The sequence below is a fragment of the Ursus maritimus genome (genome assembly GCF_017311325.1).
Source record: "Ursus maritimus isolate PB19 chromosome X unlocalized genomic scaffold, ASM1731132v1 scaffold_X1, whole genome shotgun sequence".
Taxonomy (NCBI): domain Eukaryota; kingdom Metazoa; phylum Chordata; class Mammalia; order Carnivora; family Ursidae; genus Ursus; species Ursus maritimus.
In genome coordinates, this window is record NW_024423319.1 from 121,262,963 (window position 1) to 121,407,141 (window position 144,179).

A 144,179-nucleotide genomic window follows, 5' to 3' on the forward strand; every position below is an offset into this window, starting at 1 on the left:
TCTGCCTTCGGCTCAGGGCGTGATCCCGGCGTTCTGGGATCGAGCCCCACATCAGGCTCCTCCGCTGGGAGCCTGCTTCTTCCTCTCCCACTCCCCCTGCTTGTGTTCCGTCTCTCGCTGGCTGTCTCTCTCTCTCTCTGTCAAATAGATAAATAAAATCTTAAAAGAAAAAAAAAAAGATTCAGTGTGGTGTAGACAGAGTGCTTGAGTGCTGCGGAAAATCCCGAGAAATCGCAAGTGAACTTCTTGGAGAAGTAGGACCTGGAAATGTACGCACCGATTCAGAAAACATGTATGGACCAGTTGTTTTATTCCACGTTGTCTGTTAGATGTGAAGGGATTATAATGAAAAGCTACCTCCTCAGTGTGATGGTTAATTTTGTGTATCAGTTTGTCTATAAGTAGCACGTTACTTTCACAAACCCGACCTATGATTGTATATAGGCTGTCGGGGAAGGGGGAAGATGTCATAATTTCCTTGTGGAGATGGATATAAATGGGGTCACGTAATACTTGTAGTACGTTAAATATTTTTCCCTGTCTCCTGATGCTTGGTTCAGCGTTCTTCTGGACAGTAAAATATCCATTAGTGGCCTGGATTGGGAGCTGTGGTAAATTGCAGAGAAATGCCCAACACAGATGCTCGCCAGTTCTGCAGACGTTTATATAATAGCTTTAATCCCTTCAATTTGTAAAGAAGAAGAAAGAAATTCAAATCTTAATACAAGAGCCAGGAATTGTAAGTTGGGATAAGAAGGACTTGTCAACTTTGGGGCGCCTGGGTGGCACAGCGGTTAAGCGTCTGCCTTCGGCTCAGGGCGTGATCCCGGCGTTATGGGATCGAGCCCCACATCAGGCTCCTCCACTATGAGCCTGCTTCTTCCTCTCCCACTTCCCCTGCTTGTGTTCCCTCTCTCGCTGGCTGTCTCTATCTCTGTCGAATAAATAAATAAAATCTTTAAAAAAAAAAAAAAAAAGAAGGACTTGTCAACTATAAATTCAATGAGCCCTTTAAAATTCAACTTTACAGTCAATGAAATAGAAATATACAAATTTAACTGATAATTATAGTGACAGGAGTATTATGTTCTCATTTAAAACACACGAACAAAATAAAGGTAATCCTCAGAGAATGTAGTACCCTGGTTAAATTACATATTTTCTTTCTGTGAACTAAGATTTTGTTCTATAATAATTTCTCTCTCCCATGCTTCATAAGCCTTTCGAAGGGGCTGTGTTTTGCCCATCCCTGTACAACTTCTCATAGTATTCTGTTGTTGTACACAGTAGGTGCTTACTAAGTGTTTGCTATAATTATTTTTATAATTATAAGTCCCTGATATTATCGTATAGAGTTGTGAGTAGACTCCCTCCCTGAGGAAGGAAGGGTCCTCTCAACTTGGGGGTGTGGGTATGAGCTCACATTCAGTAGAGCCCCCTGGGTCCGTAATCCACCCCGTTCCCTGACACGTGTTTGGATTTTAACTTCTCTGGGTCTCAGTTTGCTTATTTGCAGAGCAGGGATAATGGTCACAGCCCATTTACAGGGTGGTTGTAAGGGTGCCTTGCATATAAAGTTCTAAGAAGGGGCTGGTTATCACAGTCATTGTATTAAATTCATTTCAGCCTTTGTGTATTTGGGGGGGAAGGCTCTACGTAATCTTTTTTATTCTACTTTATTATTTATTTTTCTATGTTCTTTTTAATGCCGTTGTATAAAGGACCAGAATTAGGCTACTTATCCCCCATCTATTTATTTTAATAACTAAGGTGCTGAGTAGTGATGCTTCAGGTGAACGGGCTTATCGCTTTGCAACCCTACAGAGAAAGTCAAGTGGAATATTTTTCTGTTGTTCATCCCATAAGGAAAAATGTTCCGTTGGTTGGAACCATCACTTTAAATATTCATGCAACCCCAATTTAAATATCGTTAAAGAGGCATTTCCTCTCCAGCAAATAGAACATAAATTCCAAAGAAAGCAATCGGAATGTTCACTGTAGGAATGAAGTATTGCCTCCTACCCACGTGTGCCTTCAGAAGTGGATATTTTCGTAGTATTCTAATTCCCTCTCTGTGGCATGCAGACTAAAATATTCCAAGGTGCTATTAATGAAAACCTTTTATCTTTGAATATCGTATTGAAAATATAGTAAGTGCCTCTAGGTACTGATTAACAGATAACTACATCAACAGTCCACAGAGTTGATCTAGCAGTGTTTATTTTTTTGGTATAAAAATCTGCACTGTTACATGTCAGCCCGGTAGAATTTACTCCAGTTTAATGGCAAGTGATGAACTGCCTGGATCGTATTTAGAATAACTCATCTCTAATGAACATAACCCACAAATCTTCGATTGAAGAGGAGGCAAAATCCCGATACCTTCTTAGAGAAGAGCTTTCATACGCATCATTATTTCATTGCAAAAGTCATGTTGTGAAATATTTGGTATTTGGAGGGCGAAGTTAGTCCAAGTTATAGAAAGGGATGGACCATTGATTTCAATGCTGGAAGTGAGCAAGGCTAAAATCGACTGCATGAATAGCTTACATCTCCAAGTCTCTTTCCAAGAAAACAAGAATACTCTTTGCAACCGAACACTCCCACACATTCCAAGGAATACACTTGACACACTTGCTCAGATGATTCAAGACTCTTCCCCCCACCCCAACCCCCAACAAATTGAATTATTTGGAGAAGCATTACCTGTCACTTTTGGAAAATAGCTAAATGAGTTAAACCCATTCAGAGATCCGTTTGGCATGCAAAATTGGAGACATGGTATGGTCTTTTTCAAAGGGGTGCTTGCTCTTGACAAGAAATTATCTAGGCTGTTTCCTGAGTCCATTTTTATCTGATTAGGAATCTAATTGCTTTACCCGCTAAGTCGGGGTAAACCGTTTGTGTGCCTGCTAAATAAATAAATTAGCGTGTGCACCCAGGAGAACTGCAGAAACACAGAAGGCATTTGGGGAGGGGATGGATAGAAGAGCACGAAGAGTTCGTAGAGGGAGGGAAAGAGAAGNTGCGCCATGTGAGAATCCCACCTCTCCACCTGTTTCTGCTCCCCTCCCTGTCGTGGAAAGCGCAGGCTAGGCTGCTGTGGTATTAAGATGCTCAGGATCGCCCTTTTGCCTTTGTCATTAAAAAGAATACTTGAACCAGAACCAAATCTTGACCTTTGCTTTGCCTGTTCAGGAAGGGAGATAAGTGACAGAGCTTTTGTCATGTTTAGAAACAGCATTCCATTTGGGGAAGCAATCACATAACTAAAATATAAGTTCACCAGGTCTTTATAGTGGAATAGAGGGATTTGGGAGGAACCAGAATTTTCTTTTCTTTCTCTCCTTTGCACAAAGCATTGGCTTCTGCATGTTCCTTGCTTTTCCTTCCCAACACATGGCACTACCTACCTACCAACATTGCGCTGTAAAAGATGTGTCTGCTTGGGACAGACCATCATCCTGGAAGCAAGGATACCCCTGTTTCTGGGGAACCAGCATCACCCCTGCCTCTGTAAAACACATCCATGTTGGTGTGGCCCCTTTTGTTGACCTCTGCCAAGCCTACTTCTATTACTGAATCATTTTTCTCAGTTGCTCCTTGCTGTGGTTTATGAATATCTCAGTACACTCATTTTTTTTCCCCAAAGTCCCTGAAAAAAAGCGTCTGCTTTCTTTACCCCTGCCAGCCCCTTACCACAGAGCCAGGGAGCAAGCAGCACACCCACAGACAAGGACACACGGAGAGCTCAGCCTTGCTCCCCACAGCTGTTGTCTGAAAGAGCCGGCACAGCATGGCACATTTCAAACCTGTGCATTTTATGCTCCTTGGCACGGCCCATTCATCATCCAGAAAGGAATTTGGCCACCTCTGAGCACACACAAGAAAGAGGCAGTGAGGGCCCAGTCCTCGGGCCTTGGTTAGCTGGCACCCACAAGTAACTCCTACCGCGTACTCAAACTGTCATGGCTCATCTTGGGGAGCCCTGTGGAGAATCCATTAATCCATTACTCGTGGTTCAATATATCCTTTCTACGTGACACCAGGTAGAAGCCCAATGCTTCCCTGAAACTTGGTTGTAACTTTTGGTCATGCTTTGTGGATAAGTAGATTGTGTCCTACTTGATATCTTGGTTGGATGCCTTTTAACTGCTGATACTACTGAGAAAGGGGAACGTAGCTGTGCCTTTTGTCTGCCTTTAAACATGTTCATGACCATTTGGCAGGAGGAAGTTGCTCTGTTTTTTTTTTTAAGTCTTTTGAGAGAACTTCCCTAACGTGCATGTCTGTCTGTCTATCCATCATATCTATCTATCTATCTATCTATCTATCATCTATCTATCATCTATCTATCCATCCATCATAACTACTTTATCTATCTAACTATCTCTGTCTATCCATCCATCCATCATATCTATCTGTCTGTCTATCCATCCATCGTATCTATCCATCCATCCATCCATCATATCTATCTCTATCTATCCATCTATCTATCCATCCATCCATCATATCTCTATCTATCTATCCATCCATCCTATCTATCAATCAGTCAGTCACAAGGACAATTACTCGTACTTAGGCACACTGAAACACAGACATCTGCAGGTCCATCGTAGCACGTTTGAAGGAGAATGCCAAAGAGAATGATCAGGGGACAATGGAACTCATGAAATGTAGGCTTTCACAATCCATCTACCATACCGCCTTGACCGTGGCGTTCCCTTTCTTTCTTGGGTTTTACATTTCCTTCTTACATTGATGTCTTACTCTAACCCCAGAAACTGAAGCTCTCACTATGGATAGAAAAGCATGGCCATAAGTTGTATGTCTTTGTCAGGGTTATAGGAATGAAAGTCCATTTTATCTGTCTAGATTTCTGTCCTTTTCCCATTACCTTTTATTGCTTAGCTCTCCACTGAAGCACAGTATCTCAAAAACCAAGAACTAATCTTTTGGGTTTTTTTTAATTTAAGCACAGTTGACACACAATGTTAGATTAGTTTTTATGTGTAGAACACAATGATTCGACAATTCTATACGTTTTGCTATGCTCACCGCAAATGTAGCTACTATCTGTCCCTATACAATGCTATTGCAACACCATGGACTATATTCCCTGTGTTAGACCTTGAATCCCGTGACTTATTCCATGACTAGAAGCCTGTGCCTCCCACTCCCCTTCACGCATTTTGCACATCCCCCAACCTCCCTCCCCTCTGGCAACCACCACTTTTTTTTTTTTTTTGTATTTACGTGTCTGTTTCTGTTTTTATTGTGTGTGTTTGTATGTTTTGTTTTTACATTCCTCATATAAGCAAAATCAACAGTATTTATCTTTCTCTGTCTGACTTATTTCACTTAGCATTATACCCTCTAGGTCCATCCATGTTGTTGCAAAATGCAAGATCTCATTCTTTTTTATGGTTGAGTTATACACACACACATATACACACCACATCTTCTTTATCCATTCATCTGTGGATGGACATTTGGGTTGCTTCCATGTCTTGGCTACTGTAAAAATGTTACAATAAACATAGGGGTGCATATAGCTTTTTGAATTAGTGTTCTGAGGGTTTCTTTTGGTAAATACCTAGTACTGGAATTTCTACACCCTATAGTATTTCTATTTTTCACTTTTTGAGGAACCTCCATACTGTTTTCCACAGTGGCTGCACCAGTTTGCATTCCCACCAACACTGCATAAGAGTTTCCTTTTTTCCCACATGGTTGCCAACACTTCTTTATTATCTTTTTGACACTAGCCATTCTGACAGGTATAAGGTGATATATCTTCTTGCGGTTTTGATTTGCTTTTCCCTGATGATGAGTGATGTTCAGCATCTTTTCATTTGCCTGTTGACCATCGGTACATCTTCTTTGGAAAAAATGTTTGTTCAGGTTCTCAACCCATTTTTAATTGGATTATTTGTGGGTTTTTGGTATTGAGTTGTATAAGTTCTTTATATTTTTTGGATATTAACCCCTTATGGGATATATCATTTGCAAATATCTTCTTCCATTCAGTAAGTTGCCTTTTTGTTTTGTTGATGCTTTCCTTTGTTGGGCAGAAGCTTTTTATCTTGATGAAGTCCCAATAGTTTATTTTTTGCTTTTGTTTCCATCGCCTCAGGAGACCTATCCAGAAAAACATTGCAAAGGCTGATGTCAAAGAGGTTACTGCCTGTGCTGTCTTCTAGGATTTTTATGGTTTCAGGTCTCACACTTAGGTCTTTAATCCATTTTGAGTTTATCTTTGAGTTATTTTGTGCAGGTTTCTCAATGTAAGCGAATGGTTCAGTTTCATTCTTCTGCATGTAGCTGTCCAGTTTTTGCAACTGTTCGTTGAAGAGACAGGCTTTTTCCCGTGTATATGATTATGGTGTTCATTGACCATATAATCATGGGTTTATTTCTGGGCTCTCTGTTCTGTTGCATTGATCTATTGCCTGTTTTTGTGCCAGTACCATACTGTTTTGATTACTACAGCTTTGTAATACATATTGAAATCTGGAATTTCAGACTCTGTTCTTCTTTCTCAAGATTTGCTTTCGCTATCTCTGGTCTTTTGTGGTGCTCTACGTAATTTAGCATTATTTGTTCTAGTTCTGTGAAAAATACTGTTTGTATTTTGATAGGGATTGCATTGAATCTGTAGATTGCTTTGAGTAGTATGGACATTTTAGCAGTATTAATTCTTCCAATCCGTGAACATGGAATATCTTTCTATTTGTTTGTTTCATCTCTAATTTTTTCATCAGTGTTTTACACTTTTCAGAGGACAGGTCTTTCATCTCCTTGGTTAAGTTTATTCCTAGGTATTTTATTCTTTTTGGTACAATTGTTAATAGATTTGTTTCCTTTTTCTCTTAAAGATTTATTTATTTATTTACTTAGAAAGAGAGACCGTGCACAAGCAAGCGTGGAGGGGGAATGGGCAGAGGGAGAGAGCATCCCAAGCAGACGCCGTGCTAAGAACAGAGCCCAACACAAGGCTCGAGCTCATGACCCTGAGATTATGACCTGAGCCAAAACCAAGAGTTGGTCGCTTAACTGACTGTGCATTTGTTTCTTAATTTCTTAATTTCTCTTTCTGGCACTTCATTATTGTATAGAAACACAACCTGTTTCTGTGTGTTAATTTTGTATCCTGCAACTTTACTGAATTCATTTATTACTTCTCATGGTTTTTTGTTGGAGTCATTAGGGTTTTCTATATATGTATCCTGTCATCTGCAAATCGTGACAGATCAACTTCTTCCTTACCAATTTGAAAGCCCTTTCTCTCTCTCACATTGGTTACTGTGGCCAGGACTTCCCATACTCTGAAGAACAAAAGTGGCAAGAGTGGACATCCTTTATGAGTAATTTGATGTTACACAAAGCCTTCAAACTATGTATCTTTCTTTCAGAAATTAACTTCACATATATATGCCACTGGGTAGCACAATGAAAATTCTAAACTATACTTTTTAATTAAAGCAACAACAGTTACAGATGTCAAAAATTAGCCATGCAGGTGAGGTTCTCTTTTCAATATCGAGGTGAGAAATGATCGTCTTACGTCAGTTTTTTGTGATTGCGTCTTCCAACACCCCCAGGGATGATGCCTGTCAGTTTCAGCAAATGCATGCAAGGCAAATGTGGGAGGACAAGAGAAAGATCCTCAAAGCCTTAATCCCACCCTATTCTTCAAGATCCAGCCCAAACATCTCCTTCAGTATCTCAGGGAAGCAGAGCTGATTACTTCTGCCTTTCACTGTGATGGCCCTTTTTCATAATTATAGCTTAGTCTGGAGCAAGGGTCACCACACTCTTTCCAGAAAGGCCCAGACAGATCTTCAACTTTGCAAGCCATGTAGCCTCTGTTTCAAACACTTGACTCTGCTACTCTGGCAAAAAAGCAGCCATAGACGATATATAGATGAATCACTATTATTGTATTCCAATTAACCTTGATTCACAGACACTGACATTTGTGTTTCCTATAGTTGTTAATAGACTACATATTGAGCATTTTAGGTTAACAGAAAAATTGAACGAAAGGTATAGAAATTTCCCTGTGCCCTCTGCCCCCACACATGCACAGCCTCCCTTATTATCAATACCCTCCCCTCCAAGAATCCGCCCCCCACCCCAGAGGGTACATTTGTTAAAAGCAATGAACCTATATGAAGATAACAGATCACCCAAAGTCCATAGTTGACGTGAGGATTCACTATTGGTGTTGCTTTGTGGTCTATACAAATGTATAGTGATGTGAATCTACCATTAGACTAGGAGACAGAGGATTTTCCTGCCTTAAAAATCCTCTGTGTTCTGCTGAGTCATCTCTCTCCCCTTCCACCCCTGGCAACCACGGATCCTTTTACTGTCTCCACAGTTTTTCCTCTTCCAGAGTGACACAGAGTTGGAATCATACAAGATGTACCTTTCGCTCAGATTGGCTTCTTTTATTTAATAGTAGGCATTTAAGGATACCCTGTATCTTTCTATGGCTTGAAATCTAATTTTTTTTTTTTTTTTTTTTTTTTAGTGCTGAATGATATTTCATTGTCTGGATGAACTAGTTAATCCATTCAGCTGCTGAAGGGCATCTTGGTTGCTTCCACGTTTTGTCAGTTATGAATGAGGCTGCTGTACCCATTCATGTGCAGGTTTTTCTGTGGACGTGAGTTTTTGACTGCTACGGGTGGGACTGTATATATCAATGAGACTGCTGGGACTGTATAATAACAGTAGGCTGTCATATAGTTTTCACACGTCACAAAATGCTATTCTTCCTTTTATTTTTTCCAACTACTAAAAATACTTTTAAAATTATTCACAGGCCATGCACACACTAGGTAGCAGCTGAATATAGCCTGTGGGCTATGGTTAGTAGATCCTTGGTCTGGACCATGCTATGGTCTCAATACTTCAAAGTGTTTTGTGTTTTTTTTTTTTTTTTCCTTTGCAGTCTTTAAGCCTCTTGAGGGTAGTAAGCGTTTGGAATAAAAATCTGCATTCCCATCAGTGATCAGACCCCAAAATGACCTTGCATATCCACATATTTCTCCTCCAACAATGTTGAGAGATTCCCGCACCCATAAACCAAATGCATTGACAATGCAAAGTAAATAGTTTAAGGGGATATTCAATATTGAATTTTAGATCCCTCACAGTGATAAATAAATTTCCCGAAATGTGTCTCGATGATGCATTAAGAATAGTGGTGCATCAAAAGATTCGGTAGCGATTGCCAAACTAACGCCATCTCGCCGATTCAAAGTGAGGTGGGGCTTCCTGTCCTACTTTGCCTTCTGTGTCACAGACTTGTTTGTGGAAATGCATATTAGTTTAGAAAGAAGCACTTTGGGTTCAGAGGCCTGATGCAAATTAATTAATTAATTCAGCCTACGGCAAAACATCTATATCAAAGGACTGCACTGGTGCCGGAGCCACTGATGTTTAAAACATGAGTTTCCATTTCGTTTTATTTTTAGAGCACTGCTTTCAAGAATGTATTCAGTGCCCTTATCCTCCATGCTGATCCGCAGGTTGACTTCAGGATCTTGGAATTGAGGGCCCAAGCCAGGTGAGGAGGGGTCACGGTCTTCTGATTCCTTCACAGGATGTCAGGAAAACCCCAGAAAAGCCTTGTCCAGGGACATGGGGTGATCAAATGAAGACCTATGGAGTCCTGTGTGTCCCCGATCTTTCTAACACCCCAACTTTGCCATTGGCTGCCCTTGACTTTGCACATTCAGACTTGAGCTTACCTGACCTCCCCATCCATTGTCTCCTTCCTCATTTTCCACTTTACACAGAAGGACTTAAAACATGCATTAACACTGACTCAGTCTTGTCACCCTTTCTGACTTTTGTTCCTGTTCTGATAACTGGCTTTTGGCTATGCTCCAAGCCTGCAGACCACTGTCTTTACCCAAGCCCTGTCTGCTTCTTTGCCTGATAACCCAGCCCCATAATGACAGAGATCTTGCCTTGATCTTCCCATTTCATGACAACTGAGTTTGATTCTTGGACATGGCCCATTGCATATGGCACTCCTAATTCCCAGCATACTTTGCATACATTGGCTGTCCTCTTGGGTTTGTGAAGGGGAGCCATTGCAGGGTCCTCAAGCCCACACTCCCCTGTCTTCCAGCAGCTGGGATCTTTGCAGCCTGTGGCTACTGATAAATCCTTCTCTGCTCCAGGCCAGTTATCTTCTCTCTGGGTCTGCACTTGCGTGGCCCACCATTGTGGGGAGGGTCTAACTCCATGTCTTAACTTTCACTACATTCCTTGGTCAACAGCCAAGACCTAGATCTTGCAGTCCCAAGGTGTGATGATATTTACCTGTGATAAAGTGGGGCTTGGGCTTTTGGATTTAGGGTACACATTTACACCATCCATGTTTTATGAAAACATCTTGGTTGGTGAAGACTAGGTATAGTGGGTTGATCGTGTCCTCCAGATACTGAGGTCCTAACCTCTGGCACCAGTGAATATGTCCTTTTTTGGAAGTAGATGTAATCTCAGATGTAATTAAGATGAAATCATACTGGGTCAGGGTGGGTCCTTAGTCCAATGACTGGCGGCTTCACAGGAGAAATTAGAAGGAGATTTGGATACAGAAAATATCATGAGAAGACCGAAACAGAGGCTGGAGTGACTCATCTGTTGACAAGAGCTTCAAAGACTGGCACCAACCACCAGGAGCCGGGCAGGAGGCCTGGAACCGATTCTCCATCACAGAGCTCAGGAGGAACCAACCCTGCCCACACCTTAATTTTGTGGTCATTTGTGACAGCTTCTGGAAATGAACACACTTGTGCAAAGGGCCATGGTTCACAGACATGACATGAGGTAGCTCTGGAGACAGAAGAGTCGTGTCATTCCCTCGCAGTCCATTCCCTTCGAAAAACCGTGCTTTTGTGATGCTATGTAATATGGCTGAAACCTCAGGTTTCTCCTTTTCACCAACCCTATGATTGTTTATTTATTTATTTATTTATTTTTATTTATTTATTTTTACAAATGGAGAAAGTACTTGCACCTTTGCCCAAGGAATTATCACCCAGGCTAATGGCTTTCAAGATTCTCTCTCTATGCTGACATCTAAATCTTTGTCTCTAGTACATTCCTCTCACCAAGCTGCCTCCACACGTACCCAGCTGCCTTCTAAGAGCTGCTATTACAAGCCCTGACCACACGCAATGATTTTTGTGACTTAAGTGATTCACTTCTGCCTTGGGAGGAACACCCTATTTCACTTCCACTTGCCAAGTAAAGAACTAAGGGCATAGAATAGTTAGGTCCTTGCCCAAGCTCCTACAGCAGTCAGAGAAGCTTCGAGAAATACATTTGATGAGAAGGTGAGAACACACAAGGTCCTTAGATCCACACCATAAACATGCAGCGTGGGATTAGCCAGTGGTGACTAACCAGCAGGGTCCCGTCATGGTTTTGGCATTTGGGCGCGTGACTTAACCACCCACCACGGCCACAGTCCGCATCCCTTTGGTTGGAAAGGAGGTGGAAACTCTGTCTACATCCCAATTTTTGCACTTGTAAGGTGGAGGTGCCTTATCTACCATATAATGTCATAGGGAAGAGGAACCATTTGGCAAGTATCAAAAGCGTAATGAGCGTTACCACGGTTGTTAATATCACTATCATCATTGGGAGGATAGTCATGCAAATCATAATTACACTTTCCGTGGAGTGGCTTTTGTAGCGTGGTGTGTACCATGAACGTGTGTCATCGGTGGGAGACACAAACACTCCAGGATTTAGTCCTGATCCAGAATGACAGTCACAGAGCTTGGATTTGGACTACAAGGAAGGCAAACACAGCCGTGCCTGCTGGTTTACTTGTTGTCTACGGCTGTTCCGACGCAGCGACAGCAGGCGGGAGCAGTCACAACACAATCGGATGGCCTGTAAAGCCGAAAATATTTACAGTCCGATGCTTTACAGGGAATGTCTGTCAGTTCCCCCTATAGATTATCATAGGTACTGAGCGTGATGTCTGCCAACCCTTGGTGCACATTATCATATGTTCTGAGCATGCAACCTTGGTGCTTTATAGACATTGTCTTTAGACGCCCAACTACCTGCTTGACAGGTGTCTGTTTGTCATTGTTGCCAGGGGCTCAGAATAGCTCAATGATTTGCTGAGCACAGATAACAGACAAGTGGTGTGTGAGGATTGGACGTTCTGGAATGCTAATTTTGAAGCTCTGTTCCACACCCCTGACTACAGAGGAGCAATTTCCTGAGGCTTGAGCAAGTAGAATCAGGGATCCCCTGGCAATGGATATGTTTCGGGACTTGGGAGAACTTGCAGTTGGTAAGATGCTTTGGTGCTCTCGTCCTCTAACAGGGAGACATGGCAGAATAGCAAGGAAAGAGGACTTCCCGTTCCAATGGAGCAGAAGATCCTTATACACTACACAGCTCTGTACACATAGGCTAAGTGCGCCCCAAGAAACAGCTACATGCCTATCCACAGATCGACTGCTCACCTGAAATGTGCCCGTACATTTGAAAAGAACCCATGCTTTATAAAAACCAGCAAGGCATTAACCAAACATCCACGTAGGTAGATACGTATGGGACCATGAGCTGCCACCGTCGTCACACAGACCCATACAAACAGACGCTCCTCCAGAGCACTGATGCTCCGTTCCTGTTCAAGGAATGCTAATTTCTAGGTGTTCATGGCAAATCCTTGTCATGGTCAGTTATCACTGGGACTTCCACAAAGAACGTCGTTTGTTTCAAAGAGCTGTCCAACCTTAAAAATTGTTCTAAAACTTCTGTTGGATAGCTGAATTCCAACAAAATGTATTTAAGCTTTTATTGGTTTCCACAAATAAATGAAAATAAAGCACATTCATGGCAGTTTGCATCTCTTTGCCACCTGGGGAATACATGAAAGCCCAAGGCTTACTGATAACGAACTTTGAAAGTTTTTCTCTTTATCCAAAGTCGTGACCGTGTCTATATCAGCAGGTAATACTCAGCTTCCAACACTGACTTGAACTTTGTTAAAGAAAGATCAGTTCTGAAAACAATCAACTGGAAACGAAGAGTCTTGGAGTCTAGTGGGTGTGATCCATCACGAACAATGAAAGCCAGCCTTACGTTTCTGGAAATCTGTCAGGACATGGAACCGCACGCACGAGGCAGACAGATATATCTCTGGCAATCACATTTCCTATTTGGTTGACATCCTCAGTATAAATGGTGGTCTTCATTTCTTTAGTACGTAATGATTCCTTTATAGAAATTAATCGTCCTACGTTTTGCCAAAATAAGAGATCAACATCCAGATTGTAATATCCTTAATCAGCTTACAGAGTCTTGAGGGAATCACATCATGAAAAAATCATAATATTACTGTCTAGACTAGTGCTGTCCAACCCAACTTTCTGTGCTGATGGAAATCATCCGTATCCTTGCCGTCCGGTATCAAAGCCGCTAACCGTAATGTCTGTGCAGCTCTTGAAAGGTGGCCAGCATGTTGGGAGAACTGAATTGTAAGGTTTTTTTAAAAAATTGAAGTATAGTTGAAACACACAATTTCTTGAGTTTCAGGTGTACAACATAGTGATTCGACAAGTCTATGTACCCGACAAGTTGCTCACCATGCCTGCAGCTACCATCTGTCACCATACGCGGTTGTAATGCTAGGGCAACACCATAGACTGTGTTCCCTAGGCTGTGCCTGTTATCCCTGTGGCTTATTCATTCCGATACTGGAAGCTTGTGCCCCTTATTCCCCTTCTTCTATTTCATCCATCTTCCTATCCCCCACCCCTCTGGCAACCATCAGTTTGTCCTCTGTATTTAAGAGTCTATGTCTGCTTTTTGGGGTTCATTTCTTCGGTTTTTTAGATTCCACATATAAGCAAAATCTTAGGGTAATTGTCTTTCTCTGACTTATTTCACTTAGCATAGCACCCTCTCGATCCACTCCTAATGCAAATGGCAAGATTTCATTCTATTTTTTTATGACAAATATCCTATTGTGTAAATACGTACACCACTTTTTCTTTATGCATTTATCTATCTTTGGACATTTAGGTTACTCAGTATCTTGGCTATTGTAGATAATGCTACAATAAATATAGGGGTGCATATATCTTTTTTTTTTAAATGATTTTTTATTATATTATGTTAGTCACCATACAGTACATCCCCGGTTTTCGATGTAAGGCTCGATGATTCATTAGTTGTGTATAACGCCCAGTGCACCATGCAATACGTGCCCTCCTTACTGCCCATCACCAGCCTATCCCATTCCCCCCATATATCTTTTTGAATTAGTGGTTCTGTCTTCTCGGGGTAAATAGTAGTGGAATTACTAGATCATGTGGTATATCTTTAATTTTGGGGGGAACCTCCATACTGTTTCCCACAGTGGCTGCACTACCTTGCATTCCCACCAACAGTGCGTGAGGGTTCCTTTTTCACATCTTCACCAATACTTGTTATTTCTTATCTTTTTGATACTCACCGTTATGACAGGTGTAAGATGATGTATCTCCTTGTGGTTTGATTGGCATTTCCCTGATGATGAGTGATGCTGAGCATCTTCTCATGTGGCTGGCCATCTGGATGTATTTGGAGAAATGTCTGTTCAGGTCCTCTGCCCATTTTTCATTGGGTAATTTGTGGGACTTTTGGTATGGAGTTGTATAAATTCTTTATATATTTTGGATACTAACCCTTATCAGATATATCATTTGCAAATATCTTCTCCCATTCTGTAGGTTGCCTGTTACTTTTGTTGATTGTTTCCTTTGCTGTGCAGAAGCTTTTTATCTTGAGGAAGTCCCAATAGTTTATTTTTGCTTTTGTTTCCCTCGCCTCAGGAGATGTATCTACAAAAATGTCGCTAAGGCCAATGTCAAAGTGATTGCTACGTGTTTTTTTCTATTTTTATGGTTTCAGGTCTCACGTTTAGGTCTTTTATCCATTTTGAATTTGTTTTTGTGTGTGATGTAAGAGAGTGGCCCAGTTTTCTTCTTTTCATGTGGCTGTCCGGTTTTCCCAACACCATTTGTTGAAGAGACTGACTTTTCCCTGTTGTGTGTTCTTGCCTCATTTGTCAGACACTAATTGACCATATAATCATGGGTTTATTTCTGGGCTGTCTATTCTGTTCTGTTGGTGTATGTGTCTATTTTTGTGCCAGTACCACACTGTTTTGCTTATTACAGCTTTGTAGTATATCTCGAAATCTGGGATTGTGATAGCTCCATTTCTGTTCTTCTTTCTCAAAGTTGCTTTGGCTACTTTGGGTCTTTTAGATCCATATAAATGTTAGGATTGTTTGTTCTAGTTCTGTGAAAAATGCTGTTGATGTTTTGAGAGGGATTACATTGAGCCTGTCAACTGCTTTGGGTAGTGTGGACATTTTAACGACTTTGATTCTTCTAATTTGTGAACATGGAATATTTTTCCATTTGTGTCATCTTTGGCTTCTTTCATTAGGGTTTCATAATTGTAGTTAATCTCAGTTTTACCTTAAATTGTCACATGTAGCTGGGATGCTGTACTGGAAACACGGATCTCCTTACCAGATGGTATTAACCTGAATAATTAAGTGAAACTTAGATTATTTAAAACTAATAATAATACTAAATATCCAGAGTAATTTTTATGTATGCCAAGATATATGAGGTCAGTGATGGTTGCATTTTGAATCATAGCTGAATTTGCACATTAGCCCACATGAGTATGGGAGCACCCTTTCACTGGAAGGTTCTAGACACAAGCTTATGTCATACATCATGAGGGTGTCCATGAAAACTTTTATCATTGCGTTATAATAATGTGAGGGAGGAATTCTTGGGTTTTACCTTTTTGTATAAATCTAATCATTTGCTGGTTTTCAAGGGTTCAACTCTGGTAGGTTGAATAATGTGCCCTACCCCTGCCAGTGTCTGTGTCTTAATCTATGGACCTTTGGATATGTTATTTTACATGACCCTTATGGGCTAAATTATTCCTCCTCCATTTATATGTTGAAGTCCTTCTGTCTCAGAACATGACTATATTTGGAGGTGGGGCCTTTAAAGAGGGGATTGAGGTAAAATGAGGTCATTATGATGGGCCCTGATCCCATAGGACTGGGATCCTTATAAGAAGAGTAGATGAGGACATAGACATGCACAGAGAGAGACCACGTGAGGACACAGGTTGAAGACAGAGTCTACATGCCAAGGAAAAACCTCAGGAGAAACCAGACCTGCCCATAGCTAGATCTGATTTCCAGCCTCCAGAACAGGGAGTGAATAAATTTCTCTTGTTTAAGCCCCGCAGTTTGTTCTACTTTGTTATGTATACTTTTTTTTTTTTTTTTTGACAGAGAGAGAGACAGCCAGCGAGAGAGGGAACACCAGCAGGGGGAGTGGGAGAGGAAGAAGCAGGCTCATAGTGGAGGAGCCTGATGTGGAGACGCTTAACCGCTGTGCCACCCAGGCGCCCCTTTTATGTATACTCTTAAGCAGTCAGGCATACTCTAGTGCAATGGGAAGGGAACTTTGTAGATAAGATTTAGCCTATGGACCCTTGAGATGGAGAGATTAAACTGGATCATGTAAGTGGCTCAGTCTAATAAGAACCATTCCTGAGAAACATGGCACAAGAAGAGGCCGGAGAGATTCAAAGCATGAGAAGAACTAGGTCAGCTGGGACTGGCTTTGGAGATGGAGGAAGTGGGTTATGAGCCAAGGAATGTGGGGGACCTCCAGAGTCAGAGAACAACTTACAGCCGAGAGCCAGCAAGGAAAGGAGGAGTGCGGTTCTGCACAAGGACATGTATTTTGCCAGGAGCCTTGGCGAGCTTAGAAATGAATTTCCTTGCAGAACCTCCAGATCGGAGGCCACTTGAGCGAACACCATGATTTCAGCCTTATCTGTGAAATGCAAACTGGGGTTTGTGTTGAGCCACTAAGTGCGGTGGTAATTTGTCACAGGATCCATAGAAAATAAACACACACCTGTATAATCATTATCATTCAATATTAATAATACCAGGTATTCATAGTCTATGGAGCCCTTTAACTAATTAGCAAACTCTTGAGGGAAGCAAGATTCTCCTTTGGTGCTGAAACCATTGATGTTTCCTCCCGGAAACCCATCCATAAACAGAAAGGTGACCAAAGGCCAGCAAACAGAATAGATTCAAAGGTACTTAAAATGGTTTTGTGTGGCTGCAAGCACCTCTTCTGGGTAAAATACTACTTCTGTCAAGGACCCGATTTAAAACCACCTAGGGTAACTACAGAGAGAGTTTCCACGTTTTAAGGAGGACACCCATTTATAAACAGAAAGGTGACCAAGGGCCAACATACAGAGTAGATGCAAACGTACTTAAAACGGTTTTGTGTGGCTGTAAGCACCTCTTCTGGGTAAAATACTACTTTTGTCAAGGACCTGACTTAAAACCACCTAGGGTAACTACAGAGAGTTTCCAAAACCTGATTTACCCACAAAGCCTTCATGGTGGAGTGTGTTATCAATCCCTTCAAGGTGTAAGACTCCAGTAGCAACATTCTGTTCTCAACATTGTCAATGTAAGTCATTGTATTACTCACAGCAAATTAGCTGCAATTCTGCAGGCCAAGGGTTGATTTTTATTCCCCCCTGGGGTCAACGTGTGCCTTTCTTGGGCATTCATTCCTCTTCCACTTGCTTGGGCTTAGCACACTAACATACCATAAATATTTAAATTTAATTGTATTTTTTCTGCTTTTTTACCAACCAAATCATTTTCCCCTAAAGAAATGTGTGAAGCTTTTGGTTCACTATGGAATTGCTAAGGTACGATATAATGATTATATACGCTCTTCACAACCAACGTTCAACAGCACGATTTATTACCCACCTGCTACTTAATTTATTGTAATAACACTTCATTCTACGGGTATTGATTTAGTGCCTACCACATCTCAGGAACCTTTCAAAAGGCTCTGTGGAAATAATGGGAATAGACTTCCAGTGTGATAGGGGATGTAGGCATGCACGCAGGGGCGATGCCTGCTTCATGGAAAACAAGTGGACAGCCCCCAGTAGGGTGACATTGCAGAGAACGAGGAAAATCTGCCCAGGGAAGACCAGCAAAGGTGTCCTGTCTTAGAAAAAAATGGATGCGTACGTGGTCTTCACGAGTGAGTTGGAGATCCCCAGGAACATCCCAGGAGGAAGAACAGCCCAGGTGGGGAAAAGAGCAAAGGAAAGTATTGGGAGGTGTGCAAGAACCTATAGCACTGCTCGAGGTTTGATACAGCTAGAGCAGAGTTGGACAGTGGGGAAATGTAGCCACTTTCTGTATTTTTCCGTCTTGCTCACAAGAGAGAACCAGGGATTTGCACTTCTTCCTCTTAATCTGAGGATCACACAGCTTAGCTCCTATCACTGACTTTCCTCATCTCATCGGTTCTGGCTTGTGGTACCACGCAATCAATGGTTTGATTCTGGCTTTAGTGAGTTCCCGGACATGGTTTCATGTTACCCATCTCTGCAACTTTCAAAAAATGTCCCTTCAAGAGTCCTGTCCTCTGTTTATTCGGTCAAATGTGAATCTCGGTTCTGCTGCAAAGGGAGTTTACAGATGGAGTTAAGGTCTCATCAGCTGACCTTGAAATAGAATGTCTTGGACAATGCAGGTGAACACAATATAATCGTATGTGCTCTTAAAAGTAGAAGCAGCACTCAGGGAGACATGTGGGAGAGGGAGACAGAGGAAGGATGAGAAGATTCAAAGCAGGAGGAGGACTTGGCCCTTCATGGATGGCATCAGGGGGCCCAAAGACCAAGAAATAGGAGGGACAGACTCCAGAAACTGACAACCTTGCAAGGAAAGAGGGACCTCAGTCCTCCAACCCTGTTCTTCCAACCACAGGAACATGTGTGCAAGTGAATTCTTTTCACGAGCTTCCAGATGAGAACACAGCCCTCTCTATGCATTTATTTTCTTCTCGTGTGACTCTAAGGGGAGAACCACTTGAGCCATGCGGTGCCAGGAAGTGTCATCTGCAGAAACCACAAGCTAATAAATGGGTGTCATGTTAAGGCGCTAACTTTGTATTAAATTGTTACAGAGGCATAGAAAAGGAGTTCCCCATGTTTGGAGATGCCTGGTGACATCGAATGGCATTGAATGGAAGTGGTTTCACATCTCAGCACAGCACTGGGGGAAAAAATGACTTGAAGAGCCAGCATTTTAACACTTGACCTCTTTTTGTAAGATGAGGAATTTCAGAGGAGCTACAGCTCCCTGAACGTGATACTAGGCTCATGCCTAAACTTGCCTTGTCCTTCCATTGCAACCACACCAAAAGGACATGAGCGTTTCCACTTACTCAGCTCTGGGACAGCTCTGGGATTACCACCGTCACGTTGACAGGTGCGGACCGAGAGCATACTCTGTTCAGGATTAAAAGAGGTGCAACTAGTAGAAGTAAACTGTCCCTGGATCTTCATATGAATCTTGCACACATAACAGGATATAAAGTAGCCTTTCCAAAAGGTCCCTTGAAAAGACAACTAAGTATAAAATAGCACATAGCAAATGTGTCTCATGGGTGTGCTGCCCATACAGGGCTGGAGTTGTTTATCGAGGGAGACTGGAATGATGATTTAGTGGGATTTTAAATCCCCATCAGGACTGGAAACAACACTACCAGCAGGAAAAATGATATGGAACTGGGGGGGGAAGTTAAGTAAAAATTAAGGTATTGTGAGCAGGTCAGCGGGGCTCAGAGGACTAGAAATATGACTAGGACAAGACTAGGGAAGTCCATGGAGATAAAGAATGAGAAACTGAAGAAAGACTTTTAGCCAACAAGTGATTTAATGAAATATGTACTTCCCAGGAATTCCTTTGTGTGGCCGTGGAACGTAGGATGGAGTGTACCAGGCATAATTGAAGGCACAAGACAATTTAGGAGTCATGCATTCCCTTCAGATTTACGCTGTAGTGGCAAGGTTTATTTCAAGGGGTCTGCATGGAAAAGGCAAGATTCAGAGATTTTGCAAAACTCTGACCAACAAGAAAAATTACACATAAATGTCGTGGGTGTATAGAGAGATTGAGGGGGTGGGTAATTCATGGTGGTCAAATTAAGCATGGCTGGTAGGTTCCTTTTAATTTTGTATGACTCAGTCCAATTTTCTAAAGCAAAATCCTATAGCTAAAATGGAGATGGGTACAGTTACTGATAGCAAAAAATTGTGTCTTATGAGATTGTTATCATATGTCTCATGGTCAAGGGATACGTTCATGAGAGATGAAATTAGATATATGTACATATATGTGTAATATATATACACATAAGTGCACATAAATATCTAAATATAATACATGGACATAGGTATATTTCATCTTTCAGCAATGCACCCTTTGGCCATATGATATACAGAGAATTGGAGTTTTAAAATCAGGTCAGCACACAAGAAGAAACTCATTTTAAAGACAAGGAAACTTTAATTGAGTTACTCAAAACTTAAATGGTAAATGAGCCCATTAGAACAGTGTCCAACTCGTTCCTGGGGACTCTTGTCTTATTAAGGTATTTCGTGTGTCCTGAAAGCATTTGATTTAAATTTGTGAGAACTAATGTTGAAATTAGATTGCACCTGTCACCCATTATTCAAACTTCTAATTTCCACATTTGTCAAAAAACATCACTTTTCATTGACTGATTTTATGAAGCCACCATTATCAATTTAAGCTTAAAAAAAGTGCATTCACAAAATACCCCGTTTACTCTTTTATATTTTGAGCATATGCAAATGGATTCCTTTGCCAGCATGTGAAGGATCCAGGAAGACACACACCGTCCGAGGTACATGGCTTTCCCAGGGCAGTAATGCTCCCAGTTCTTGTATAGAGTCATTCAAGACAATAAACTGGAATGTTCAGCTCTGCTTGGGATAGTAGTTACAGCATGGATTGCCCCGAGTCCCCACCGAGCACTGGGCATTTATGTCATGCCATAAACCTCTTTTATAAGCCTTGCAGGTGTGTGTCTTGCAGGTGTTTGCACACCAAGTCGTTGGCTGCAAAAAATAAATAAAAATCGGGGACTGAGGAACGTCACTGATTTCTGCTTGCAGTGCTCCACTGGTATTGTCTGAAAGCCTGCTTTCAACTGTTTTGTTGTTGGTATCAGCTTTATTGCAATAAAATTCACAAAACATACATTCCACCCATTCAGAGTGTACAGTCAAATGGTTTTTAGAATATATACAGTCTTCTGTAACCACCATCACAACCAGTTACACATTTTCATCACCCCCCGAAACATACTCTGCCTCCCTCAATCTCCTCCATTTACCCCCAACCCTGGGCAACTACTGATCTACTTTCTGTGTCTGTACGGATTTGCCTGTTGTAGACATTTCATATAAATGGAATCATACAGTACTGTCATTATGTGACTGACTTCACTTGGAATAATGTTTTCAACAAGTGTTGGCGAGAGTGGAGAGAAGGGGGAACCCTTGTGCACTGTTGGTGGGAATGCACACTGGTACAGGCACTGTGGAAAACAGGATGGAGGCTCCTCGAAAAGTTAAAAATAGAATTACCATATATTCCAATCATTTCGCTACTGGATATTTCTGCAAGGAATTAAACAACCATGAATTCAGAAGATACACGCACCCCATATTTATTGCGGTGTTATTTAAAAAGCCAAATTATGGAAGCAGCACAAGTGTCCATCAATAGATGAATGGATAGAGAAGATGTGGTGTATATGTAGAATGGGATATTACTCCACCATCCAAAGAATGAAATCCAGCCATTTGCAACAGTGTGAGTGGACCTAGAGGGTACAATGCTAAGTGGGATACGTCGGTCAGAGAAAGACAAATACTATAAGATTTCACTTATACGTGGAGTTAAAGAAGCAAAACAAAGAAAAGACAAACAAAAAAACAGACTCTGGACTCCAGAGCACACACTGATGGTTACCAGAGGGGAGGTGGGTGGGGATGAGTGACATAGGTAAAGGGAATGAAGAGCACACTGATGAGCATTGAGTCATGCAGAGAATTGTTGAATCACTGTATTATACACCCGAAGCTAAAACAACACTGTATGTTAATTATACTGGAATTGAAACAAATATTTCCAAAGTCTACCCATGTTGGAGGATGTCTCAGTCCTTCTTTCCTTTTTATGGCCACATACTATTCCGTTGTATGGATACACCATATTATTTATTCATTTGCCCATTGGTACACATCCACCTTTAGCAATGTGTTTTGCACTGAGTAGAAATTTGTCCCTGCTGACACAGGTCAGCCATGCCTGGTTTTGTGGCATGGTTCCCCATCCGTCCTCAGAAAAACCCAGAGGGATTTGGTGGTGGATGGTGTGAAAGGTACAGTGAATTCTAGGTCAGCTTCCCATTTATGAGCTCCTCATCCCGGTCCATGCGCTCTCACTAATGGAAGGCAACAGCACAGCCATGGGAGGAAGGGAGTTCTCTGGACGTGGGTGGTTAAAACAGAATCAGACCTTGAGCACAGAACTTGGCGAGTGTTGCCGGCAGGAGATTGGGGGATGGAAAATAGGACAGAAGGGGAAAGCTAATAAAACAGGCAATGAATTTGAAGACAACAACGTCAACTGGAGATTGGAAACGATGTGGCTGAGCTTCTCACTTTTATTCCAATCAAGAAAATAAGAATTAATTCATAAGGTTCCCATGACTCAAGACTACAGGTATTCTTGGTGGTTATGGGGAAAGACGCCCTTAGAAAAGCCACTCATAAATGAATATGAAAATCGTATTCTCACCCTGCCCCTCAGAGCCCTTGGCTGTATAGCCTGCCAATTCCCCCAGATAGTTGCCATGGACAAATGTTCTGTTGCAAATCCCATCCTTTACCCCAATCTATCCACTGAAAATTGCATTTTTATTCCATCTCTACTGAATCCATATTTGCTCTTATGCAGTTTTCACCCCACTCCACTTCATGAATATCCCACTTCTGAACAACTTCTAGAAAATCACTTGAGGCTTTTATCACTTGTGAACATAAGTGTGTTTGCACATACAAATGGAACTCTACATGGATGCAGGATGGATCACGTAATGCAACTCTTAAAGTAATGGACCAAACCCATGAATCCAAGTGCATTTCTCAATATTGCTCTCTACCATTTCTGAAATTCCTTTGGTATAAATTGTTTCAGAAAGACAACATAGCCCATAAAAAAAAATTATTTTTTTGCTTTAAAAATCAATTTCACAAAGGCAGTACATTCCAGTTTGCTAAAATTGGTTATACTTATCGTTTACATTACACGTATGAGCCCCGTTATTAATCTAGAGCTTTATCAACTCAACAGAATTTTATGTGCTAACAGGCATAGAGGGAAACTGAGGCACAAAGCTACTTGTCTACTGTCACATCATGAGTCTCTAACTTGGGCCAGGGCTCACAGGCTTTATCTTCCAAATCTCTTCCCATTCTCTCCCTGCTCTGTCATGCTGCCATTTTGATTACCCACCATATTCACCATAGTCAGCTCTGAGTGAATTTGGCTATTTCCCAGAGACTTAAAAAAAAAAAAAAAATCACTGAAGAAAGAAAAATAATGAGTTGCTACCTCTGAAAACAATAGCACTTTATAAAAATATATAGGCCACATGGTGTAAGCAAAATACAGCTTAGCTGGACAGAGAAGGGCGCCCACAGGAAGTGCTAACTAAGGTCTACGTATGCTTTTCTCCATGGGCCTCGGAGCTGCATTTCACTCCCTCTCATGCTTTTATGTTGAAAATGTCAAAACTACAGCAACGTTGTAATGATATTACAATGAACAGTTATATAGCTTTCATTGAGAGTTGCTATTAATATTTACCTTTTCCCCACATATGTTCTCTCTCTATTCTGTTGGTTATGTGTGCTCTGAAACATGTATACAAACACATATATAATGCACATATATGAATACATATGAAATACGTACACATCCGTACACACACCCTTCTGAATCCATTGGAAGCAACCACATTTTACTGATAAATGCCTTAGGGTGCATGTCCTAAGAACAAAGACACCCTCCCACATACCCATGATACATTGATCACATCTCAGATATTTAAGATCAATAAAATAACATCCAGTGTTCCATCCCATATTAAAATTGTCCAGTTGTCCCAGCATTTCGTGCGTGTATTATATATAATGAGATGACATCTATCATGCAATTACATACTTCACAGTGGTGTGTCTATCTAATCGGACTCTAGTTAATAATCGTGCTTGGCATTTGCTTCTGATCCGTTTTCACCCTCCATAAATCTAAAATTGCCCCTCTGCCTTTTGGGTTCATTTCCAAAAAAAATTGACATTTTTGAAGAGTCCATCCTGCTTGTTTCATGGACTACTCTTCAATTTGAATTTGTCTAATTGCTTCCTTCTCATGATTAGATTCAGGTTAAGCTTTTTGGCAAGAATATTGCTTATGTAATCGTGAGCACATCCTATCAGGAGTCACATCATGTCGTTTCCTGCTCTAAGATCGTACCTTTGCTCTAAGCTGTGTATCGCCTCCAACAGGGAAGGAGGGGCTGAGGAAACATGAGTGTCATCACAACTGCTTGTTCTTAACCATTCCGTCTTTCAAAGAAAAGAAAAGAGACATAGTGGAATATTTTAATTAAGAAACACATTGACGTGGTTTAGGTGAATCACTCACTGACTCTGGAACACGTTCCGACGTTTTCTAATCGAGATCTACAAAATAATAGAGCATTAACTTAGCTGTGACATGAAGATCCACTCGACGTGTGTGCGCTCGGTATTAGAAATTCCAGGTTCCCTATGTGACTCTAATTGCCCCAAAGTGCTGCCATTTTCTGTAATACCTAACTGGCACTTAATCTCCCCTCTAACTCTCCATACGAAAGGCAAAATGGGCATTTTCTTATGGCCCAACCTGAAATCAGGCGGTTTTCTTTGAAGGCTGCTGACTTCACTTACCTTACGCGGAATAGCCAGAAGGAGTTAATCGTAAATACATAAGCATCAAGGACCTGGCCTAGTCCATCGCTGAGAATTGCATTCAATGCATGCTCATCCTTTCGAACACCCTTGAGCATTTATTCAGGGACATTTTTGAATCTGTAGCAATCATAGAGAGTATGCATGTTATGTAAAAAACACCAAGGTGAGAAAGAGAAAGGGACCATTGTTGGTGTTCATAATGAACCGATTGAGTTGAGAGTCTTCTCATTCTCATGGGAACAATGATGTATTAATACATTCAGCAGTGTGCCCATATGTCTGCCAAAACCTTGAATGTTGGACAAGCAAAATCGGGGGATTCATTCACAGTAGTCACATCGCAAAGAAAACATCAGAAAGCTTAACTATTAAGCAGGTAAGTACAGCCATGTGCGTGTGTGCACAACATCTTTATTGTACTTTTATTACTAAAGCATATATGCAAAATATAAATAATTGCCAGGGTACCGTGTGTGACTCTCTGTTTCCATTTTTGGAAAAAAGGAAGACGCGTCTAGACCTGTGCATAATTGCATTGTGTCTAGGCTTGCCCGTAAATACACACTAAAAATGCAGAGATTCCTGCAAGTTGAAACTTACAAAAATTTGTGTGAAAGGATATGTTCCTCCTAAATACCGATCGTCATGTATTTATTTTCACAACCGATTTTGACTCCGAGATCAGTAGGCATTCATTTAAGTGACACATTAAAATATCCTCTGGACTGAAGATAGCTTTGGTTGAATTATGAGAGACCGTGGTAAAGAGAAAATGCATCCTTTCCGAAGCTCATTTCCAGCATCACTGCCTTCAGCATGTCATAATTTTAAGTCTTCTCTTCCTTTACGATTTCCTCCTGGTAAAAATGTAGAATGCCGGCCACAGAGGGCTCAGCAACCGTGGTTATATCATCTCTCTTCTTCAGCATAGATGTGTGATTCATTTTCTATAGTTTTGGATTTTCCAGCGAACTAGGGTGGCAGGGCTGTTGTGTTCCTCGTTGGAGGTCACCTTCTTTCCAGAACCAAGTAGCCGAAGCAGGTTTCATGAAAACATTATTTTTTCGTCTTTAAAAAAATTTTTAGGGGCGCCTGGGTAGCACAGTCGTTAAGCGTCTGCCTTCGGCTCAGGGCATGATCCCGGCATTCCGGGATCGAGTCCCACATTGGGCTCCTCTGCTGGGAGCCTGCTTCTTCCTCTCCCACTCCCCTGCTGTGTTCCCTCTCTCGCTGGCTGTCTCTCTGTCACATAAATAAATAAAAAATCTTTAAAAAAAAATTTTAATTCCAAGTATAAATAACTTAAAATGTTATGTTAGTTTCAGGTGTATAATACAGTGATTCAACAATTCTGTACATGACTCCGTGCTCATCACAAGTGTGCTCTTACCCTCATCACCTGTTTCCCCCATCTCCCCACCCACCTGCCCTCTGGTCACCATCAGTGTGTTCTTTAGAATTAAGAGTCTCTTTCTTCCTTTGCCTCTCTCTCTGTTTTCCACAGTGGCTGCACCCTTTTGTGCAGTGCACCAAGTTTCCCTTTTCTCCACATCCTCGCCAGCACTTGCTGTTTTTTATGTTTTTTATTTTCGCCATTGAAAAACACTATTTTTCAAGTCATTAGGTTGGAATAAGCTTTTGATCTCGAAGCCGTGGGTCTTCATTCTCTATTAACTCTAGCAGGTTGATGGCAAATGATGGAGTTACCTTCCCAGGATGGAATCTTTTCCTAAGGCAAATGCCCTCCCCCACCTCTTTTTTTTTTTTAAATCTCTTTGGGAAATACATTCTCTTCCTTTCTATAAGCCTTTTGATTCCCACAATGAGTTTCCACATGGGAAATGTTTTAATATATTTAGACGAGAATTTTTCTTCTTTTTAAGCTCCATATCGGTCTCCCTGAGACTTTTTCTTCCAGTAATACAAAGCCCCCTCTGCTTTCTGAAATAAGACTTTTTCATTCATAGATTAGAAGATTTAGACTTTATGGAGTGCATCTTTCTATCCCCATGCCATCGTTCAGGAATAGTTTTGCAGAAAGGTAGAATTTTTGGTGAACTGAAGCACACACCTTTCAAGATCTCAAGGAGAACCTTACATGGTGTGAATTCGATCATTCCTTCCAGTACTATCTTTATCCAAACCCCAATCTCCTTTACACTTAAGATTCAAGGAACTTTCTTCTTGTGACAAGCACCAGGTGTCGTATGGAAGTGTTGAATCACTAAATTCTACACCTCAAGCTAATATTACACTCTGTGTTAACTAACTGGACTTTAAATAAAAACTTGGGGGAAAAAAAAAAGATTCAAGGGACTCTTCTTTTCCAGACTGACTTCTGGTTCTATCTCAACACAGATCTTGGCTTTGGTCAAACTGGTCAGTTTGCAAAAGCTTCAGTGTAGCTTGGGTTTTCCTTCCCCCACGCACTGAAGCCACCAAATCCTACTGTTCCACTTAGCATCACGAAGGTGACAGCATATGCTGATGTGGCTTCTTGCCGTCTGTTTTCTCAGCTCTGAAAAGTCGATCAGTGCAGCAAGGTTCATGAGATTGTTATGGCTGGAAATCAAAGGATACATACATACGTAAAGAACTTCCTACATACAAAACATTGTTCCTGTTGCTCCTCCTCACAGGATTAAATGGCACGCACCTTTGTATTTTGTTCAATACCATAACAGTAGAAGAAGCGCGATAATTATATGTTGTTGCATTAATTGATTTTTAAAATTGATTAAACATCAGCCCAGTTAATTATCTCTCCTCAATTTTCAAATTGCTTAAAATGGCATGTGAGCCTGTCATCTCCCGTACCAATTTCAAGACCCAGGTTCCTGGGACGGAACAGATGACAGCGTTTACAACCCTGTCTTTTGATGATCTCCCTTAAAAAGTCCTTAAGTCATTTGCAGCCGAGAAGTGTATCCTTCTCTTCTCCCATACCCAGACCCCAGGTGACTCCCTGCTTCTGACCGTGTTTCAGATAATGCTGGCTTCATTCTCTTCTCTTAGATACACCGTTCCCCCCCTTCCCTGCCCCGTTTGCCCTCAAGCTTCGTTATTTCTTTAAAAACCAGTCAAGTGGAGAGAGAGAACGAGGTCCCTGTGCCAAGGAAGTCGGGCCCTGGTAGGGAGAGTGGCAGGTTCTCCAGAGTGTGTGCAAATAAATTAATTCACTTTATCATTGTGAAAATGGTCTGGGAGTCTTGGTTGTTTGTTTGTTTGTTTGTTTGTTTTCCTTTTTGCCAGCTGGGGAGAGCCAGTTAATTTCAGCTCACTGAATTGAGTATTGGATCTTGCTAAGTAGCAAAACACAGCTCGACCTACCACCCTTTCCTAACACACAATTCTTGAACAGAGACGGCAGGTAAGACAGTGGCTGTTGACGGGGCATCCAATCAGCGTGGCCAGAGTTCACGTATCTACCTAATTTTCCCCAAAGTGGGAACCAAATGAGTGATGAATATCCTACGTATCCATCCTGGCGTTTCGTGCCCTGCCGTCCATTTTAAGGACACCTGTACGCATCACACTTGTAAACAGAATTACGTTGTTTCCGTCTGTTCTTTTGTTATTGTTATGAATTAAGTGAAATTGTTTCCCTTACAACATGCTTAATATGCTTTACAGCCAAATGTACCTTTGTTAGCACGTTTATGGTAGGCACAGAGACTTTCTGTCGATGGATCAGAGTCCAAATTCCAATACCTCCCTTGATAAGTTTTTAAATTGGCCCCTTCTTGTCCAGCCTTTGTTTCCAATGTATCAGAGGAGCACAGGAATATCTGTTATTATTACTGACAGTGTCTTGTCAATAAATCTTTTTAAAAACAAAGAGTAAACCCTGTCACGCAACTAAAAGAAAGAAAGCCACGTTAGAGTTTTAATTGTGAAAGTCTTCTGCCGACTCCCCAGTGGAGCCGTCAAGGTCCTCCGCCATCTGGTTACCCCGTCAGCCTTAAATTCCTTTGCTTTTTCTCACAGAGTCTGTGCTTCTGACAAAGGGTACTTAGGATTTGGAGAAAAAGCTGCAGCGTGTCCCATTTCTTTGACCTTGAACATGCCCTTGTCCGTGACATGACAAATCAAGGAATTGTCTCCTCCCAGAGCACGTAGTGCGTTCACCCCTCTTTCTGGAGACCAGATCAAATGCCTTATCCTAACAGACTTTCCCACTCCCTTTAGTGACAATACACTCAGCTTCTAAAAGCACCTGTCAATTTATATGACTTACCCCTTTTAAACTGCTAGGATCCTTTTCCTTGTATTGTTGAGATATTTTTGTTCCAAGTGGGGGTAACTGGACTGCAAGAATGAACACAACAGTACTCCCTAATTCTTAGAGCATCAGGTTGCTCGATCATAACACCCTAGGGTTTCTTTTTGGGAAGATGACCTGATGCGTGGGGACGATCTTTCTTCCAAACCAGGTCCAGAGCCTTAGGAACTAAGGTTGGAGCCTGGAGACTTAGGCTCTGCTAGTCCAGTGTGATTTAATTCAGCCTAGGTTAGATACCCTACTGTTCACCGTGACCACCTTAATCTATTTAAATCTGAGCCGTGTTGCAGACTTAGTGGGAGACTTCCGTCCAAGTAGTGTGTCTCCCTCACACAGCATTCTCTGCGAACGACATTGACACAATTATGTGCAGGGCTACAAGCTAAACTGTTTATAGGAGCGGAATGGAAAATGTGAAAGAGGGGCTGTCCAGTGTCCTAGCACATGCACGGACATCACCTCCATTCACAGGATCGTCACCAGGGTGGCCATGTCTCCTGCCCATAGCGATGGCCGGTGCATCCCCTTTACACCATTCATCTGGTTTTCTGCGCCCATGACTCACCCAGGAGAAGGCTGAGATGTGCAGGAGAATCTTTCCAGATTCTTCAAATGTGTGCACCACGGTAGAGTGTTTGCCCAGCTCATGGGTGCCCTCCTCCACCTCCAGGCGCCGAGGGATAGAGCAGCAATGTGATACTAGCATCTGGCTGATGGATCCCAAGCCCAGCTTCTCCCCCACACCACCACGGAGAGGAATTCCTCCATTTTTGATACGTTAACTTTGTGCTTTCTGAACTGTTTCAAGGCACACAATTTTTTTAAAAATTTATTTTGCTTTATTTTCTTTTATGTATTTTTAAATTTTTTATAATAATATTTTTTATTATATTATGTTAGTCACCATACAGTACATCCCTAGTTCTTGATGTAAAGTTCCATGATTCATTAGTTGCGTATAACACCCGGTGCACCATGCGATACGTGCCCTCCTTACTACCCATCACTGGTCTATCCCATTCCCCCACCCCCCTCCCCTCTGAGGCCCTCAGTTTGTTTCCCAGAGTCCACAGTCTCTCATGGTTCATTTCCCCTTCTGATTACCCCCCTTTCTTTATCCCTTTCTTCCCCTACTGATCTTCCTAGTTCTTATGTTCCATAGATGAGAGAAATCATATGATAATTGTCTTTCTCTGCTTGGCTTATTTCACTTAGCATTATCTCCACCAGTCCCGTCCATGTTGCAGCAAATGTTGAGTAATCATTCTTTTTGATAGCTGAGTAATAGTCCATTGTATATATGGACCACGGCTTCTTAATCCAGTCATCTGTGGAAGGGCATACAATTCTTATATAAATCCAAGCAGAGGAGGGAGGGTGAAGGGGTTCTCTGCTGTTCTTCCTGAAGGACCTGAGAAATGGGAAATACCCATTTGTGTTCACTGAACACACAGAAGGTATTGCCTGCCCCGTGTATTAGAGGTATTTGCCTAAAACATTGATTGCTTCTGTGAAAATCTGAAGCTCATTTCATGCTGGGACTGTCTTACTTACACCTTTTCTCAGAGGATTCCTTTTGTATAGGAGACACTCTTTAACTGTTTAGAAAGGGGCAGCCTGTTTCTAAATATCACATGCCACCCATGTCAGAAGGAATCATAATTCTGGTCTGTCCTTCTTGCGGCACAGCCTCAGCCATGAATTCACCGTTCCTGAAATGCCCTCTTATTTGCAGAAATAACAGGTGTTTGGAGGAACAGAAATGCAGGCAGCACGAAAAGGCAGTTTTCATATAGTTTTAGAACTACCCGCATTTCAATCGTAAGGATTCCCCAGATGCAATTTTTACGTGAGAAATAAAGACGTAGAAAATACGCTTCATTCAGCTACATTGATTTTTTTTTTTCCTAGCCTGCGTCTATAGGACCACAGTGATTATAGCAGGAACAGCTGAAATAAAATGTCTGTTACAGATTGCCTTTGCTCCCTGGTAAAGCATTACGGAATAGAATCCAGAAACACGATCGTCTGCATCTCGAACAATGCAACCAACGTATGCTGATGAGCTTTATATTCTAATCGCAAAAAAACATTCCCCCCCGGATATGCTGCATATAAAGTCATGTCTGTTTACAATATGCAGAATTAATACATGGCACCAGTTACGTTAGCGGAATGACTTGGTGGGATGTATCTTACAAACCGCATCGCCCACGAAGGATAAAAATGGCTTGAACCAATCGATCCTACGTGAAGCATATTTTGATACGAAAATGTAATGAACTTACATGTGCTATCTTTCTTGCTTTGTGCTTTCACTCTGAACACCTGGGAGATACCTGCTAATACAATGCATTTAGTACACGGGAGCCTTGAATCAACGGAAGAGGCACCGTAGCAAGAATCTGACGGGTTACTGGTTCCATAGGCTTCAAGATCATTTCGGGGACTTCAACCATTCCCTTTGGTTCTGTCTTCTTTTCTTGTTTTTCCTAAGAGCCTCCTAGGATTAGTCGTGCTTCTGATAGTAAATAAGGCAGATTTCTATCAACACCACATAGTGAAAGTTGAGTTAACTCTTTTTTATTAAGTTCTGCTTTTTTGTAGTTGACACACAGCATTATATCACTTTGAGGTGTAACACAGAGTGATTTGACAATCCTTTTTTTTTTTTTTTAATATATTTATTTATTGGACAGAGAGACATAGCGAGAGAGGCAACACCAGCAGGGGGAGTGGAAGAGGGAGAAGCAGGCTCCCTGCAGGAAGCCTGATGCAGGACTCGATCCCAGGACCCTGGGATCATGACCTGAGCTGAAGGCAGACGCTTAACGACTGAGCCACCCGGGCGCCCCGTGATTTGACAATTCTGTGCATTATACCCTGTGCTCACCACGATAAGGATAGTCCCCATTTGCCACCATGCAACACTATTCTGATACTGTTGACTATCTTCCCTGTGCTGGGAAGACTTAATTATTTTACAGTTAGAATGTTACAGTTTATACTCCTTTATCTCCTTCACCTGTTTAGCCCATAGCACCCTCCACTCGCAACCACAAATTTATTCTCTGTATTTATGGGTCTATTTCTGCTTTTTCTCTTTGTTCATTTGTTTTTTTAGATTCCACATAGAAGTGAAATCATGGTATTTCTCTGTCTTATTTCACTTCGCATAACACCCTCTAGGTCTACCCATGTTGTTGCAAATGGCAAGATCTCATTCTTTTTTATGGCTGAGTAATATTATATGTAATATATATGTAATATCTATATATTATATAGTAATATATGTAATATATATGTAATATATATTACATCTAATTACATGTATACTAATTATATGTAATAATTAGTAATATTACATGTATTATATACTATATGTAATAATTATTACATCTTCTTCATCCATCCATCAATGAACACGTGGGTTGCTTCCATATCTTGGCTACTGTATATAATGGTCCAATAAACACAGGGGTACATATAGCTTTTTGCATTAGTGTTTCTGTTTCCTTTGGGTAAATACCCAGTAGTGGAATTACTGGATCATATAGTGATTCTACTTTTAACTTTTTGAAGAACCTCTATCCTGTTTTCCTCAGTGGCTGCACCAGTTTGCATTCCCACCAACAGTGCATGGGGTGTCCTTTTTCCCCACATCCTGGCCAACACCTGTTGTCTGTTGTGTTTTTGATTCTAGCCCTTCTGACAGATGTGAAGTGATATCTCCTTGTGGTTTTGATTTGCGTTTCCCTGATGATGGGTGATGTTGAGCATCTTTTCATGACCGTGTTGGCCAGCTGGATGTCTTCTTTGGAAAAATGTCTGTTCAGGCCCGGTGGCCATTTTTTGAATCAGATTATTGGATTTGTGGTTTTGGTGTTGAGTTGTAGACGTTCTTTGTCTATTTGGGATATTAACCCCTTATTCAATATGGCACTTGCAAACATGTTGACCCTTTCCATAGGTTGCCTTTTCATTTCTTTTCATTTCATCTTCATTTGCTGAGCAAAGCTTTTTTATTTTGATGAAGCCCCCATAATTTTTTGTTTTCCTTTTTTTTCTTTTGATTCCCTTGTCTCTGGACAGATATCTAGAAAAACGTGGCTACGGCCAATATCAGAGACATTCCTGGCCTATGTTTTCTGTTAGGCGTTTATGGTTTTAGACCTCACATTTAAATGTCGGCTAATGTTAGCAAATATTTAGTCAAGTTAGCTCTTGACTTACATTTCCTCTCTTAACCACTCAGGAATTGTATGAGGTAAGAATTGTGAGCGCATTTTACAGATGAAGCATGGAGCTGTAAAGCAGGTGTTGGTGAGGTCACATGGTCTGTATCAAGACCACTCGGCTCTGCTGCTATGGGACAGCAACCGTAGAAGATGCTAAATGAATGGGTGTGTCTGTGTTCCAATAAATCTTTATTTATAACAACAGGCAGTGAACAGGATTCAGTTCATGGCTCATAGTTTACAGACCCATTTTCTTTCTTTCTTTTTTTTAATTTAATATATTTGTTTAATATATTTATGCTTTATCTGTAAAATAGAATATTACAATCAGTTAACTGTTTCTCTGTATGCTCACCCCATAAAGGAGCTTAACTGATCTTTTTTTTTAATAATAATGTTTTTTATTATATATTAGTCACCATACAGTACATCCCTAGGTTTTGATGCAGTGTTCCATGATTCATTACTTGCGTATAACACCCAGTGCACCATGCAATACGTGGTCTCAATACCCATCACCAGCCTATCCCATTCCCCCACCCTCCTCCCCTCTGAAGCCCTCAGTTTGGGGAATGAACCGTGACAGACTATGGACTCTGGGAAACAAACTGAGGGCTTCAGACCCATTTTCTAAACAATAGTAAGCCATAATCCTAGTTGGGTTGGTAAGCAAGGTTTTTAGCACTCTTGAGTATGTGTTCTTACTCATTACATGAGATCCACTGTGAAGATGTTGGAAACCTACAGAAAACTCTAGAAAATGGCAGTCATGCGTCTTCCAGAGACAGTCCCTCGTAACAGGTATATTTCTGTCTCATCTTGGTTGTACTGCTGCTAGATTCCTGTATGCTTTGGTTTTGCTTCCCACGCGTCATACCATTTTCCTTTGCCATTAAAATCCTTCATGAATATCATCTCCGTGTGGATGCCACCAACACCTGCTCCCTTATGCCTGCATCCATTGATATGCTGAACGCGGGGTGCAGAAGGCTGGCCCTTTTGCCTCAGGGTGCGTGCTATAGCCTGAATGTGGGTGGGTCCCACCTTTCCCCCACCCCCAAAAAAATTCACATGCAAGCACCAATCCCCAGTGGAATGGCTTTAGAAGGTGGGGCCTTTGGGAGGTGATTAGTTTTCACAAATAGGATTAGAGACCTCAGAACCTTCCATTACCCCTTCCTCCATGTGAGGACACAGCAAGAAGATGGCCATCTATGAACCAGGAAGCATGTCTCCCTGGACCAGGAATCTGCCAGCACCTGGATCTTGGACTTCCAGCTTCCAGAGCTGACAAATCAGTGTCTTCAGTTTAGAGATACCTCCCCACTCCCAGTGTATAGTATTCTGTTAGAGCAGCCTGAACGGACTAACAGAGTGGTACTGAGTGACGTGCGGGTCATGCTCCAAATCTCCCCAAGGGGTCAGATTGCAGTAGGCGTGCCTTGAGATCACATATACCTTGCTTCTCCCGCCCCAGCCCTATCCTCCTCTCCTGAGAGCTCACCTTCCAAAATTCACATGGACATGTGAGAATAATCCTCACGTGTTGATCTTCTAGAAAACCTGACCTAAGATACTGGTTTTATATATATATAGAGAGGGAGACAGACAGACAGACATCTAGTTGGATCTTGGTCTTAAAAATCTCATTTTAAGGGGCGCCTGGGTGGCTCAGTCATTAAGCGTCTGCCTTCGGCTCAGGGCGTGATCCCAGAGTCTTGGGATCGGGCCCCACATCAGGCTCCTCTGCTATGAGCCTGCTTCTTCCTCTCCCACTCCACCTGCTTGTGTTCTCTCTCTCGCTCGCTGTCTCTCTCTCTGTCAAGTAAATAAATAAAATCTTTAAAAAAATAACAAACTCATTTTAAGAGATCCTAGGTCTATGAATCATGGAACATTACGTCAAAAACTAAGGATGTACTGTATGGTGACTAACATAACATAATAAGAAATTATTATTAAAAAAAGAGATCCTAGGTCTAAAATTCTAACACTAAATTCTCATTGTTTTATATAGTTTGAAAATGAACAGGAAAAAAAGATCCATATGATTTCCTAAAAAAAAGTCTAAAAAACACCTAAAAAAAAGGTGTTACAAAAGCTTGCAAAGCTAATCACTTGTCTTTAAGAATGAGAAAATCCATTTGCTGAGTGAGATAACGGGTCCGTCTCGCGCGTATTTAACGTCACCGCAAGGTACACTGATGAGCTGGCGGCTTTACGGTTGGGAAAAATAAACTCAGGGGATGAAAATAAATATAATAGCCAGAGACCAGCGTAGTTTAAAAGTTCCCCATTGGGGGGGGGGGATAAAAGTAAAATGTTTAGTTTTGATCTTCAGTATAGAATTCAAAGCATGTGACATGTGTGGGAAGGAAAGAGCACATTTCTACTGATAAGAAACAATTCATGGCTCTAGCTGCTGGATTCAAGTCACTGTGCCATCAACCCACAGAATCCATTGCCCCAACTCCAAAGGAGAACTTCTTAAAAGCACCGTTTCCCTTGGGCTTCCCTCAAGCCATCCCGGCTGTGTCTCTGTGACTGATGTGGGTTGGTTTGCTTGAATGTCCGCAAATAGAAATTTATTTATCCAAGCAACGATTTTCACCAGCATGATAAACAAAATGGAGGAATAATCTAACTCCTTGACATCTTTCCGAAGGTTTTTTTTTTTTTTAAGTCACCTGAAAACACGTTTAAAGTAATAGAAACATGACTTTTTCTTTTTTCCTTTTTCACAACAAACAGAAATGCTTGTCTTGAGGCAGAATTTTTCCCTAAGGCATAAAAAGCTGGAAGCGTTTCAGTCCTGTTTGTTTTTCACGAATGCCCCGCTCTACTCGGGGAAACCTTAGTAGGATTTCCTGGAAGGCACGAATTACCTATCCCTTGCCTCTCTGTCGCCGTAACTAGTAGAAGGCTGTAAGACTGTCAGCACTTCATTCATTTCTGTGACTGCGAGTGCCCACGACTTCTTGGCATCAAAAACAGTGTGGATCTCCCACGAATCCACGCTGGTGGGTGGATGCTACCAGATCTGACACCGATCCGTCAATTCTATGCTGTGTCAGCCGCGTTTTGTGTGTGTGTGTGCAGATTACCTACCGACATACTCAATGTTGAACGCTGTGGTCCTAACTTCGCTGGAGTCATTAATATAAATTGTGCAGGCTTCGTAGATTTCCGTGTGTTTTGGAGTGAGCCTCACAGACGGGTGCTATGTTGTTGGACTTCAGTCAGCGATGCCTGGCTTGCTTTATGTCCAGTGGAGCCCTGGCTCCCCAAAACTCAACGGGGTACATCTCTTTCCATTTCCCCATTGAGCGACATTGCATGGGCAGCTTGAAACCAGCCCCAGGAGGAGTACTTACACCACGGAACTTGGTAAAGACTACAAATCCGAGTTCTCCCCCAGCTCCTTTGGAGGGCCTGTAACGAAGCACTCGCTAGTCTTCTGCTGTCTGAATGTCTGACACAGCAAGAATGATTAAGGATAAGGCCGACAGCAAATACCCCCTCACCTCTGAGTACAGAGGGAGTGGGATGCTGAGTGAGACACAAACCGCCGACATCCTCACTGCTGATTTATAAATGGAGGGGGGGCCTTTGGTGGTGATTAAGTTCAAATGAGGTCATGGGGGCGGGGCTCCGTGACGGGATTCATGTCCTTGTGCTAGAAGAAGAGACGCCAGAGCTCGCTCGCTCACTCTCCACCACGTGGGGACACAGTGAGAAGGTGGCCGTCTCCAAGCCAGGAAGAGAGGCCTCACTGGGCACCCTGATTATGGACGTCCCGCCTCCAGAACATTTGAGACACAAATGTCTGTGATGGAAGACGCCCGGTGTGTGGTACTTTGGTTGGATAACCTGGGAGGATCCGGACACCTGGCAGGGAGGAAACCAGCGGTGGTTTATGCTCTTCACTGTGATTTTCAAAGCTTCAAATGCACTGTTCTGATACCCTCGGAGAACACTCCCATGTGTGCAGCCTAATTGTATGTTAACGATGAGCGTCTAGAAAGCAGAGCGACTCTGTAATCTCCCACTTCAGACAGGTACCTTCTGCGTGGAAAATTTAAATTAACATCCACATTTCAGCAAGAGATTAAAACACTCCCATTGGGGGCGCCTGGGTGGCACAGCGGTTAAGCGTCTGCCTTCGGCTCAGGGCGTGATCCCGGCGTTACGGGATCGAGCCCCACATCAGGCTCCTCCGCTATGAGCCTGCTTCTTCCTCTCCCACTCCCCCTGCTTGTGTTCCGTCTCTCGCTGGCTGTCTCTATCTCTGTCAAATAAATAAATAAAATCTTAAAAAAAAAACAAAACACTCCCATTGGCCAGGTCTGGCCAGGTAGAGGCTCCAGTGGACGGATGGAGGAGTGGAGATATCAAAGTTTACTAGATGTAAAACATATATTTTTTTAAATATTTATTTATTTATTTATTTATTTATTTATTTGAGGGGCAGAGGGACAGAGAGGGACAGAGAGAGGGGCAGACCCCCCACTGAGCAGGGAGCCCAAGGCGGGGCTCGATACCCCGACCCTGCGATCACAACCTGAGCAAAATCAGGAGTCAGACGCCCAACCGACAGACCCACCCAGGTGCTCCTACAACACATTTTTTGTAGTCTCCTTAAAATAGCCCCATGAGAAGGGTGCCTGGGTGCAGTCGGTTAGGCATCAGACTCTTGGTTTCTGCTCAGGTCATAATCCTCAGGGTTGTGGGATTGAACCCCCAGTCGGGCTCACTCTCAGCGCAGAATCTTCTTGTCTCCCTCTGCCTTGCTCTTTCCCCTGCTTGTGCACGCACACTCTCCCTCTCTCTGTTGAAATAGGTAAATAAATCTTTAAAAAAATACTCCCATGACAATTATATCCAAGTGTTAAATAGCTACCTTCTGTGTTTCAGATATAATTTTATTTATGGTAAGAAGATCTGGCTGTACAGAGGCTAGCCGTGATAAAGGGGGAAACCAGCAACGTGTCGCACAGCGATGACCAACCAGTTCTAAGCACAGATGTCTTCCAAAGGAAGGGAGGCACGGTCATTTTGTCTTGAGAGAGACTAGAGAACTGAGACAAAAGAAGGAGGGAGTTTAAAACACCTTTTTCCCCCACTGCAAGATGGGATAATTCTGTAGCAGGTGGAAGTGTGTTGCAGATAGAGTGTTGAACAGCAGAAGGGATTTTTATGTACAAAGGGGGAAAATAGCACATGATTCAGTAAAGACATATAAAACTAGTGAATGCAGGAGAATATTTACCTAATGAAGAGAACAAAGAGGGGGGTGGAGGACACAAAGAGTGAACAAGAAGCCAATCAGAAAATGGATGCTTAGGCGTTAAAATTAGGGATGGTTCACAGTCCACCCAAGGGGTCCTATACCATGTTCCTGAACCAGATGAGACCCATGGTGTCTGCCTGGGCAAGGTCCACAGGGAGCTGAAGAGAGACCTGAATTTATTGATGTGGGTCATGTTGAATGGTTCTGTCCCATAGAAACATAATAGGAGACACTTGTGTCATTTTGAATTTTCTAGTAGCTACATGTAAAAAAAAATGTAGATAAGATAGTGACGATTTGAAGTCAACATTTTATGTAACCCAATATATCTAGACTGTTATTTCAACATTGGTAATCCATATTAAAAATGTTCCGAGGAGGTCATGTACGTATTTTGAAATAAGGTGTGTGTTTTGTACTTATAGCCTATCTCAGTTCAGACTCCCACGTTTGAAGAGCTTCATTGCCTTACGTGATAAACGGCCGCCATATTGAATAGCACAGGTCTGTGCTGAACACGTGCCCATGGCGTGGGTCTGTGCCTTTTAAATGTGATTTCTCTATCAGATGAAAGCCCCAGCCAACCCCGTGAGACCTTGAGGGTTTTATGATCATGCATCCCCCACCACTTTATCTTGTTACTAGCATTGGTTATTACTATTTATTTTTGCCAAAACTCATGATGGGCAAAAGCACACTCGTCTTTTGTCGATCCACCAATTCTCAGCATCTCTGCTTGATGGTGATACATTTCCAGATGGTCTTCTCTCCTGTCTGCTCTTTTGTCTCCCCACTTCAGCTGCTCCTGTAAGCTCCATATCCTGGCGGGAATGAGACAAATGAGGAAACTCTGTTGACGTGAGAGTGATAAATTTCTGAGAGACAACTGGATTTTCCACAGAAAATAAGCTTGGTTCTCTTTCTCCATCAAAGCAAGAGAAACAGAACCAACAAGTGAGTAGGAAAATGGGACTGGTCTTAGTGGGGTGCCTCTTGCCCCAAAATTGCCTCCTAACAGGGCTGAGGTGTGCACAGCAGACAAGCCAGCATCCACACAATTGTAACTGCACACAGAATCTGCTTCTTGAGCTCTGTGTTCAGGTGCTGATTTCTTTTGCACTCCAAAGAATAACAAGGCAGCCCTCCCCAGGATGAACACAAGAAGGGACTAATGGACCTTGGTGATGGCTTTGCTATACCCAATATTGGTTTATTCTCCTTATCTCACAGATTAAAAACAGGATCTCTGTGTACTTCTAATCGCTTAATCATCTTATTATTTTAGCAACCGTCTCTTCCCTTGTCCAAAAGCCATTTGTATTGCTTCTTTTCTAGGAATGGTCAATTCTGTCCTTCACCCATTTGGTACCTATCCCTTGTGGGTCTGGTAATCATCACTTCCTAGGAGGTGCTCATGGAGTAGGGAGTTCAGCCTTTGCTTGTGATATGAACGGCAATGTCGTTTCCTAGCTTGTCACTTGGGAATTCAGTGTAGGGTACAAAATAATATGTAAGTGTTGTCCCCACAGATAACCAATAACCAATTAGAAGAACGTGTAGAAACACAAAGAATAACTAGAAAAACTGAAAAATAAGCAATAAGGAGGATGATTGAAAGCCTTTTAAGTATTAGTTAGTATATATATATATTTTTTTATTTTTAAAAATTTCATTTATTTAACAGAGAGAGAGCACAAGCGGGGGGAGCATTAGAGGGAGAGAGAGAAGCGGTTCTCTGCTGAGCAGGGAGCCCAGTGCAGGGCTCCATCCCAGGACCCTGGGATCATGACCCGAGCTGAAGGCAGACACTTAACTGACTGAGCCACCCAGACGTCCCAAGTATAGTGTCTTTTAAAGTCCAGTGACACAGACGAGCCCCTGAAAAACAAGTATTTCATGTTTGTATAGTATAAACACCTAGCCCTGGATTGTCCCTTATGGTAACCGCTAGCTGCATGGGGCCATTTAATTTAAATTTTCTTTAATTTAAAAACCACTGTTCCTCAGTTGTGTCTGCCACTTTGAAAGGGATCAGTAGCCAACCTTGGGGCCAGTGGCTACCATATTGGATGACACCAATGTGGACCATTTTTATGATTCCTGAAAGTTCTCTTGGATAGCTCTGGTCTTTTGTCCATTCAGTCAATTTTTCTTGAGCTACAGTCTAAGCAATGCTGTCGTTATTGTAGATACCAGCAGAGAAAAAAACAGAAATGCCTGCCCTGAGAAGTTTATACTCCAGCCCGAGGCGCACAGCAACCAAAGGCCTTAATTCATAGTGCCTGTCTCATCCACCAATTTATTACAGACCGTAGTCACATATTGAGTTTCCTTTTTAACCATGAGCCTCTTGTGAAGAGCCAAAGGAGCCCTCCTCATGGTTTTAATCCCTGGGCATGATACCGTGCCTGGTACACGCTAGTAAGTGCATGACAGGACTTTGATTAGTAAATAAAATCATCTTTATGACTCCTCTGCCATGTTGTTCATAGGGAAACAGAAACAAAACTCAAGAGACTAAATATCACTCAGTAGGTGGAAGAACCAAATTTAACATTGGCTCTCTGAGTGTTAGTTACATGTCTCCAGAGACTATTAGCATCCGTGGTGATGGCTTCCGGAGCAAACCATCCTATAAAGAAACACGTCTGCATCCTCAGTGTTTGAAAAAAAGATAATTATCATTGGGAAGTTCGCCCAATTTACGATAAAACTTTTCAAGAGAGCATAGGGTACATGAAAGGTTCTTATTTCCTTTTCCGTGGGTCCTTGCGGTGTTAGACCCTCAGCTCATTCTGGATTCGTCCTCTGAGAAACAATGGGACGAGCTGGGGAAACACTTGGGCATGGATTGGTATAATGCATCTTGGTGTTCATATTGGATTTCACTTTATGATACCTTCTTTTAACCCAAATTAGTACATAATGATTTAAATACCACAATTCTATGTTTTTAGTCAACGTGCTCATTTCCTTTCTAAATTGAATTCAGTTCACCCAAGTGCTGGCAGACTGTTTATCTTCAATATGCGTGACGATCATGGGGCACCTGGGTGGCACAGCGGTTGAGCGTCTGCCTTCGGCTCAGGGCGTGATCCCGGCGTTCTGGGATCGAGCCCCACATCGGGCTCCTCTGCTGGTAGCCTGTTTCCTCCTCTCCCACTCCCCCTGCTTGTGTTCTCTCTCTCGCTGGCTGTCTCTCTCTCTCTCTCTCTCTCTCTCAAATAAATAAAATCTTTAAAAAAAAAAATATGCGTGATGATCAGAATTCCACTTTCTGTTACAACCATTTTTTTTGTGTGTGTGAACATAAAGTAAGTCCTACACAGTTTCCTGGAAAACCAAATTAGTTGCCAGTCGGTGAAGTTGTAAACTATAGATATGTGGAGAGAAAAAAGTTGTATTTGTCAAATTAAATGTAGATATTCAAGGCAATATCGAAGTTTGTTCTTTGTGCTGAAAAGCTGTGGAAAATTTGTGAAAGCTGTGTAAACAATGGAGGTTACAAAGTCCTTCATAAAATGACATGGATTATTTGCACGGCGTGCTCACAATTTTAAAATAAATTTTTAAAAATTTCATTAGTTTTTTGACAATAAAAGTTACGGGTAGAAGGGCATTGACAAGAGAACATAACAGAAAACACAATCCCCGTGACTCCTGAATTTCTTGAAATAATGTCAAATATCTTTCGGCTTATTTCAAGTATCTTTTTTCTATGTTCGTTTTTGGTTATTTCGTTATTTTATAGATTTCATTGTGAAATACACAGTGTCTAACATTCTCATTAAATAGACTGTAATCTAGTGTGGTTTTTTTAATGACCTTTCAAACAGAAAACAATTTTGAAGTATATTCTTTTCAGTTTGTCTCAAAGGATGTCCAGAAAACACCTTGTGGACAGTGTATATCTGTTTTTTTTTTCCACCTTCAAAGATAAGCATCTCTGAAGGTATCATCAAAACTAAGCTTGGGTTTAAATTTATCACTGTATAAAAATGTCACAAAGGGGGTCCTGGCATGGAGCCCCGAGTTGGGCTCCCTGCTCAGCGGGGCGTCTGCTTCTCCCTCTGCGCCCCCCTCCCCACCGCTCACCCACGCTGTCTATCCTGTACAGGTGCTCTCTCTCCCCCAAATAAATAAAGTCTTAAAAAAAATTCACAAAGGTGCTTGAACCAAAAGGAAATTTTCCTCTAGTTCAGCTGTGACTCCAGACACAATCCAAAGAGGAGTTTCACAATCTCTTCCCTGGGTTTAATGGAGACTTACTTTCCCTTCTGTGTTAGCCTCTTAAGGCACTGCGTCAACCTTAAGAGGGCACAGGAAAGGGCGTAGACTGCAATCCAGTGATTGTGATTTCAATCCTTGTCTTTTTAAAATCTTCATTGCTTGTGGCTGTCCAATTTTCCCAACACCATTTGTTGAAGAGACTGTCTTTTTCCCATTGGATATTCTTTCCTGCTTTGTCGAAGATTAGTTGACCGTGGAGTTGAGGGTCCATTTCTGGGTTCTCTGTTCCGTCCCACTGATGTAGGTGTGTCTGTTTTGGGGCCAGTACCGTACTGTCTTGATGATTACAGCTTTATAATAGAGCTTGAAGTCCGGAATTGTGATGCCAACAGCTGTGGTTTTCTTTTTCAACATTCCTTTGGCTATTCAGGGACTTTCTGGTTCCATACAAATGTTGAGATTATTTGTTCCAGTTCTGTGGAAAAAGTTGATGGTATTTTGAAAGGGATTGCATTGAACGTATAGATTGCTTTAGGTAGCGTAGACATTTTAACAGTATTTGTTCTTCCAATCCATGAGCATGGAACGTTTTTCCATTTCTTTGTGTCTTCCTGGGGAGGGTATCTGTTGTAATGAGCACTGGGTGTTACATAAGACTATTGAATCATAGACCTGTACCCCTGAAACAAATAATACATTATATATTAATTAATTGAAAAAAAAACTCATTGCTTATTTATTTTTTTCCCCCAATCAAAACCATTACTTTTGAATATATGAAAATTTAGTAATTTTGAAGGGGACCACACATTAAGTATGAGTCAGATTTGAAAGCAAAAAGGTTACTCACCTGAGCACTGAGTGTCCAGGGATTTCTGCTTGTCCGGTATTCAGATTGGACAAAGACCCTTCAGGGACACCCGTCCCTCTACACTATAAGCTCCTTCCTGGGCAAAGTGTGTCTTTCTTTGTCATGACATTTAACGGATTGTGTTATGTCTAGGAACACATTGTGATTATTACTCATTCTTGGTCTCTAGCGTATATTCCAAAACTCCCCTCTCTATCTCTGCCCCCTCCCATCAGAAACCGCCTATTTTGATCTGTTTCCTCACCTTCTTCTTGCTCTGAAAGAGCCCCTATGTGCATTCGAGTATTTCGTTTCATATTTTTCTGTGGCCAACCAAGGCACTGAGTAGGCATTTTGAAAGACACCAAAGCAAGCAAAAAGAAACTCCTGCAATCAAGGGGCTTAAGTAGAGAAGGAGATGAAATAGAAGATTGCTTTATAAATAAATGATGGGAGTATGCCCCCCCTTTCATCTCAGTGTAGCTTACCCTAATTAATGTGCACGTTGTCACTATTTGTCATTCAGTAAAGATGAGGGTTTGATTTCCAATAATGAGGAGAATGTCCATGTGATGTCTGTGTTTATAATTGGCCCTAGGCTGATTAGTATTGTGGCAAATTAGTAACAATATATTATTAATGACCTAGCGCTAACTGATGGAGAAGGTCAGTCTAAATTAGTGAAAATCATTTATTTCTAGAGTACTCATTTACAGATTAAGTGCTTGCAGATTTTTGTCCACACTGCTGATGGATAATGAACAAAATATGTTCATTTGTCATTATGAAATTAATTATCGCTGAATATATAGCCTTTTTTTCCCCCTCACCCAACTTAGGCTGATTTAGCCACTTAGCCACGCCCTCATACTTTGGATACATATCAGGACTTTCTGGCCTTCCAAAGCAGCCCACAACTCGGCTGTCAGGTGGTAGAATCCCAATGAAGGCCAACTCTGCCAACAATATGAATATTTATTTGTAGACACATTTTGATGGACTCAGAAACCCTCTACCCTCTGTTTTCGGACATAAGCCCCCTTCACGAAACGTGCACATGGAGAAAGAATGATATTCCAAAGGCAGGATTAAGCAAGCTAATGTTAGGGTTGGTTTGGCCAAAGTCTCCCTTTGAAATGTGAGGGATGGGGACACAGGACACAGGACACAAGACAAATGGCCTTGGAGATCAAGAACATTGTCCTGAAGGCAGTGGAGGGGAGCTGGCCAGTTTCCCATAACCATGCAAGCTTGCTCTGTGTATTCATTCTTCGTGGCAGCGGAAGCTTATAGCCACACTCCCGGTGGCTTCAAACAATGCAGATTCATTATCTCCGAGTCCTGCAGCTCAGCAGTCCACCATGGGTCTCAGTGGGCTGAGAGAACTTTTGGGAGCAGGGCATTATTCTGACTACCATACTCTATAAGCTCATGTCCTGTCTCCGCCCATCACCAGAGAAAAAGGATTTCTCATATCCCTTATAAAGAAGGACTCTCTGTTGTAGATTTCAAAAAGGATGTTTGGAATATCTCCTGTATGGGTACTTGGGGATGTCCGATTAGTGACTTAAAGTGCTGACTTCCAACACGAGGTGGCAAGTAAAGTTAATTTCTGTACACAAATACATCATTCAGGATATAACGAGGTGATTTAAAGTGAATTGTCAAAAAATGATAAAACACCATGCATGAAATGCAGTTTCTACTAGGAAGTAAGCTGAACGTTATCTCTTCAATTTATTGAGCCAATGCTTTCTGAGTCACAAGTGCCCAAAATACAGGATTAAGAAAAAAATCTCAGAATAAGAATAGCTCACAGACAGCTTTCGTCCAATTTCCTCATTTTAAAGATGAGATACGTAAACTGAAAGAATTGATGTAACCTGCTGAAAACCACAGATACGGTTAGTGACAGAGAGAGGCGTGGCCTGGAGCCTCTTAATTCAAGTCTGGTTTTAGTAGCAGAAATACAAGTTCACTCTTCATCTCTCATAGTAACCCTCAAGGAATTTTTATTTGGAATTAATAAAAAATTTCAAAGTAGAATTATTAAAATTTGAATTTCCAGTAACAAGTCTCTATTTAAAACTGTTTAGAGGGTACCTGGCTGGCTTATTCGGAAGAGCATGCAACTTTTGATCTTGGGGTCATGAGTTCGAGTGCCACATTGGGTGTAGAGATAACTTAAATAAGTAATCAGCTGGTGGACCGTGGTCTAAGTGCAGGTTTTGGCCAGCACTTTGTTGATTTTATTTACCATCTAGGAAGGTTGCAGGTGAGGGTAATTCTTGACATCTTAATGAACAGATGGCACTTTCCCATGTAGAAGATCTTAAAATGTGCATTCAGAATGGTGGCAAGAAAGTTCCAGATCAACCGGCTTTATGCCGTAGGGAACGCATTGTGTGTCCTGAGGCACACGCTGCAATGCATTGGATGGAAACACGAAAAAAAATTTTGGTCTCAAAAGAAATGTTTTTAATCTGCGTGGAAACCATGTTGTGCTCGATTCTGATCAGTGTGAATGTCAGATCTTGGGACACTGAGGAAGGGGTAAGTGATTTTAAATGCGTATTGTTGGGGCGCCTGGGTGGCTCAGTGGGTTTAGCATCCAACTCTTTTTTTTTTTTTAATGATTTTATTTATTTATTCGACAGAGATAGAGGCAGCCAGCGAGAGAGGGAACACAAGCAGGGGGAGTGGGAAAGGAAGAAGCAGGCTCATAGCAGAAGAACCTGATGTGGGGCTCGATCCCATAACACCAGGATCACGCCCTGAGCCGAAGGCAGACGCTTAACCGCTATGCCACCCAGGCGCCCCTAACATCCAACTCTTGATCTCAGCTCAGCTCTTGATCTCAGGGTCGTGAGTTCAAGCCCTGCATTGGGCTCCATGCTGGAGGCCACGATGAATGGATGGATGAATGAATGAATGAATGAATGAATACCTGTTGATTCAGGAGCTACTCGAAGAGATTCTAAGGCAGTGTGACTACATGGAAAGTCACAGTGAAGACTCACGGTGCATTTCATAAACTCAAACATACAAGGATGGCTGGCGTTTCAGTCACTTCCAGAAGATGCCCATGTCTGTCGAGGTGTCAGTTCAAACCCAGTGCCTTGACTGCATGTCCCCTCCCTGAGAATTTAGGTATAGAACCGTCACAGCTTACAAAACACTGTAGGTGCTTTCTTATTTCATCATCCCCGAACCCTAGACAGTAGTTCTCATCTTACAGGTGTGGAACCTGAGGATGGGGAATGTGACACACCTTATCCCAGTTCCCACAGCTGGTAGATGCCAGTCTAATGACTCATTAGCTTTCTCCGCTAGAACAACCATTGCCTTCTGGCTGAGTTGCGTTTGTGAATGTTCTTCATACTCCCTCGTGCATCCTGCACAGAGCACTGACACAGGCATCTGGCCCCCTTGACTCAGGGAAGAGTGTGTTATCCTTTGCTTAGAGACATGTGCTTGGACAATCTCGTGGAGGAGNAGGAATGACTCCCAGTTCTCCATCACCCTACCTCCTTGACCTTCTAACAGGATAGGAAGGCTATCCTTGACTCACGCCAAATGATGTCAAGAGCGCGTCGAAATTCAGCCATGTGAAAAGGATGTTCTGCGGTCTGCTGCCCTAGAAAATCTGCTTGGGAAGGTAGAGTCTCAGCAACTCCCTGTCCATTCATCTCACAGATATTTGTTCAATAACCACTATGCTCCCAACACAAGTCACTCAGTACAGAAGTTCTGTGCGTGTCCTCACGTGCCTGCCAGTCTAATGAGGAAAGCAGTCATAAATAGGCTCTTAGTAAATGGTATTATTTCAGATCTGGAAAGCATAGCCCAGGATGCTGAGGGGGAAAAAAGGGAGGGAACAAAATGCCTTTATCAACAAATTCTACTGAATTCAAAAAATCCAAGTACAACTGAGTAGTTATTAAAGTCTGTATCGTCAATTTTAGGAGCCATTACATAATGGGCGGGGTTGCTATTTATTCAATAAATATAGATATTTAATATAGATATTAATTAGTAGATATTAATATTTAATGTAGATATTAAATCCTTTGCAGGGAGTTCATCTGTCTCTTAGATTCAGAAATTTCTTTTCCCCTTTTGAGCTATAACGTGACTGCATCAACTTTCCGTGCAAATAGAATAAGTCTACCAACTTCAGTCTTAAATACTCAAGTGGGTTTAAGCGGGGCTAACCACAGAATTTGTAAGTTCAGACCTATGAATGAAAGCAGGTAGCTTCATGAACCCTCGTTAAACATGTCAAATTTCAACAAAAACTCCTAAGAAAAGTCTTCACAGCACAGAATGAAAAGAGTTTGCTCATGCAAGTTATAAACGACCGAGGGGGGAAAAGTATAAAAGACTGTGACGTGTCCCCCAGGTTACGAAATATTTCAAGGTAGGTGCTTGTGATAGCGTTCTTTATGAAGGCAAAATTTTCACTGCCACATCTTCTGAATGAAAAGACACCCACATCTGTATTTAGACTCTCAGCCTCTTTTCTACAATGTGAAAATTATACCATCACGTAGAAACGGAAATCTCAATTTATATCCTATGTTAGTAGAAACTTTATGTTGATACATCTAGGAAATGCCTAATACAAGTAACGTCTCAAAAGGATTACTACAGGGGCGCCTGGGTGGCACAGCGGTTAAGCGTCTGCCTTCTGCTCAGGGCATGATCCCGGCGTTCAGGGATCGAGTCCCACATCAGGCTCCTCTGCTAGGAGCCTGCTTCTTCCTCTCCCACTCCCCCTGCTTGTGTTCCCTCTCTCACTGGCTGTCTCTATCTCTATCGAATGAATAAATGAAATCTTTAAAAAAAAAAAAAAACAAAAGGATTACTACCGATCGAGCACATTTTTGAGATCATATTATGGCAACTTGTGTTTTTGTTTTTTTTAACAGCTTGACTGGGGCATAATAATATACAAACCTCTGCTTCAAACAATGAGCACCTGATATTAGAACACTCAGGGCAATGCATATTTCCCAAATGTTGTCAAGTATGAACAAGAAACTGTGTGCTTTAATTATATTCTTCCACATATAACTCGTACACACCACCTCAAATACACTAAACAATATGCATCTTCAGTGGGTTCAAATGAAGGGTGAAAAACTGGAGATTTATAGAATGATTTGAGAATCTTTACACTCAACCCCTTCAGTAATATGCAATCCGAATTATGTTCTCCAGAAAATAGAACGCTAAATTCCAGGCATTTTCCATGATAGGTGATCATTTGGTGCAGAATAAGGTTGCTTTCCTCGTATGGGAAGCCTTTGAGCCTTCCTGGCTGGTTTCAACTTACAGAAAAATCATGCATAAGTTGTGCATCTCACTCTCTCATATTCGTGTGTCAGTAAAAAGCATTAAAACAAAAAAAACAGAAACGCACTCCTGATTCTCCACTTAACCACAAGCATAGGGTGAGCCCGTTCTTTGGGAAACAAAGGGAAAATGGTTTAAAACCCACGTTCTCCTAGAAAGGGTAATTTTTAGTGCAGTTATGAAGGGAAGTGATTCAGGTGTTCTGTACGCTTGAGAGTGTACGAAGGTGAGCCCCAGGTGAGCAGAAGCAATGCGCATTGTCCATGCCCTCCCACACCTCGCACGATCATTCCAGACTTTCTCTTTGGGTTCTCGGGAACACAGAAACAAACTGATGTTCCTTAACCTGCCTTCATAGGGGTTGTGGATAGAAACAGAGTTCTTGTCAGCAGTGCCCTGCAGGGGGCTGAAAGGGCTTCACTGTCCCTCCCACCCATGCACACGCCTTGCCCAGTGACGTGGGCGACGTTCATCTCCACCAATCATTTCTGAATGACAGCCTGCTGTTTCACACAGAAGGGCTCTGTTGAGAATCAATCTTGCGGATTTTTCAGAATGAGATGTTTCCATTCCATAATTTCAAGCTTGGCCAGCTCTGAGCATTATTCTGTCAGGTAAATAGGAGCCCGAGGAAGGAACACATGTGCACTCATTATAGGCGAAGGGACGTGAGAAGGATTTTCTTGTTCGGAGTTTATCCAGCGGGATTTATAGTTGATCCAATAATTGCTTTAATAGCAGTGCACGATTCGGAGCACATCTTCAAACATCCGTGTACCTTTGATCATTCCCTGGAATGCGGCACTTAAAAATGACCTGAGTTGTAATCACAAGGGCTGACGACGTGAGCAAAGGCAACGCTGGAGACTTGTGTGATCACGAGTTAACAAGCAACGGGTTGGTACCCCTGTGAATATTGGGATGGTAGATTCTAGCTTTAAGTGAAATTTAAGATCGGTTTGAAGGGCAGTTTTTTACAGAGTACATTTTTTTTTTAAGATTTTATTTATGTATTTGACACAGAGAGACACAGCGAGAGAGGGAACACCAGCGGGGGGAGTGGGAGAGGGAGAAGCAGGCTTCCCGCGGAGCAGGGAGCCCAATGTGGGGCTCAATCCCAGGACCCTGGGATCATGACCTGAGCCGAAGGCAGATGCTTGACGACTGAGCCACCCAGGCGTCCCTATGGACTACAATTTTAAGAACAGCTACACAAGTGGATGAGGGAATATTATCAGAGCCCATTAATGTTCTTGGCAACTGCCTCCAATTGCTTTGTATGGTTGAAAAAGTCACTGTGTTTCGTTCAAATCTTTGCAGATAATTTTCAGAGCACCTTTGGGAACTCTTAACTGTCTTCAGAGCAGCATTCCTGATGTGTTCTTCAGATTACTGTTCCTCAAGTATTAGTGGGTATTGTTATGGGTGGGCTGGATTGTGACCCCCCCCCTCCAATTCATATGTGGACATTCTAACTCCAACTACCTTGCTAGGACGTAGGACCTTTGAAGAGGGGATTAATCGAGGTCCGTAGCGTGGACTCTAATGCAATATGACTCATGTCCTTATGAGAAGAAGAGATTAGAACACAGACAGGCACAGAGGGATGACCATGTGAGGACACGGAGACAAGATGGTGTCTACACGCCAAGGAGAGGGGCTTCGAGAGGAGCCAGCCTCTGTCATGCCTGGATCTCAGACTCCCAGCCTCCAGGATTAAATTGTGAGAAATGAACGTTGTTGAAGCGTCCCCAATCTGTGTCCTTTGTTACAGCAACCCTAGCAAACTAATATTACAGAAGAAAGCAATCCCCATTGCCACGAAAGGTTGGGAAGACAGAGGGAAATGCAAACGCAAATTCTTCAGGTTAGCATTTTGAACAGCCTTGTGTCTTGTGACTCTCCAAGAAAAATGATCATGTGCAGTGTTTTCCAAACGTCTCTGGCCATAGAGCCTGTGAACTCTGGTAACTCTGAGAAACCTTTGTTCTGATAAATAATCCTTTTTGGAAACATTGCCCTGCACCAAGGTGCTCTGATTAATAGAAATAGCCATTCATCCCCAAATACCCCCTGTTTGCATATCACATTTTCCCAGCATCCCACTTAGTGTTGCTGTGTGCGGTTGTCAACCAGGAAGAGTCCTCTGAAAAGAGGTCCAGTCCTGATTTCTCTTCCAAGACACACCGTCCGACATAAATGAAAAAAAACATTGCCCGAAAGCAAAACATAAAAGAGCAACACCTCATATGGCAATAGTGGTTTCAAGGTTACCATGCTTTAATACATCTTCCTCCATCCCAAAAGTTCTATGAAAGAAAGAACTTCCTTTCTTTTCTTTCCTTCTTTCTCTCCTTCCTCTCTTCCTTCAGTCTTTCGGCAGAGAAAGAGATGAGCCATAAATGAAACAATGTTGGGCAGCTTATTGGAGTATTTAAGACCGTGACTTTGGGGTCCGTTTCAGCTGCCTAGAACACTCTGCCTAGGAAAACCCATTAACCCATCTGAATCTCAATTTCTTCATCTACTCAGTGAGAGAAAATACAGGACACAGTTGTGCGTCTCAGGGTGAAACTGAGAATTCAAGGAGCTGATAAGAGTAAGCAAGGAACAAAGAGCCCGGTGAAACAAATACTCATGAAGCCCTAGGTGTTGTCTCTATCAAGTTTCTCTCAGCCCACAAAGGCATGATTCCGATGGCTCCCCAATGGTGTCCTCTCATATTCCAGCTCCTCTGCTTTTCCACCGCACGTAACTCACTTTTTTCAGACTGGCAAATAGGGACGGATGGCCCAGAGCTTATTCAGAGCTAAGTGATCTGATGAAAGTACTATTTTCATCCTATAAAGAAAGATCAGCTCATCAGAATTCACATGAGCAAAGCTGCGGGACTAACCTCCACATTTAAGAAGAAACTTAGAACTTCAAGAACATATCGCCCCAAAATAGTGATGCCCACCAGTGTGTCAGAGACACCAGCGAAATGGATCAAAGGGGTCTTACTGAAAATTACCTACACACCAGAGAAAGCACGGTTGACACTCAGCATAAAGTCGAGTCCCCAGTTTGGCTTTATGACCCTCAAAATCTATCCTCCAAATAGAGGACAATGCTTGCCTTTGTTTTGTTGTGTTTCATAGTGAGTTTGGGGCATGTGTTTGGGTCTTTGATACGAGTTTCTTCCGTCTTGCATCTGTACAGCTTGGGTTCCTTTTCATGGTTCAGTGTTTATCATTAAAGATGATAACGGCCGTTTAGACACCAGTGCACTTCCAACACTCAGATATTATTCAGTGGTGCACAGGTGAGCATGACACACATGCTTCTCTTTGCCGGATTTAAACTTAAGGCCTTTCATGAGGTCATTTTCCAGGTCAAATATATAAATATAATTATTTTAGATTTATTTTAAAATTTTTATTTTAAAATTATTTTAAAATAAACAAAAGAACACAACCCTATTCCAGCAATTCAAATCACAGCCAACACTTCATACATCAGTGTAAGGCAGAGGCTGCAGACGGCCCAGTGTACAGCACAGAGTGGGTCCGCATGGTGTTTTCTTGTATTTGTGTTTTCATTTCAACTTATTTTGAAATAATCATAAATTCACACACAGTTGCACAAAAGAGTGGAGAGAGATTTTGTGTACCTTGCATTCATTTTTTCCAAATGTAACTGCTGCTTTTTTTTTAAATTTCAATTCAGTTAATTGGGGCACCTGGGTGGCTCAGTCAGTTGAATGTCTGCCTTCAGCTCAGGTCATGATCTCAGGGTGCTGGGATCGAGTCCTGTGTCAGGCTGCCTGCTCAGTGGGGAGCTTGCTTCTCCTTCTGCCTCTGCCCCTCCCCTGCTTGTGTGCTCTCTCTCTCAAATAAATAAATAAAATCTTTAAAAAATAAATTCAATTAATTAACGTATAGTATATTATTAGTTTCATAGGTAGAGTTTAGTAATTCATCAGTTGCATATAATACCCAGTGCTCATTACATTAAAGTGCCCTCCTTAATGCCCATCACCCGGTTACCCCATCCCCCCAATGTTCATAGCAGCAATGTCCACAGTAGCCAAACTATGGAAAGAGCTCAGATGTCCATTGACAAATGAATGCATAAAGAAGATATAGTGTGTGTATATGTGTATATGTATAACACACACTGTATAACACACACTGGAATATTACTCAGCCATCAAAAAGGATGAAATCTTACCATTTGTAACAATGTGGATGGAACTAGAGGGTGTTATACTAATGAAATAAGTCAATCAGAGAAAAATAGTTATTGTATTAGTTCACTCATTTGTGGAATTTAAGAAACAAAACAGATGAACATAGGGGAAGGAAAGAAAAAATAAAATAAGATGAAAACGAAGGCAGACAGACCATAAGAGGAGACTGTCTAACTCTAGGAAACGAACTGAGGGTTGCTGGAGGGAAGGTGGGTGGCTTTTTCTTGCTATTTTTTACACACTTAGTCATTTAAAGACAGCAACGGGGAACACATTACACATTGTTAATAACATCTTCCATTTATGGTGAAATTAGTACTGCCCCTGTAGGAGCCCCTAAATGCCGGCTTAAAGTATCCGTTTGTTCCACAATATGAAAGAGCTGATGAAAGATGAGATTTGGAAAGTAAATTTTACTTGACGTGATTCAAAACACCTACGTTTGACAAAAACGTATAAAATTTGTTAAAAACCTTTGCAAAGTGTTTAAAGTATCCGTTTGTTCCACAATATGAAAGAGCTGATGACAGATGAGATTTGGAAAGTAAATTTTACTTGACGTGATTTAAGTTTCACAAAAACGTATAAAATTTGTTAAAAACCTTTGCAAAGTGTTTTCAATTTTGATGGTTTTATTTCCTTGGTTTATAGTTTATTGCCTTTGCCTACAATAGAAAGGATTATTTTTCAGTTTCTGGACAGCAGAGATTCTGTATCTAGCCAGAATGATTTCCTGTACTTTATGTTGACTTTATTGTATTCTTCACTGTTTAAGGAACGAAAAAGAACAAAGGTTTCCGTTTCCTTCCTTGTTAAAGAACTAATATTCTTTATAAACATGTTACCTCCTTTTTGTATTATTTTAAAATGTTTTATCAACACTAACTGTGGTCTTTTTCAAATGTGATTTATTGAACATCTACAATTGGTTAGATTTGGGCTTTAGAATTTGATGTCTTGTTTCCCTTAAAAATCGGAAGATTCGGCCACAGAAGACCCATGTTTTCGCAGGCAAACCGGGTGGGGTGCTCTGTGATTCCAAATCAAACAGACGCAGAGATTGGTCAGATTTTCAGCAAGAAGTATGCGAGTTTCTGTCTGACCGCTAATCTCACGCAGAGCTGAGCCCTAGCTGGATTCCCCAGCTCCCAGTCCTGTTCTTTCCCTGCTGGAAGTCTGGGGCTGTGCATATGCCTGCTTGTCCCATTGACCTTCTCCCACCCTGCTTAGTTTTTTAAAACATTTTTTAAATTTAAATTCAATTAATTCATATATAATGTATTATAATTTTCAGAGGCAGACATCAGTAATTCATCAGCTGCATATCACACCCAGTGCTCATTCCATCAGGTGCCCTCTTCATGCCCGTCATCCAGTCACCCCATGTCCCCACCCACCTCCCCTCCAGCAGCCCTCAGACTTACTCTTCCCATATTCTTCATGTCAGTTTTTCTCTCTGACCTCAGTGGGATTTACATAGGAGACTCTTATTCAAGGTTACTCTGACGTAATTCAGAACCAAAGGCACGTGGTTATATGTGTGAGAAGTAGAAGGACATATCAAAACTGTTGATTGCACAGCAAAGAAAACGATCTTGTGTGATGGACAGAAATCGGGAAGAGTGAAGGGAAATCACTGAAGATTTTCTGATGCTCCCTTTCGGTATGAGACCAGATCTGTGTGTGGGCATTTGTCAGGGCTCAGGTGGCTATGTGTTCTCTTGACTCCATAGGTCATCGACTCTTCAGACCTGCTCAGTAACAAAAAGGGTGTCCCAGCCCCCAGTTGGACTACAAATATAGAGGATGACTCTACAGAAGTTCCCTAAAGGAGTCATGAGGACCAGTGGAGGTGGGCTGGAGGACCACTGACCCGCCTCAACGGTAAGCCAGTATCGATGAAATTGGCATGGTTTGGGTATGGACCAAGATAGAACGTTTGTCATCTTGTGGGATGTGGGTGCCTGGTTTTCATGTTCCAGGATGGGCTCGCGTTCTTTCGTGATGAAAATGACGTTGCAAAGGTCAACCTTAAGTTTCCCTGGGTCACTGTGTCTTCATCTGTCATAGGTGTGTAAACAGCCGACTCGTTCAGAGCCTTCCTGAGTGTAGCCTATTTGAAATAGCTCTGGATCCCCTTTTCCGTTCCTATGCGGGAGGAGCTCATGCTCCTCACCTGAAATCAGCAAAACTCTAGCGCCCCGTGTTGATAGGACACTCTGCTGTTGCATTTCCTTCCTTTTGCTATATAAGTATCCAACCTCACGGAACTGTGCACCTGACCTAGGTCCGACCTCTGTGCTGTTTAGCAGGGAAGCAATTGTGGGGGTGGAGTTCTCTCTCTATATATATGATATAACATATATAATTATACTGTAAATATAATATGCAATTATATAATATATAGACATAATATATGCTATAGATAAATATATAATATATAAAACACATACAGATTGCTCTTCATTCAACCTTTGCTCTTATTCATAGTCCTCCTCTTGTGACCTTAGATGGTCAGGTCAGACTAAACACATTCATCTCCTTCTTACCACATTGAACCTCTTTTGAGACTTAGCTCGGTGTTCTTAACGGCCCGTAGCATGTTCCTTTCGGTACTCAATTTGGCAAAATGCTGAGGCTCTTTGAGCTTCAGTGTAAAGACATCATTTCTTATTTCTCTTGATAGATAATCTTAGTACGTGTAATGTGTAATTCAGTTGGGCATGGGGGAAAAAAGTGTCAATATTCTCAAAATAGAAATAGACTACTATTGACCCTAAATAAAGAAGAAAGGCATAAAGTACAGGTTTTTTTCCCTGATGCGGATGCTTATATTTTAATTGAAAAATTTAATCTGTTTTTAGATTACCCGAGGGAATTCCAAGAAGCTTAGCTACTCTAAATAACAATAATTTTATAAAATGCTCCGAAGTATTTATCAATACACAATAGTAGTAATCAATCTTTCTAACCTTTTGTTAAGTTACTTAGATTTCGGGTATTTAATTGATGGATATGATAAGTGAAATGCTATTTCACGTGCTCTTCAATGAATGAACATAGGAGCGAGATGTAGCCCTAAGTTCATAATTACATCCACTTATTTTTTTCTAATTTACTTTCAGAACTCAACATTTTGTATTATATAAGAAGTCTATTTTGATCCATTCTTCTTCTTCCTCTTTTTTTTTTTTTTTTGCTGCTGACAGGAAACTCGATTTCAACCTTTTAATTTAGCTATTTTTTATAAATCTGGACTGGGGGGACTTACTATGTTTAATAACTATTTCTAGAAAGAACATGTACGACTCCCCTGGGTTCTTTTTGTGAACACTAAGTAAATATCAATAACAGCAAATCTCGTAATCATACGTAAATCCCATTACTGGAATTCAAATTACTTTGTGAATTTTGGAGAAAAGTGAAGGATCATATTTTCCAAAGTAATCCACTTTATTATATCTGTGGATTAATTTTTCAGTCAATGCACATTTATTAACTGCTGTTTTCTTCTTATAAAATATCTTAAATTGACTTAAGTAAAAATATAGAGAGAAAATTCTGAAAAGCAGTTAATCTCCGTATAACATATCATATGTACTTATTTATGCCCTTTTATTCCCCATATATTTTCCAAGAGGACTTTGCTACCTTTGGGCTTTTGCTAATAACTGTGGTCATTAATTTCATCTCAGGGTAGATATATTGTGGTAGGAGCCTACTTCTCCAGAATTTACCCTGTTCTGCATCACAGTTTAAGATCAAGTGTGGGCATATCTGATTCCACACCAGTGGTGTTGTATGCACATTTCTTAGAGTCCAGTTGTGTGTCTTCTTGAAATGTGTGTCGACCCTGTTACTAGAACCTTTTTTACTTGTATGACCTACATGATAACATGGACCTCGGTCCCTACCACGTAATTATTGACCTTCCTGAATTCAGTGAATTCATGTGGAATTCCTGAATTCATGTAGAATTCCTGGAAAGATCATTCTGACAAGGGATATAGTTGCTCTTGTATTGAACACATGTTAAGAGGCTCCCTGGTGATGGACAATCAAACTTGACTTTACACCTAATGAAAAACTACACAGCCCATGTTAAAGGAATGGATGAATGTGAGTCATGGAAGTACGTTTCAAACCATTAGGGGTGGTAGCACTTTAAATTTGGGGCTAAGTTGGCAAGACTGATGGCAATCAATGCTGTATCTTTTTTCTTCAATATTTCACATAATCTCCCTGATAGTTTACCTGGAAATCTAATTATATTTTCTCGGATGTAAGAAAGGAAAAGCAACACTCACAATGACATGATAGAAAGCATTTGTGATAGATGGTTGAGGACTGTGGGTTACGTGGGGTGGGCGTGGGTAGGCAAAAGGGTAAAAACTATGGAAAGAGGCCATCTTCTGTAAAGTATGGCACAAGAGGGACACCGAGATTTCTGACAGCTTCCGTATTAATTCTGTTTATTGGTATTTTTATAAATGATCCACCCCGGCATGTCCAGCTCAAGGGGAACATCAGTAGCAGCCTATTAGTAAGGTGCAACTCTTTACAGGGAGGTTACGCATCATGCGTTTTGGCATATTATGTGACAGGCTTGGAGGGCCAGTCGGAGCAAAACGGAGCTGCTGAGATATTTGCATCTTTGTGAATCACTCCTTCACAGCTGAGGTTTTGCTGCAAATATTGATGCTTCAAATGTTTTCCCTTCTGCTGAAGGGCACGTTTCGCTGCAAATCGTCAAGGTGGATTGATAGAATGGCAAATGTGCAAAGGGGGAGAAGTCTAGCTCCCCAGTGACGGTGGCTGTGGAAAGCGTGGTTCTGCCTGTGGCTCTTTGGGAAGAATACCACTGAGATTGAGCAATAAGAATGAGAGGAGAGAATAGTTGTGTATCTTCCTTCCCTGGTGCTCAAGAAGCGTACATCTGTAGAGTGTGAGGTAGGGATTCAACATGGCTGGGGCTGGAGCCGAGCAGAAACAGAGACCATAGCCCCTAAAGCAGCTAAAGAATATATTTAAATTTCTGGATGGATTAACATTTCTACTCACACACCAGTTCTCAGATATGCTTCGAGTTGCACTGAAGATCTGAGTGACATAAGACCCAGAACATGACATACTGGTTTAATATAGCAGCATGATGATATCTGAGTCATGAACACTATCGTCTTTCTGAGAAACAAAATAATGAGTCAAAACTCACATGATATTTAAGAGAATGACTCCTAGGCGGGCGGGTGTCAACTCTGTAGAAATAAGGACATAATTGATCATTGAGTGTGTTTATGGAATTAAGCAGTGTGGGTCAGAGAATGGAAAAATTTTCAAATAACTGGGTTTAAAAGATAGGGAATCATTTTGGGGGGTTGTACGCTAGATAAATGCTTTCAGGCAAGTTTATCTCAGGGTGGCAGTGACCCCCAACTGGTTGCTTAGGGAAAGTAACTAAGAATCCATGCAAATGAAGACCGTCTCCACAGCAGGAGAAATGAATCTGCCCACCAGGATAAAGACACAAGAGTTCAAAAGACAATTCTTTTACATCCTCACCTTGAACTTGGCATTTGATGGCTTAATTTGTGGCTTATTTCCAAAACCCTCCAAAGAGTTGCCAGACATGAGGTTTGTAAGATAAATCCCATATCGTGGAACCAAGCATAAAAGAATAAAACATATATACAGAAAGATTTGCTGTGTCTGACTGATCAGCACCCACTTCATGTGCTCAACACAGTGAGACATAGCTTCAAATGCAGAGTTACGATAGCATGCCTGCCATCAAGCAAGACAGAAAAAAAAAAACGTGGGACAAAAGCATCTAACAGTAGAACCTTTTATTTGTCAATGTGATAACGTTTTCTTGACTCAGTATGTTCCACCCATAAAATGAAAGAACGTGGAGCACCTGGGTGGCTTAGTCTGTTAAGCACCCAACTCTTTGTTTCGACTCAGGTCATGATCCTGGGGTCCTGGGATTGAGCCCTGCATCGGGCTCCATGTTCGGTGTGGAGTCTGCTTGAGATTCTTTCTTCCTCTCTCTCTCCCACTCATGCTGTCTGTCTCTAAAATAAATCTTTGAAAGAAAGGAAGGAAGAAAGAAAAAGAAAGAAAAAAAGAAAGAAAAGAAAGGAAGAGAGAGAAAGCAAGCAAGCAGATCACTTGTAAGATCCTTTCCAGCTCTGAAATTCTGTGGTCATGAAGGGCCATATGCGTGATACGATTATAGTAAGAGCTCAGAAGGGGAGGAAGTAAGGGGAGCTGGCCCAGTTACAGATGGTTTCCATAGTCGGAGGGTTTGGGGCTCAACCTCTATGCCACAGGGCACGCAGGTGGACAAAATGAAAATGGTGAGGGTGATTCTATAGGTGAGAATATTAGCAGAGGTTGAGGGAAGGACCGTTGATTGGTGAGACCATAGGACAGTCTCAGTTTAACACAGAGAGTTCATTGAGAGGCACAAGGTCTAGAAGCAAATGTGTGAGCAAGACTCAAGATGGCCTTGAGGGACCTGCCAACAGGTTGCTTTTAGGTACGTAGCAACAGCAAGAAAGTAATGCAACCTATGGAGTAATTGGAAAAGACCCCATACGTGGAGCATTGCAGAAAAGAGGGAAATGCGGAGATGTTACTTTATATGTGATTTTTTCAAACTGTCTATTAGCTTTAAGGCAGCCACTAGTCCTAACTAGGAGAGAAGGTGGGATTCCTTATATAGACAGACAGCGTGAGGAATGTAGAGATGTATCTAGAAGGTAGAGGAGTACTTTTGGAAGAGGGGGAGTGTATAAGCATTTAGTAGAAGCACCATGTGTAATGCCTACATGTATTAGCAGCAGCGGTATGGGTTCAGAAAGACATTACAGGAAAGGAACCAAGAAAACAAGGGGAAATATTTCTGCCCCAGAAACCACAAGAACGTGATAGGAAGACGGACGAGGTTTGGCCAAGTGGAGCGAACAGAAGAACAAAGACAAGACGTGCATTCCCGTGAGGGGCCCTCCTCGCCTGGAAATGCCGATATAATGAGAAAAAAAAAAAAACACGCGCATGTGCTCAAAAGGGACAAGATGAACCTCATGGGGTCCAGCCAGCTCTGCCCTGGGGGGCTGTCCTGGAGGGGATTTGGGTGGAAAACGGGATTTCCCTATGCATGCATAATTAGCCATGTTTTAGCTTCTGCAGACCTACCTGCGGCACCTCCAGCTGCTAACTGTAAAGGATATTGAGATGCTCCGTCTACTGCATGGCCCATACAACTCTCAACGGACCTAAGAGACTGAGTTTAGATAGTACAGTGTCATCGGCTAATGGGATTCCCCAAGGCCCAGCTAGCTGCTTCCTGCTTGGTCTGCCCCCGGGGTTTCCATCTCGGCACTGATGACGTTTGGGGTCATCAAACTGTGCGGCTGTCCTGGGGAATGTTTAGCAGCGAGGGATGTTTCCCAGCACCCCTCGTCTCTACCCACCAGAAGCCGGGAGTGAGCATCCCAGTTGGGACAGTGAAAACATCTCCAGACATTGTCAAAATCCCCTGAGCGACCCCATTGCTACTCCTTTCCCCGTTAGCAGCTAAATGCAGCGAGACACCTCACTTTTGTGTTAACGAGTTAAAGACTGACGGCTCTGAGTTTTATATGCTAGGCTGCACATCCCCCATGCCTTTATAAACCCAGAGATAAGTCGGAAAAAGTCTAGGCATTAATATGTCCCACTAGGTAGCCTCGGTTATGTGCAAAAAGCCCTACCCCCTCCTTCGATATTTTGGGAGCTCAAAGTGCCGGAGAGAAAGGCTCTATACAAGCTGCTACTCCTTTCCCTCATAAGGGGCATTTTGGAAGACAGTGTCACCTCTCTGAAATGATTGCTTTCATCATCCCGTGAGACTTTGGAAGACGCCTTTCCAAGGTGGGCTCCAGGACTCCATGCTTTGGGGGGGGGGGATGCTTTAACCCAGAGCCTCCGAAGGCCCTTCTGGTCCCCAGGAACGCCAGCCCGAGCCAAGCAGAACTGCATGCCTGCGTCTCCTGTCCCTGGCACGGAGGCGCACACGCCCAGAGCGGGTCTCTGATGCGCGTCGAGGGCTGTGGGAAAGCCCGCTGAATGAGCTCATTGAAGGGCCCTGATTACAATGCGGGCACTCTGAAGCTGGCAGAGTCTTCAAAGGATTCCAGGGAGCATTCCTCTGCCAGGGACAGCGAGGAGGTAAGAGACCTAAAGCCCAAGGACCCTCCTGCTTAATAGCAAAGCCCTGGAAAGCAGCGCTCTCTCCTCCCCATAAAATGCCGCTATTCAGGATCCTTCACATGCCAGACAGCACAACAAATCACTTTGCCAAACGTGAGCTTTGAAGTCGCGGCCGCTCAGCTCTCCAGAATGCCCTTCTGTGTCTGCTTATCCATCGAAGACGCTCTGCAATTAGAGTGTTTACCCAAGCGCGCCATAAACTGCACGGTCACAGCACAAGGGATGGGGCAAGCAACAATTAGGCACTGACTGTCTGCTCTGTGCCAAAGGCGATATGGAACTGCTCCTACGGGTCATTTGCATCACACAGTCAATGAACGGGGTTAAAAGGGTTTGGATTTACGTCTTTGAGGTGGAATTCCTTTCACTTTTGGAGATAATGAGCTCTGTGGTCATCAGTCCTCCCCTTGGAAAGAACACAGGGGATGACGCCAAAGCCCTTCATCCTCTGGGTGCCATGGAGATTGGTTCGATTTTCTGGAAAACAGTGAGACTGGCAACTCTCAGATCTCTGGCCATGGCTCAGTGCTCCCATAGTCTATGGTGCCCCATCACCCCTGATTCCTTCTGAAGTTACTTTTATCCCATCAGGCATCTTGTCCTTCAGCCTGGGTGAATGCCTTCCAACCAGCATGTACCCATCAGCACTTTGAGTTCTCGGTAGAGAGAACCGCAGACCTCACATCCCCACCTGACAGTTGCCGTTCAGCCTACTGGAAAGCATCCCCACGACCAGCAGAGTACACCATTGTGATATCGGGACACCAACACTTTTCCAGGGGCAACAGGCAACCTCAGTTCTAAAGAAGGGTGACCACAGGAAGCCATTGGCCATTGGGGAAGCTGTTGGCCATTGGGGAAGCCATTGACCATTGGGGAAGCCATTGGTCCTTACGGCAAATGCGCTGTGGGGCTTGAGATTAGTGGAAGATCAGTGGCTCTACCCAAGGAGGCTGCAGACTTGGAACCCTACCTCTGTATGAAAACTCCAGTTGCTACTTCCTTCTCCCCAGAAGGTGCTTCCTCTTACTCCGTTGAGATTGGTATTTGTGGGAACCGCACACAATGCATTCTGCAGCCATTGGAGAAACGTGAGACAAGGTATGACTTTCAGAGTCCCCACCGAAGAGCCGTGGAGAGATGCAGTTTGACAGCACCGAGTTCCATTTTCATGCATTCTTCGCAAGCGCTCGTCTCCTAAACCTGCAGAAGAAGGAAGCTGTCCTCAATACAGAGCCTTCCCCTAGACTGTCACCTGCCCTTCAGGAACATAAAGCCAAGGGACAGAAGAACAAAGACGAAGGATTTGAATCCCGGAAAGGAGTGTGCTTTGGCAGCCTTTTACACCTGTGTAATTAGCATAGGACATGAAGTTAGTTATTTGGAAGTTTTGTTTTGTTTTTAAGAGCAAGACGGGTATAAAGTCAATAAACACCTGCTAGGTCAAGACTTGCTTCTCATTGAGACCAGATGACAGATCACTGTCTCTGCAAGACCATTTCTTAAATGTCAAATGACCAGTTAATTTTCTTGAACTTCTTTTTTTTTTTTTTTTTTTACAGTGAGATTGATGGAAGTGTTGTTGTTTTGCTTTCAGAAAAACCCGAACCTAGGTTATCGTTTAAGGAAAACCCCTTTGGGGATGCCTGGGTGGCTCAGTCTGTTAGGTGTCTGCCTTCGGCTCAGGTCATGATCCCAGGGTCCTGGGATCGAGCCCCACATCAGGCTCCCTGCTCGATGGGAAGTCTGCTTCTCCCTCTACTTCTACCCCTCCCCCACTCATGCTTTCTCTCTTTCAAAGAAAGAAATAAAATCCTTAAAAAAACAAAACAAAACAAAAAAACCACCTTTGGCGTGTCCATACATGCCCGCCCATCACAAGAGCTATGCACAGAGTGCCCGGAGACCACACTACCCTGTGCTTTCTTAGCAGCCTGTGTGCTCGTGAAGTTTCGTCCTTGCCAGCCAGTTCTTTCCAGAAAGCCTAGAGTAATTAAGTGGAGAGAGCCTGTTTTGTTAACTGGTGCCAAGAAAAAAAGATCAGATAAGGAGAAGTCACTGTGAGGAGGAGGGGTGGGCTGTTGCTTCATTTTTAACAAATGCTGTGCCTTCCCTAATTTTGCTATCTTCCAACGCTGCATCATTTGTGAAACGTTCATCGAATCAAGGGGTGATTGAAACAGAGCAAAACGTGGTACCGAAAAGAATGTTCCTTTCTTTATTGGTGAGAGTAGCTCCAAGATCACAGAATGGTGGGGTCTCCAAAAGACAGAAAGAAACACAGCTGAGTTGATTTTACATCAGACCCAATTTCTGGGTATTTGGGGAGATGCCAATATATAGATTTTTTTTTGAGAGAGAGCGAGCACATGAGGGGGTGATGGTGCAGGTAAGCCGAGGGAGAGGGAGAGAGAGAATCTTAAGCAGGCTCTATGCTCAGCATGGAGCTCACTCTGGGCTCAAACTTACGACCCTGAGATCAGGACCTGAGTCAAAACCAAGAGTCAGACCCTTAACCGACTGAACCCCTCAGGCACCCCTAATTTTTTACAAAATATTTCTGGTCCGGCACCGTTTCTGTTTTCCACAGGCGTTTCTTTGGAAGCCAGAATGTAAGGGAAACGTGAAGGACTAACTGCTACACCCCAAATATGCCTGGTGGGAGAACTAGGAAAGGCCATGTAGTCACCTTTGTGTTCGGCTACAAGCCGTCATCCTTCTCTGTTACAGCTTCCGTGTCCTGAAAAGTCTTGTGGGCCATTGCTAAAAATTAGAATTGTTAAAAATAAAAGAGGCAGAGAAAGAGAGGACATGAAGTTGCCCACGTGGCATGCTGTTTAGTGATCAGGCAGCTTGCTGGGAGGGCAACGAGAATCAGGACCCCACCTGTGGGTACCCATAAAATCTAACGTATGTTGCCATGTGTATAGTCTCACACCCTTATGTGGTCTCTCCAAAAAAAAACCAACACAAAACAGTGTTTGTCACTGAAAAGAAAGGAAAGGAACCACAAAATGGAAGAAAAAGTAGTAGAATGAAAAGGTCTCAAGAGATGAGAAGATTCAATTTGTGGACTGTGACTGGATCCTACAGACCAGGGGGCGGAGGAGGAAGGCATTACTTTCAGAACAAATGGGTATATTTGGACGAGCACTCGAAAGCTCACGATGAGATCAAACTATTGTGATTTCTCTTAAGTGGGAAGATGAGGAAGCCAGAGAACTACATCCTTCCAAGGAGAAGTACACTGCAAGCGTGCGAGATTTGCAGCAAAAATGTCCCAATGCTAAATAAATGACCGTCTTCACATTTCCACTGTATCCAAGGTGCGTGGGTCTGAGTTCATGCCTGATGGACAAGGTTACAAGGCTGAGAGGAGCCGAGTGGCGGATACTGCAAACAGAAGGACATGCAGGTTCAAGAGCAGGACCGAGAGAGAATGGCCCGTGTGTGGAGTTCTAAGTAGGCTAGTATTGCTCAGTTCCAGCCGGCACGTAGGATGGATGGCACTGGGTAGCAATCAGCCTGTAATTCTAACAAGACCATGAACCAAGAAAATCACCTTGCCCTTGTCTCATTTCCCCACCCTAAATTGGAAATCATGATGCCACCCAAGGTAGGAACCTCCCAGATCCTGCAGGAAGGGTAGCCACGCCGTGCGCTACAGGCTCTGTTGAAAAGCAGGCCAATGCGACCCAAGAAACAGTCATGGTGCACACCCTCCCCCTTGTGGTCTGTGCCCTTGATGGCTGTGGCTTGTGGTCTGTGCCCTTGGGGGCCCTGTCTCAGCAAGCATGCCACGCAGACTCACAAGGGATGCCGTTTCGGGAAATATTTATACCCAGAGTGAAATCCATGCACTGCACGGATTGCTTATCATTCCTGAATGGAACCTCTGAAACCAGGAAAGACTCCGTACCCTGAAATTATTACCAGGGTGTGGATCTAGTCCCTTACTCCACGAGCAGGTGCAATCAGCAAACGTGCGGTGAGTCACATGGAGCCTTGGAAGGTGCTGCAGAAAGCAGAGAATCCAAAAAAACGGAGCCATGCGGGGTCTTCACACGTGCATGTGGGACTGAGCCGAGCCCGCAGAAGGCGGCTCAGAAACAAGGGGTGTGAACACTGAAATCCTGCACTGGGTATTGCAGATAAAAAGCCCGGAGCCATTATTTATAAGCGCATTTATGAAGACTTTGATGGATGACAGACCTCTCCTGCTTTGAAGGCAGATGGCTTTCCCTGCAGGACAGGAGTCCCTCCTTTGTGGGAAGGGACGGACTTGAGTGCTCCTAAGACGGGGGATAAAATGGAGGGGAGGTAGCGCAGGCATGCGGGGCGGGGGGAGACTTGGCCCAGTGACCGAGCGTCCTGAGAAGGCAGAGCTGTGTGAGTCACAATGCCCGGGAACCAGGCACACTGATGTATCACTCCCAGGAAGTAACACCTGACCAGCTACCTGGGCATGATGACCCCGCAGGTGGACACACAAAATTAGCTGTCAGCCTGCCGGGCTGGATTCGGACTGTGCCATATGCACAAAGCTGGGGCCACACTTCCTAACACCCGCTTCTGCATTACACTCGCAGACCCCCTCCCCGTCTGATCACGTTCTCTTACTCCGGCTCCGAAGCATTCACATACACCACTGCACTGTTTTGTTGGTACAGTACTCGACTAAGTTCACACTGGGGGATGTTTTCATCCCCACGGTCACGGCTTTCGTGCTCCGTCCTCTAGAAAAGGGACAACTCCCAGGAGCACAGATAGGAAGGAGCAAAACCAGAACGCCGTCTCCTCCTTCGGACCCCCGGTCTTCCCTATGATGCCACACGCCCATCGCAGAGCTCCCGGGAGCCTTTTTTAAGAATCACGGATGTCCATTTGTAACGCGGCACTAGGACGTCGGCCTGCCCGGAATCAACAGTTGCTATGGTAACAATTAACAGTTCAGATCAAAATGCCATTAACGTGGAGGTAAAAGATCAGTTCTTTGAAAATGAATAAAAAAGAATTTCCTGGAGTAGGGACCGTCGTTAAGGCTGTGTTCCGGACAGACCTCACTGCGGACCGGCTGCAAGCATCCATGGTCTGGAAGCTGTCCTTGCAAATTTTGCCAAACCCGCATGCTTTCTCTCGAGCTGCCTCGTTTGCTTAGATCCTTTCGTGGTTGTGTGTGTGTGTATACTCTTTCTGGGGGTTCAAGTGCAGAGTAATAGAAGAGTTTTATCAGCACGGGAGCCTGGGTGGCTCAGTTGGTTAAGCATTTGCCTTCGGTTCAGGTCATGATCCCAGGGTCCTGGCATCGAGCCCCACGTTGGGCTCCCTGCTCAGCGGGGACCTGACTTCTCCCTCAAATCCTCTCCCTGCTCATGCTCCCTCTCTGTCTCTTTCTCTCAAATAAATAAATAAAACCTTCAATAAAATGTTTAAAAAGGTTTATCAACAGATAGCTCTGAGTCTTTCAAACTCAGATCTCCCGAAAAGAAGGGACATTTCCGCACAGCCCCTGCATAAGGCATCGGTACGTGCTCAAAAGTGCTCCTGAGTAATTGGAAACTGTCCCGCCCTTACCCACCACCCTCTTTAGAAACTTATTAGGCTGATTCCTTAGTAATAACAGTGTAAATAGCATTAGGAGAAGGACTTAAATTGTTTCCTTCCGAACACTAACTCCCGTGTAACTAAACCACTTTACTCGTAATTATTTAACAGGGAAATTATCACTGGAGCAGAACAAAAGGGAAATTCTTTAAGTTACAAAATGTTTTTTTGTAGACTCGAGGGCGAAACAAAAAAGCACATTCGCGCACTTAGGCCTTTCTTTTGTAAATCATCCAGCAGCGTCGGCCCTACTCTGTAGACGCTCAGACTCATTTTGAAATGATTTTTGACCCGGGTGTGAGATCCAGCCCACCCTCTGGGGTTCTCGATAGAATCTGTCGAGGCCCCGTTTTTGAATTAAATATATATGGATCAAACCAAAATTGGAAGGCATGGTTCTGCAAATATCTTCTTAAAGGTCCAGATAGTAACTATATCAGACTTTCAACTCTTACAAACCAAGAAACAACAGTGGACAGATTATGTAGGCACATATAGTATACAGTTATTGAACATCGAACCATTTAGGCATTTGGAGCTCGATTTCGATTTAGGTCATGATCTCAGGGTTGTGAGTTCGAGTCCCAAGCTGGGCTCCATACTGAGAGCCCTCTCCCTCTCCCTCTGCCTCTCTGCTGCTCCTACTCTTCCTCTCTCTCTTGAAAATAAGTAAATAAATCTTTAAAAAAAAAATTTAACCATTTAGAAATGCAAAGGCCATTCTTAACTCACCAACCATGAAAAAAAACCAAAGAAACATAGACAGCCGCTCAGATTTGGCCCTTGGGAGTCATAGTTGGACAAGCTCTGATCTAAAGTATTGAAAATGCTCTAAATTAGAAATACAGAGATGTTAGTAGAAATAAAAGTGTTCATACAGCCACGGAAGCTTACAGGCACAAGCTTATGGAATTATTTCACACATTTTAGCTTGTTTAATTTACAGAGTTCCGACTTCCCTACCGTCATTTTAAGCGGTATTCCCATTGGGAATTCTGTGGGAAGTCGTTTGATTTAATGCCATGCGGGCAGCCCCGTCTTTTGTCTGAAATCTTCATAAAAGGGACATGATTTGTGGCATCAGCCGGCATGTGAATGAGGGCCAAGCAGCTCTCTATGCTGTGTTATTGACATTGCCCTCAACAAGACAGGATTTAGAATAAAGCAGTAGGTAATACTTAACACACTGGATTCTCAGAGGATTTTCAAGGATAAAACATGTGTGTGATTGAGTTTCCAGTAGGACTTTGGACTTTTATATGCTTACATGTAGGGATCCTCTCTTGACTAACCTGTTCCAACCATTTATAAATAGAAACTTCCATTATAGACATTTCTGTGTATTTTGGACGCCCCAATGAGAATAAGCCCAACTCAGTTTAGAAGCTTGTCCTGTGTGACACAGTGGACATTGCCAAGTTAAGTACTGAGTGTCAAAGAAGAAACTGGAAAATCGTGTCCCGTTCAATCTCGTAGCGAGCGTTATACGGAAAAATAATGGGTGTGATGTCCAACGTCATCTCAACACAGAGCCAGAAGTTAGAAATCAGTAAAAATCATGGCAGAAGATGCTTGACTTGCTTCTTGACAGTGAAGCAACTGTCACTCTGGGGTCAGGAGGTCCATCCAGCTTTCTGGCTGTCACTGACCACTCATCATCCACAGCGTTAGTCACCTGTTCCCCCTTCTCCCCACCCCACCTCCCGCCAGCCCACGGAGATTTGACACAGAACTGGGAATTCTAACGAGTCAGCCAGCTCTAGACATTTCTAGAATGCCTATCTTTTTGTCTAACCTGTACTTTTAGCTCAAATGCTCCTTGAGTCTTAGGACAAGCCTTTGTTTCTTGGAATACCATCACGATGCCTATTCCCTAAAAAGTATCTTGAAAGAAGCTGACAGGTAGAGGATGTAATAGAGAGAGGTGCTAACCAAAGCTACAATGGTAATTGCTAGGGTACTATAAATGTATCAAGACAACATCACACGCCTTGTGTTCACAATGCTCTCTGTCAAATATATTTAAATTTTAAAACCTCAGAAACATCTTGGCAATGGCTATGTTTTTTTTTTTTTTTTTTTTTTCTTGTGACATATAAACCCAGAGACAATTATAAGCACAAGGATGATGGACTGGCTGAACCCTTCTCCCTCTCCCTCTCCCCCTCCTGCCCATCATGTCAGTCTCTCTCAAATACATAAGATAAAATCTTCCTTACTATTAAAATAAAGGGAGTTTCTAAAATTTTAAAATTTTAAAATTTAAAATTATTTGTGAGTACACAGAACTTATAAAATTTACCATCTCAGCCACTTTTAAGTGGTGAGTCGGGACGTGAGTACATTCCCATGATTGGGAAATCATCCCCACCCACCCGTCCCCAGAACACTGTATGTTCCTACACTTAGCCTCTCTACCCATTAAACACTACCCTCCCGTGCGCCCCTCCTCCCAGCCCCTGGCAACCACTATGATGTGTCTCTACGAATTTGATGATGTTAAGTACTTCCCCATAAGTGAATCATACAAATGTGTCCTTTTGTGGAAACTGTCTTATTTAAAACCAGCATAATGTCCTCAAGGTTAGCAAAGGGAGTTTTAAAAGCTCGTTCACAAGGCACAAAATTGTAGAGATACCATAACCCCAATTTAGGATCCTTTGGAGACAAGCTCGGGTAGAAGTGTGCGTCAGGAATCCAGTGATTGGTTCCTCCCGGAGTGTGCGTGCCGAGAGCAACATGATTAAAATACGTGTTTCCGTCCTCCCGACGGTGTCACGTCCTATAGAGACATTGAGGGCAGGTTCATACTCTAGTCTGGGGATTTCATTAGAAACTTTGGACTGAGAGGGAATATCTTCCAATTAAAAAACCAGGACACGGGGGCAGAGAGCGAATAAAAATGATTTAAGTACATGGGAAGCGTGTCCTGATTGATGTGCAAAGTGCTGATGATGTGACGTTGGAGTGTATGAGCAGCGGTGCCCAATCATGGCAATGTGCTCAATGCCGAGAAACAACACCAAGCGTCCTCTTCATATTGTGGTTTTCTTAAGTGGTCGTCTTGTTTTGTGGTTATGTCCCTAAGAAGCCTCATTGGCATGCGTTTAGAAAGATGACTTGACTCCTGTTTCACAGCGTCAGGAAAGGAATATTCTTCCCCCAGCGTTTTTACGTCTTCTTGATTCATGGCTTCTTACGTGATTATTGATTTTCAAGAACAGTAGCGTATCTCACACTTGGGGTATCAGGAAGAATAATGTGTTTGTTTGGCCTTTATACAGGAGGGCAGACCTGTGCATAAGCGTAAAGGGCACTAATGTGTAATACACCATGACACTGAATTTTGCTTTGAGTGTCTTCACCAATTCCGTAGCCTCCGACGAGACGTGCATCTTTCATGCACAATGTGAAATGAAGCACCTGGGTGGATCGTGAGTCTTCAGAGGACATGGTCGCTGAAATAAATTAAAAATAAATTAAAAATAAATAAATAAAAATAAATCAAGACAACAAAAGCCAGAAAGTGAGCAATCCATAAAATAACCAGATACTACGTCTGCCCCTCCTCACTCCTGGGGGGCTCGGTACCACCCTTGGTCCTCCGAGCACAGTTTGAAAACTACTGGTAGTCTGTAAAGGGCCACCCCACTCAGATGTAAAACACACACACAAAATAATACACTATTATATTACAACCACGTAAACGAATTTGAATGCAGATGATTGATATTTTTTTTTTAAAGATTTTATTTATTAGAAAGCAAGCGAGCATAAGCAGGGAGGAGGAACAGAGGGAGAGGGAGAAGCAGACTCCCTGCTGAGGCCAACATGGGGCTCGATCCCAAGACCCTGAGATTATGACCCAAGCCAAAGGCAGAAGCTTAACCAACTGAGCCACTCAAGTGCCCCCAGATGAGTACTATTTCTAAAAATAAAAGACACCATCAACAAAGAGGAAAGTCAAGAATTTGAAAGACTATTTGAAACACATTTTACCCCAACTCTTTGTAATTAATATCAAGAATATAATAATGCAGTGTATTATAATGCATTCAGATACATAAGAATATGTTTATTATATCATCAACAAAGAGAGAATCCAGGAATGCATAAAGAGTATTTAAAACATATTTTACCCCAAATGTTTAGGATCAATATCAAGAATGTAAGGATGTGTTGTATTATAATCATACCTTTATATATATAAGAATGTAAATTAATATGTATATATATAAGAATTTATAAAAGTACACACCCTCATACACAGATTCTGATAAATCAGTAAGAAAAGTGTGGGAAAGGGCACCTGGCTGGCTCAGTCAGTACAGTGTGTGACTCTTCACGTCCGAGTTATGAGTTCAAGCCCCATGTTGGGGATTACTTAAAATCTTGAAAGAAAAGTGGGGGGAAACTCCATACAAAATAGGCAAGAAACCAAATAGCACTTAGAAGAAAAAATGTGAATGGCCAGTAACACATGAACAGCTGTCTCTTACTCACGAACAGAGAAATTCAAGTTAAAACATGAATAAAACTCAAGGAAAACATGAAAAAAAAAAAAAAAAAAAAGGATCCTCTTACTGTTAGAGGGAGCCTGGATTGACACGGCTCTTTGGGAAGATTTCTGGAAGCTTCCATAGAGCTGAAGATGCACTCAGCCTTCCAGGCAGCTGTCTACTTGTGAGAAGCTTGTGTACATAGAATCATAGGCAAGAATGTTCCCAGTAACTGCTAGTAACAATGGAAAGTTAGAAATCAGCCACATTAGAATAATTCATTTTAAGTAAAATGAATGAACTGTGGTTTCAGGTATCAATCCAATCCATATCCAACTTGATTATAAATGAAAGATGACCTTCACCATACTATTTACATATGTTTTAAAACAGATGGTAGGTAGGTCGATGATTAATAGATAGATAGATAGATAGATAGATAGATAGATAGATAGATAGATATGATGGATGCATAGATAGGTAGATAAATAGGATGGATAGATAATAGATACATAGATCGATCTACATATATTGGATGGATGGATGAAGGATGATGAATTGATAGACATGATAGATACATAGATTGGGTGGATGGAGGATGGATGGATGGATGGATGGATGGATAGATAGGATGGATAGATGATAGATAGATAGATCATGGATGGATGGATAGATAGGATGGATAGATGATAGATAGATAGATAGATAGATAGATAGATAGATAGATCTAGATCATGATGGATGGGTGGATAGATGGATAGATACATACATATATTGGATGGATGGATGAAGGATGATGAATTGATAGACATGATAGATACATAGATTGGGTGGATGGAGGATGGATGGATAGATGGATGGATGGATGGATGGATGTATGGATGGATAGATTGATGGATGAACAGGCAAATGCATATGTATTAGAATGATAAGAAAACCCAGGGATCCAAGAGAATGTTAAACCAAACTGATTAAGGTCTGCTGGGAAGAGAGTGAGGGAAATGAAATCGAGGGCATGTACATAGGGGGTTTAAAAATATTTCTCTAACATGTTTTAAAACCCATCGTAGAGAAAGCATAAAGGGAATATGACGAAGCTCTTGACTCTGCTCTGTCCTTTGCGTCCTCTACCACCGCTGCCTCTGTTCAGCCCCTCCCTCCAGCCATAAGGTTGCATTCCACAGTATCAAACCTGCTAATATTACCTCTTCAAAAACACATTTCTAGGATACGAGGAAAACTACACTATTTTCCTAGTGAGAAATGGTGACTCATAAGTCTCAAGTGTCATAAGTAATTTCCAAGTGAAATATGCTATTAATAATTGATATGTTTATTTTCCTCATTCATTCATTTCATGTTTTTTCCCCTGTTTAAATGTGATTGTTTTTATAGATCGGCAAACACTATCAAGCAACAAATAGTTGAGAGCTTCCCTTGTGAAAATATGAATTTTTTTAAGGAATAAGGCCTCTGGGAGTCTTGGGCATACCTTAAAACCTACAGGCATATGCTCACGTACTCAGATAAAGGGAGTCCGTCCTGGCAGTTAGCTCACACGTGTTTTATCGCTAGCCTCGGTTAGTCGCGAGAGTGTAAGTACCAGTGTCCCCCGAGTGTAGCAAACCTATGCCCCTGTCCATAGTGTCCTTCTGTCCTTGCTGCTTCTTTCTTTCCCATAATCGGACTTTGTGGTCTGGACTTTGTATTCCTTTCAACGAGGGAGGCAGTCCTGACTGTGGTGTCTCTGAAATCCTCAATGTGTCATGCAGCAGAAAGTAGTATACAATTTGATGTAGAGGGAAGCAAGTCTGGGAAGAGAACACCATATGTCTGGTGAGGAGGAGCAGAGTAATGGTACCAAGTCCTATGGCCCCTGCTCAGGTCATCCTTGCTTGAAAGGGAGGAATGTTGGAGACTTGTTGCCAACCTTTTTAACTAAATGCATCCTGTATACATATGTATATGACACACTCACATGAGCAAATATGTCTTATATATGCCCTACATATATGTCTCTCTCTCCCTGTGTATATACACAATTATTTATTACAATACGTAATTATACCTTACATTGTATGTTAACATATTGGTTATCAATATATTAACACTAGTACATTCATATCTGTAAGAACGCAAATGAATGTTATGCTAATTAACATTAGTATCTGCATTTATAATAATGTTACATTATATATCAATATCACATAATATATAATTTATAATATATAATAATAAATATATTAATATTTATAAAATATTTATAAAATATAATAAATTGTATATTCTTCACATATTATTCATATATCGTATATTGTTCATATATTATTCTTGACAGTAACATAGTTTATATTATATATATCATTATATTTATATTAATATAGTATTTCTATATTAATAAATACTATGTGCACAATAATTTAGAGTGTTTTATGTCACATAGGGTTCTAAATATGCTACATTTGTTGCTTTCACAATTTAATCTTCACAACAGCCATGAGCTAGGAGGTATTATTATACCCATTTTACCGATACCCCAAGAGTACCGATTCCCCAAAAGGCACCTTACATGAGGTTCCTGGACAAGAAATGCTGAGGGCGCGCAGTGATTTGACTCCAGGCTCTGTGGCCTAGAGAGATCCCTTCCCAGCTGTTGGAAGTTGCCATTGGTTTCCCCTTCTCTCCAAGCGCGTGATGGCACCTCAGAGGATCTGAATGAAGCATATCCAGAAATCTGCCATATTGAATTTAGCAGTAACAGCTTCAAGGTTAATCCTCACCGTACGCATTCAGGATCCATTGTCACTATTTCAAGTATTGGACCACATCGCCATGTCACAAGGGCATTCCCACCTCCACACCAAACGAGGGAGGTGAAGGATCCTTGGTAAATCGTGTTTCTCTTGCTGGGGATACACATGTCGCAAAGGAGAAGTTGTCGCTGCATCTAGGTTAATCGCCAGAGAGAACCACGAACAGCCTAGGATCTATTTAAGTAGCTCGTGGATGGAACATTCTCTATGTATTGAATATTTTAAGCCCCATTATCATCATTATCATCCACAGCTACATTTATCATCATCCGCGAGTAATGGAAAATGTTTTGCTAACTCCCAAAGTGCTGTGTGCTCATTTCAGAACGTCCTGTGCTCTTAATGCATTTCTTAATGATGGTTCCAAGTTGTGACGGGGAGCAGGGGCTTTGGAAGTCAAAAGCCAGTATCTCATTGCAGCCTCTTCCTTAGATGGAACAACCTTGCCCATCTTACAACGAACACCAATACACGAGCTCAAATTACCAAGACTTCACTTACTGAAACCAAATGAAATATCGATAATTCTTTTTAAGGTAGTTATTGCACATATAAAAGTCACCTCTGATTTTTCGTACAAACAAGCACAAAATGGAAAGATGAGGGAGATAGTGCTGATGCATTCAGACGTTGACACTCCGACCAAGGAGCTTCACCATAAAATAATCAGTTGCAGCTTTAAAGGAGATCTTACCTTGTATCTTAAATAGGAGTTAGTCATCCAGATGAATTGGAATGGCAATCTGTGTGTGAAGAATTGGTACAAATACCAGAGCCTTGGGTTGGGTTCTTGAGAAGCAGAAGCTGAGACAAAAGGTGGGTGCAGTTGATTCGCAGAAGGAAAAACCAGCAAAGAAGGTGGCCGGGGAGGGGGAGGAATGCCGGGAAGTGGAAAGGCATGACAAAGAGGCAGCTTCTGCATAATGCACCCTTGGTCTGACATCATGGAGTGGCTCGATGTCATGGTCCCCAGGGTGGAGGTAGGGTGTCGCTTTCCAGGCAGGACACCTTGTCAACCAAGGGCAATGCTCTAGAGGGAGACCAACTGTGAGCCATTGGCACCTAATTCGAAGAGCTGAAAGACAAGTGCGGATAGCTGAAAGATGAGTGTGCTGGCCCCATAACAGAGGCGGAAAGGGCTTGGGCAAGGCACCAAAACAGCATCACACCTACCAACTCCTACACGTGGAAGTCTCTTTAAACATTCATTTGCAATAATACGTCTCTTCCTGCTGTGACTCCTAATACGTATCGCTCAGAAATTCCAACGCCCACGAATTCCGATTAGACCATGATTCTTACGCTGGCCAAAATTGTACATAATTTAAGGCCATGGTTTCCTAAATCTTTACGTATATCCCCACTGTAAGGTAAGGATCTGTAAAATAGCAGTCGTTGTTCTTTTGTTTTGTAAGATTATTGGCATGATTTCAACATCTGTGGTTTCGGTTTTGTACACGTGTTGGCTTATAAATCCATATATTTAGCTAGAGCTGATGCTTAGAATCGTGATTTCTCAATGAGAGAAGGCAGAAATGGATTTATTAGCAGGTTTTATAAATCAAGTGCAAAATATGTAGTTTAAACTTCTAAGCACAGATTCATGTATCCTTGCAACAAATCATGAGACTCAGTCCACAGAGTCCCACTGTTTTTGCGTTAATCCAGTCAATTGCTGGGTAAATACTTCATGCTTTTTAATCCATTCGTATTCATAATTAGAACTCATTATTTCAGTAAATATCTTTCGATTTATCGTTATCCTAAATGCGCTGCATTTGAAGGAGGTTAGAAGCTTGCCTGCCTGTTAACAGTTACCAAGGATAAGAAATGCTGTCACCATGAGAATGAATGAAAAATGTACAACAATAATATTGAATCCCATACGTAAAGGATAAAGCAGAATTTGAAATATCTCCACTTCCGTTCTCAAAAAGCACCATCCAGGAATTATTTTTATGTGATATTAACTCAACTTTATAACTGTAGAGCATTTTATGATTGACTTAACACTTTTATGCCCATGTCTTTATTTTATTCTGACACTAGGAAATAGGCAGGGTCCGTAAATTCTCTGCTGACAGCAGTTGAGAAACCAAGCCTCGAACCTCCATGCATTTCCGAACGTCACTGAGGCAGTCTGGACATCACCAGTCCTCAGTCTGGGTCCTGCCATCCAGCTGCCCTCAGACTTACCCCATGCGCGTTAGTGGACCCAAATGATAATCCCAAAAAGGAAGCCCTGTCTGTGGAGACTGTCCTTTCTTTCCTCAAAGTCTCTATACTCCAAGAATCATGCAAAAGGTTGGAGCTTGGAAAGTTCATTGCTTTATACCTTCCTCCATCACCATGGGAGGGCACAACGTGTCGGCAACTCACGGTCAACACAAACCACGTCTATAATTGTTATTACAACTTACCTCTCAGCGTTCTATGCGTTGGCGATGGCCAGAGGACACTGACCAGGGCTCACCTGTTACAGTTGACCTACAGAATAATGGTTATGCCCACAGGGAAATTCCATCAGCCTTGCCACTGGAGAGCTGGTTCACTAGCTGTCCTACTATCAGGAAAAAAAGAAATATGGATTCAATTTTCAATAAGGGCTTAAATACTTTGTTAATATTATTAAGCATGAAGGTAATGTCTTCGAATTTTAATCAATGATTAATGTCATGATGTGAAAGCTATGGGCTAGGGGCCTGTCACAGAAAATGTGTTCAATATTCTATATAAATGATGAACTGACCATTTAAAAAAGATGAAACACAGGGAAGAATTGGAATTTGGGCGTGACTAGGTCAGGAAGATCTTGAACAAGGTGACTATATAATTTCATCATTCATTCAGGACTAAAAAGAAATAGGAACAGAGAATTTTTACAATTTTAAAATTGTATAAATACTAATTGAAAAAAGTATCAAATTGTTGGAGCTGTGTATTAGTCCTATTTAAAAGTAATTTTAAGGTTTTATTTATTTATTTGTCTTTGAGAGAGAGCACGAGCAGGGGGAGCTATAGGGAGAGGGAGAGGGAGAAGCAGACTCCCCATGGAGCAGGGAGCTTGATGTGGGGCTTGATCCCAGGACCCTGGCATCATGACCTGAGCCAAAGGCAGACATTAACTGACTGAGCCACCGAGGTGTTTGGGTGAGGACAGTGCGTTGTATGCTGACTCTCCCTGGACAAGATACAAGTTGGAGACTCTGAAAACTGTATGGCCAGTACACACCCATCGGAATGGCCCAAATCCAACTCGAATGCTGGCAAGGATGTGGAGAAAAGAGATTCTCATACATTGCTGGTGAGAACCTAAAATGATAGGGCCACATTGGAAGACAGTTGGTTAGTTTCTTACAAAATGAAGCATCCTCTTACCATGCAATCCAGTAATCCTGCTCCTTGGTATTCATCCAAAGACATTGAAAACATGTCCACATCAGTGCTGACGACGGATTTATTCATAATTGTCAAAACCATGGTTTGCTAATATCAATCCAATCTGAAAAGATGGGAGGTATAGGAAGCTCTCAGTAGCAGATAAAAATTAGATTTTTCTTTGAAGCTAAAGGCTCACTCTGTTCATTTTCAAATTACCAAGGTGGGTGCATCCGACATTATTTTCATTTCTTTTCCCGAACAACTGCTACCTCAGTATGCAACTCAAGCAACTGCACATGTGCTTCCCTTCAAGACAGCAATCATATTTCAGTATGCAGAAGACCTTCGCATGCACCTCATTTCACCATGCAGGTGACTAACAGACCGGTGGAAGGGTTGAAATTTAATAAAATCAATAGTTTTATTGTTTCATAAAGGTCACTCTTCCATGAAGCTGTCTTTTTCCCCCCATTGTCTCTGAGGTTAGAAGGTATTGAATAACACAGTGACTAACGGTAGACATGATGCCATTGCTTTGACTGGTTTTAAGTCAGCAGTCATTGTACTTCCTATGTTTTGCACCTTAAGTACAAATATCAACATTGAGAAAAATGCACGAAACACGATGATGTCCCGAAAATTGTTGTGATCTCCTGTTTTGAACCCCTTCTGATGCCCTTGGGAAATCGAGGGGTCTGGAAACTACATTTTGATCATGGCTGCTTTGGCCCTAGTATGGTCATTTATAATTACCCACAATTACAGCTTGGATTTTGATATTTTGATAGAATTTGATAGAGCAGCTATTCCTGCTGCAATGATAAGTGATTTGTGGATGACAATCACTGCAAGGACAAGTCTGCCCCATTGCTTTCTCAGTTTTCTCAGAACATCATCTTACCTAGATGGCCATGCACTTCCCTAAAATTTGTCTTCATATTATGACTGCAAAACAAACAAGTTCATCTTCCACGTTGAACATAGCATTCATAATACACCAGGCGTTTCAACAAAAACACAGTGAACTTGGAAAATCTCTACTTTTATTCCTTGAATTGGTTGAGTAATTCAACCAGTGTTAGAATTAGTTTCACAAATATTTCAATATTCTCAAGTTGTGAATATAAAACCAATGTCATTCTTCTGCTCAGGAAGGTGAAGCTTTGCCAGTGGAACCAACATGCTAACAATCCTCGTGTTACTTTTAGTACATGCACCAGAAAGCCGGGAAAAAGAACAGATAATTTCAAACAGCCATTTGATCTAAATGAAAGATCATGCTTCCCAAAATGTCATGCAGATTCACTTTCTGAAGCTCCACGTGTTATATCCACCTGCAGCCACAGGCTTACAAAATGACTATGAAATTTTGAAATAAATGCTCTTACTTCTGCAGATTTGTGTCTTTTGCTTTTTCATGTGCCTTGTGAGATCCCAACAGCATTTGTGCTGAATTACACATGTTGACAAATTTTTCAGGCAGGTTACAACTTCAGCATCAAATTTCTTGAGAAGTGGAAATTTAATTCTTAATTTGTTCTTAATCATGGTCTACTTTGGAGTTCATTCTTGTCAAAAGGGTTTATAACAAAATTTTTCATGTTTGATCCAAAACATAAATACTTGCAGATTTATACTATAATATTAACAACCCAACTACCATGACATAATATTCTATTCATACAACCCAAGGCAGGACTCCTGAGCCTTCTTTTCCGGCACATATTTGCTATCTACCTAATCAATGATGTCTTCTTGCCCTGATGACTTCACATATATTTTGGGTAGCAGCACCAGCTATGACTCAGCAGACTAGTATAAATGGCCAATACCTCTGGCCACCATCATCAGAGTACTCAGCTTCTGTTCCGACACCATATGCATTACCTGTGAGCACCCTGCCCATTTGAAGGACAGTGTTAATTACTTAGCACCTAAAAGGGAAGCTTGTAGTTCAGATACAACCACTTACAAAGCCACCAGTTCATTGAGTTCATTGTCCATACCACCAGAGAAAATCACAGCAGAATCTGGAACTTCAGAGTGGAAGAAAAACCCCACCTATCCTAGCTTATTTTCATGAAATGATGAGCAATGATGCAATTAACTAAAAATTAAAAACCCACCATGAATACTAAATTAAAAAGAACGCTGAGGAAGCAGGCAAAATCATGCACATTTTGAACATGCAAGAAATGTCCCATGCAGACCAGAAAGTGTGGTTACCAGATGTAGAAAGAATTGGGAAATAAAATCGTGTCGAATGTCATGGCGTACCCACAATCAGTGGTTCTTGACTTCCAGGGGAAGAGATGATCATCCTGATTTGAGAATTTGATAAAACTTACCAGCTGCATCCCCAGGAGAATGCACCTGTACTCAACATTTTGCCTGGAATTTCAGAGTCCGAGGAGATCCTGATTCGATCCATAGATTCCATAAAACCAACTCTTCAGTGGTGTTAATGAATTTAGTTGTGTGACCGTTGTTATAAGAATTTACTGTCACTGTTGTAATTTAGTGGACAGGAGCCAGGAATGATAAAAACTTCAGCAGTGTACATTGAAAAGAAACAAAATAAAACCAACAAAAATGGTACCATTTCCCACATAACTTTGAAATATCCCACCAGGTATTCATCCACATTAAAAAAAGAAGAAGAAGAAGAAGCTCTCAATAATTATCTGAATCTAGAACCTGACTCCATTTTATGTCTATAAACTCAAGGAGTACTTTTTTCCACACAGTTGTAATAGGCACTGAATTTTCTAGGAACACAGCTGCCAAGTAATTAGAGGGAAAATTGTCATTTATTTGTTTGGAAACGTACCAAGAGTTGTTAACAATTTCAGAAAAATTTCAACACTCTTCATGGTGTTTGAGTCACGGCCATGAGCGAGTCACCCACCAAAGCTTTGGGGTACTTCATTATGTCAGTAGTGAAAGTACGTATTATTGCATTTCGCTTCCCATTTATCACTTGTGTGTATTACAGTTAGGGAATTCCTCCTCCTCATCATTAATATTAAATTAAGTGTATAGGCAAGTTATAGCATAATGGGTAAGATTTCATCCTGTATCAGACCTGCAGTCTTCGTCGAGTTGTGCACCTCTCTCTGCCTCTGTTCACTCATATGGAGAATGGTGATAAAAAGAACTCCCTTCGGGGCGCCTGGGTGGCGCAGTCGTTAAGCGTCTGCCTTCGGCTCAGGGCGTGATCCCGGCGTTCTGGGATCGAGCCCCACATCAGGCTCCTCTGCTATGAGCCTGCTTCTTCCTTTCCCACTCCCCCTGATTGTGTTCCCTCTCTCGCTGGCAGTCTCTATCTCTGTCGAATAAAAAAATAAAATCTTTAAAAAAACAACAAAAAAAAGAACTCCCTTCACAAAGCTGGAGAATTAAGTGAGTCACCACTTGGTGTGAGAAGTATTTGTGTCTGACATTTCATATACACCATATAAAGTTAGCTATCATTAACACTGTCATTATTAGTTATTAATATACATGTGTGAGCACCAGGGGTATATTGAAAATATTCGATATATAATAAATAGATAAAATATTACAGAAGTGGGAGATTTACGTCTCTTAAAATTGACAGCAGGAATTTAAGGAACTCCATTAAGAGACGATGAAAATTGCCTTCAGTGAGAAACCTGACTTTAGGTCTGCCTTTTAAAAAATAGGTGTGGTTTACTCCTCTTTCCTGAAAAAATTTTTTTAAGATTTTATTTATTTCTTTGAGAGAGAGTGAGAGCAGGAGAGGGGGAGTGTCAGAGGGAGAAGCAGACTCCCTGATGACCGGGGAGCCCGATGCGGGACTCGATCCTGGCACTCCAGGATCATGACCTGAGCCAAAGGCAGATACTTAAGCGACTGAGCCACCCAGGTGCCCCCTCTTTCCTGAAATTTGTCCTGTAATTGGCATCATTGAAGTGTTCCTCCAACCTAGAGAAGAAATCTTAATTATGCTTGGAACTGTAGATAGATTAAGCATTCTCTCACTCAGTACTAGAGAGCATTTCCTTTACGTTCACTGAGTGTTGATTGAAAGGATTGTCATCTCAAGAGACATCTTCAGCCTCCAGAACGGAATTACATGTTCGTTCCCACAAAAGCAACACCATGGGGTCCCAGTGCAAACTATGGCCATGCCACCTTCCTTCGTGTGCCTGCTCAATGCACATCCCACTGAGACTGTGACCTCACCGTCAAAACTTTTCATAATCAACTGATTGCTCCCTCTGTGCTCTCCTAGGCGCCCCGGGCATCCAGAGCCACCACAGTGGTGGGGTGACACGTTAGTGGCTTGGGGTTTCTGAGGCTGTCTTGTTGAGACGCAAATATATTTGATTTCTGCTGGTAAGTGTTGGCAACCCTAAGACCAAAGAGATTCTGAGAAATGGCACGGGTTTCATAACTTCTTGTAATACAAGTCAAATCATGCACGATTTTCTTGGCTCTGTTTTCGGGAGTAGAACCAGGGACTCTTGTTAGTTATAGATACTCATCTTCCTGAAAAAATATGATTGCTTACATTTCTTTCCCTCCTTCTCTGGATCTCCCGAGCTTACCTAATGCCTATTTGCTGTCCGCCCACCCCCAAAATTACTCTTTAAAGTCTTGCAATATAGGATGTGGCTACTGCTCTTTGGTTCATGATCCTTAAAGCGAATAGACCCATTGTCTTTCCATATCAGGGAAGAGCAAACTCTAGTGACTTACCAGAAAACAAAAAAAAGTTCCACACTGCCTCCTACCCAAGTTATCAACAAACCCTGTCTGAACAATTCAATTAATGAGGACTGATTGAAGGAGGAATAGCCCACCTACAGTCTAGCTTCCTAAAACATCAGGAGTTTGTGTACTGTCCTTGGACAACACTGTTGAGGACATAGCCAAATGGATTTCAACTTTAGCTTGCACGGTCTAGCATCTGCTTGGGTTCATGACACCGCACACAAATGTCCTTCCAGCCTGCCATCTCAGCGGTTGTAAAGATGCCGTGGTCAGTGTTGACCACTTCGTCTTTTAACCTCACCATATTAAAGCCCATCTAAAAAAAAAAATTACAGCTTCCTGTTGCAGAGTAATGTTTGCTTCTCTTAATGAATCCATTGACTCTGTTGTTTTTAATGGAATGGCAAATGCCGAGCTCACTTCTATTAACTTTATGGACTAGATTATGGCTTATTTCTATAATTCTAATTTTTATTCACATGTGTTTTTACATGTTTATTGTATGTATGATAACAAGTGTAGGAAACAGCCCTTTTCTTAGGTTACCCATCCCCAACCCACTCCCCTCTAGCAACCATCAGTTTGTTCTCTGTATTTATGGGTCTCTTTCCATTTGTGCTTCTTTGTTCATTTGTTTTGTATTTTTAGATTCATCTTCCTGGCTTTTTTCACTTAGCGTTGTATCCCTTAGGTCCATCCATGTTGTTGCAAATGCTAAGATCTCATCTCTTTTGTAGGGCTGCGTAATATTCCATCTATTGATGGACACTTGGGCCCCTTCCGTATGTTGACTACTGTAAATAACACTCCAATAAACTAGGGCGACATATATCTTTTCAAATTGGTGTTTGCATTTTCTGTGGGCACACACCCAGAACTGAAACTACCGAGTCACAGGACAATTTTATTTTTAATGTTTCAAGGAACCTCCATACGGCTCCCCGTGGCTGCACCAGTGTGCATTCCCACCAACAGTGTATGGGGGCTCCTTTTTCTTCACAACCTCACCAACACTTGTTATTTTTTGTGTGTTTGATCCTAGTCATTCAGACTGGTGTACAGTGGTACCTCAGCGTGATTTTGATGTTGCGTTGGCCTCATGATGCGTGCTCTTGAACATCTTGTCATGTGTTTATTGGCCATCTGGATGTCTTCTTTGGAAATGTCCATTTAGGTCCTCTGCCCATTTTTTATTTGGATTATTTGAGTTTTTATGGTGTTGAGTTTGGTAAGTTCTTGTGTATTTTGATATTAACCCCTTGTTGGCTTTATCATTTCCAAATATTTCCTCCCATAGAGTAGCTTGTCTTTTTCTTTTGTTGCTGGTTTCCTTCATGGGGAAAAAACTTTTTATTTGATGTGGTCCCAATTGTTTATTTTTGGCTTTTGTTTCCCTTGCCTCAGAAGACATATCTAGAAAAATGTTTCTATGGCTGATGTCAAAGAGATTACTACCTGTGTTTTCTTCTAGGAATTTTACGGTTTCAGGTCTCACATTAGATTTTAATCCATTTTGAATTTATTTTTGTGTATGGTGTAAGAAAGTGGTCCAGTTTCATTCTTCTGCATGTTGCTGTCCAGTTTTCCCAGCACCATTTATTGAAGAGACTGTCTTCTCCCCATCGTATATTCATTCCTCCTTTGCATAAATTAATGGGTCATACAGTGGGTGTTTATTTCTGGGCTCTCTGTTCCAGTGATCTGTGTGTCTGTTTTTGTGCCAGTACCATACTGTTTTGATGATTACAGCTTTGCAGTCTATCTTGAAATCTGGGATTGTGATACCTCCAGTTTTGATCTTCTTTCTCCAGATTGCTTTGTGTATTTGTGGTCTTTAGTGGTTCCATACCAATTTTAGGATTATTTGTTCTGGTTCTGTAAAAAAATGCTATTAGCATTTTAATAGGGATTGCACTGAATCTGTAGATTTCTCTGGGTGTGTCTCCTCCATAGTGTTTTCCTTGACTCTTGATGTATGTGGCCCTGAAGCTGGAAGGTCCTGACTCCCTGAGAATGTTAAAATACCCTGTGGTGCCAGGCACAGTGCCATGTCTGGAAATTGGTCACCTTTTCCTTCCAACATCAGAGCAAAGCCATACTGATACCCATGTGAGGACCAGTGTGAGCCCCACACCCCCCTGTTGGCTTGAGATCATTTTGAAGTAATTGGTTCCTGAGACAGTAGCTTGCTGAGCCAACCTCCCTCCCCCCTTACCTCCAGGAATAGGAGCTAAGGAGATTTCTGTTTCCATCCTAAAGGGAGACACGCACTTGCTTTTGCCATGAGAGAGGGAACTAGCAAAGAAACCACAAATATGTCCATGAGACAAGACATTAGCCTTGAAATCAGCTAATTCCAGAGAGCAAGAAAACAGAGTATGATTAGTGCCTGCCAAGTAACCATGTCCTGAGATCCTCACCAACTCCCCCTTCCCTGTAGACCGTACTATAAAACAAAAACAAAAAATCAGCCCCCAGGTAGGGGAGAAGGTGAGGCAGAAAAACAGAAGTACCATCACCCCATATACTCTTAATTGGCCACTCTACAAAAGACTCCAGCTGGGGAAACAGAAAGGTTTTAAATTAAAGTCAAGGATTTTTAAAAAATTTTTTGTCTGTAATTGGATAATTTAAACTACTGAATTGACAGTAGATTATATGACCAGAACCAATTGAAAGGGAGAGACTCTTCTCATTGAAGGTGTTCATAGAGGCAGAAAGAGCAGCATTAGGATGGATTCTGAGTGTATGTTAGGAGTCCAAGTGGTAAGGATCCCAACCATGTGCTCAACGAATATTTATCAAGTTCTGACTGAAGCTACAGACAATGCCAAGTACCAGGGAACCCAGGAGAAATGGGACATGGTGGATCTGCTAGATGAGCTCATGGGCTTGGAGAGAGGTACAAACAGAGAGACCTGGGTCCACAGGGAATGCCTCACCCTCTCTGTGCTGCGTGTGGAGCAGTCGGTCTACTACGAACCCAGTGGTCGCCCAATCTCAGCAGAGACAATATCCTAATTGAAGGAATGACGCCATGTTCTCCACTCTCAGAAAATAAGATAATTAAATGAATACGAGCTGACATTTACTTTAAGTAGGCCCTTCTTCCAGCATTTCTTATGTGGCTACTCTATTAAGTGCAGTCAACATAATGCTATGCGCTTCGGGATTAATAGATCATCTTTTAAAATCTTCGTTACAATTAAAACGGGGAAGACAAGGTGAATGCCCATAAAGTAATAAACAATAAAAGCCTGAGTGTATTTACCTGTTACTCTGAAGCAATTATAGTAAATGCTGCAGGATTTTACTAGGGTCAGAGGTCAACTTGATTCGTAAAAAGCCTCATAAACAAGGTGGGACTTGCAGAATGATTCCCCCAAAAGAAGTGGGAAGAGAAGTTGTTCCATAGGAGAAAAGGATAAAATGAGCAAAGGCACTGAGGGTTAGGAGGGAGCGTTTTGAAAGACTTTGCTTAAAATCACACTGATGAAAATAGACTTTGCGCACAGGAGAAGGGTCAACGTGAGTTCATATAGGTAAAGAGGGAAAAACTAGAAGAGTCCTAGAAATCCAGAGGGGAATGGTCAACATGAGCTTGTGTAAGTAAAGACAGAAATACTAGAAGAGTCCTAGAAATCCAAAAATTTACAGCTGTGAACAATGGAAGAACATAGTAAGGTTTGGAGCAGGGAATTGGGATATCAATAAAACTTAAATGAGATTAAGCTCATAGAAGCCATTACCAGTAGACAGAAATAGGAGAGTGCCCAGTTAGTGAAGTTCACTGGGAGGGTGCTGGCATCCTCCAGTCAAGAAGGTGAGGGGGAGAGGTAAAGTCAGGGTGGATGGAAACAAAGGTGTGTCACATTTTCTCGCTTGCACAAGTATGGCAGATTAGCTATGCCTGACCAGAAAATACATAGCAATTCCAGATAAAGTGTAACAAACATTCTTTTAAATACAGAGTTCATTATAAAGAAGTGGAAATAATTAATTTCTAGGGGTAGAAATGTAACTGCACAAAAAATAAGAGTGTCCAGAGGGATCAAAACTTCTCTGAGGGGAGTAGCCCCTTTCAGGACAGAGAGTACACGTCTATGCACTTGGTCTGATACCTGGGATGGAGTTGAAATTGAAACCTCTTTTCTGCACCAAGAACCCAAAAGACTCTTCCGCCGGTCAGAATTTGCACTAGAAAAAAATACCCACCTGTTAATACAAGGAAGTAACAAAGATATGTACTCTTTTCGATCTGAAATCCAGATTGGAAAAATGTTTCCTTTGACAATTTGTAAAGAACTGCTGTTGTAAAGGCTTGGGAATTCGACCTTATATTTGGTGCATGATTTAAGAAGACCCAACCCAATAAACGATTACCTTAAAATGCACTAGTGTTGGTACCACATAGGGTGCCCGGCACCTTGACGGTGGTTCTCCCGTGAAGCAATGCACCCTGAAAATGAGCAGCATTCTTGCAGAGAAAGCATATGTTAAGGTAAATACTGAAACCCAAATGATGAAACACACAAGGCCACAAACCACTGAGAACAAGAGTTAGTTATGGGAGCAAACAGCAGGCTAGATCTTTTAGAAATAAATCTTTACACCACATCCATCATCCTCTCCCCAATAAACTGTATCAACTTCCTTCATCCTATTCCCAATAAACTATTTCTACCAACTTCCTTCATCCTTTCACACAACAAATACTGACACCAACTTTCATGATCCCATTGCCCATAACTATTTATATCAAACATCTTCCATTATCGGGGTGCTTGGGTGGCTCAGTAGCCTTCAGCTCACGTCATGATGTCAGCAGGGAGTCTGCTTCTCCCTCTCCCCCTCCCCCAGCTCATGCCCTCTCTCTTTCTATCCATCAAATAAATAAAATCTTTTTAAAAAAATTCCATTATCTTATTCAATAAGCTTTTTATACCAAATTCCATCATTCTATCCCCAGTAAACTATTTCTTCTAGAGAAGACTCCATGACTGGGACATCTCCTGCAATCCCATTGCATTATCACCTCCCTGCCTTGGTCTAGCCATTCTTACTTGGAACACCAAGTTTCGCTACGTCCAGAGATGACCTATTTATCTAGCGACACTCAAGAAGCCAGGCAAAGCCACAGCCCTGGATGATTCAGCGTTTATGGCGGAGGGGACATCCAGAGCCTTGGAGGGAGATTTATACCTTGGATGAGAACCGGGCACACATACTCCCAGTTCAGACCAACTCCACGGGACATCTGATGCTCCATCATTGACAATTGTGTAAAGACTTCTTTAAGTGAAGCAATTGCCCTGTGTGGTGTCCTGTCCACAGGTAGGAATAGAAATCAAACGTCACTATTGTTTTTCTATTTCTTATGTAGATTCAACATTTTGGACTTTATCAAGATCTTTTTGTGTACCTACTGACACTCTCCATCTGTTGTAGCCCCTTCAGAAATAAGTCCTGCATCCTTCTTACCTGGCATGTAAAGAATGCTCTTATGTATCATAAAATGATCATGTTCTGATTTCCAGGAATGTATTCTGGTTCTATATTCTGGAATTACGTGAACAAGAAAATACAGATGGCTACATATGCCATGATTTTAGAAATGTCAATCAGGACTACTTGCTTCGTTATATTTTCTAAAACAATCACTACTTAACCTATATATAGCTCCCTAATGACCTTTACTTGTTCCATTTTATACTGGATCAGTAGAGGAAAATCAGTCTTCAGTTACCCTATCACTGTTCCCTGGCAGAAATTCAGACAAGGGCACTTGGACATTCTTGAGGTCATTGATCTCACATCCTGAAAGCCGTAGATACCAATTTTGGTTTGTGATTCTTTAATATGCAAATAGCCTTAATATCATTGTTTTGGTTGTTTGCCATACATTTTAGCTTTGAGACTATCAGATGATGTGAAAGATTGCCCTTTATGGGCTTGTGGAGATTTTGGAAGTTTATCACGTGCAAAACTTGCTAGAGGTAGTTAAGAGGCAATGTGGCCAGTTTCGTTTTGTTGGTTAAGGATAATGGAACCTGTTTTGGGTGAAAGACATACAGAGTAAATTCCCAAGAGAGGAAATGCCATAGAAGTTGGAGTGGGAGGCAGATGATTTTTAGCAGAGAAGAACTGGAATGGTAAAAGAGTTTGAGAGCTATCAAATAGATTTCTGCCAAGTACATGAAGATTCTTTATGTTATATGAAAGAAACACGGTGAAAGAATAATGTATATAGAAAGGTAACTTTTGTGTTGGAAAGGGGTTTAAAAAGATTACCTATTCATTTTTTATTTGCATAAAAGAAACACTGGAAGGGAACATAAAAATCTAATAAACAATTTGAAAAAAGATGAAATGTGAGCAGGAAGTGTTCCAATGCATACTTTTTGTATTATCTTGAGTTTTGAATCTCAGAAAGTCTTACTCATTTTAACATTAAATGAAATTTAAGTGGTTTGTAAAGGTGAAAAAGTGTAAGTTTAATTATTAATCCCTGATTTTCTGGTAGAAATCCACGATTCAGGACATAATTCTGACCAAGGTGGAATTAGTTGCAACAGTAACAACTCAAACACTCTTTGAAGAGTCCTTCATAGTCATCAAAGGAGGCACTTTGGATGTGCCCACTGGTTTTAGGCAAATGATTTATTGCTATATATGTTTTCATGGCTTGAGATTCTCCACGGAAAAATTACTCAAGCAGAACAGATTTCCTCAAAAATGAAATTTTGTGCATAAAATCAAAGCAAGCCTGAGGATCAGGCAGGTTTTGACCCTAGAATGTTCAAGAAATATGTGCAGATTATCTGACAAGCCCTCAGGGGGAAAATACGGAAGCGAGACAGGGACTGTAATTTGAGTGTAAAGAAACCTCAGGTTCAGAATAAGCAGACACCTTAAAAAATGCCCGGTATACCAGAAAATGTTTATAATTCTTGAGTTGCTATCAGCGTAACAAGGCCTATTGCTTGTTATAAAAGACATGCTTTTCATCGCTGATGAAGAGAAAGCTCAATTGGTCTTCTACTTCCCTTCAATGAGACTATGGCTAGGCTGGACAGGATTCAACAAGCATGGTTAGATGGGAATATGAGACTGGGAGGTCTAGAACACTGCCTGCCCAACGTTCAATGTACTTTCTTTGATACTTGAGTGGTCCTCGTGCTTTGTTCTGAATGGCAATATATCCCACCAGGAGAGGACTCCATGGTCCATCCTGCCTTGAAGCTGGGTGATGTCATGTGGCACGGGCCTAGGCAATGGAATTTAAGTGGAAATCATTGCTTTGGCTTCCACAAGGATGATCTGACATAAACTAGAATTGGCTGGTTCATCTCTTTTATTCTCTCCTCTTTCCTTGCCTGGAAGGGACGCATGATGGCTGGAGCTACAGCTGTCCTCTTGTCACCATCAAGGAAAGAGAGAGCAAGAGAATGGGCCAATTGTAGCCTTGACCTTCCTGAACGACTGAGCCAAAGTGGTTCTCCCTTTATAAATGAGAACAGGAACAGTTCATTAATTAATCACATTAACAAGAGCTAACATTTTGTCAGCATCCACTATGTGTTAGATTCTTTTCTAGAATCTTCCCCTGTACTAACCTATATAATCCTTACAGTATGCCTATGAAATTAATACTACAATTACGCCCATTTGACAGAGGAGGAAAAATGAAATGCTAGCTCCCGTTAACACGGGTCCTGAGAGGCAAGTGGGGATTGCAGTTGGGGATTCCCACACTTCTCCACTAGGCCCCACTGCATTCCCAAATCCCCATGGAGCCAGGCGCTCTGAAAGTCACAGCTGGCTACAATCTGAATAGACCTGGTTCCCAGGGGATAGCATACTAGGAAAAGAGTCCATGAAACTGTTATCCTGAATCCTGTGTTCATCATTTTCTGGTTTCCTCTTTGTATCTAGCCTTACTACATAAATTTATCTTCCTAATATGTACACACCCCTAGAATGACCAAGATGGAAAAGAAGGAGGGTGTGCAGTTATGAAATGAGTTTGCTTTTACCTGGAAAATGAGATATTTTTTTCCTGTAAGAAACACAGAAGTAGGACTAGAAGGGTCGAGTATATACTGACACTAACCTCTCATCCTCATGATATCTGCCTCTTCCACTTATGTGGGATTCTAGTGACCCCCCTATTCCTGTTGTGAGCAAACAGAATCGCTGAATTAAATGTCTGTTTCCCCCTCTGCAGGCTTGATTGGGCCAATGACTACTTGGAGAAAAAGACCTTCTTCCGTCTCTCAGGAACACTAGACTTGTTATTTCAGGTCAGTGGTTCACATGGCAACTCCAAACCCCCCCCCCCCTACAAACTCTTTATAAGCCCCCATTTCTATACCGTAGCTGGCCATGACCAAGTAACCCAAACGGCCTTACAAATTATTTAAATCATCTTAAAATATAATGAGCTTTAATTCACTTAAGGTGAGGGAATATTTTATGCACCTTGTACAGATTATTTTGTTGAGCCGGTGGATGGACAGAGAGAAAAGTATCGCAGAAGATTAAGTTCTCCAGTGTCTGTCTCAGAGAGTTGTGTCAGCAAAGAATAATTCCTAGGCACACTGAAAAGTTACAAGGCTCTTTCACATAAACTACTTCTCGCAAGATGAGAGCAGTTGCAGCTTAAAGTAAATGTTGGTCATTTCTCCAACGTCTGTGTCTGCCGTATTTATTTTCCTGAAAACCCTAGATAGTCTCTCGAGGGCATTAACAGACACGACCGCAGGGGAATGCCTCTGAATTTGGTCCTCCTGCTGCAAAGCAGGCATCGGTACAAAACAGCATCTAAGAAATAGGTTAGGGATTCATCCATTCGATCATATTTTATAGTCGATGGGTTCCATATAAAGAAAGAGATGCAATGATGGAACTTACCTTTCCTCCTTGAATACTGAGCTGGTACTTGTTATTTACCAAGGTGCTACAGATTGGCTGTGCTCGGTGTGATATTTATTATGGATGGGTGTGCATTCAGGAGTTATCGATTTTATTACAGAACACCCTGGATATGGGAACAAGGAATACGTTTTGGAATTCAAATACGCCAGATTCCAGTTTGAGGGGGAAGGCGGACGAGGGCAGGAAGAATCAGTGTGGGAAGCTTATGAAGTGGACACGATAAGGCAGAAGCATTGACTTGCACATTATTCATTTGATGAGCCAGAGACCTGAAGCAAAGAGAGGCGTCGGTTATGGTTTCTGTCTTCAAGATCAATACTCACTGTCGCAGCGCGGTGATTTGGTTCTTTAACGTAACAGGTGGTGAACTATAGGGTTGGTGAACGTTGGCCTGTCTGTTCAGAAAATACCAAAATGTATTTCTCGTTTGTGGAAAAATATAAAATTTCAACGATGTATTATGACAACACTTAGTCTACTTTTATAGGCAACTGCCGTCTTTGGCACTTGTCAAAATATTGGAACCCAAATATTGTGAGAATGTTTCATTTGGAAAATACTAACTCTGCACTTCTCATTTTATGCTGTGTACTTGATTCCACTGTCATAGCCGTGGAGTTCATTGCTTTTTTTTTTTTTTTAAGATTTTATTTATTTATTTGACAGAGAGACAGCCAGCGAGAGAGGGAACACAAGCAGGGGGAGTGGGAGAGGAAGAAGCAGGCTCCTAGCGGAGGAGCCTGATGTGGGGCTCGATCCCAGAACGCTGGGATCACGCCCTGAGCCGAAGGCAGACGCTTAACAACTGTGCCACCCAGGCACCCCCATTGCTTTTTCTTGGAAGTCACTTCAAATCTGCTTATTTTTTTTTTAAAAGAGATTTCTGTCTTCCATACTTTTCCCAAAGACTGGGTGATAATAAATCATTCTGATTCGATTCCTTAATACATTTCTCGCCATTCCTCACTATAGCACACTAACTTGTTCATGCCAATTGACTTCACTGATTCTTTTATTTCGATTTTGAATCAAAAAATTGAATTTTATTGATCCAAATGTTGCGACCTACCAGGTTCATTAAAAGGTGAGATTTTCTTGTTGATGCTTGAAAAGAAGAAAAGTTTTACAACGTTGCTATGAAAGAATTTCGTGTTTGAAAGTGTGTTGCAGGTTCACCCGGGTGGCTCAGTTGGTTGGGCATCCAACTCTTGATCTCAGCTCGGGTCATGATCTTGGGGTTGTCGGATCGGGCCCGGCGTTGTACTCCGTGCTCGGCATGGAGCCTGCTTAGCATTCTTTCTCTCTCCCCCTTTATTAAAAAAAAAAGTGTGTTGCTTCTATTTCTTCACCGTATAATAGAGATTAAAATGCCATCATGTACTTGTAAACATTCAAATATCAATTATAAAAAAATACATCTTATATGCACATTATATAAATTATAACGATTTTACATAAACTTTAGATAAATTTTAAAATTAGCATGAGTTTTGGTGGCTCACAAAACCTGATGGGGGAATAGATCTCAGAGCAAGAAAATAGTAAGTACAAACCAGCTGATGAAAATTCTCACTCCATACACAACAACAAAAGTAGCAGTACTCTTCAGCTCCTCCTCGTCTCCCAAAACACAGAGACCACAATATTTCTGCAGAACCCGAATGTGATGAGTGACCTACAGCGGCCTCTGGCAAGTTTTCTGGTTTCTCTGTAACAACATCGAACAGCAAGGACGCACCTGCAGGGCTTCCAGAATTACAGGTGCTCACAGTTTCATTGGTTGACCTCCTAACCTCTTCTTTTTTTTTTTTTTTTGGAAAGATGGCGCTTCTCCAAACACAAATCATGTCTGGCATTTGGGGCGAAAATCCAAATATGTAAAACTCTAAGTGTCTCCTGTGGTTTTGGCTAGAAAGTAAAAAACTAGACAACAGGCAGTCTTGCTCCTTCCCCTCATACTTATCACAGAAGGGAACGAGCAGCTGCGGGAGTCATGGAAAGGAGATGCCAGGTGTTTTCAAAATAATGTTTGATAAGAGAGTTTAAGGAGTTACCTTCCTTCCCTGTGCATCTCCAAATGGATGCTGGGTGATATCTGACAGAGAACTTTCCACGTGATTCATTCCAGTCTGTCTCTTCCTCTCCTTCTCCCCCCCGCCCCCCGTGTCCCTCCCTCTTTGTAGAAAGGCTGGGTATCACCCACTGATCTCCTGTGCTTGGACCATGCACCTCCAGGTCCACTGAGCACGGACAAGCTACTGACTCTCTGGGTCACATTTAATCATGGCGTCTCCACATCGGATCTTACCAATGATGGTGGTGACAGGGAAAGCGAACCCAGACCAAGGCTGGTTGCGTGATACGCAAAGCTTCCGATGATCACCAGTTAAGAATGCAAACATTCCCATTTAGTAATGATGATCGTCTGGGAGACAGCATTACTGTAATCTGGAGTAGCCTGTGTTCCTCTGAGGGATGCACTCCTGATTGCACCTCAAGTAGCAGGTCTGACCCAAAACTGAGGAAAGTAGCGAGTGGTAAAAGAAACCCCAACCATGGCTGGACCCTCACTCCCTAAAGGGAATTCAGGAGTCCGTGCACCCACTTGTCACAATTCACAGAATTCTGAATGCGCTTACCCGCAGGGGGAAGTTAAGGACATGCAGGGTACTCATGGCTTTGATTCTTAAGGGTGTGGTAATATGCAAGTAGAGGCTCCACTAGAAACACATGGTTTAAAAAAAGGAAATGGTAACTTACTGATGAAGACAAGTTTATTTTATGATGCACATATTTCAAATCAATTTAAATGTAAATTTAAATTCTATATGAAGTTTATTAGTTGTAAAACAATTTACTGAAGAAACATTTATTGAGCATCTACTCTGTGCTAAGAACAAGCTATTCCCAGGGAAATCATGTTTTTTTTTTAAAGTCTTCCTTTTTTGTAGCATAAGATTTGTAAAAAGTAACTTTTTATGTGAAAGTGGAAACTTACAGAGATACTGCAAGACTACTCCAGGAAGCATAACTTTTATCCAGATTTATCTAGTGTTGTTACCCCCCCTTTTTTTATTCTATTGATAGATAGATACATAGGTATAAATAGCAGATATAGATAAATGCATACGGAGATGATAGATATGAAAGATGGATGGATAGATGGATAGGATGGATAGATAGATAGATAGATAGATAGATAGATAGATAGAATGGATGGATGGATAGATAGATAGATAGATAGATAGATAGATATGATGGATGATAGATGATAGATAGATAGGTAGATAGATACGATGGATGGATAGATAGATAGATAGATAGATAGATAGATAGATAGATAGAATAAATGATAGATGTGGGGATAGATAGATATGATGATGGATACAAAGATAGATGAATAGATTAGATAGATAGCAGATATAGATAAATGCATAGATGATTGATAAATATAGATAGATGACAGACAGTTTTGATGACCCATTTAAAAGTAAGTGCTGGCCCTTTGCTCCTTTGTGTTTCGATGTCTATTTCCTAATAAAAAGATCATTCCCTCCATAACCATTCCCTCAACTTCAGTATATTTCACAGTTAATATTATTATTATACCATCTGAATTCCAGTTTTTTATTCAATTAAATAATACCTTTTCCACATTCCCTCTCCGGTTCAGGATCTAGCGTAGGATCATGGATTACATTAATCATCTTGTTAGCTTGCCCCTTTAACCTGGAAGAGTATCTCAACTTTTCTTGGGCTTTGGTAACGCTCACATTTCGATGACTACAGGACCCTTTGTAATAGATTGTCATTGTGAGTTTTCTGATGCTCTCCTGTGTTTCAGCCCTCATTGTGCCTGCCTAGCTGGAATATTCCTAAGTGGTGTGTCTTTTTCAGACATATGAATGTATGTCCACCTCTGCCTGGTGGTGGTAAAGTCGATGACCTGGCCAGGTATTGTCCAATTTCTCCATGATAGTCTCTGTATTTTCACCTTAACCACAGATAATATATGTGGAAACACTTTCAGACCATCCAAATGTCATGCTCCTCATGGAATCCCCTCTGCCACAGATGGGACATTCATCGGGGATTCCTACTTAAAGGAATCTTTGCAGTGATGACAGGAAATGTTGATTTTCCTATGCTGACCCTCCTTCTGCAATGTATCCCACATTTCACTGGAAACAAGATATCTCCTTTCTTCTACACTTACTTATCTTTTTATTATTGGTAGGAACTCATGGATTCTTGATGATTTTTAATTTTCTACTGTACCGAGGTACCTTTTACCGTAGGGATAAGCAGTGATGTGTGTATTTGGGGTGTTTACTTTGTTGTTGCATTACACCATACCAATTACGGGAATGTGCATTGTGATTTTTTAAAAAATAATATATCCTGAAAACCCCTTCATATCAGATCATAAAGATCATCCTCATTTTTCACACTTGCATAGAACCCCAGTTAGGTGCACCATAATTAATTCAATCATCTGCCCCCGTTGGAGCATTTGCAGACCTTCTGGTATTTACCATGATCAGTACTGCAATGCAAACAACCTCGTGCTTTGGCATTCCTATTGGTGGGAGGCATAGCCCTCAAAAAGGTAAATTCTAGAAGTGGGGCGATTGAGGTGCATGATAAAGGCGTGTATCGTCCCATTAAATTTTGTCACCTCCCCCCAGGAGCTGTACATTTGCAGCCCCACGGACAATGTTTCCCACCAGCCGGGCCAATAGATCATATTGTCACAGTGTTAACATTTGCCAGCGAAAGAGGAAAGGTATCCCCATGCTGCGTTAGCCTGCATTTCTCCTTGAGAGTAAAGCTCAACATCTTTTCACAGAAGGGTCATTAAAAGAAAAAATCTTTTCTATGTGAGTTGTCAGTTTGTACTTTTGCCTAAGTTTTAAAAATCTGTACCTTTTCTCATTTTTATAAGCCTTTGGGTATTAGGGATAGTAGCCTCCAATATATTGCAAGTATCTTCTCCTTATTTGTCTTTGTTTTTAATTTTATTTGCGAAATTGTATACCATGTGGAATTCTTTTTAATGTAGCCAAATGGGTCTGTCTTTTCTTTTATAAGTTCTGGTTTTATTATCTCCAGGTGTGACTCTTAGAAAGCCATTTCCCTACCCCGAAGCCATGGAAGAGTTGTCTCAGTTTTTATCTGACGACTTCCTAGTTCTTGTTCCTTTCCCTTTCCTCTGGTCCATTGAAGATTCGTTCCTGAGTATGGTGTGAGGAGTTGATCTAATTTCATTGTCTCTTAAATGGCTGCATACATCTGTCGTCGTGTCCTTTATTAAAACATCCATTATCCCTTGGGGCTCCTGGGTGGCTCAGTTGGTTAAGTGACTGACTCTTGATTTTGGCTCAGGTCATGATCTTGGGGTGGTGGGATCGAGCCCTGCGTCAGGCTCCACACTGGGCATGGATCTTGCTTAAGATTCTCTCTCTACCTCTCCCTCTGCTGCTCCCCCACCGTGGGCACGTGTATGCTCTCAAAAAAAAAATCTGTCATCCCTAAATGATTTGAGATCTTACTTCATCCTACACTAGATTTCTATCTCCTTGGGTCTATTTCTCTTCGTTCTATTCTCTAGTTCATTACTTTTTTCTTTCTTTCTTTTCTTTTTTTTTTAAAGATTTTTTATTTATTTATGTGACAGAGAGACAGCCAGTGAGAGAGGGAACACAGCAGGGGAGTGGGAGAGGAAGAAGCAGGCTCCCAGCGGAGGAGCCTGATGTGGGGCTCGATCCCAGAATGCCGGGATCACACCCTGAGCCGAAGGCAGACGCTTAACAACTGCGCTACCCAGGCACCCCTACCTTTTTTCTTTCTTGGGCCAGTTCCACATAGTCTTTGTCATAAAGACTTTGCTGTGTATTTTGAATATTTGCTATATATTTAAAATATACAGCATGACTAGACTCCTCTCAGACCTTCTTTCTCAGTATAAAGCATGCTTTTTTGATGAAAACAGTCAGAAATTGGTGGGACCTCTTCGACCCCATACTGCTATTGACCTTGAGTGCTTTTTTTAAATCTTTCAGAGATGTCAGGCTAGCCAAACAGTATTCAATCCACCGATAATCTCTTGAGTGCATTTTTAATTTTTTTTGCACAGTGGTAGGAACACTACAGACACACATGTCGTGTATTTGCATTGCAAAAATGAACAGGGCTATCTTGATTTTTCATTACCGATGACACAAGCTGTTAAATTATCTCCTCTGTAATTGAGCATAATGAACATTAGGGTTTGAGATTGAAATGCTTGAGTGTTGTCTTTTATAAACAAAGGAAGACCCGATGGACAATTATAAGGCTTCCAGATATTGTATCTCAGTCTCAAACAAAGGTAATTTAATGTTCAATTAATCTCAGGAGGAGGGACAAGCTGTCTCACATAATCTCCTGTTACCAATTTATAGGTTTTGTTGCATCAAGTAATAACCTGATCTGAACTGTAATAAAGCGCAGTTTTAGCCAGACATCATCTCCAAGTAGCCCATATGTCCAGTCCAGATACTTCATAAGAATTTTTAAATGTGTAAGAAATTTTTAGAGTATCTTTCTCACTATAAAATATGTTCTCTTAAAAGGTCCCACCAGTTTATTACCATGGGTGTAATTGATAATGAATTGTTAGTAAATCATTTAAAAAATTCCCTTGCAAATAGGATGTTTTAGCTCTGATATTTAATTGTTCCAACCAATGCTTCATAAAAGCTTTCTAATAAATTTTCTGTTGACAATGATTAGGAATGTATAAATATAGTAGAAGCTTGACTCATGGAATGTTATGATCAAGTGCCCCCAAATGTTTTCTTTATATTTTATGGTTCCAAAAAATCAGACTGTAAGATAAAATCATACTTTGTCTCATTTCCTAGCCTTCTCAAGTTGAAACTGAATTTTATTCTGAAAATATCACAAGTAGATATAAATCATTAATAAATTGTCAGTGCATATGGAACTGCCATAACATATCTTCGTTTTATAATTATACCTTAATTTGTTTTTTAAAATGATACTAAGGTTATTTGATCTAGACACATCATGTAAAAATGTAGTTGTGACATGTAGTTTAATCAGGGAAAATAACATTTATAAAAACAAGTTAATCTTCTTCAGCTTATGTCTCAGAGAACTGGAAAATGATTTAGATGGTATCATAAGTCAATAAGAATGTAAAGGAGACCACATTTTAATTATCTTTTCAGATAAAATATGAATAAAATTCCTAGTTTGACTCTAGCTAACAATGCTATTAGATCGTAAATATCATAAGTCAACAGATTTAAAGATAGATCAAATACAAGTATCCTACAGTACGAGTCTAATTATAGACAATTTAGCTTTCTATTTTTAGTTGTACCATATCCTGTACCCATTCCGTATCTTTTTCAACTCCTTTATTCTTTCCCCTGGCCTGCCGTACAGAAAATTCGGGGTTGGTATTGAGTAATAGGCGTCTGGTTCTGAATCAGCCTTGATTACTCCCAATTGTCAACGCCTGGTTTTCTCACCTATAAAGTTAGTTGTGGGTGGATCAACATTCGAAATGGCAAATTGGATTTGTCATCAGCTAGAAACAGCTACAGGATAGTCTTTGATGAGAAGGAATGCAGGCTTTCTAGAAACAAGATTGATCGTTGAGTCTGCACAGAAGCTGAAAGATGATCTGAAGGCATGTGTCCCAAATACCTCCTCTGGTTGTCTCTCAAAGGTCGAGCTCTGGGTGTGGAAAGGAAGTTGACCGTGGATGTGTGGTCTCTGTCTTGAGACCCTCTTCTGTTTCACTGATGTCTTTGTCCTGATCCCAGTATGACGCTGTCTTGATCACTACAGCATGAATGTGTCTTGAATATGCGTAGTAGGAGACCCCCAAGTTGTTTTTCCCTTTCAGACTTTTTTTTTTTTTTTTTTACCCCTTTGGCTATTCTACATATGAATTTTAGAATAAGTGTATCAATTTTAACAAAAAAGCCTGCTGAGATTTGGACTGGGATTGTGTTGAATCTGGAGATTGACTTGGGTAGACGTGACATGTTGAAACCTACATAGTTCTCCAACGCATGAACAAAATACACCTCTCCACTTGCTTCAGTCGTCAAATTCTCTCAGCAGTGGCTTGTAATTTTCAGCATACTGATCTTGCACATCCTATGTCAAAGTTGTCCCAAAGTATTTAATACATTGAATGTTCCTCTTCCACATCCTATGTCAAAGTTGTCCCAAAGTATTTAATACATTGAATGTTCCTCTTATTGATGTTTCTTTCTCACTTCCAATTTTTGAATGTTCATTGCCGGTATATAGAAATATAATTTATTTTTGTAGATTGATCTTTTCATCTTGCAACCCTGCTATAAATACACATAATAGTTCTGGTGGTTATTTAGTATATTCCATTGGAGTTTCTACAGGGATGATTGTGTCGTATTCAAATAGGGTGTTAGCCTCCCTTTACAATCTGGCGTTTTGTTGTTTTCCCCCTCATCGAACTGGCCGGAATCTCTAGTACAATGGTGAAAAGAAGTTGTGCCAGCAGACATGTTGGTTTTGTTCTGATTTTAGGTGGAAGAGTGCATTATTAAGAATGCCATTCGTTGTAGGATTTATGTAGATGCCTTTTATCAGACAGATAATTTCTTTTTTTTGAGCATATTTTTTAAAACCAGGAACAGGGGCGCCTGGGTGGCACAGCGGTTAAGCGTCTGCCTTCGGCTCAGGGCGTGATCCCAGCGTTCTGGGATCGAGCCCCACATCAGGCTCTTCTGCTGGGAGCCTGCTTCTTCCTCTCTCACTCCCCCTGCTTGTTCCCTCTCTCTCTGGCTGTCTCTCTCTCTGTCAAATAAATAAATAAAATCTTAAAAAAAAAATAAAACCAGGAGCACACATTGAATTCCAACAAAATGTTTTCTGCAAATATTGAGATAATCAAGGTGTTTTCTTTTTTTTTTTATTTTAATGATTTTTTATTATACTATGTTAGTCACCATACAGTACATCCCCGGTTTCCGATGTAAAGCTCGATGATTCATTAGTTGCATATAACACCCAGTGCACCATGCAATACGTGCCCTCCTTACTACCCATCACCGGTCTATCCCATTCCCCCACCCCCCTCCCGAGGTGTTTTTCTTTTTAAATCAATTAATAGGACATTCAGTTTGGGTGTTAAAACAACCTTATATGTTTGGAATGATCCCCCTTGGCCATGATGTATTACCCTTCTTATGCAGTTTTGATACACTCTGCTAACATGCATTTAGAATGCTTGACTGCAGTATTCATCCATCGTATTCATCCGTAGTTTTTGGTTTTATGCATATAATAATTTCCACAAAACATTCTTGTCATTTTTGTTCATGCCATCAATTATATTTTAAAGATATTTAAATAATTAAAAAATCTTACAGGTTTATGAAGGAGCTTTTGCTTTTCACCCTTGTGTTAATTCAGGTATCCATCCAATACTATTTTCCTTCTGGCCGAAGGTATTCTTTGGACATTTTTTTAAATGTAGGTTTCCCATGAAGCCCAACACAGGGCTTGAACTCACGACCCTATTCTTTGGACATTTTTTTAAATGTAGGTTTCCCATGAAGCCCAACACAGGGCTTGAACTCACGACCCTGAGATCAAGACCTGAGCTGAGAATAAAAGTTAGACACTTAACTGACTGAGCCACCCAGGCACCCCTGGACATTTATTATGGTGAAGGTGTGCTGCTTAAGAATTCTTTGGGGTTGGGGTGCCTGGGTGGCACAGCGGTTAAGCGTCTGCCTTCGGCTCAGGGCGTGATCCCGGCGTTCTGGGATCGAGCCCCACATCAGGCTCCTCCACTATGAGCCTGCTTCTTCCTCTCCCACTCCCCCTGCTTGTGTTCCCTCTCTCACTGGCTGTCTTTATCTCTGTCAAATAAATAAATAAAATCTTTAAAAAAAAAAAAAAGAATTCTTTGGGGTTTTATATGTCTGAAAATATCTTTTCTTTACCTGTAGCTTCTTTAAAGATATTTTTGCTGGGTATAGAAATCTAGGTGACTTTTTTTTTTAGTAACTTAAATGTGTTTCTTCACCATCTTTCTTCGATTGTTACTGACAAGGAATCTAAAGTTATTCTTATCTTTGCTCATCTATGGAAAACATTTTTTTCATCTAGATGCTTGTTAAGATTTTACCTTTATCACTGGTTTTGAGCAATTTGATTATGATGTGCCGTGGTAAATTTTTTTATATTTCTTGCACTTGGAGTTTGTTGAGAGTCTTGGATCTATAGGCCTACAGTTCTTTTTAAGTTTTGGGAATTTCTGTCCAGTATTTATTTAGATTTTTTTTCTGGACTCTCTTTTTTTTTCTCCTTTGAGCATTCTGATCACCCACTTATTAGGATACTTGGTGTTATATTACAGTTCACTTATTTTCATTTTTTTATTCTTCTTTTTCCCCTATATATATTTAATGTTTGGACAGTTTCTGTTACCATGCTTCAAATACTCTAATATTTCAATATAGAATGTTGTGAATTTGACCACTTTGGGGTTAGGTATTTTTATTCCTATAAAAATTAATAGGCTCTCTTGGAGCACCTGGCTGGCACCTCTGTCTTCGGCTACGGTCATGATCTCCGGGTGCTGGGATCGAGCCCCACATTGGGCTCCCTGCTCAGCGGGGAGTCTACTTCTCCCTCCCCCCTGCTGCTCTTCCCCCCACTTATGCTCTCTCTGTCTCTCTTTCAAATAAATAAAATCTTTTTAAAAATTCATAGGCTTTCTTTTGGGATTTAGTTATTTCTAAGGAGATTTATCTCTTCTAGTCTTATTAGGTTTGGTAACAAGACCTGAGCAGTGCTTAGACTGTGGAGAATGATTTCCCCCTTACTATGGTGGAAACTTCCTCAATACTTTATGCAGTGTCTTAAATACTATGAGATTTGTTTTTTCCTTCTGGAAGGTGCAGTCAGACACTGTTTACAGCCCTCTGTGAACACTAAGCAGTGTTCTAATTCTTTAGATGGTTGTATCCCATCCCTAGATCATATGTATGCACTGTATTGGTTACATAAATGTATTGATTAGGAATTTGCTAATTACTCGAGGAGGGCACTCTGCAGTTCTTTCTTTTCTTCACACTCTGTCCTGAAAATCCTAACCGCCTTGTTCTCTCCACTGTAGATGCATCACCTGAAACAGGAGTCTTCCTGGTTCTCCTTGGGTTCCTCTTGTACCGCTACCTAGAATCTCTCTCAGAGCAGCAGCTGTTCAATGATAGTACTCATATCATTTGTTACTCATCTTTCTGGAATAACTGTCATCCACTGACTGATATCCAGGGTCTTGAAAACCTTTGTTTTACATATTGTTTCATTTTGTTTTCTTTTGTCAAGATGATTTCCTGTTAGTTACTCCTTCTTAACCAGAGATAGATGTCTTAAGTCCGCTTTCTACATCCAAAGTGATATAATTTTTGTTATGAAAAAATCTGCAATATTTGATCTGGCTGTGAGAAATGTTGAGAGCATTTTTTCTACACCAATCATTTTGTTGCCTGGCTACTTTCCCAAATGCAAAGTTTCATCTGCTATTGTCTCCAGCCCAAGTGAAACAAGCTTGCACTGGCTTTTCTATAATGGAGAAGTAATGCAGATCAGTGTTTAGAAGGCTAGATTTTAGAGCCAGAATCTATCAGTTTGTGTCATGGCTGCAAAATTCACCTGTGTTCCATTGAGAAAGTTACCAAAATTTTCCGTGCCTCCATTATCTTATGCATGATGTAAGGATAACAATAGTGCTGCCTTATGGAATTGTGGTAAGGACTAAATGAGCTAGTATTTGTAAGACACTTGGAACAGTGGTTGGCACAGAAGCACCATATGTGGTTGTTAAAAGAAAAAGTAAATGGTAACTCCAAAAAGGAATTATAAATGTTGCAGTGAAATAATGGGAAAGTACTATCTGTGATTTCAGGAACCATTATGTAGACAAATAGCTCTCTCATTCCAGTTGTAATGGTTTTATCAATAAATTATGCTTAAATCTTTTATAGCACTATATCACATCAGTATTTTTTTAAATGGGTCATCCTGACAAGATTGAAATTAAATCATTAATCTTATTTTTAATTCAGAATTCTAATGATACTTGCTACTAAATACATAGAGTAATTATCAGCCCTCCAGCTACTAACAAAAGAAAGGCTTTTTTTTTTTCTTTTGTTTTTTAGAGGAAATGGATAAAGATGTGCTTAAAAGGGAAATGTTAAATGATGTGATGGAAGAATTAGGTTAGTGCCCAGGAACTCAAGGTTGAGTGGATTCAGGAGAGCATCTTAGGATTCTGTCTTTGAAATTGGATCCATAGCACGTGTTTTTAGAAGGAAGGTTAGAGTGACCAGGTTCCCCAGCTGTGATGGTACAATCCAAATGTGGGAAGACGTAGGGGTTGCATTTTGATTACACAATCCCTTTTTGTCTTGAACCCCTTTGCATATGAAAGTTTAGCCTGCCACCTCCTTCACTTCTTTATAATTCTCATTCAATGGTTATAATATTTTTTTTTGTTATATATATGGTTATAATGGTTATATATTGGTTACACTATAACGTCATCCTAATTTGGAATGGTCATGGATTTAGGGGAGACATTAGGGCTGGTGCCTTCTATCAGGTCATCAGAACTGCACATGTGAGTTAGGAAAGCATAGTCCTACAGCTGGACACATATTTGGACATTTCATGTTTGCTTTGTGCAAGGTCACTTAACTTGGAGACTGGAAGTCTGGGTTGAATTAAGTCGTGATTCGCCAATCTCAAGATCCCGGTCATGAAATGCTACATGAACTAAGTCAGGGAGGGTGGGGGGAGGCAGGTGTGCCTTTGGAAGTGTCCCCCTTGGCTTTGCTGAAGTATATATTCCAGAAATCCCTTTCCTGTGTTTCCCTTATCCTGTATGAAGGTCCAGAAAGGAGATTCTCGAGGGAGTAGGAGGGTAGGGGGGAAGCAGCCGCCATTTTGCAGGTCACCCATGTCGCCTCTCATTTACAGACTCACCTTGTTGGTGTGAAGCAGTTCCGTGTGCCTCACGTTCCCCGGCTCTTCCTTCTGTGTCTCTAGGGCGCAGGCTTGGCGTGCGTGTGCACCTCCACCATGAAGAGCCACCAGGAAGATTCGACAGGATGCTGTTGCCACAAGGTGAGAGGCACAAATAACGCACATAACTTTCCATCCATCTTCCCTCGTGCTTGTGAGCTCCAGCCCACCGGGATCTCTTCCCTTAACATCTCTTCTTCCTTCCTGACCACCTGCTCTGTGGATTTCCAGCCTCAGCATCAGGCACAAGGATGACAGGCTGAGCAAGCGTGCTCACGCCACGCCACAGCTGTGCAAAGTCAAATCCCTGCCACACACACAAACACGTCCTCCAAGGGATTGTGTTTCCATGATAGCACCCAGGTCGGTTTGCACAAATTAGGGAAAAGATAGGCGCACAGCAAACTCATAGAGACATATGAGGCCACAACACTGAGAAGAATCACTTTCCTTACAGTGCGTTGCAACTTGGCCCTTTTGTGAATCACAGATACCAAATAAAGGTGTTCACCAGAGTGCATTTTTTTTTCTTCCACAATCTGTGGAGAGAAATGATCACCAGTGACGTATCAGCTGGGATGCTTTAGTTGAATAATTAACATGAGGAGAAACCCTTTTAAATATCTGAGGAATGATTTTTGTTTTGTTCTGTTTTACATCCTAGGTCATATTCTTTAGATATGCAACAATGAAAAATAGGATTTCTCTTCCTACTCTTTTAAAAGTAGACATCTATAAAACTAATGCCGTGATGAATTACTGGACTTTTTAAGAGATAGAAATTAGTGAGAACGAATCCCTTCAAAAATTTCTCTCTTTCTGAATTCCTTAAAAGAACTTAAAAATAAATAGGGGTGCACCAGTCTTTGGATCAGGAAGGAGCCGAGAGTAGAAGGCACCCCATTCTCTAGTGCAGTCCCCATTTCCAACACGGAGAGCCACCTGGCCGGGATGCAGAAAGGCAGATGCCTTGCTTTGTTGTTGCAGCCCTGTGACCAGATTCCTCACCCGCCCCTGACTCGCTAGCCATGTATCTTCACACCAAAGACGGGTGCAGGGTTTAATACGCAGGACAGTTACTTCACAAGCACCGTCGCTAGTCGGATGTGTAGAAAGGGGATCCCCAGATCATCAGCGTTTCAGGAAATTGTTTCCCTTGGAGCTGTGGTTCTCAAATCGTAAAGAATATACATGAGTCTCCCCGGAAACGTCTTCAGATGAAGACTGAGTCATAGGCATGGGTTCGGTCCTGAAATTCTGCATCTCCTACAAGCTCCCAGGCATTGAGAATATTACTGGTCCAAGAATGACACTTCCCATAGCAAGGCCTTTAAAGACTGTAAATTAAAGGCCTTACAGAATGAAAGATTCATAAATTCCTCAGATGCCTTTCTCTTTTTTAAGTGAGGGGCATGGTGTCTAAATTATAAAGACCTCCGTATCGTCAGGACATATGTATCTGGTAATGTGAGGTGTCACCGCCTTTATGAATGTTTTTTAATTTTTCTCACCGACTTTGCAGTAAAGGATTCATGATGAATAGCCTGGATATTTTTTTACTTCCTCCAAATACTGATTTAGATGTGCATTGCAAGGCTTTATTTGTAATTGATGGTAAAATGTGTACCTGTATTCTCCAATTAAGGAGCCAATTTTTCTACCCATCACATGCGGAATATTGAAGACGAGGTCTTAAAAGGAATGGTCACAAAACATGTTTGATTTTTGAAATGCTCCATACTTTCATCCTGACACCCCGAAGTGAAACGGAAATTTAGCAATAATCTTATTAATTCAAAGCCCGTACCACGTGCAGTCCTGAATTATGTGGTAAGGTTGTTTTGACACGAAACAAATTAACAGCCGAAGCATTAAAAGAACCCAACAGATTGGCTATGGAGAAGCAAAGGGGAAGAGAAGTAGTGTGTTTACAAAAGACAGGAGACAAACAAATTCAAAAACAATGCTGACATTTAGAAACAAGATAACAGATTAAGAATAAAAAATGTATCAAGTCCAGGCTGCTTCTATAATCTGTTGGTTTACATTTATTTTTTTATAAGGAAAATGGATAATTATATAAGATTGAATTAACTGCTACATGTCAAACAGTGTGGCCCCAGGTCAATTTATTAAACAGCTGATTTTTCGCAATTTAATTCACCTAATGCCACCTTATTAAAAGCCAATTCTTCTAAAGCAGTTGATTACTTTTGAACATACTCCATTTTTTTTTTTTAAGATTTTATTTATTTATTCGACAGAGATAGAGACAGCCAGCGAGAGAGGGAACACAAGCAGGGGGAGTGGGAGAGGAAGAAGCAGGCTCCCAGCGGAGAAAGCGGATGTGGGGCTCGATCCCATAACGCCGGGATCACGCCCTGAGCCGAAGGCAGACGCTTACCCGCTTTGCCACCCAGGCGCCCCTGTTGATTTACATTCAAAAATGAAACCCTCATGAATTCCCCAAATTGTTTTGTATAGATGGGTGTTCAAATTTTTTCTTTGAAAATACAATAATGCTTATGAGAGCCCCATGTTCTCTCTCATACTTTGTAAGCAGCTGGTAGTAGACATGACACGGATAACAGTGATATTTCTTAAAAAGAAAACAAGGGGAGACAGCATTCAAATATACGAAATGAGCATTGAATTGAGGATGTTATTAATTAATTGTCCTTGACTTTTCTTGAACAATCAGAAAAAGCGAATCATCTATGATGTATAAATATGTATATATTTTTTTCTTTGTTAAAGAGAAAGAAAAAAGGGAGACCCTAGGATGCCATCCGTCTGGGGACATGGGTAAGTGTAAGATTTGAGAATTGTAGATGTGGGACTTGTTTTCGCTTTCCTGGGGTGACCCCACCAAACCACGGACGATGTGTTTGAGCTGCATCTTTCAGACAATAATCCCGTCCTGCTTAATAGCCAAGGTCCCTTCTGCTGTGATTTCTACTCAGTAAGTCCGGGATGCGACCTGAGACTTCACTTTTTTTTTTTTAATATTTTATTTATTTATTTGATAGACAGCCAGAGAGAGAGAAAACACAAGCAGGGGGAGTGGGAGAGGAAGAAGCAGGCTCCCAGCAGAGGAGCCTGATGTGGGGCTCGATCCCAGAACGCCGGGATCACGCCCTGAGCTGAAGGCAGACGCTTAACGACTGAGCCACCCAGGCGCCCCGAGACTTCACTTTTTTTAACAGGTTTCTGGGATATGTCATGGTGCCCTTCTAGACCACGTAGAAAGAGCACGTAGAAAAAGTTTCGGAGGTTTTGCTACCATTTAAGAAAAAAATACTGAACGTTTGGTTACGTGTTAAAGTGGATTGAGGTTGCCTCTTCTAACCTACCGTTGTTGGTATTAAAATATTCCATGTTTAATAAAGAGATCTGGTGTGACTCGAGGCCCCATCAAGGACGATAAATTTCTACACCCGTTGGCCCCAGAGAATCCTAAGCCGGGCTTAAATCCAAGAAATTGCCCACTGGGGCATCATTGGTCAGGACAAGACCGAGGCCATTTATCTAGAGATGTGGAAATGGCCACTCCTTCTCAAGACCGATTTGCTAGACTTTTACTCTTTTACAGAAACGGGACTTTTTCCTAACAGGGACAGAAAGAGCTCATCTGATAAGGAAACGCTACCCGTTTCCTATTGCTTCCGCATCCAATCATGAAACGACTTGGATTGAAACAACACGCATTTTATTATGTTTCTGGAGGTCAAGAGTCTGCCCTGCGTCTCCCTGGGCTAAAATCAAGGTGTTGGCGGGATCAAATAATCCCCTGTATTGAAGCTCGTACCTTTTCCAACAGATTCTAGTAGACTATGGCTCCATGAAGAGTCAGACTTTCCCTTTTTATCCCCCCCCCCTTTTTTTTTACATCCCCTGTAGCATTGGGTGGCTCATTTGGTTAAGTGTCTGCCTTCATCTCACGTCCTAATCCTGGGGTCTTGGTCTCGAGTCCTGCGTGGAATCCCTGCTCAGCGGGGAGCCTGCTTCTCCCTCTGCCTCTGCCCCTCCTCCCACTTGTGAGTGAGCTCTCCCTCTCAAATAAATAAAATCTTTTAAAAAAAGTAGAGACCGCTTCTCGCTTTTTACTCCCTTGGACTTGTTCTGGTTTGGATGATGCAGAATTCTCTTCACTCCTATTTTAAGTCTTCTTTTTTTTAAGTTGTCACCGTGATTAGCAGAGAAAATATAATACAGATCCACAAATAGTAAGCAATTAAAATTTAGCTTATTTGACATTACTGAACTGGAACCATTGTTAACATTTTCACATATAACCTTCCAGTTACCCCTGGGTACACACGTTCTTGGGTGTATATGCGTTTTTAATCACAGTTGGACGACACTGTAAGACTCTGCTTTTCACCGTTTTCTTCACTTAAGATCTTCTGAGCTTCCCTTCAGCTCAGGTCATGATTCCAGGGTCCTGGGATCGAGTCCTGCTCGGGCTCTCTGCTCCGTGGGGAACCTGCTTCTCCCTCTCCCTCTGCTGCCCACCACCCCCACCACTCGTGCTCTTGCTCTGTCAAATAAATAAATAAAATCTTAAAAAAAAAAAAGAATGGGTTCATATTATTGTGTTCTATGTCTGTGCATGTGTATATATGGAGTAAGTATGCCCTCTTCCTCGAGTCTCAAGGAGTTTTCGACATACACTTTTAACGTTATAAAATATCTTTGTATCTGAAAAAAACTGTCTCCTTTATGTTTCAAAACTTACTTGAAAAATCCAGAGCTTACTTTGTCCAAAAGAACTTCCAAATATTTTTTCAAGTTAAAACTTTGATATTTTGGGGGCACCTGGGTGGCGCAGTCGTTAAGCGTCTGCCTTCGGCTCAGGGCATGATCCCAGCGTTCTGGGATCGAGCCCCACATCAGGCTCCTCCGCTGGGAGCCTGCTTCTTCCTCTCCCACTCCCCCTGCTTGTGTTCCCTCTCTCGCTGGCTCTTTGTCTGTCAAATAAATAAATAAAATCTTTAAAAAAAAAAAATCTTTGATATTTTGAATGAATTTGCATAACCGGATTGTAGTGGAATTTATCTTTATGATTTAAATCTTTCTAGACCAGCATGAGCAGTGTCTCCCTATGTTGTCAGTGTTTTCTATTAAATCGCATCTATTTGGTCTTAATGTCCTTCCACCGCGTTTAAGAAATCCATCTTCGTGTAGGTCCAGAGACTTTCTCATTACTATTATTCCTCTCTATGTGGATGTGTGTAGCTAGTATGCAAAAACACTGTAACATTATGTTTCCTGACCTAAAAACCATATTGACTTTCTGTTTTATTGTTTGAATTTTTTAAAAGAATGTATTTGTTTGAGATGGAGAGCAAGAGCAGGGGGCAGGGGGAGAAGCAGGCTGTCCACTGAGCAAGGAGCCCAATGCAGGACTTGATCCCAGGACCCCGGGATCATGACGTGAGCGGAAGGCAGACGCTTCACCAACTGAGCCACCCGGCCACCTCTGACTTTCTATTTAAATACAGTCAACAGTAACAATTTTTTAAAAACGCTTACTGTTTTATCTGTGGGCTTCACAATGACCTTATATAATTTTGGATATTATTTAAGTTGACCCTTGTGGTCAGCTATCAGACTATCCTCAGATATCGACTGTTTTGCCGCCTCCTATCACATGTGTCCCGTTATCTTTCCGATGGAAAATTGTAAACGAAACTGGAGTGAGAATTCTTGTCATCTCCTTGATTGAGGTTAAGGGAAAATATCAAGCATTCACCTTTACTGTGACTATAGTTTTGAAATTATTTTTTTTATCATGCTAGGAAATGTCTTTCTCTTGCTATTTTCGTAACCATTTTTATTAGGTGTGACTATTCATTTTACCAAAGTCATTAGTGTTATCTAATGTATGAAGAAAACTGCTTACTCTTTCTGCTCTGTCCACTAATACAGTGAGTTCTGTCTTCGGATGTCACCACGTTACCTGCCTTGTATTCCTGAAAGGATCCTTAGAGGGTAATGACATATTGCTCTGTCATTACCCTAATTTCTTGCTCTGTTCTTGGAAAATTATAAGTACACAGGAATCCCGTGCTTCCTCAGAACTTAAAACAGCTCATTGCATTTATGGCATTGCCCTTTGGCAACTTTCTCAATGTCTTTTGGAGCAATTCGTCTATGAATTTTCCTTCTTCTTGAGCCAGTTTTGATCATTGGTGTTTTTGCAAAAATAACACTCCAGTTCATCCTCATTTTCAAATTGTATATATTATAATATACATTATATATATCAAGGTATCGATATGCAATATATTGTATGTTATATGTATTATAGTTCTATATATGGATATGAACAATGAAGAATAGGATTTTCTTTGTATTCTGTATATAAATATATATGTTCCATGAGTATTTCTTTGCATTGTTTATAACTTTTCACTCCTTCTGAATATCTGTAAGTTTTTTAAATGCCTTTCATGGTTCTCTACCTGACATTATATGTTGTTTGTTCCATAGAAAGTCCTATTTAGCGTGATTTTATAAAAATGCACTTTTCTCTAATCCATTCACTATTATTTATATGACTTCGTTTCCATTGGTTCTGGTCTGTCTTTAAAGCCCTTAAATGAATGCTAAGTTGCCTATCTTCATTTCTTTTTAGTAATACATCAGTTTAAAGCTGTGCTATTTCCCTTGAGCCCAACATGCCCCGCATGCTCAAGCCAAAGGTAAACTTCTCACATTGTTGACTTTTGATCTATTGATGCAGTTTTAAGATTCAGCTTCCCTTCAGACTTGCCTCCTCCTTATCCTCCACATTTCTACCAGAAACCGTAACAACATTCTAATCATCATGGCTTCTACACTTAAATTCTCCATTACCTGCAAAACAGCCTTTCAGTTCCTTGGGATGGTATCCGTTGTCCTTTCTGATCTGACCCGTCCTACTAGTTGACCTTGGAGCCCTTCAGCCTCCACGCAAATGCTCCTCTCCGGCCTGTAGGCAGCAAATTTGATTCTACGAAAAGGCCACAAAATGTCCTGCCCACCTTTCCACACTTCATTCCTTCTCTTCCTTTTCTGATCTTTTATGGTCCCTCCCACTCTTGTCAGTGTCGCCTTGACTCCTAACACACAGAAGATTCACGACCCATTTTTGCTGAAGAGCAAAGCCCATGATTGCCTAACTCATGCCACCATGTTTCATGGTTTTCTTCTTCTATTGACACAATTTCAGACCCACTCGTGTCTCACATAATCATCTCAAGGTACAGATAACGAGTAGCTAATGCGAATCTCATGACCATACCCTTGCACAGCCTTTGACTTAGAAGTGATTTAACCCCCCCCCCCCCATGGCAGGGCTAATCTCTAGCATCTTTGTGCATTTCTTCATAGCTGTAGCCATCAGATATCAGAACCAGAGTGACTTTTGAGGCTTCCAGTCCCCACAACCTCAACCCCACAGTGACTGGTCTGCAGATATCATGAGGGTGAAGACAGAGGACTGAGGTCCATTTGCCTGAAACATACCCAGTATTCTCTCCGTTCCCTGATAGCTGATGGCCTCTCACTTCCCATTCACACACCTTTGCTCTGTCATTGTCATTGNTTCCTGCTGCCAGGAGCCCACAGCTGCTATGTTGGCTCCACCCCGTCCCCACGGTATTAGGGAAACCAGAAAAACCCTGTCGGAGAGGAAAAAGAAAAAAAGGCAGCTCTCACACCTTCCAACCGAAAGAGAAATGGTCAAAATATACTAACAGGCAGTTTTTAAAAATGTAGTTTAAGGCAAAAACAACACCCTTACCTCTTGGTGATTGGGGTAGAAATCGACACCATTTTGGAGGAAAGCTTTTCAGCAAATTGCTTTAGAAACTGTCTGTAAGTGTTCGTAGTCAACATTGACGATGAATGTAGGTGAGCATCATGGCCCATCTCCTGGAAACCCCTGATGTCACAAACACACTGATCCACGCCACTGTGATGTCATCAAGAGCTGGGACTTAGCCATCAGTTGATAGGTGAGAGATGCGTGTGAGTCTCAGTCCTGTCCTGCCAGGTACCAGCTCACCTGCTCTAGGACGTGCTCTAAAAATGATCATTAGCGGTTATGAGAAGCACGCCCCACTCTTCCATCCTTATGGATGGAGGACGGGGTCTAAGATTTGACAGTCTAGACTGGATGCTCATCACAGATGCGGGTGTTGGGCTCCAAGAAAAATCTTTACCTCCAATGAGACCACCCTTGTGCATCTTTCTGAATGGGGAAATGAGAAGATGCGGATGAAGAGATTGAGAGAGGAAGGCGCTCTTTACCTTTAGAGAACAGATTCATCTTGGTAAATTCCCTCCTTCGTGAAGTCCATCTCTATACACAAATGTAAGCCATCCCTACATGCAAATGCCATGTATGCCATATGAACTCAAAGGCATCCTTCACTCCTATTTCCTTACTCTATATTTCATGTTTCCTAACATCCCGTTTCTGTTCCGGGATCCCCCCGGGGGTCCCACATTACATGCAGTCCTCATGTTTTCCTAGGTCCCTCTTGGCTCTGATGGTTTTCCCAGACTCGCCTCGTCTCTGACGAGCTGGATGGTTCGGAGGAGGACTTCGCAGGCATTTTGTAGACTGTCACTCAATCGGGATTTGTGGGATGCTTTTCTCATGTTTAGACTGGGGTTATAGATTTTTAGAAGAAAGAGGCAAAGGATCTTTTTTGTCACCTCTTAGCCAGGGTACGTTCTGTTAACGTGACAGCACAGTTGCTGTTGAGCTTGGTTGCCTGATGGAGATGGTATTTATTGGGATTCTCCACTGGAAAGTTACTTTTTGGCGTTTACTAATATATTTGGTACATACAGAAGTGTGCAAAGAAGGAAACATAGGTTACCCATAATGATACCACCATTTCCTATGAGGTATCTATCCTTTTAGCTATTTCTGTATCTCTCCACCTGTATCTATATATAGCTATATTTATATCTATCCGGTCATTTTACCTTGTTTTGTTCATTTAAATATTGCACTTTTGGCCCCTGTCATTACCTGTCCTGGAACACCATCTTGAAATAACTGCGTTGAAATTCAACTCCTTTTTATTTGTTCTATCCTCCACTTGGGGCATTCCGCTTCTGCTGTCTCTTCACTGTTAATAAACAGAACCTGGAAGAAACTACAATTAAAGTTTCGCATTAAAGTTTTGTGAATTTCTTCAGAGTTGTAGCCATAAAATATCAAAAGCAGGGTGACTTTTGAGGCTTCCGGTCTCCACATTGCAAGGAGGCAAAGCTCAGCCCCGCAGTGACTGGTCTGCCGATATCATGAAGGTGAAGACAGGACTGAGGTGTCTCTTACAGTGTATCTGTAGGATAGGAACTGATCGTCAAAGGGGGTTCATTTGTTTACAGCCTTTGCTCTATGTCGCCATATTTCCTCCCAGAAAGTTTGTAACAACCCATCAGAAGCCCTCTGGTGTGGTTCCTTCCCATTGATGCGATTGCTACTGGACGTCCCTATATGTACGACGCACAGACCCACACGCTCTTGGTTCTATTTCGTGGGAGAGTTCTGCCCAAAACATCCTATAAGCTTTCCTTAACCTAACCCTAGAATGCCTTAAATAGGCAAAGGAATACACCACGGGCAGAACCTACAGAAGAATGACCTAGAACATTTGCCTACATTGCCATTTCTTCTCTCAGGCCAGCTCAGGTGGCAAAGTGCAAAGCCAATGTGCAAGGTTTCCAGGTGCGATGAATCGCCTGTCCTGATGGTATTTTTTTTTAAAGATTTTATTTATTTATTCGGCAGAGATAGAGACAGGCAGCGAGAGAGGGAACACAAGCAGGGGGAGTGGGAGAGGAAGAAGCAGGCTCATAGCGGAGGAGCCTGATGTGGGGCTCGATCCCATAACGCCGGGATCACGCCCTGAGCCGAAGGCAGACGCTCAACCGCTGTGCCACCCAGGCGCCCCCCGATGGTATTTTTTAAATAAAACCACACATTGTTGTAAGTCTGTGCATACAGTTTCAGGGGAAACGTGAGCCCATTGGCTGTCACCGGTGCTTCTTAGAATTAACAGTACACGTTTCCCAGAGGGCTGCCTACTTTCTGTGGCCATTGGGATTGTGCTTGAAAGAAGAATTTGCCCCGGGGCACCTGGCCAAGTAGCTGGAAGATATTCTGTTGTTGTAATTCCAGAGGCACCGGCAGGTGGATTGGGGCGCGTGGTGTTGCCAACTCCTATTTAAAGGACCGCCAGGTGTTTGCAGGACCATAATTTACCTTTCCATTAATAAACACATGTCCTCCTATGCATGCTACATGCAAAGTACCTTTGAAAAATGCTTCCTCAGCCAAAGTCTGAAAATCCCTCCGTCGTAAAGGAATAACAATTCATTTTCAAACCCTTTTTTATTGACTGCGTGAATCGTTTTCGCTTTGTAGCTCACTGTAACTCATGAAGTCCCATCTGGACAAGGAAAATTCTCAAAAACTGTTCTCTCTCTTTTTCATACCTTAGAATTCTTTCGTATAATCTGCTTACCTTAGAACTGAACACACAGGGCAATATACTGAAATCCAGCTAACCCAGACTAGAGATGATGGCTCTCTCTTTAAATATTTTTAAATTGCTTTGATTAACGGAATATTGATTTCAAACTGTTGAGAAAATAGAATCCCATCCTGGAAACTGGAGCGTTTTTCCCGAAAATATGTATTTAGAAAAAGTTTTGAATTAGCATTTAAGTCACCTCAGTGAAGCACCTACCTAATGAAAATAAATTAACATCAATTAGTGCCAACAGCCCATAATCATAATTTTAAATACATCTTTTATTTTCCATCCCGATGTCATGGGACATTTGAATGTTCTTTTCGTTTCCAGAGCTTTAATTTTTTTTTTTTTAAACCGCATCAACTTTTCCTGTTTTTGCCCTCTGCTGGAAACTACAGGTGGTGGTCAGACTGAGAACCAGTTCTGCAGACTTCGTGTCAAGTAGAGATAGGAACTCTGGAACGTGGGTGAGGAAACGTAATGCTTAGGACAAGTGTCACCCCTAACCCTCCGTGTGCATCGACATAAGCTAATAGATGTCTCTGGAACACAGCTTCCTCGTTCCTCCAAAGAGTATACATTTTTACCAGTCCCAAAAGTGAGAGATTGACAATGACATAATGATTATACAAGTTCTTTGTAAACTGAAAAGGGCTGTACGATTGTCAGAGAACATTATTGTTTGTAAACCGAAGATGACAAGTTCCTTAAGCTTCTCAGCACAATTTAAAAATACATTTCTCTTACGACATTTTCCATCATTTCTAAGATTGCCAATACTTTCGTAAGTATTGCTGCATCATACTTAAAATTTGTATTTGAATATTGTGGATCAATCGTATGTCTGGCTTTTTTGAGTGTCCTTTTTTTTTTTTTATTGTGGAGGAAGCGTTAAAATTGAATTTGAATTTTGGTAAATATTAAATTCTACCAAAGGTATTTGGGGATTCACAGTTTACTATTAACACAAGTTTAACAGTACTTACACAGCACACGTCATTTGGCAATTTTTTAGAATGAATGGACGTCTATGGGTCAAAATTTGAACACATCATTAAATTCATTATATTAGTTTTCCTACATATATGGAAAACCAGGAAAAACATCTGCAGGACGTCTGCAAAAGATCAAGAGTTAGCATCTTACTTAATGGTAAAGGTTGAATGCTTTCCCCTGAGATCAGGAGCATGACAAGGACAAGGATTCCTGCTCTTACCACTTCTCTTCAGCATTGTTCTGGAAATTCTAGGCAGGACAGGGAAGAAAATACAATCAAAGGTATGCAGGTAGGAAAAAGCAAACATCAGGTAGTCAGTTTATTTTAATAAATTGAGGCATTTTTTAAGAAGTTATGCAGATAGGAAAGGAAGAAGGCCGTTTTTATTTGCAGATGTCATGATGTCTTTTCTACATATGATAGAAAATTCTAAGGATACCAGCTCAATATAAAAAAATCAATGGAATTTCTATACACTTGCAGCGAATAATCCAAAAGATAAAATTAAGAAAACAATTCCATTTGTAATGGCCTTGAAAATAATAAAATGCTTAGGAATAAATCCCATGAAAGAAGCACAACTTGCACTCCAAAAACTAGAACACGGTGCGGAAAATGGAAAGACATCGCGTGCTCATGATTTCGAACACTTCCATCTTTGTTAAGGTTAATAACACTCACCAACGCGGTCGACAGATTCACTGCAAATTCATCAAAACCCCAATGCCTTATTTCAGAAATGGAAAGTTGACTCTCGACTTCATATACACTTGCCAAGAACCATGATAGACAAAGTGTTCTTGAAAAGGAAGTTAGAGGACTCACATTTCCATCCATGGGTGGAAATATAAAGACAAGGTGGTCCGTCCACAGAATGGACTGTCAGTCCGCCATGAAAAGGAATGAGGCACTGACACGGGCTACAACGTGGATGGTCTTTGACAACAATATGCCATGAGAAAAAACCGGTCATTTAAGACCGCATGTCACGGGACTCCATGTATATGAAACATCTAGAGTAGGCACGAGTCTTTAGAGACAGTAAATGCATTAGTAGTTGGCAAGGGCTGGAGCGGAAGGGTGGTGAGGAATTGCATGCAAAACGTACAGGCTGTCTTTCTGAGCTGATGAAAATATTCTAAAATTTATTGTGATGGTTGCACAACTCTGGATAGAAGAGAAACCGTTGAATTGTGCCCTTTTAAATGGGTGAATTGCATGGTATGTGAATTATGTGTCAATAAAGCTGTTACAAGAAACCCAAACACGTGTGGAAATCAAAGAGCCCCATAGCTTGGACCACTTATAATTTGAGCGAGTTCTCATAGTGTCGATTTATGTTTCCTCCTATATCCCAAAGTTCATGCTTAGCTGAATTCTGGGAACTTGGATTTCTTTTGCTTCTTGAGGATAAGTGAATTAATTCCTGCCTGGATGTAGAGAAAAATTTCATGTTTCGAAGTATGGAGTTCTAATAAACACAATGAACTAATCCTCAATCTGATGCATCTGGAGCAACCGTTAATGCCGTGGGCTAAGCCGAGGGCTTTTGGTGATACCAAATACATGCACAAACAAAAGCATTCCCGTCTTCAAAGGCAGGATGGCCTGGGCCAAGAGATACCTTTTTTTTTTTTTTAATTGTTTTTAAATTTCATGTCTAGTATGTATTTGAATGCAGAAATTATAAATTCACGTGTGGCCAAATCAAATCTGGGTAGTACCTGGGGTTGCTATCTTGCTTCAAAAGTTCAGCACTGTCTCTAGTTCAGCACTATGTTTCCTGTTCCCTTCTAGAATCTCTACCTTCATATTTAAATTTATATAAGGAATAAAATAAGCCATAGGCTAGACAAATAGGAGTATCTATGTGTTCATCCATCCTATCCATCCATCCGTCTTGCCAATCTACTTATCTATCCATCCATCCTGTCAAGCTAGGAATATCCATCCATCTATCCATCCATCCTGTCTATCCATCCATCCATCCATCCATCCATCCTGTCTATCTGTCTGTCCATCCGTCCTGCCAATCTATCCATCCATCCTGCCAATCTGTTCATCTGTCTAGCCATCCTTGTCTATCCATCTGTCCATCTGTATCTATCTGTCTTATCTAGATATCATCTGTCATGTCCATAAGCACCTCTTTTCCCCTCCCCTGGCCACATCACTCTCACTGTTACTTGTTAAATGTGTCTCACTGATTGGGGATAGTCTCTTTGTCATACACTAAATTCCCCTCAGCATGTCAATCTATGTATGGACTCTTTGTCCAGTTGGTGGCTCAGTGATTATTGCTCTGCCAATACGAAGTGGTTCGAATATATGTAGCTTTATCACACATCTGCGTATCTGGAGGGGCCGGTGCCTCCTTACTGCTCTGAGAACCAGCTGCTCTTGTACTCAAAGAAACCCTGTTGGCATTTATATTGAGATTGCTTTCAATTTACAAATTAATTTAGGGAGATTGACATCTTTACAATACTGAGTCTCCCTCGCCAAGAAAAAACAACATGTTTTTCCACTGATTTAATTCTTATTTAATATATGTCAAAGATGTTTCAACGTTTTCTTTAAATATGTTTGTACACGGCTTGTTAAGTTAATTTTGAGGCACTTTATTTTTTGCTTATTTGGTAATGCGAGTTATCTTTCTGTCAGCTTATTCTCTAACATATCATCACTCATATGTGGGGCAATTATTGAATTTGTGTGTCAATTGCATAAACAGCCATTTTACTTTAACATCTTAATGTCTTCATTTTTATTTTTCCAGATTATTCTCTTAGGGTTTAGTTATAAAACTCACCTTTCCGAAGATGACAGGTATAACAGGTAGATATTTCTCCCATGTATTGCATTAGATAGTAATTCTAGAATAACATCAAACATTGAAATTCTGGGTCATCATGAAGGCCAATATAATCTCAAAGGCTCAAGGCAGAAAAGGTAACAGAGATGAAACATCAGAGAAGTGGTCAAAATCCAGAAAGAAACAGAAAAAGGAGAGCCCGTGGTTCTACACAAGGGAGAATTTTGACCCTCCACAGCTCCTTGGGGATCTCACAGGAGCGCATCGACCTGAGATGAGCAAAGTCCTGATGGTTCCCCAAGGAGCTGTGCCTGCGTCTGCTGACCCACAACACGGTAGCACTTACTACGTTGACCCGGCCGTCTGGATGGCCTCTGGTGGCATGAACTCAGCCTGGAACACAATTGCAGAGATGCAGCTTTGGGAGGGCACAGACCCCCCCCCCCCATTCCTTAATGGAGGCATCAACCTCCACTCTGCAGGAAAGGAGGTACTGGCTCACCACTACCTTCTGTGACTAAGATTTTTTTCTGTTCCTCCCTCAACTATCCCACCTGCGTGAGATCCCCACTCCTCATATAGGCTGTGAAACTGCTGGGAGCAAAACAGGTCCACCTCCTTATCAGAAGCCTCACGAGAAGAAGCTGATAGTTCATTTCCTCAGTACTTAACAAAAACCCCGCAAATATACAAATGTTCTAAATATAGTAGAAAGAAATATTTTTATTTTCTGCAACCATTTCTGAGTAAACGTGACTTTGAGGCATCATTAATCCTGAAAATGCACTAATAGTTTCTACAAATGGGGAAACTCTTGCATCAAAATAAGGAAATTATCCTGGATCCTTTACAATGGTCTAATTGCCAGACCTTATTCAAATTTGCCAATTATCCCAATCACGTCCTTAAGAGTCAAAAATTCATTCCAGAATCACACAAGGCATGTGATCGTGTCTTTCAATCTGGGGCGACTCCTCAGATTTTCCCTTGACCTTTATAACCTTGATAATTTTGGAGTTCACAGACTACTTATTTTGCAGAACACCCCTCAAAATTGGGTTTGTCTGATTCTCTGTACGATTCCATTCAAGCTATGTGTCTTTGGCAGGAATATCCCAGAAGTAATGATGTGTTTCTCTTTTGATACTGTTTTGTGGTGAACAACATTTTTTAGTGCCATTATCAATTTGTCATTTCATTTAATGGCTTCTAATCCACTCAAACTGTCCCCAGTTTGACCAGTCTAGCTCCTCCAAGTCAGCTTCTGTGTCCTTTGACATGATATCATTTGGACACTTCCTGACATGAGATATTCCTAATTCACCTTGTACTTTTCCTGATCCAGCTCTGGACTGTGCCATTTTTTTTCTAAAGAGCCTTCGTATCTCTTAGTAAAGAGTGGTACCTAGAAACCAAAATCTGGGTCCTTGGTGTGCTCATTACCATTGAACTGCCCTTGTTCCCAGACCCCCTTACTAAACAGAACAAGGGAAGACATGCATACATTTATATCTGTATTCACTTCTTTATGTCTCTGACTGTATCAAAAACTGTGAGTTCACTCAAATACCTCTGATCCTGTTTCACACCACAGGCTTCAAGCTTTTTCCATTCCTGATTTTAACCCCTGTATCCAACCATGAGAACCTGGGCTCCCACTGTGACTAATGTACATGCTTATTTGTCCATCTCCCTTATATGTTTGCAATCTCCCGTAGCTGATCTTGCTTCCTCTCCCCAACACCAGCGCCCCCTCTCTTCCTTTGGACCTCAACATCCCACACCGGGCAGCCTTCCTATGTGGGCACTCCTCAGACTGGCTCTGACATCTTGAGCTGACCACCGAGGCTCTCTCCCTGCCCTGTCGTGAACATCTGTCATTCTCAGCCCTGCCCTATGGATTGAGGATGAATTGATTAAGAAAGGACAGGTAAGGAGAGCACGTGCACAAATTCCATGCTCGTCTAAGGCTGGGCTTACCTGTGAAGAAAATATTTAATTCAGTTTTCCACAGCAGAGGAACAGTCATGCATCGGATTAGATAAAGTAACCCTGACTGATGAAATAAACCCCAAACTGTACAATGATCCAAACAGTACAGCAACTTTTCTTGCCTGCTGTCCAAAACAGGCTATCTTGGGTCACAGATGACTCTTCTCAAAGGAGTGGTTCAGACACCAGTTCCTGTCCATTGTTTGGTACCATAATTTTTCATTGCCAAGTTCTCAGGCTACCATGCATGTCTTCATCCTGAGAAAGGAAAGAGAAGGAAGCGAATCATGAGATTCTTACGCAGCAGAATTGAAAGGAGCCCCCAAGAATTATGTTCACCTCCTGTAAGTCAGGACCTCACTGTAAGGCAGGCTGATGTGTGCTCTCAATGTATCCGAGGGGAAAAAGGGACATGGCAGTTAACCAGTGTCTACCAGACAAGACATACCATAGTTCAAGTGCAGATTACTGTATGAGCACTACGTAATGGAAAACTCATGATACTATCAAGAGAACAACCTTCTATTATCAATGTGTGTGTGAGGGCAACTCTCCAGACACGTTCACCATTACTGTGACGACTACTTCCGCTTTGCCGTGTCCTCCTCCAAGAAAGGGAGGGGGTATCTCTTTTTTAACCCATGTTCAACGAACAGACATGACTCAATGTGACTGGTTCTGTGGAAATCGTCTTCTATTATTAAACATAGAGGTTATTTCTTTTCCCCTCTGGTTCTTATTGTGTCCCTGTTTATGGTGCATTATAAGGAAGAACAGCGTAAGAAACACGTTTTCACTCAACCATCTTTGGCCAGGAACTTCAATAAGTGCTTATTGACAAAAATGTGTAAACAAATTCATTTTGCACAAACCCAAGGACTCATCAAAACACAAAACTCTCAAGAAGTGGAAATTCCTGGCACCGGACACATTTCTGGTAGCTCGCACCCACTTGTTTATTGGAAGGAACCTTGGGGTTGAGTGATAGGAAAGATAACTCCTAGGACCTTGTCCATTTTCTTGCCAGTGCAGCTTCCAACGCATGTGATGCTGAAACCAGCATCATCTAGATGGTGTCAAATGTGTAAACTTTAAAAAGAAAATAAATGTAAATCATGACAGTGACCGTATTTACCATATACTCTAAAGTATGCTGAGAGCATCACTATCCTAGGGAAAAGGATTAATGGACATTGTGCTCAAATTTGCTTTATTCTAAGTCCTTTGGAATCTCTTAGTAAATATTTCACTTTCCTAACATTAAGGGGATGATACCTGGCAAACCATTTTTTATCTATAGCTCCTTCTAGCTGATCAGGAAAAACAAAAACAAAACTAGAGTGGCAAAGCCTCCCATACATTCTAAACTGAACTTGAGGCTCTGGCGTAACCAGACTTTGCCATTTGGTCCGTCAACTTGGAAAAAGTTAAGGGTCTGGCCAGAGGTCAAGATAAAAATGAAGAAAGATGAGGAACAGGGAGGAGAAAGACAGAGTTCGCTGAGGTCACCCCTAAGCTGATATCAGGTGGACAGCATCTCTACCATGAGCGATGGAGGGTCCCGGACGTCACCTCCCCAACTGCATTACTCCTGCATAGGCAGCTGGGGTCAGCGCTGGTCGCCTGGTCAACCACGGGTGCTACCTTCCTGCCCACGTCTGCTGATACCTGACCCAAGTCATCACAAGCTTTGTTTCCAGACCTGCATACAAGCAACAAGTTCAAAAGGAAAACAATTTTTAACGTTTTCACAATAAATGTTCTCCCTGTGTCTATTTCGTAATTATAAAGATGGGACTCGAGTGTAAAATCTAAGGAATGTTAAAAAAAAAATAGTGTCCTTGCTGTTTGTGGCATAACAACCACTTACTGGAAAGATTGTAATGTACACCATGTGAATTTAAAATGTTCATGGCAGAGCAGAAGACTTCTCAGTTTGCACAGCATGATTCTTAGAGGGGGTGGTGTTGGAAGTGAGACGGGCAGCAATCCATGTAGGGAAGCAAGCCTTGGGAAGGAACGTGAGTCTCGGTAGTGAAGGAAGACAGGGAGTGTCGCATTTCCTCCGCTCTGCACGGGCCTCGCCTGGCATGCTGCTAGAGCCGAAATTCGGTGTCTGTCCTGAGACCTGTAGCAACCAGGAAGGACACAGAGCTGGGCGGGGCAGCGCGGGGTGGGTGCAAGAGCGGTGGAGCAGGCTTTCCAAATCAAGGAAGGCTTTCGGGTTTCCCCCCAAGAGCACAGCCCAAGCTCTACGTGGAGGTGCAAAGTCTGGGGTTTTGAACCTAAATGATGAAACCAGATTCAGAGCAGGTTGGAGTAGAGTCTTGGTGCAAATCCCTGTAACTGGGCAACCTCTCCCGTCGTTCAGTCTCTTCATTGTCAAAGCAGGACTACTCACGTCTCGTTTACAAAGCTGACAGTATTTGAAAAGCTGATCCACACCAACAGCTCCAAAAGTAGCCGTGCCTCCTCTACCGACATCCTGGTTCAAAACTGCCGATTTGCCTGAAAGCTATTCTTAGAGGTGACATCACATAATCTTGGAGCACTAATTGGATCTTGAAACCAGCCCTTGCAATGACGAGGCTCTGAGTCTACACGCTTTCTGCAAACATCAGGCTTTTATAGATCTTCCCTCACTCAAGATCTTTCCTCACTCACAGGAGACGTTCTTGAATAATTAATGATGCAAGAGATTTGCTGAATGGTTTTTATTGACAACGCTCTGAGATAATGTTTTCTGCAATGAAAACAGACTGGTGAGCAAGACATATTTGCCCTGCCTCTTTATGCCTTAAAATAGACTGAGGGTGGTCTATTTTAAGGTGAATTTAAGGTCTATTTTGGCAGGTGATCTGGACAGTCCTCAGAAATACATTTGAGGAACACCTCACCCAGGGCTGCTGGGAACATCCCCTAGAACAAAAAATAATAGTGTGGAATAGGGGACAAAGGACTACAGGGGAGACAAGCAGGTGAATGAGTCAACGGTTGGGGTCAGAGAAGAACACTGGGATTATGATACCATTCTGCAATATTAAGGGTTGCAATTCTCAGAGGGATGCTGGAAAGCATTCTTCATGAATGCAATCGAGTGACAGACGCCATTAGAAACTTAGCACTCCAAGTTATTAAATGTACTTTAGATTGCTTATTGTGGGGGGACAAAAGTAACAGGCAAGGAAGGAGTCGGCTGAATGAACAACAGGCAGAGCTGGGAGAGCGTGTGTGGTGTTCAGAAATGCTATCCCAAGACGAAGACCTGCTTTGTAGTCTGGAAAAAAAGAGCAAAGTGCAGGGGAAGTCAACCCAGTAACACGGTAGCCAATTTGAGATGGCGGAATGAATACAACGGAAGGGGACACAAATTATTTTTTCGCAAGTGATTTTTTTTTTTAATGATGAGAGAATGTATTAGATTTCTCAGCCTTAAGGGTCCTCCAGAATCTTACTTTAAACTCCAAATAAAAGTTGGAACTTGGGAAAATAAAGACCACTGGAGGGGAGGACAGTATTGAAACCATCATACAAAAAAATTTTCCCCAGCCGAGGAAATAATTGAGTTTGGTGACCCGGAGGGCTTGCCAAGAACTTCACGGAAAAGGAAAATAATCACATACAGGCATTCAAGCAGGAAATATAAGTGACCTTAAAAAAAATGGAAGGAAAAAATAAATTATCTGCAGGGGGTTTTCCACAACAAATGCCTTAGATGATTTAAAAATAATGCGGAGCCTTTAAGGAAAACAGTTGAGAGACAACATGTGTAGTCTTACTTCACCTGTGAAAATAAAACAAAGTCAGTCATAGCAGAAGAGGATCAACAGTGTAAATACTCCCGTTGGCAAATATTTCAATAGATCACATTACATCAAGTCAATGGATTATTATGTAGTTGTGAAAAGCATATACCAACTTGGGAAGTATAATACGCTATATTAAGTGTTAAGTAAAGTGGATATAAATATGATCACAAAACATAAAAAGCATACTTGAAAAAAGTGTGGGATGAAATGGAAACAAGTGTTAGTAATTATGTTTACGGGGCTTTCCTATGATGCTATTTGTCGCCTAATTGTCTGAAATGCAAAGCCGTCTATATTTATCCTGTGTTCATATAACACAGAAAAACCAAACCTTAGTATTTGATTTTTTTTTAAATGTTTGATTTGTGAGCACTTAGCAGATATTTACTCACATCAGCTGAAAAACAAAGATGGTTTCCTTTCAAGGTGCTCACAGACCAGAAGGGAAACCGGACCCGGGGGTCAGGCTGTCAGCAGGCTGAGTGAGCACATGGAGGTCAGCCGCTCCTTCCCCCTCTTTACTGTGCGGGCCCCTCTTGTTCTAGCCTGTGTCTGCTCCTTGCTTCCTGGGTATCAGCTCCTTTATTCCTCCTCCTGCAGTCGCACGCCGTGATGCCTCTGCTTCTGCTTCTCCTTCCTCGCCATCCTTCTCCATGCCTGCAGACTCAGCTGGCCCTCCTTGAGACCTCATGATCTAAGACTTATCTAGCTGAGATTTCTGGAAGGAGCATCTGACGAGCCTGCCTGATCCCTGTGCGCCCCAGCCCACACCTGAGGCATCCAGCCTCTCCTCCTGGATCATATGCTCTACACGGGTTCCGTCCACAGTATTCAGGGCATGAAAACAAGACCCTCCGCAAACACTCCTTCAACAGGGGACAGAAACGGGGCTGCGAACAAGGCAGTCACCGTAATGGAAAATCAATAGAGAAAACCATTGACCATTTCAATCACAGACATTTAGTTCATTGCTAGTACTCAGCATGAATCACCCTGCCACTGTCTAAGGGACGGTGCGGAGGGGGATGAAAACAAATCCTTGCTTCAAAGCACATCCAGTTCTTTTCTGCTACCTTGTTTTATTCCTTGAAACCCGTGGACACTTTTTTAAAAAGCATCTGCTTGTTAAGATTCGTGACTTGCTGAAAATAACTATAATCATACTCTTCACTGAGTCATGTGCCATGTACTTATCACTCATTTGCTAACTAACAGTCTTAGGAGGCTAGCATCATTATTCATTCATGGCCAACTTGTGCCTGGAAGTCAGGCTTGGTTAACTTCCAGGCATGGCCCCTCCATGCCTTCCCCATGATAATGCGTCGTGCACATACCATACACACAGATACCAGAGACAGGCACGAACTACACTCTGCTCAAGTTTCCATGCACTCCTCGTAATAGGAAATGAATTTGCTGATGCCTCTCCCAGAATTGTGTGACTTGTGTCTACCGCCGAGACCAAGAGACCATGGAGCCTGATCGTGAGTTACAGACATGAGCAGAACACTAAATAGCCATGCCCATCGACGTGGACATAAATTCCTCTCCATCTCTTTGTCCACTCCCGTGTGTGCTCATGAAAGTGTCTTGTGAGCACATGTGGCTGGTCTACCACCATATTATCTTTACTTTTCCAGTAAGTGAGGCCATGCCCAATAAGGCCATGATTAAACAAAAAACAAGGAATGAATCCGTGCAACACAAAGTACTGCTTTAGGTGCATATCATCCCCTGAAGGAAATGTCGATTAACAACCTGAACAAGAGTTAGTGAAAATAAGGTACATGGAATGGATTGAGCTTCGCAAGTGCAGGGACGAGGCTGAGCACCGGGGATTAAACCCAGTGTGCCCATATGCTGTAGGAAACTGCGGAAAAGTATGCCTGTAATTCAGGTGAAGTAAAATGTTTGCCAGCAACAGCAACTTCACATTTTGACTGTGACATGTTTTATCTTGAATTAAGGAAAATAAAGCACATAGTTGTGAAGTTTTCTTCTACGTGTGACTCGGATCCATTGTAAAATGTTTTCCTTCATGCAGAGTGCAGGGTCCCTCCATGATAAAGAGCAGGAGGATGAGAAAACATCTCTGTTCTCATACCTTGTCTATCGCTTATAAAAGTGCAAACTTGAAAGAGCTTAATAAGCACTCTGAGTCCAATTTTCTAACAGCATCTGAAAAATAACACTGCCTTTGGTACTGCTCACCTGTCTGCTTGCAATAAAATGGAAAACGAATTTAATAAAAAAATGCCATTAGAGAAATGCATAATAAATCAACGGTGACATACCACTGCACATGCACTGGAATGGCCGAAGCCCAAAACACTCACCACACCACGTGCTGCGGAGGACAGGGGCGACAGGAAGTCTCGTTCCCTGCGAGTGGGAATGCAAGGTGGTGCAGCCCCTCCAGTGGTTTCTTCAAAAGTCAAAGCTACTCTTCCACTATGATCCAGGAATGGCACTCCTCCGCATTTACCACAAAGAGCTGAAATCTTCTGTCCACAAGAAAGCCTGCACACGGACACGTATAACGGTGTTATTCGTTAGTGCACAAACTTGGACACGACCGAGGTGTCCTCCAGTAAGTGAACGGAAACATGAACTGTGCTCCCTCCAGACAATGGAATATTATTCACACTAAGAAGAATTGAGCTCTCAGGTCATGAAGAGACATGCAGGAAACTTAGATGTACATAAGTAAGTGAAGGAAGCCAATCTGAAAGGCTACATGGTCTGTGATTCCAACTCTATGACATTCTGGAAAAGGCAAAACTGTGGTGACAGTAAAGGGGTCGGTGGTGGCCAGGAGATGGGGGAGGGATGAGTAGATAGAGCACGGAGGATTTTCATACAGAGCAGTGAAACTACTCTGTATGATATTACAGTGGTGGATACATGTCATTACACATTTGCCCAAAACCATACAACCTACATCTCCAGTGGTGAAGGTACACCACCAGGAGTGAACCCTAACGTTAACTATGGACTCCGGGCAATAACGATGTGCCAGTGTAGTTTCGTCAATTATAACGAATGTCCCACTCGGGTGGGTTGATAACGGGGAAGGCTGTGCATTGTGGGTGCAGGGGGAGTATATGGAAAATCTCTGCACCTCCCTCTCAATTTCACCATCTTCCTACAACTCTTCCAAAAAATAAGATCTCTTAAAAAACAGATTAAGGTGACTTCTATTGGTAAATGCAATTTAAAGTTAGCTATAACTAATCAAAGCACAGCCATACTGTGGTAGAAGAAGAGAAGGTGTGTGTCTGTGTTGCATATCCGATGCCTGCACTATTATTGTGGTTCCCATCTAACTGAGATATTATTGTGTAGAATAATCTTCTCGCTGCAAGTCCCTGGAATACTATAAAGCACCGTGCAACTATAGGTCTTACTCCACGCAGGTTAATATTTTTTTTTTTAAGATTTTATTTATTTATTCGACAGAGATAGAGACAGCCAGTGAGAGAGGGAACACAGGCAGGGGGAGTGGGAGAGGAAGAAGCAGGCTCATAGCGGAGGAGCCTGATGTGGGGCTCGATCCCAGAACGCCGGAATCACGCCCTGAGCCGAAGGCAGACACTTAATGAATGAGCCACCCAGGCGCCCCATATGCAGGTTAATATTTAATTGACCCTATTCCTTAAAGTAGAACAAATTTTATTATTTTCGGGCTGAAAGTATTCACTGAGTCTTCTCAAGCACAATTCATGCCTGTTCCAAGCCATTGGCAATTACTTAAAAACAAACAAACAAAAACCTGAAAAGATTCTGTCTAAGGAGGTTAATAATAATATAAATTCCACCAAGCGGAGGGAGATGCATTTAATTGGGAATTTCCAATTTAATCATAGGGATTGCAGGCATTTCTTGCCACCCCCCCCCCCCCCACCAANNNNCAGCTTCAGTTTCACTGCCAATGGCTGTGTTCTCCAGGGAAATTTCAGACTCCCGTCTTCTTTACTCACTAGTTCAAACCTCAAGTGAACAAAGCCCACTCTCCTTTGCTCCCCATGCCTCCAAACAAAGCTGGTATCTGTAGCATGACAGTCAAAATATCAAACAACTTTTTCCTTCACATCTACTGAAGTTGTCAAAAGCTGCAGAGAATGTCACTTCCACCCTTACAAGGAGAAAGAGATGGATAACCTACAGAAAACTGAACTTGCCTTGAGCCCTCCAATATGGACAAGACCCTCCAACAAGCGATGAGACACTCCAGCTCTGTCACCTGTCTCAGCATGAGGGGGAGAGCCATCCTTCAACTCTGGCAAGTGTAGGCGAGGAAAAATCATTCTCCCTCTACCTTTCTAGGTTCTTGTCTGAGAACTCCCTGCAATGAAAGAGGAACAGGACAAGGGTATGGTGGTTATGCAGATTTAAGTCAGGGTCTTCACTGGTGATAAGAGTTTCTAGAGGTTCAGCCGCCTCATCTTTCTGGCACAGAGAAGGAGAAACCCTTACAAATGGAAATCTCCCTTATAAATGTAAAAAGGTAAATTCTACTAGGTTTTCAGAGCTTTTCCTGTGCCCGTACCTTCTCAAAAATAATCAGCTCAAAATAATCATTATGCCAAAGAGGCATATTTTGGTGCGCCATATTCTGCTCCCTTCATCATGTTGGGGAGGAAGAATTTCCTCTGCCATTCAAGGTCCTTATAGTTGGACTAAAAATCAAACTGACGTGAGACACATTGACAGGAGAAAATCAAATTTATTTTGTACGTGTAAGGAACCCACACAGATTTGGAAATTCCAGAGACCGGTAACAGGAGACTTCTCTGGGCTGAGCAGAAGGATGGGGATCTGAGGATACAAAGGGGAACAAGACCATTAACAGGAAGGTCACAGGAGGTGTTTGCAAAACAAAGATTGCCCTAAGTTTCTTAGGTACAGAAGAATCTCTTATTAATACCTCTTTTCTTGGTACAGGCTCTCCTTTCCAATGTAAATTTAGGCAGAGGTGAAGGGCGTTCCCTGAATCTCTTTGGTTTTCATTGCTTTTAGCTCAAAATAATGTTGATACTAAAGTGGCCCATCTTGGGGCGGCCTGCCCTTGGCCCCTACAATAAGCAAGACAAAGTCTGCTAAAATATTAGCCAACTGTTACAGCTCCAACGAGGGCTAGCATGCCAATCTGGAATAATTCCAAGCCCTCGAAAGTAAATCCTTGAAAGATTTTGAAATGTAGTGGGTGTCCTAGCTAGCTCATCCATGCAGGTAATCTCTCATTGGCCTCTCCAGACTCTCCACAAGTCTCTAAACTACAACAAACTGACAGCAATAATTGCTGTCCGAAGCAATGGGAATTAGGTCCCATAGAATGCAGTTGGTTTTCACCCTGAAGGTTTTCCTGCGTGCTGTTCTTTCGATGTGTCAACTTTGCTAGGCTGCATGATGGGAAACCAATGCCAGCGCGGGCCGAATTTATATCCATTCCTAAGGGCAGTAAATGTGCAAACTGATAGTATATCTTAATGATTCCCTCATTAATTAATGAGCTAAATAAAATATTTGGCACATGCTTATTTTACCGCTTACTGAACATCACAGATTTACCTTTTTCTTTTCTTTTTTTAAAGGATTTTATTTATTTATTGGACCGGGAGAGCACACACAGGAGGAGCGGCAGGCAGAGGCAGAGGGAGAAGCAGACTCCCCGATAAACAGGGAGCCCGATGCGGGCTCAATCCCGGGACCCTGGGATCGTGACCTGAGCCGAAGGCAGACGCTTCACCGACTGAGCCACCCAGGTACCCACCTTCTTATTTTTCCAATATGCTTAGGACCCCAGACACGAGGGGAGTCTGCGCTTACTCATAGACTGTCAAGTGGTCTTACTGTTTCTCACGAGAGAGGTTGGAAACAGACCGGGACATGAGACAGAGCCCACCTCAGAGGCACAGGCATGACAGAGAGGACCAACGCCTGCCTGGGGAAAGGCACAAAGAGTCACAGGCTTCCCTAAATTCCCCACGACATGACATGTGATATTATAACAGACTGAATGCAGAAGCCGATATGAGAATCCAGCTGTCTTTTATCAAGCTCACTAGGGAGATTTGCACAGATACAAGGCAATGGGGCCCTAATAGGGAACAAAATCTTAAACCTCTGACCAAAGGTACAGCAGGTGACATCACCCCCAGGGCCCAGACACGGGTGCTTTGCCGCTGGGTTAACAGTAGCAAACAAACCCCGTCATCCTAGGGGAGGAGCAGGGAATCCTTTTGACCCCAAGATCCTACACTGATGACAAGCAGACGCCTGCTCTCTCCAGGAAAAGGACATACTCTCCCTCCCACCCGAGACCCAGTGTAGGTGCCAAGGGAGGCCAAGGATGCTGAGAAAATCCCACCTCCAAACCCTGGGAATACAAGAGCAGGAAGACAGAACACCCCACCCCTTTCCCCCCACCCTGCCCATCCTCGCCATCAGCCCAGCATGGATTAACGAGCACCATCCGTGCACTGCTGAAGAAATGAAGGAGCACGAAAAACACACACTGGGGGGAGGGGGGGGTAAAGTGGGTAAAGTGGGTAGGGCAAGCCAAGAGCAAAACCCATGAGAAAAGACTCTAGCCTCAAAGAGCCAACCCTAAGCACATAGTAACCCCCCCCCACACACACACACACATTGGACAAACGTGAAGCCTGCGTTGTCCTGAAGAGCACCCAAACCCAGCTCCATGCATCGCCAACATTACGGGGGGAAGTGCCATTCATTTCAGTTTTTACCAGGTCTTGCTGCTTTTGCGGGCAACCCACTCTTCCAAGAGCGCCCCTCCCCCGCCAACCAACTTGGTTTATGCTCTACTCTCACCATCTTGAAATTCGTGATAACTTTTGATCAAGGGTCTCACATTTTTATTTTGTACCGATCCCTGACTATGACGGAGCTGATTCTGTCCTCTACTATTCTGTCCGTGACCGTCAGCTTTCAACAAGTTAGAGCATAGCTTTCCATACTGTAATTCGGGAAACCCTGTGTGTCTGCAGGACCCCTGCACAACAGAGCCAAAACCCTGTTCATAATAATTCTCAGACACGGTTGCTTTTACCCCCCTCTCATTCCCTCACTGGTTTGCAGGAAAGTTTTCCAGAGACTACATGACATGTGATATTATAACAGATTGAATGCAGAAGCCGATATGAGAATCCAGCTGTCTTTTATCAAGCTCCCTAGCGAGATTTGCACAGATACAAAACAATGGGGCCCTAATCACTATTTTTTTAAAAAAATACAGTCATTTTTAATTAAAAAAATGTTACTTATGTTAGCATGCAAAGGGCTTCTTGTATCATGCATCGATCTACTATAATAATAAGTAAATACTTCAAATGTTTCTCGGTTTTCATTTCTACTTTGCTAAATAGTGAATAAATGTAACCCAGATTAAAAATGTTCTTTCAGGTCCTGAATCGTTTCTTAAAAGGCAGAGTGGTCCCCAGATTTAAAAAAATTACAAAAATGTTGAGTTTAAACATGTTGCCTCCTCCCTGCTCCCTAAAATAAAAATTTCAGAAAGGTTAAATGTGCTCAGTGAGCTGATTCGTGTTGACGTGAGAATCTAATGATGAACCCTGACCCGACCTTGAGGAAGACCCATTGCCCTTCTTTGCTACGGATACTCCATCACTTCTAAATCTCAGAGACACAAATGCCATGCGGTAGAGCTCTTGGAATATTTAACTGTTTCTCTTCTGTGTTTCTAGGAAAAGGCGGCTAAGGACGATCACGCATCAAGAGAAAAGACCAGGTGAACTGAAATGTGTGTATACTGAGGGTAAGGGGACAGGATTTTGTGTATGTGTGTGGATACAGGTGCATGCATATACCTGCATAATAAATAGCAAGATAATTGCAGGTATAGGATTGGGAAAGCGTATGACATTACTACTGTCACTGAGTATTAGTGAGTGCAACTAACACTCTTTCTCCTTTATGCAGACACGTCCCTGGTCAGGTGGCTCTAGGTGACTTTTCTCTACCAGGACTTCCTATACTTTAATGTGCACATGAAACATGGTGGTGCGCAGAGGGGGCGGGGTCTATCACCATGAAGTCTGTCGTTGAGCAAGGTCGAGGGTTGAGCTTCTGCATTTTCTAGCAAGCTCCCACCCAGTGCTGCTGCCACAGCCCACGGACCAGGCTTTGAGTCGCAAGGACATGAACACAGCCGTGTGGGGATCTGGTGCATGTGGTCTTCCTGGGCTCCCAGGAAGAGAAAGTGGGGCCGGTGAGCACCCAGCCACTTTATGACCCACACAGATACTTGCAGAGTCCTATTTCTTTGGGGCTTAGGTGTGTTAGGTATATTTATCTTGGAAAGGCCATTTTGCCTAAGTCATCCAAGCTTCTGCATTTTCATGTTGGTACTTAAGGAAAATAGAGTACAATCTCGTTATACTCGATGTTACAAGGCCTGCCTCACAGGAATTCACTCAAAGTCCATAAAATTTTCCATTTTGTCCAGAAAATTTCCTCTAAAAAAGTCCATGTTTCATCTCAGTGCCAAGAACTAGGGTTTTAGGTGTCTGCAAAGCAAAATAAAGAAGCCAAAGTGAATTTGAATGGCCACATGAGAAAAGTGTTTTAATCCGTGTTTGTATGACTGATTAAAACATGGCTCTATTTTATAAAACATAAAAATTAAATATGGATGGTCTCTGAAGAGACCCGTTTACATCTAAGTTTTTAAAATAAACCTTTAAATGATTTACATTTTATTTTCCAATGTAAGCAGCAAAAGATTTGATTAAAATTTTATCTACTTTGCTATCTCCCATCTTGGGCAATTACTATCCCCTTGGATGGTTTTCTTTTTATTATTCTTTAAAGAAAAACTGCAAAGATAATACATGGATAAAGTTGAAGGATTTTACAACCAGGCAATTTTCTCGGTTTTATAATGCTTACAGTTTCACAAAATTTTGAGTCAGAAAATCCAAAGTTGGGTTCCGGAGGAGGAATATTCCGTGGTAGGGCAGGTGCTGCCCGTTCCTGACAACTGCACTGGAGCGCGTGTGGAAACACGCACAACGCCCAGGCACACTTGCGGTAAATGAATGGCCTTTGAGTTTCCGACACCGTGAAGGACTTCTGCAGTGTCTCGACATATTTATTGTAATGTGGGAACCTCATAGCCAACAACGGCAGGACAGAGTGTACAATTTCCCATGAAGATAGTGCTTTACTGGAGATACCGAATATAGCACAGCATTTGGGATTTCAGCAACGCAGCCTCATGGCAGAAAATCGACTGGCCTTGAAAAGATACAGTGTGCTTTTCCAAATCCTGAGCTAGAAAAATGTCATGACAAAGTCTGTAGAAGGGTTTTCTTTACCCAAGGGTCTGAGGATGGCAATATTGGTAAAACAGAAGGTATTTTAGGGAACTTTTATAGAAAGGCGAACGACTAAACCATTTCACAGGAATATACTTAAGGAGGCACAGAGCAGATTAACTTCCTTTAAATGGAAGACAATTCAGGGATGAAAGGTATCCAACCGAAATTGAGTTTCATAATGTGACCGGCATTTGAAAGAAAAACACTACTTCTCGGCTACAATCCGTATCCTAAAAAGGTTTTTGGTTTTTTTTTAATCTCTTGCTAATACTTCACACTGACAGTGTAAAAAGGTAGCAACCATTGTTGTGACGAAGAGTTACAGACAGCTCAGATGATTCAGTCGCCTATGAAGAAAATAAATGGGAACAGGATGTAAATAAGAAGAAAATGCCGGGCGTGGGAGTGGAACCTATGACTCTTGATCTTGGGGTTATGAGTTTGAGCCCCACATTTGGTGTAGAGGTTACTTAAATAAATAAATTAATAAATGTAAGGAAGAAAATACTGATTTTTTTAAAACACATCAAAGCACGCCAACATACAAAAACTTTAGGTGCCCTTCTTTACCAGGAGTTTTTCTTTTCCTTTGGTCGGGCATGGACATCATAAAATATATTCTCTTAAATCCCCAGAACGTACTAGTAGGTGAGTAAACTATGCATATTCTTGAGTGTACGTGTAACTAACTGAGGAGGCCATTACTTTCTTTTTTTTTTTTTTATTATTATTATTTTTTTTTTAATGATTTTTTATTATATTATGTTAGTCACCATACAGTACATCCCCGGTTTCCGATGTAAGGCTCAATGATTCATTAGTTGTGTATGACACCCAGTGCACCATGCAATACGTGCCCTCCTTACTACCCATCACCGGTCTATCCCATTCCCCCACCCCCCTCCCAGGCCATTACTTTCTTACACAAAATGTTCCTAAAAATTAATACAACATTGGCATATGAGAAAATTAAGGAACAGCATCTATGCTCAAAAGCTAACATTAGGTCCCTAAAACAAAAAACGAGCCCTGTAATATTTCTCTTAGACAAAATTGTCAATGACGTGAGTGCAGCATTTCACACTTGTTTGTTGTTTGTTCTTCTCCTTCAGAATGGCACACGCAGTGGCAAACTTAAGTCCCAACAGCGACCTCAAGAAAATGTGATCTCATAACCTGCCTGAGCTTGACTGTGAATTCTTCCCCAGTCAGTCCTCCAGATGACAGCTCAGCCCAGACAATACCTCTATGGAAGCTGAGGTAAGACTCTGAACAGAGGCCTCCCCTGTGCCTGAAATCCTCATGCACAGAAACTGTGAGATCATTGGGATGCCTAGGTGGGCTCAGTCAGTGAAGCGTCTGCCTTTGGCTCAGGTCATAATCTCACAGTCCTGGGATCGAGTACCACATTGGGCTCCTTGCTCAGTGGGGATTCTGCTTCTCCCTCTGCTCCTCCCCTTGCTTGTGCTCTCTCTCTCTGTCAAATAAATAAATAAAATCCTAAAAAAACATGAGATCATAAATGCATGTTATTTTGCGTTTGAGGTAGGGCGCAATCTCTATCAGGCAGGGTGGAAGGCACTGAACATAGAGGATGAGTAATGATACCTGGAAGAGCATGACCAGATGCATGACTCTGTCTTGTTGCCAGATGTTTTCTGCAGCCGGTCCAATCTCTAAAACAAACACAATTCTAGCATGAACTAGTTCATTTTGCTCAACAGGTATCAGTCAAGAGGTGAGCACTCTGGGCCTGGAAGAGAAAGGTCAGAACCCCAGTTCTATAATTTATCAGTTACGCGAAGGTGTCAACTCATTGAACCTTCTTTGGTCTCCATTTCCTTATTTGAATGTTGCGGATAATAATACCTCATAGGGAGTCGATTAACTAAAAGGATAGGCATCCCTGAAAGCACCTCAGTCTGTTCCCATCTCTTAGGTGCTTGATGTATCTGATTTGACTTCTTTTATTTCTTCTTCAGCCAACCCTCAGCTACGGTTCTCCTAAAAACAAAATGAATCTCATCTTTGTATTCTTATCATATTTATTACTCCTGGAGAACGGCAACAAATAGTAAGTTCCGGAGATGACAATCTCTCTCCTTCTCTATGCCTGGTGGTCTTCCAAATTGCAAGGGACAGCATTTTGCACGTAGGTTAGGCGTATTCATTTAATCATCTATCTCATAAATATACATTGAGGACATCAGTTATGCCAAGCATGGGGTTAGACCCTAAGGATGAAAAAAGAAAATGGAAACATTACTATAATTCTTCAAAGAGTTTTCTCTGGTTCCAAGAGTTCAGGATTTGCTTTGACATCCTCTAGCTGTGTCAGCAACAAAATTCTGTAGCATGAAGGACGAAGGTCAGAGCGGAGTTGGCCTGGATGCCACCTTAATCGAAGCATCATTCCCATTTATAAGATGAACAGAGCTTTAATGGATAAAACCCTATCTTCCTACACCTGTAGGAAGATGTAAAAGCAGATAGTTTGCATATTTTCCCAGGCTTTGCCAAATTTTTCATTGATATTCAATGAGTTTTTACATAAACATCACTTTGGAACATATACTCTTAAAGATGATACTTCTCAGAGATGATGTGCTCACGTGATTAGTACAACATGCCCACTTCCATCAAGCTCCTTACACGGAACTCTTGATGAATTATGTGTAAATGGACCGACTTAATTCAATTGATAGCATGGTTTGCTCAAGAAGGAAAATGAGAATAATTCATTTTTTATTGACGAAAGAGGGCAGAGTCCTGCCCTCGATGAATTTACATTGAAAACAAACATTAAATGTAGGTGGGAGTCTAAAAAAACAAAACACTTGACAAGAGATATTTAGGGACCGATCCCTCTAAACCATTAGAAAAGACAAATGTCAAACACTTGACCGTATCCTTATTCCCATCTATTTTTGATTCTTATCAAACTAAATAGATTTCTTCACTAATGTAATTCCAGTGACAATAACGCTGAGTAAACACAGAAATCGTACATCGGCTCTGTGTAACTGAAATCATATATTCCCCGGAGCATTTCATGTCAAGTTTAAAAGAAATTCACAAATTGTTCACATTCTCCGTCACTGAAAAATCAGAAAGGTAAATCCTCTTGTTTGGAACTCTCGGGGCACCCCTGGGGGCTTCTAGCCGTGGTTTCACCAGCACATTCTGATTCCGTTAATGACTTAAGTCCACAGGACAATGCACTTTTGAATACATTTGAAAGGCAGTTTGAGATTTCAATGTTGTAATAAGCTATGCTTCTGCGTACTTTCCTTTCATCAAAGTGGAGAGAAAGGAAGCCTTTTGGAAACAAAGTGAACAACGGTGAGAGAAGGCGGATGTTAATCTTGACTTCCAAGCAGCACGGTGTCCCCGGGTCATGGAATCAATGCCACCGGGTCTCAAAGAGTCGGCGAAGAATGTTACTTCCTTCCGTGTTCTCCAAGCCCTTAGCTTGGGGGCTTTTAAGCAGCAATCTGCCCTATCCTGTGAACCTAGCTCTGTCTCTCACACCCGCAAAACGATGAGCTCACTGTCTCTCTCTCGTTTGTTTTTTTTTTTTTTTCTTTCTTGGAGAATCTGGGCTTAGAAAAGACAGTAAAAACATTTACATCTCACTGTTGGAGCACGAGATGTGGAAACACTCATTTTACAACTTAACCCACTGCTTAAATTGCACGGCGAAGACTGCAGAGATTAAATCATAACTCCCAGGAGCATCGATGGTCTAGAGCTTAATGAAGGAGAAGGGTCCGTTGAGATATATATCTTTTATATTGCTTCTAGCTGAAACAGTCGGCTAGATGCATCTAGAAGTTCTTTAAAAAAAAAAAAAAAAGAAAAGCAAGAGTATAATGGCAGAGGGAGTTAGTTACATAATGCTGCAGGTTATTTTTAGAATCATTTCCATGCTGTGAAAAATAACTCAGGAGAGACTTACATTAATAATGTGTGTCTAGCTACCTGGGAACACACTGAACGTTCTGAGCAGTGGGTGTGCTTCCCCTGTATCTCCGAGAAAAGCCTTGCCGAAGTCTATCCCTGCTTCAGCGTTTCATGTCTGACAATGCATGGCAAACGTCATCTGGTTTTCATCTCATGTTTTGAAGCCTGGGAGTCGCCGCAGAAATGAGGGGGCTGATTCGGGCGGCTAATAATTGCCGGAAGCCTTTCTCTTCACCACTTACGTGTGCCAGGGTCCGTCTTGTCTTGCACACATACGAAATCACTATTGCTCTGTACCTGTGTTTCATGCACTCTTCCCAAGATAACGTGGAGAATCTATAAATATCAGCATCAGTTTCACATTTCACTTCATTTCCCCCCAAAGTCTGCTTTCTTTTGAGAAGAGCCTAATTTCTTTTTGAGCCGGGATGCAGGAGCTACTCAACAGGGTTAGTCTATGGCCACCGTGCCTTCTAGGATGTGGGGGAAAGACCCAACCAACAGTGGCACGCTTACTGTTTGCTCACAATTGCAGGAACGTGGGCTCCACCACCAGGGACGGAGATGTGCATATCACAAAAGGAGTGGGTGTCATGGCGGAGGTACCAAGCAGGAATGTCCCTTCATTTGTCCCATGGAAGGACACAGGAAAACTCTGCAGTATCTTTACAGTGAATGCTTCCCTTCCCTGATTCCAGAGACCAAAGCAGAGGAGTGCAGTAGGGCTGAGACCAGCGATGTCAGACAAACTCTCTTCTCTCTGGGTGTGCAGACTTTTGGGCTGATAGGTGTCGAGAAGAAGCAGCTCATAGCACCTGCAAGGTCTGCATCCACGGGGCTCAGTAAATGCTGAGTGACTTGAAAAACGTCTTGCTCACTCCCACTTCTGGCTGTATATGCAAAGGAAATGAAATCAGTATCCCGAAGCGATCCCTGCACCCCATGTGAATGCAGCATTATTCACGGATGCCAACTTGCAGAGACAACGCAAAGGTCCGCTGACAGATGAATGCGTAAGGAAAATGTGGTCCATATCCATACAATGGGATATTAACCCACCTTAAAAAGAAGGAAATCCTGCCGTTTGTGACACGGGGATGAACTTGGAGGACATTATGCTAAGTGGAATAAGCTAGACACAGAAAGACAAATACTGTATGATGTCGCTTACACGTGGAATCTAAAATAGTCAGACTCTTAAGAGGAGCAGGTAGAATGGTGGTTGCCAGGGGCTGGAGGGAGAGCTGTTGGTCAAGGGTACAAAATGTTGCTTATGCCTAACGAAGTAAGTTCTAGAAATCTGCACGGCATAGAGTTTGCAGTTAACGATAGTGTAGAGTATATTTTAAAATTTGCTGAGAGGATAGATCTTATATTAAATGTTATCACACACACGCAAGTAGTAATAATACATAACCAAGGTGAGAGGAAACTTTTGGAAGTATGGATACATTTCTGGCATGGATGGTAGTAATTGTTTCATGGGCATATGCTCATCTCCAAACTCATGCCATTGTATACGTGAAATACGCATACCATTGGTATGCCAATCATATCTCAATAAAGTGATTTTTTTAAAGGCTGTGCTGCTACAAATTACAAGAGAGAAGTGGTCCATTTACCTCGAATATGAGTTGGAGCACATTTGTATGGAGAGAATTTCGAGTGGCAAATTAATAAACCTTGTCACCAATGCCAGCAGGCTGAGTTGTGTATGAAGTCAAGGCAAGTGTCGGAAAGATTTCAGAAAGTCTTTTCCAAATCCCTGCAATGGGCAAGGCAATGACGATTTGGTGGACCAAATCCAGCTACCTGCCCTGAGCTTTTCTCTCTTTTCCCATTTTCTAAGCCAGGCACGGAGCACTGGGTCCTGGGTCAAGGTGTCCCCTCGATGTTAGTATCTCTTTCCAAAATTGGTCTCTAAGCTTTGGCCCAAAATATCTGCTATCTCAGGGCCGGCTCATAATTTTCCTTCCATTTCTCCACTCAATTTTAATGGTGCATGCTCTTCTTTGTGGTCTTGAGAGAAGGACTTTGGAATTTTAAAACACTTTGCAGGTTATTTAAAAGATGTCAGCATTTCTACGCGTCGGGAGCAGCTAAGAACTGATTGTAAAACAAGGCATCTCTCTGAGCCATGGTTGGCTTTTTCAGGTTTCAGGTGTCCAAAAAATGGCACATGACACAATCTTTAGTGTCATGGATATTTGGATGACCTTCTTCCCCTGAGCTGTGAGTGTCTTCCAGTTGTCATTTGTAAGAATGAACATCTTGCTGTAGCCAAACTCCCCCCTCAGAGGAGGTGATAAAATGTTGAAACTCAACTAATTTGGTTAAGGGCATCCTGACCACCTGCTCATAGTTGGTGGGACAAGATCGCCCACACTGTGTGAAAGAGCTTGTGTTTTCTTGCTACTCTGTGCTGGTGATGGAAATAGACTCTCTCTCCTGATATGGGTTGAATTGCATTGCTCCTAAAATCTGAGTGTTGAAGTTCTAACCGCCACCCCCACAGAATGTGACCTTATCTGAAGACATAACTGAGTTAACGTGAGGACATTAGTGTGGTCTCTAATCCAGTACGCCTGACGTCTTTCCAAAAAAGGAGATTTTGGTACAGAGACACAAACACGGAGAGAACGCCAAATACACAGGGAGAAGACCACCATCTACAGATCAAGGAGGAAGACCTAGAACAGATCCTGTCTTCTTGGGCCTCAGAAGGAACCAAGCCTGCCAACACCCTGATCTCAGACTTCCAGCCTCCAGAACTGGGAGACAAGCCACTTCTGTTGTTAAGCCGCCTAGTTCGCGGTGCTTGGTTATGAAGGCCCAGAAGCTAAACATCCCACTCTGTGGCAGACTGTGGTCTGTCATACTTACAACACGCCCAACACAGCCACAACGAGGTCTACCCAGAATTTGAGGAGGGCAGAAAGATATGTAAGTTTAAATAAGTGTCAGAGTCTTTCTCTACTCCTAAGTGAAGAAATGCACATTAAAAGTGGTGGGGTACTGTATTTTAAACCTTCGAATTGACAGCAATCTGAAACACAGATAACCCATAGCAAGGGTTTCCATGGTGATGCTATGAATCAGGGAGCCCTTTGAAAGGGAGATGTGACCAAGCAGAGCCACACTAAAAATGCATGTGGCCTTTGACCCAGCATTTACTTCCACTTCTGGGAATGCACACTGAAGTACACACTCCCCTGAGGCAGAGAGATTTCTGTTTTGGGGTGTATACTTTGCAGCACTCTTTTATAATAGCACAGAAATAGGACAAAAATCGCAAAATGACCATCGACAGAGATTAAATGACAGTAATTCACAAATGGAATATTAGGTAGCCATGAATGTGCGTGTGCGTGCATGAATGCAGGCGCATACGCACTCCCAAGCTCAACTAGACTTTTTCCAGAAGGTTCCAGGAGAAGGATGGAAGAGCCCCCAGGGAACAGTGGCTTGCGTATCTTTGCGACTCTTGGCCTTTTCATTTTTCCATACGTGCTCTGACTTTCCTTTAAAATCATCCGTTAAGTATTCTTGAATTCCTCCATTTCCATTAACACGATGCTAGACTGGGCTCTGTTTTTATAAAATAATCATGGGCTTTCAATGAACAGTTGGCACTCCACAGAGGAAGCTATGAAAACAGAACCGTGCAGCTGGCCCCTGCTCATTCCCTTCAGCGCTCGGTGCTGTTGCAAATGCAGCCCGACGGAGGATAAAGACTCCTAATCAGTTCATTTCTGGACAAAGAAAAGGCCAACCTTGCCTCCAAGGTATGAGAGAGCTTTGAAGTAGATATCTCCTCTTAAGATCATTCGTCAGTGCTTCCATCTCGTACATAAGAAGGCTGGGTTCAAATTTGCCCCGTCCACATATTTATACCCTGTAATTGATTTGATTTCAAGCACATCTTACAATCTGTGTCTTGTGCTTAAAAGGAAAGAAGAAATTGTTAATAGTAACAAAAACATGGACCATAAAACTTGCATTGAAGAGCTAGGAAGGGGAAAACCTGACATCTAAATATGCAGATTTCTTTCCAGCTTCCAAAAATTATGCCAGGAAGTATGACAAACTTAAAATATTCTCAAGTGCCAACAATTTTCAATGCCGCTGCTGAGCAGACAGGCTGTAATTGTTAAGAACACTTCTGACGAACCCATGGAAAAGAAAGTACTTGACATTTATTTAATTGTGCTGCGTTAAAAGGTGAGTAGTTACCAAAGTGGATATTGTGATGATGCGTAGATTGTGTGTAACAAAAAGATACAGATTTGAACTCATCGCCTTTGGAATTTGGCAAAGCCTCTTTGATCAGCCAGACTGCACATCATTTATAGATATCGAATTAACAGAGGTACTTCTGCAGAATTCAGGAAATCTGACAGCTCGACGTAGCAGAAGCAGGAGGCTGCTTTCAGATGCTGAGCCAGCTTTTTTGTCGTGGAACTGAGTCACTCTCGCCAAGGTTTGAGCATCTCTGGGCAGTCCAAAGGGCCCTGAACTTGGAGTCCTGAACTCCAGTATCATGTCTCTGATTCACTGGTGTCGTATTGTACCCTTGACATGCACATGGTGAAGACCTAACCTGGAGCACCTCAGAATATGACCCGACTTGGAAATAGGATCAATGAAGATGTGATTAAGTTGAGACGAGGTCATAAATGTGGGTCCCAATCCAATATGACTGCTGCCCTTATGAAAAGGGCAATTTGGAGACACACACACACACATAAAGAAGGCTGTGTTATGACGAAGCCAGAGATGGGCGTGATTCATCCACAAGCCAGGGAGCACCAAAGATGGCTGGCCAGCGAACCACCAGAAGCTGGGAAACAAGCCTGGGACAGAGTCCCTCAGTGCCCTCTGATGGAACCGACCCTCCCCATGCTTCGATTTCACACTTTTATCCTGTTGTATTGGTGAGAGAATAAATTTCAGCCAGGACTCATGTCCCTGCAGAACGCCTATGGCCAACAATGAGGAAGGAACAGTTGATTGGTTCCATCATGGGTAGGACATCCCATCAGCAGAACGAGGCTAACCTCAAAATATTTCCAGGAAAACACACTGAACCTTCCTCAAAAGATTATATTTGGTTAAGACCTATACTCAAAATGTTTAAATTGACCCTATGGCCAAACCCTCTGGAAGTTGGGGAAATCAGTCCTGAAAGGAAAACCATGCCCCCAGATTCGAATTTACATTTGCACTCCTAATGAGATTTGTATGACTTCTGGTAGACACAATTTTAGAGCATGAAGGAGGCAACCTTTCAAGTTGACATGTGTGAGTGTCTCCTACTGGCAGAAAGAGTATAAAACAAAGTCTAACCGTGTGAGAAGACACACATGAGGGTGCCAGCCCCCATGCTGTATGCCCGTGGGCGTCCCTCGTTTTATTGCGTCTCTCCTAAAGCACCTTTGGTCAGCTCCGAAGAGTAGCCATGCATCCCTCAAGATGTGACATCTGAGCGGTCAGCCCCGAGCTCATGTCCTGGCCCCACATCCACCGGCCAGGCATCCACGGGGCTGCCCCTGTGCTAAACCCTTGCACATGCTCAACTCTGCATCTCCCACAGCTCAGCCAATCCTCAGCTGGGATGCTACACAAAACTTGAGTAGAAGGCAGTGGAGAGAGACCCCGCAGAAAACAAGAGAACTTGAAACGGGTTCCTAGGTATGGTGCTCATACTTCCCATGGACAAATGTCCCCCATGTCCAGTGTGGCAGGGATGGTAAGGGATGTCAGTTCCTAGGAGAGAGAACACTCCTTGGAAAACTGGCTTGGCTTGAAGACTCCCAAACCACCTTTCCCAATCTTCCTGTTCCTTT

The 144,179-nt window shown here is 41.9% G+C and overlaps 1 long non-coding RNA gene and 1 other non-coding gene across 2 annotated transcripts; one reads left to right on the forward strand and one right to left on the reverse strand.

Annotated features, from left to right (window-relative positions):
- Nucleotides 1-43,045: 43,045 nt before the first annotated feature.
- On the reverse strand, nucleotides 43,046-43,166 carry LOC121103880. The gene has a single exon (XR_005836171.1). It is a non-coding gene; the product is annotated as a small nucleolar RNA SNORA26 (small nucleolar RNA).
- A 12,077-nt stretch (nucleotides 43,167-55,243) lies between these two features.
- LOC103666312 lies at nucleotides 55,244-116,770 on the forward strand. Its single transcript, XR_569467.2, has 4 exons — nucleotides 55,244-55,398; nucleotides 104,876-104,953; nucleotides 107,609-107,656; nucleotides 115,794-116,770. It is a non-coding gene; the product is annotated as an uncharacterized LOC103666312 (long non-coding RNA).
- The last annotated feature ends 27,409 nt before the right edge of the window (nucleotides 116,771-144,179 follow it).